The sequence below is a fragment of the Camellia sinensis genome, chromosome 4, assembly GCF_055761805.1.
Source record: "Camellia sinensis isolate YWXY chromosome 4, ASM5576180v1, whole genome shotgun sequence".
Taxonomy (NCBI): Eukaryota; Viridiplantae; Streptophyta; class Magnoliopsida; order Ericales; family Theaceae; genus Camellia; species Camellia sinensis.
In genome coordinates this window covers 96,452,230-96,596,408 of record NC_138964.1, presented here as the reverse complement: position 1 = coordinate 96,596,408, position 144,179 = coordinate 96,452,230, and the positions used below count along the sequence as shown (strand labels likewise).

The following is a 144,179-nucleotide window of genomic DNA, read 5'->3' as shown; positions in this document are numbered from 1 at the left end:
TTGAAATTACATGTTTATGCATGTGTATTGTTTGTATGTTTAAGGGAATTGAGTTGTGGTTGTGAAATTGGAAAGGGTTAACTTAATTGAGCTTGTGACTTATGATCCTAGTAGCATTACACACTTGTAACCCAAGTTACTGTAATGTTGAGCCATTATATTGCATGAATTTCCCCTTATTTTATGCTTTGTATTGAGTTTGCCAAGTTGAAAAGTTGCTTGAATTTTGGACTGCAAAACAGGGCAAATCGCTGCACGTGCGGGGCTCACAGCTGCACGTGCGACCCATGTTGGGAAATTTTGTCTACTCTGTTTTACATGCTTGACCCTCTGATATTATTGAAATCTGTATTTGATGTCTTTAAATGTTTGTAAATTCATTTGAAACGAAACGAATCAAAAGTGATTTAAAAAGGGAAATGAACTAATTTGTGAGTTGTGCATGTGTGTAGGTCACAATTTGGGAGGGACTATCACCCCACTACAGCACAGTGAGTACTAGTACCGCAGTTGTGCATTTACCTACCATTAATAATTATTATTAACGCTCTGTTCTTTGCGAGTTAATTACGTTAACATTTATAAATGATTGGAAAATCTGCGTACATTGGTACGACTCTGGAATTACTCTGCTTTGTTGATATCTGGGCCTAAGGCCAATCTGTAAAATCTATTGGGCCTAAGGCCAATCTGTAAAATCTGTTGGAAATCTGTTAGGCCTAAGGCCGTTCTATATGTTACTGGGCTTGAAGCCACTCTGTTTAAAGACTGGGCCCCAGGCCGTTCTGGAAATAGTTACAGAATAAGATTAATCATACGTTCTCTGCATTTATATACATTATGGTTCAAGTTAATCATTACATTGTTTAAGTGCTATTATTCCCTGAGCTTCGCTCATTCCGTGTTATGTCTGTCTCTGTAGATACTCAATCCGGAGGTCAGTCCTAGTCCGGCTTAGACCACTTGTCTTTTGCTCATTTCACCACGACCAAACATTTAGATGAGGCTCATTCATTTTTGTGGATTTCTTGTAGAGCTTTAGTTTGGTGCACTAAATCTTTTGTCTGATGTTGTAAAACATGATACACTTCTCTTAACCTAGTTTTTGTTACATCCTTAGACTCGGGGATGGGTCTGTATATTTGTGTATACATATATAACTACATGTGTGTTTATTATGCGATAAATTACCTGATATTACGTGTGTGATCCTGGCATGTTAGGATTAGCTCAAATGGATGTTATTTTGTATTGTTAAATGCTTCTGTTCAGGCCCCATATGTTGTACATATTGAATTTGATGTTCGTTTCTGAAGTGATCATGCCCAAACTTTTAGGGGCAGGTTTGGGGTGTGACAAGTGGTATCAGAGCACGAGTTGCTATCTCACACACAAATCCATTAAGCCTTAGGATGTTTAGAAAAGACTTAGGCATCATGCATAATAATCTGAATATGTATGGAAAGATTGATGGCAATGTTAATTGTATATGTAACATCTGTTAACTCCAATATGCTTCATGTCCATTGTATATTTCTTGTGTATATTGTAATTGATTGTCATGTAGAATATGATGAGAACAAGAACGGAGGACCCGGAAGATGTCACTTCTGCACGGTTAGACAGAATGGAAAGAATAATCATGGAAATGGCGGAGACTTTACAACAACAACAACAGCAGCAGCAACAGCCACAACCACAGTCACAACCACAGCCACAGCCGCCACCACCACCGGTACCTCCACCTGTGGTACAAGATTTCCATGTTGAGGACCGAACCATTACGCTTACGAAAGAATTTAGAAAGATGAAGCCGCCATCATTCAAGGGAGGAATAGAACCGATAAAATCTGAAGCGTGGGTGTTGGGGATAGAAAAGTTGTTTGGAGTTTTTCCTTGTACCGAGGCCCAAAAAGTGCAACTTGCTGCCTTCACTCTTGAAGACGAAGCACGGAGGTGGTGGATGCTTACGAGAACTGTACACCAGGGATTAACATGGGACAGATTCATGGAACTGTTTTATGACAAGTACTTTCCTCAAAGTATGCGAAACAAGAAGGTGACAAAATTTGAAACCCTCAGACAAGGAAATAAAATCGTTGCGGAGTATGAGGCCCAATTCGGGGAGCTAGCCCGGTTTGCACCTCATATGGTGGATATGGATTATAAGAAAGCACACAAATTTGAAAGGGGATTACAGAATGCCATCCTTGACTGAGTCAATATGTTGAAGTTATCCACCTACGGTGATGTGTTGGAAATGGCTGTTATAGCAGAGCGAAACATTGCTGCTCAGAATCGGATTTCCGAGTGGAAAGGAAAGAGGCAAAATATTCAATTGTCAAAGTGACCAGCCACTCCACCAAACAAGAAGCAAAATTCAGGAACCTCTAATACTTCTACCCTATTCAAGATTCAATTCTTGTTTGTTCAGAATGTAGAAAGAAGCATCGTGGGACTTGCTATCGGTTAACTGGAGCATGTTTTAGGTGTGGCAAAATGGGTCATCTGGTAAAGGACTGTTCGCAGAGAAACTAACAAAACGAAAATAGGGCTACTGCAAGTTCAGCAGGGTCTACACCAGCTCCCAACACCAAGTTAGCCGTCAAGCCTGTTAACAACAAAGACACCGCGAGACAAGGGAGGGTGTTTGCATTAGTTTCGAGAGACATGCAAAATGCTGCAACAGTGGTGTCAGGTACATTTATTGTTCATGGTCACTCTGCTCATGTATTGTTTGATTCTGGCTCTACCTATTCCTTTGTGTCAAAACTATTTGCTCAAAATTTAGATAGACCTGAAGAAGTATTATCCTATATGTTATGTGTGTCCTCACCTTTGGGGGATTCTATGATCTGTACCTCTGTATACTTTGCTTGTGAACTCCTAATTGGGGATAGCCGGGTATATGCCAACTTATTGTCTCTTGACATGACTCACTTCGATATTATTCTGGGTATGGATTGGTTGAGTGAATATGGTGTAACTATTAACTGTTTAACTAAGCAAAGCAGTTTCATCCTTCGAGACAATCAGAATTTACCTTTCAGGGACATGGAGTGACTTCTCCACCTTATTTGATGTCTGCAATGAAGGCTTTAAAATTAATTTAGAAAGGGTGTCAGCGTTATTTATGCAGTGTTTTGGAGGGGCAAGTGATGAATAGGAATACCGATATGATTCCAATTGTTCGTGAATTTCTAGATGTTTTCCCGGAGGAGTTACCAGGGGAGTTAGTGGATCGTGAAATTGAATTTACAATTGAAGTGATACCGGGAACTCAACCCATTTCTAAAACTTCGTATTGGATGTCACCAGTTGAAATGAAGGAATTAAAGACTCAGTTGCAAGATTTACTAGATAAGGGGTTCATTCACCCGAGTGTCTCTCCATGGGGTGCACCAGTTCTGTTTGTGAAAAAGAAAGATGGAACACTCCGATTATGTATAGATTACAGGGAACTTAATAAGGTAACGATTAAAAATAAGTACCTATTGCTGCAGATCGATGATTTGTTTGACCAGCTACAAGGGGCACAAGTCTTTTCAAAAATTGATTTACGATCTGAATACCACCAACTGAAGGTCAAAGTTGATGATGTGGAGAAGACAACTTTTTGAACCCGATACGGTCACTATGAATTTTTGGTTATGCCTTTTGGAGTTACCAACGCACCAGTGTTTATGGATTTTATGAATAGTGTCTTCAAGCCTTATCTGGATGAGTTTGCAGTAGTATTTATCGATGACATCCTTATTCACTCGAAGAATGCAGAAGCTCATGAGAATCATCTTCGTTTGATCCTTCAGACACTTCAAGAAAGGAAATTGTATGCAAAGTTAAAGAAATGGGTTATGGGCACGGTACGCTACAGATCAAAGTTCAAGTGGGTCTAGCTCAATAGGATATTGAGTTCCACATCCTGGATGTGCCAACCACTTTCAATTTATTGCTAGGAAGGCCGTTGCTACACTACGTAAAAGATGTCTCCTCTACTCTCCACCAAATGCTAAAATACCCCCCATGGAAAGGGGGTGGCTATTGTGTTCAGAAATTCATCTATCTATCCTCCACTAGAGGTAACTACATTTGTACTAGAAATTGTTCATGGTGAAGAGGATGTTTTCCTTTCTGGATTTACCCTAGTTGAAGCCTGGGCAGTGCAGAACATCTTGGCAACAAATAAGGGCTTGTATGTCAGTGCCCAATCAATCTATTTCATGAACAAGCTCCAACATATGCCAAGAATGGGGTTGGGAAGAAGTGGCCAGAAAGTCGTCACAGTACTGGCCGATGTACAACATAATCCACATACCTTTGGTCTTGGGTATACGCCTACCAAAGAGGATTGGGTTAGGAAAGGAAAAGAGATGGTAGGCAGAGCTAGAGCGAAGTAGACTAGGAAATGTTATGAGTGTAGACACCCCATTTTTGACTATCCTTAAGACTTGGGCGCTACTGATTGTTTACTTGGTGATAAAAGTTGTGCAGTGCAAATGTTCAATTTCTTCGGCAAGGAGAGAGTCAAATCCCAACCTTACACCCCCTTTTTTGGACCAAAGCCATTTGACCAAAAATATTTTAGACCTTAAAACCCTCTCTTTCAAAACATTTTTGAAAACGTTCCTACGATGTTCTGAGGCTCGCATTTCGTTAAATGTTGCGCTTTTCGGTAAACCGAGCAAGGACAAAGTGGAAGTGAATGGAAGAGAGTTGAACTCTTTGAAAATATTTCAAAAAACCTGATTTAAAGGTTTGAAGTTGAAGAAAATAGGAGAGGAGAGAAGAGAAGAAAACTAGTTTGGGAGAAGTTCGGCATGAATTCGGGTAGGATTGAAACTGAGCAGCCTTCACTAAAAGAGCCATAACGTTTTGCACACTTGGAATTTTGAAGTGAGATTGCCACCATTGGAAAGATTATTTCCGGGGATTCAATTTAGGCTCAAGAATGACCTGCAAAGGGGTCCAGATGAAGGAGATATTCCCATTTGAAGTTGGGCCCAAAAAGCAGATTTTTTTGGCCAACCAAAGGTGGAGGTTGCTGGTCATGAATGGGATTTTATGGCCATGTGCCGGCCATGAATGGCCATTGTCGGTCCCCTACCGTCCAAGAGTGACCCTTTCCGGCCATGGATGATGAAGTGCCGGCCATTAATGATGGCCTACCGGCCATTGATGCAGAAACTCAGATTTTTTACAGATATTTACCTCCAGCTGTCTCCACATTGCTCCAGCTGTCCTGTGATCAGATATTTTGACCAAAGCTTGTATTTTGCTATATATAGCGAGCCTTATCTATGGTTTTAAGAGGTTAGAACAATTGAGGAAGAAGTTTAGGAGCTTCTCTCTCTACAATCCTCTTTCTATATTTCTCTCTCTCTAAAGCTTTTATGCTTAAAAGCTTGCATACATCAATATTTAATCTATCAACCCTTAACAACAATGGTTCATCTTTGGGTTGAGGTTGCTTGAAGCTCTCTTGGAGCCTCCTTGGAGCTCTTGAAGGTCATATTGCTTGCTCTTGTTGCCTAAAATTGGTTTGTGCTTCAAGAGGTATAACTCTCTCCCTTTAAGCTTGTTTTTCATACTTGCTTTGCCATCTTTTTCCACCATTTCAAGGCTGGTTTTGGCATGTAAAATTTTTTGTTTTTCACTCCTAAAAATGGTGGTTTGAGCCTTTGTGAGTTAGGGGGTTGTCCCCCATTTTGGCTCTTTAGCTTGTAAAGTTTTTTGTGCCATCTTTTATCACCTTTCAAACCAACTCTTTTGGCCTTTTAACCACTGAAACTCAAAGGTTTTTCAGTGGTAAAAACTTTGTTTTGAGGTCCAAAATAGGAGGGGGTGGCCTCCCCTCCTTATGTTTTGTTTGCATGTGTTGATGGCCTAACATGTGAGCGTGTTTTTCTACCATCTCATGGCTTGATCTCAGCATGTTTTTGTGACTTTTTTGACCTTCTTTAGCTCTATTTTTGGCTGGTTAAGTCACTTGTTACTTGCTTCTTACACTTGTAGTGTAATCATGCTTACTAGCTTAACATGCTTAATGAGTTAGTCTATCATTCTAGCTTGTGTTAGCTCTATCTCAGCATGCTTTTGCTCATATTTTGTCATGCTTTAACTCTATTTTGAGTGGTCTTGATCATATATGCTTTGCCTTGCATGGCTATAGTGTAGTTGGCTTCACTAGCTTTATGTTTTAAGGCCTCTAACATGTTGTGCATGTGTTGCTTGCATGTTGTAGCATCATTTTATATGTAATTTCAGTGCATAAACAACTGTCACACTCTCACATATTCCACTCTTTCATTGCTTTTGAGAGTTGTGTTTTGTGTCTTGTTTGTGAGCTAACATGCGAGCATGTTTTTCTTGCCTTTTGTGCCTAAGTTTCAGCATGATTAGTCCACTATTTTGGCATGATGTAGCTTTGTTTTGAGCTGGTTTTGGTCATTTGAGCATTGTATTGCATGCCTCTAGTGTTGTGTCATTCACTAGCTTTGGTGCTTTTGGCCTTTAACATGTTGTGCATGTGTTGCTTACATGTTATAGCACTACTTTTCATGCCATTTCAGCACTGAAAATTCTTCAACCTCTCTTTGTTCTTCACTTTTGAATTTGCTTTTGAAAGTGGTCTTGAGCCCCTTGTTGGCTTAAGCATGAAATTGAGGCACTCATGCCTAATGGTTTTAATCCTCTCTTGAGGGTTTCTACTAACCAACAGCATAAGACCTCTTTCATGCTTAAGACACTTGTGGCTTAGACCATCTTTCCAATTAGAGGACTTTCACATTGGACTTAATCGGTTAAAGGATTAATCGGTAATGTAAAATGTGTAAACAAGAATTGAGCAAAGTAAAACTTGTGCAAGATAAGTTTTGTTGTGTTACATTGCATTGTGTTCAATTGGACGTTATATTGAACACAAGGTAGATTGGTCCATTTCATACTCAAAGTGATGAAATGAGCCAATCTCCTTTGTCTCCATTGCCCTTGATCATGCATGATAGGGGGGTGGTCCTTCGTGTCATATTTGTGTATTTATTGAAAGTGTACAAATTGGATTCTTGGCCATCATGCATAAAAAATGCTTGATTGGTGGTTTTGGATCCAATAGTACATCTCCTTTGATGTTTTGAGATAATAAGGAGGGGCACAGTACAAACATGTCCTTGGAAAACCCTCATTTTCCCTCTGTTTGAGCTCTGTTGCAAAATGGTGATGCAGCACACCAGTGGCCGGCAGTGCCTCACTGATGGTCGGCACTACTTCATCATTGGCCGGTAGGTGGCCGGCAGCAAGCTCCCATGGCCGGCAGGCCACTGGTGCACTCCCCAACAGTGATTTGGTAAAATGGTGCAGAGAGTTCTTGGAGTAACCCTATAAACAGAGCCTCTCAAGAGCAAACCAGAAGGCTTTTCGGGGCGAAAATTGAGGCATGCATCTTCTAATTTCCAAGCAGAGCTGAGGCAGTGTAGTTAGAGCTTTACATGTTTAGTTAGCATGTTGTTGTAATTTGATTACTTAGTTTGTTAATTAGTTAAAGTGTTGTAATAATTGAGTAGCTTAGCTTAGCTATCTCTTTATCTTGTTGTGTAATAATTAGTCGAATTAGTTTAATTAGATTAGTTAGCCTAGTTTAGCTTAGATTAGCTTAGCTCTTATTCATTCAGACCCTTTTTCAAGAGGTCACAATGTTGTAATAAGTGTGCGTGCGTGTGTGCATGTCTTCCAACCCCACATTTTTCTCCATTTTATTTAACCGCTTTCGATGGTTAGTTTAGGGACATTTTCGATTAGCATACCTTATGCTTGCATGTTTGCATCATTCATTTGTCTTGCATGCACCAGGCTCGGCGCATCATTCAAATTGCTTTCAATACCTATTTGAATGCGTGTATCAAATTGTTGCATTCATATGCCATCTTAGATAGCCGAGCCTATTTAGTTGCATTATTGCATGTGTTTCATTAGGCGTCTTAGCATAGTTAAGATCATGCATATTTCTAACTAGCTTTTGTTTTGGCTTTGTTACGACCCAAACCCGCCCCTATGGGTTTAGCACCGTAACCGGCCAGTAATCCAAGATTACCGAAGGCCTGCTTAACAGGAATACAGTAATATAGAGTACAGGGGCTGACGGAAGCCAATACAGTAAATAAACAATGTCCAATGAGCTGTGACAGTCTGTATGCAAAAAGACTTTTCATTCAAATATATACAGTCGAACAAAACAGTATGTACATATATACAATCGTTTTGTTCAGGGACCTAATCCCTATTAAACAGTACCGTAACAGTCTATACAGTCATACAAAACAGATACAAAGACAGACGGGGAAATTAAAAACACCCCTAAGCCATAGCTTGACAGGCTTGGAACCTCGCAGTGAGGCACAGTGGTTGGCTTGACAAAACTGGAGCTTACCCTGACGCTTCTAACCACGGTCTGGTACCTGTACACCTACATATATATATGAGCAGTGAGCTAAAGCCCCGTGAATAACACAATGCGTAAAGGGGTTAAGAATGAATGTCTTTACAGTAATGAAAACAGTTCGTTAATTCAGTATATCAGTCGTTCAGTCATATGTGGTACATCCATTAGCATAACAATACAATAAATAGTAGGTCTTAAAAGACCGAACAGTAAATGATGGCCATCAATCAGTAAACAGTAGTGGTTCCAACAAGGGAACCGACAGAGATCTCTGTAACAGTAACAGTAAACAGTAGTTGCTAAGGATGCTACAATACAGTTCAGAATATAGGACATAAATTCATTCAATTAACAGTAACAATTCAGAAAGCAGTACAGTTCAATTGTTCAGAATATAATCATTTTGAACATATCTTTACACAGTTGTTACTCACAGAGTTTCTGGGCTACAGTAAAGCTAGAGCGCGTCCCCAGTCACCAACCCTACACAGTTACAGATTGAACACACACTAAGCTACACAGTTGGGAAAGATAATAACTTGATTCCTAATTTGCCTCGGTGTGTTCTACATCTATATCCTCATTAAGATGCCTTAAACTAGGCCTAATAATGCCTAGGATGAGATGAGGATGCAAAGATGCACTTTAAAAGCATTTTCAGAATTTTTAGAAAACAGGGGTCACGCTCGAGCGTAGGTTACTCCGCTCGAGCGGACATGCAGACAAAGGTTTCCGCTCGAGCGTAGAATTACCCGCTCGAGCGTTCTGCAAAATAGTCAAAAGTGCTGGATAGGTGAAAATCACGCTCGATTGGGCGCTCGACACCCGCTCGAGCATGAGACACAATGTCCCGCTCGAGCGTCAATTCTTCTGCTCGAGCGGACTTCAAAACAGAACAAAATGCTGGGAGCACGATTTCCACGCTCGAGCATGAGTTCAAATTCTGGAAATTCCAGATTTGAACCTCAAGCTCAAAACCAAGTTTTAAACCATAAATTTCGATCCTCTTGGGCCAATTTTCTAGAAAATATCCCAAAACTCATACTTTAACATGATTCAAAGCTCAATTTGTAAAATCAAAGCCCAAGGGTGTTTCAAATAAATCCAATTCAAACCAATTTTCATGAATATGAAAAACATGCAAACACGCATGAATTTAAACCATTTCAAAGCTTCAATTTCATGCTCTAATGAGCCAATTCTTCCAAGGACAAGATGAAAACATGGACTATAACAATATCATGGACATGCATGCGAGGAACCATGAACTTACAACTTCAAACTTATCAATATGCACATGCATGGAACAATTGAGCTTCATGGAAACAATTTAACTCCAATTCATGGCCTTAGGCTCTCATCTACCATGAACCATGCACAAAATAACTTGAAGACAACAACAAGAAGATGAAGTTCTACCTTAAGTCTAGTAGTTCAAGTGTAGAAACTTAGATATGGAGATCAACCTCCAATTCCTTCAATTTCCAAGCAATTCACAAGCAAAAGTTGAGATGAAATCAACTCCTCTAGTTTCTCTCTCTCTATGGTCAGCAATCACAAGGAGAAAGGCTGATGAATTGTGTGCCTAAGTATATAATAAGGCTCAAATATGTGTAAGAAAGTGGCCACTAAGGGGGTAGTTTGGTAAATAAGCTTAACTCTATTGATTACTCAATTTAATCTAATTAAATCATACCAAATCACATTTTAACTGAATATGCCATAAAATCCTATAAATTCTAACTAGCACAGAACATCAATCAATTTCAGATTCGGCCACCGATAAGGCCTTCAATTCGCAATTTAAACACAAAGGCATGAACAGATAGTCAAACAGTCAACAGATAGACATACAATTGAACAGATATACTTAATCAATTTAGTTCCAGATTTCAGTCAGTCAGTTCAGTACTTCAATCAATTCAGTTACCAATCATAATCAGTCTTAGTTTAGCAGTAATCGGTAGTTAATCTGTAATTTATCGGTAATCAGTGGTGAGGGTTGTTACAGGCTTGGAGTACACTGTAAGCTTTTACACTTTAGCATACTTGCATGAGTGTAAGTGTTGCCATGATAGCATGTTTTCCATGAGGCTATTTGCTTAAATGATTAACTGCGTGAATGCTTGTGGATGAAGGCTTAATTGCTTGAATTGGGACAATTCGATAAATACGAGTTTTAAGCCCACTTTGCGAAGTGGCAAATCATCATGTTTTAAAGCCCATCATGTTTGATGGCAAATCCACGCTTTAGCCCACTTGAGGGTGGCATTTTCAAACCATTTTCAAAAACAAACATGAGTTGATTTGTTCCAAGTCTTACGACTTAGTCTATACTTGTATGTCTGTATCACATAGTACTTTAGCTAATAATCAGAATAAGAACACATGTGTTTATAAAACAGCATATCATGTTAGTAGAGGCCGATCTTTGATCGGGCGAGCGGGGGTGCTCATTTCAAGACCTTTCCCTCTCGTACCCAAGTTCCCGAGCCGAGGTAACTTTGGTGATGACGGACACATGGCCTTTGGCACGAGTCAGGGTTTCCTAAATTTCTCAAAAATAAAATATTTAGGTGGCGACTCTATAATCTGGCAAAGTAGTCCAGTTTTGGCATTATTTGATCTAAAATCTAATTTTCCAAAATGATTTGCCAGATTGAACTCTTTGGTGTTTATCAGTCTCACATTGTACGTTGTGAGATTAGATTCAGAACCGTAACAGAAGTCCGAACTGTAGGAGACCAATTCACGCCCTCTCCGAAAGGGGGGCGCGTGGAGAAAGTCAAGTCCACAATGAGCTTGTGCACAGACCAACCCGGGGAACCCTAAATGGTCATTTTGTTCGAGAGGGTGAAGACCTCCCATTTTGCGGTTTCCTCAAACCCTGGTTCAATTCTGAAAAGCAGCGTGTTCCCATCTTTGAAATTTTCTTCGACTTATAGCTGCAAGATAGTGATACAGAGAAAAAGACTGAACTGACGGCTGAAGCTGAACGAAGCATAGAAAGTGACCTAGACGGCAACGAACTTGAAGTAAGGGCAGTATCGGCATGTCTCCTTTCATCTCCTTCAATCGACTCAGAGAGCTTGGGGGATAACCTGACCGTTTCCATGATCGGGGACCAACTGGGTGTGAACCCTTCCAACAGCATTTTGAATGCATTTGACACACCGTCTCTCGTTTGGTAGCTAGATGAGGGCTGCCTGTCTAGTAGTTCTGAGTCAGGTAGTGACCCAGAATCTGATTCCACAGAGTCTGTGGAGTTAGAATCGGATTTCGGTTCTTTTAAGTCAGAGTCTAGTATTCCACGGGATGATAACCCGGATGCCAAGGTCTTGTCTGGGTCGTCCTTTTCTTTTGCTTTTGAGTCGGTCGTAACCGAAGAGCTGGATGAGCTGAACTTTTTGAATGAGAATGCCACTGCAGATTCTAAGTATTTCTCTGTGCCGCTTGTTTATTGCATTGATCAGGACTTTCAAAATTTTAATGAAAATGATGAGGAAGGAATTTCTTTTGTTTCGAAAAATTTGATTAATCGAGAAGATAAGAGGTTTGCAAAACCCCTTGCTGATGAAATCATTGCTTTTAATGTAGGTACTGAGAAGGATCCGCACCTAGTCCAAATTGAGTCCACGTTGTCTTCGGAGGAGCGCGAGCACTTAGTTGCTTTATTAAAAGATTTCAAAGATGTTTTCGCGTGGTTCTACGAAGACATGCCTGGAATCAATCCTGAGATTGTACAGCATCGGATCCCTCTTGACCCCGAGGCCCAACCCATCAAACAGAAGTTGTGGAGAATACATTTGGATTGGGCTTTGAAGATTAAGGAGGTCACCAAACAGATAGACTCAGGGTTCTTGCTAGTATCTAAGTATCCAACTTGGTTGGCCAACATCGTCCCAGTGCCGAAGAAAGATGACAGAATTCGGGTGTGTATGGACTTTCGGGATCTAAATAGAGCCAGTCCAAAAATGACTTCCCTTTGCCATACATAGATGAATTGGTGGATTTCACCGCGGGTCATGTATTGCTCTTCTTAGTGGATGGATTTTCTGGGTACAACCAAATTCTGATGGCACCCGAGGATAGAGAGAAAACTGCCTTCACTACGCTGTGGGAAACCTACTGCTATAGGGTGATGTCGTTTGGACTGAAGAATGCTGGGGCTACCTATCAAAGGGCTGTAACCACAATTCTGCATGATATGATCCATAAAGAGGTCGAGGTGTATGTGTACGATACGATTGTCAAGTTCAAAGAAAGAAAGGGCCACTACACCGCCTTAAAGAAATTCTTTCAATGGATCAGAGAATGCAAATTGAGGTTGAATCCACAGAAGTGTACTTTCAGCATAACAGCAGTGAAAATGCTGGGCTTCTTGATTACATAGAGAGGCATTGAGGTAGATCCTTCCAAAATTAAGGTCATCTTAGAAATGCCACCACCAAGGATTGAAAAGGAGGTGCAAGGCTTTCTGGGTAAAGTGCAATTCATAAGACGGTTTATTTCTAAATTAACCTTGACTTGTGAACCACTTTTTGGTCTCATGAAGAAAGGAAAGACGTTCTGATGGAATGATCGATGTCAATTCGCTTTTGAGCAGATCAAACAATACCTTCAGAATCCACCTGTGTTGTCGCTGCCAGAGCTAAGAAAGCCTTTGATTTTATATCTGTCAATAACCGACACAACGATGGGATGCATGCTTGCTTAGGAATCTGAGGATAGGGTGGAGAAAGCCATTTACAATTTGAGTAAGAAAATGCTGGATTATGAGACCCGCTACACTCCGCTGGAGAAAGCTTGCTTAGCCTTGGTATGGTTAAGACACTACTTGTTAGCTCACTCCGTAATTCTGGTTTCGAGATTAGATCCCATCAAATATCTCTTTGAGAAACCAGCGCTTGCAGGTAGGCTAGCCCGTTGGTTTCTTCTTTTTTTCGAATTTGATTTGAAGTATGCTACTCGCAAGTCTATCAAGGGGAGAGCGGTAGCAGAATTCCTGGAAAATCACCCAGTAGAAGGGGATGAAGCAGTAGAATACCTATTCCCAAACAAAACTATTTTGCAAGACGAGGAAGAGATTTAGATAATGTACTTTGACGGAGCATCCAATCAGTACGGTTATGGGATAAGTGTGTTGCTGATAGCACCCGATAATTCCCATATATCCCTTAGCCTTCAAACTTTGGTTCAAGGTATCTAATAACGAAGCAGAATACAAGGTATGTATCGCTGGATAGGAAGCTGCCCTGGAACTAGGGGTAAAAAGATTAGATGCTATTGGGGACTCGAACCTAGTTGTGTCTCAAGCAAAATGAGACTGGAAGGTCAAAGAAAAAAAGATTAAGATTTATCATCAGACCTTGGACATTCTGATTCCTAGGTTTGAGAAACTAACTTTCACGCATCTATTAAGAGAGAACAACAGGTTCGTTGATGTTTTATCAACTCTATCTTCTATGATAGACATCCCGCTCGGAATCCGGATGCATCCAATCATCATTGAGCAGAGGTATACGCGGGCCTATGAGACTATCGCCGTAATAAATGAAGCACAAGATCAAAACCCTTAGTTCTATGATATCTGGTTTTTCTTGAAAAATGAGGTTTATCCACCAGGGGAAAATGCCAAAGACAAGAGGGCAATATGGCGGATGGCCGTTTAATTTATCATCCGTGGAGGTAAACTGTACAAGAAGGGTCATCTGGGAATGCACAAGTTATGTGTCAAAAGAGAGGAATCAAAGCGTCTAATAGAGACCATCCATAGGAGAGAGTGCGGAGCACACATGAACGGGATAATGTTAGCCTGAAAGATTCTCAGGCAAGGTTACTACTGGTCTACTATGGAGGAGGATTGTATCGGTTTTGTTCGGCGATGCCATAAATGCCAAATTCATGCTAATCGTAAGAATATCCCGCCGTCGAAGCTATACAACATGACTTCACCATGGCCTTTCTCAGTCTGGGGAATCGACGTCATTAGCGCAGTCACACCGAAAGATTGAATGGGTATGAATACATTCTGGTGGCAATTGACTACTTCACGAAATGGGTGGAAGCTTAGTTCCATGCAGTGTTGAAAGCAGCGCATGTGGCTAAGTTCATTCGAAACAATATCATTTGCCGATATGGAGTCCCAAACGAGATCATTTCAGATAATGGCTCCCATTTCAAGAAAGAAGTCATAGACTTGTTAGAGAAACACAATGTGGCTTTTCATAAGTCGTCTATATATCGGCCGTAAACCAATAGAGCTGTTGAGGCTGCCAACAAGAACATCAAGAATATTTTGTAGAAGAAGGTTGAGACCTACATGGATTGGCCAGATAAATTGCCATTCGCACTTTGAGGCTATAGAACTTCAATCCGAACGTCTATAGGGGCAATTCCTTATTCTCTTGTCTATGGGATAGAAGCTGTTCTGCCAATCGAAATAGAAGTCCCATCGCTGCGAGTTATGGCTGAGTGTCAGATAGCAGATGCGGATTAACAATAGAGCAAGTTCAAAGAACTGATGCTGTTTGATGAGAGAAGGCTGAAAGCATTGTACCATGTTCAGGGTTATCAACGTAGGCTTGCCAGGGCTTTTAACAAGAAAGTTAAGTCCCAGAATCTCACAGAAGGAGATTTGGTGCTAAAAGACAAATGAGCTCCCATCCATGACCCTAAGGGCAAGTTCATACCCAATTGGACTGGTCCTTAAATCATCAAAACTTTCTGGTCGAGTGGAGTTGTTATTCTCATGGACCTAGATGACCTAGAATTTTCCCAACTAATCAACATGAACAAGTTGAAGAAATACTATCCCTGAGAGGCTCGCTAGGCCAAAAACCTAGAAGGGCGACCTAGGCAAAAGTTAGAGCACAAAAAATTGGAAATAAAGAAAAACTGAGCTCGCAAGATTGAAAACCCTAAAGGGTGGCCTTGGTAAACATTAGAGCGCAAAAGGAGAGTGTTAATACTCGAGTGAACCCGAACCGAACTACGTGAGGCCTGATTCCCATCTTTGGGATACGTAGGCAACTTCATCTTTAAGTTCAGCCGTAAACACCTCCAAATCAACTGTCCTGTCCATGTGTCTGATCAGGTCATATTTGTCTGTTCTTTATCTGAGAGTTCAGTTGTGATCTTTATTCTGAGAGCTGGTTACAGTGCCGAGCAGTGTTATTCAGTCAAGGGGCAATTTGTGATCTTCGGATTCGGGGTTGTACATTTCGAGGATGGATTCCGTGCGTGTTAAGTGGTGATTCTTATCAAAAATGGTTTTGAAAAGTTTTGATAAAAGTTAATTTTTTCTCAAATTTTACCTTTTACAACTTAGACCATTTTTGGGCCAAAAGGAAAATTTTCAATGCTCACAACTTTAATTTCATTGATTTCAATACAAAGTTCCCCAACTCTCGATATGAATCAAAGTTGCTTTTATTACATTCATAAAACTTGAAGAGTAAAGATCAAAGCAATAAACTAGGGGCATAAGTCAAGTGCCCCTGCGTCCCCCGCTCGTGCTTGTGGAAGCTTCTGATGCCAAAATGGGCTCAATTTGTGCCTCATCTTCGAGCCAAGTTAGGCACTCGCAAGAAAGGACGCAGCTGAAACTAGGGGCAGGAGCTAGAAGCTCTCTCATCCTCCAAGCAGTGAGGTAACTAGCTAAATGTGAGCCTCAGATGGGGAATGAAACCGGGTACTCTACCCCCTCATTTGGACAAATCTGGTCATGCCTGAACTGACGCTTGAACCGAAACGGAAAGTAGAATACACAGTGTGTTAGGCCGATCAACTGAATGCCAGGCTGCTGAGTCATTCTGTAGCTCATTTCGATTAGATTAAGCCAGGGGCAACGCCAAGCAATGTCAGCAGCAGACCTGTTGCACATCCAGTGGCACCACCATCTTTTATTCGAGAAATCCACTAGTTGTTGGTGGAAAAAGTATGCTCGAGCTGAGTATGCGGGACAAGAGTTTACTAACTTCAGCTTGTCCATCAGCCACACTTGGAGAGGCATGAAACAAAAGAGAGAATAAAGAATAGAGGAATGTATGTTGAGAGAAAAGGGCTTTGAGAGAAAAATAGAGCATGAGTGCCGAGAGATGTGAGAAACACATATTAGAAAATGTGGGAAACATTACTTGAAGGAGTAGTGGACTCCCTGCGAATTTGGTGATCTCTTGCCGATGAAAGGTGTCTAAGCCCATCAAAGTCTCGGCCAGCACCAAGCCGATGCAACTCTTGTCCTCTTTTAAACCTTGGGCCACTTCAATTAGTCGAATGCTAGACTTGCTGAAACTAAGGACAAGGAGGAAATGAGCCATCATACACAAGCAAAGCTCGTGTTGCCTAAAACCCTACCAAAGAAGATTACCTTGGTCACCAATGTCTGAAAATCGATGAATCAGACTGGGAATATCTAGCTCTCCATTGTGGATCAAGGATCAAGCCTTGTGAAGAGTGAGCCCACACATCCGTCCCAAAGCTTGGATGTGGCCGAAACGGGGCTGAGATATGATTTCCTCATCGCGCCAGGATTCTATTAACACTTGAAATTCTTCAATTGTCGGGCATGTCTCTTGTCCCCCGAAGCTAAAGACGTGTGTAATCTAGTTCCAGTATCTAGTCGTGGCATGAAGGAATAGAAAACAAAGCGGAGAATGGCTCAACGAGAAAAGTGCATTTATGCCGAAACCCCAAAAATTCATCTTTTCCGAGCCATCGAAAGTTGCAATCCAATCCGAGAGCTTTTCGGCAAAAAATGGCTCCATTAGTCAAGAATTTGCAGCTGAAATGAAGAAACTACGAAGGCAACCTTTTGTAGAAGATAAGGCAGTGAGTGGAAGCCAGGTGTCAACAATATGGAGGTTCTTCACTTTGGTGGCTGGCAGGCCTCTATTGGTGGCCGGCAACCTTTCTCCTCCGGCTTGCACCCTTCCTCTCAGGTCTGCTGTCCATCCTTGTGCTGAACAGTGGTTGAAGCATGTGTTTTGTTCTGCTCTTTGTGTGTTTTAAGGTCTTGTTTTCAGTCCTTTTGGTTTTGGCAAGCCACTCGAGTTGTATTGAGTTGTTTTGTTTATCGAGTTGTTGTTGTGTTGCTTATTGAGTTATTTATCGCATTTTGTATTTTGGTTGTTGTTTGGTTCATTACCCGATTAAGTGTCTTGTTTTAATCAAACAGTCTTGGCCATTTCAATTCCCTGTCCATTTCATGCATATATGGTGCTCATGATGCAAAAACAATAACATTTTTTTATAAAACTACTGATTTTATTTCGATCATGGCGTTTTACAAAAGAGGAGTACAAGTTTTAAAGCAAAATAGAACTTCCTAAAGCTATACATGTGCTAATGCTATAAAAGAAAAGAAACTAAGCAAAAATACAAAAATCAATGCTGGTCGCCTCAGGCTCGAGAAGCCCTTTTCGTCTTCTTCCTCAGATGAGAGGACTTAGGGGCACTGTCTTTGTCAACATCGCTGTCTAAATCTGTCCCAAAACTCGAGTCGGCATCATCTTCGCTCTCCACCTCAGAGCTCGCCTCTGCGTCCCCTCTACCCTCAGAACCCGAGTCACCATCATCTCCACCATCGGAGGACTTAGACTATGGAATCACTGCCTCCCCAGAGTCACTAGTCTCAGCATCATCGTCATTCAACACTGGCTCCGAAAGGCTCCTCTGACCTCGACCATGACTCTCTTCTCGGCTGCGTGCTGGGGCCCGTCTCTCTCTTCTCTCTGTTGCTGGAGGAGGTGGTGATGGTGCGGGCGCAGTCGTCGCCGCTGGTGCTCTAGGTATGGCTGGAACTTGGAAAGATGCAGTATTGGCATATCAAACACAATGTATAGTTGCAGATATAGTATGATGAAAATGCTGGAATGCAATGAGCCAGATACGGTGCAAGTACAGTACAGTGTGTCAGGGTAGCATATCAGTGTGATGCGACAAGGGACAAAATGCATACTGTGATATGAGTATCAATGCTTTAGTAAAAATGATGTGCACAACAGTGTGGCAAATACTAAAATGCAAGTAAAGAATGAGAGAAAATGCCTGGATGCCATAGAGGCTGAGCAATGCCTCTCTCCTTTGCACCAGGTCCATTAGGGAGGCTATTAGCTCAAGAGCCCTCCCCGTGTACTTTGTAGAGGCCTGCAAATGTATTCGGGTAATCAGTATCTGCAATGAACATATCTGAAATGAAACGTGGGATATAAACATAAAGAATGGTCCATACCTGAGTCGAGCCTTGAACCTCAATAAGTGCATGCCTGGCCGTTACGGGCTTAATCGGGACCTGGTAGGGATCCCCAGTATACCGCCAGCATGTCAACTCAGTCGGAAGCTTTGGCCAACCAGTGACCTACCCAGCGAGAGGGGCCCCTCCAGTCCTAGCCCTCGTCACCCAAGTCCTACTTGTCGTAGGGGCACCTATTGCTCTGCCTGCACGAGTACGAGTGCCCATCAAGGGGGGCATGAGGTGTGTCTGAATGAATATCGAATAATCCCCCTCCCTGCGAAAGTAGTTAACATCCAAGCTCTCCGTGAACTGGATCATCACCTGGGAGGAGAGGCTCTCTGTGGCCCTCATAGATGCTGAAGGAGGCATGGGCACTACTGGCTTCGGCAAATCCATGGTCTGGAGCATGAACCGCTCACCTAGAAACCAAGCTCGACAAACCAGGCCCTCTAGCAGAAGTCGAAAACAGGAGGCCTCCCATGCGCCAGTGTACTGATCCCTAACTCTAGCCAGCATCAACGCCCAAGGCTGCTAAGTGATCTGCAAACAGGGGATATACGGATTGTTAGTCATCGTCAGTTATTGATAAAGCAAAAAATAACTGTGAGTTTGGGTTACCTCCCCCGCAGCCATTGTGTCGAAGTACCAGCGGAAGAACGAGATGGCACAACAGGGGGCATTTCCACCTCTGGCTCTGGAGCAAGGGTCGGGAAATATGTATATACCCAAAGCTACAAGGAAAAGGCAATAGTGAGTATACAATGTATAGATATAGAGAATACAGAATGCAGAAAGCAGAACGTGTATACAGTGTACAAAAAGAACAAGTGCAGATGCAGAAAGCAGAATGTGTAGTACAGTGAGTATACAGTGTACAGATTCAGAGAATGCAGAATGTGCAAAGTAGAAAGCACAGAAATGGAAGATAGAAAATGTAAAGTAGAGATGTAAAGCATACCTCTCAAGCTCGCCAATAGCTTCCGACTTTGTCTCCCCGCCTGCAGGATGTTGAGCTCATATAGCCATACAGTGTAACAAGGCTAGCTCCTCCCCAATCATAGAGCTGGACTTAAGGCAAGTCCACCAGGGCGCTCAAGAGATACAGCCCTACAGTGTTCCACCTGTTCGCAAACAGGTGGTACCGAAGAGGAAGATTAAAAATCCCTGGGCGTAGTGCTCGGTCTCCTCTAGGGTCTGTGGCTCCCTCCTGCGGAAATGCTCGGCGAACCAATTATATCGTACCATCGCCGAGTCGGAAGAGATGTATAGCCAGGCGGCTTCCCACTTGCCTATGTCCATGTCGTAAGGGATCATATTACCCCCTACTTCTACACCCATGAGCATGGAGAAGTTGTAGGGAGTCATTGTCATCTCCCCGGTGATAGAGAAGTGGAAGGAGTTGGTGGTATCCCACCACCGCTTCACCAATGCATCGAGAAGCAGTCGACTTACGATATGGCGTGATAGCCCCATTCAGAATAAGTCAAAGCCAACCTCATCGATGATGTGGCGTACGCCAGTGGGGAGCTCCATATACCAGTCTCTCGCTGACGTGGCTCCATAGCCTGATATAAAGCGAGAGTCCTCCTGTGGTCAAAACAGTGATATACAGTGATGTGAGAATAGGTAGATGAAAAGGTAGTGTAAAAAATACAGTGTAAGAGTGTGATTAAGGCAAAAAATGCAGTGTAAGCATTACAGTTGAAGTAAGGAACACAGTTAAAGCAAGAAATGCAATGTACAGTGAAGAAAAAGTGAGAATACAGTGTATACCTCAGTGGCGTTGTAAGATATATGGGAGTTCGGCTCTCGTAGCAAGAGGTCCTCTGGTGCGCGTCGCACAAACTCCCTAAGTGCCTAATACCCCCCGATGGTAGCACATGTGTCTGAGGATGGTATGTCATCGGATCAAAGGGGCGTACTCCCAGCGGTAATATCTCAGGCTCAGGCTGGGCCTCCATCTCTGCCGGAGGTGGAATCTCGAATGGAGCTTCGTCATTGCGTAGATCATCCGCCATCTAGAAAGAAGATGCGAAAATGGTGAAAAATGAAGAAAAACGGAGGAATAATGGCAAACTTGGAAAAAGTCAAACCCTAGGAGAGAGAAAGTGGAACGAAAAGTCAAAGCTCAGAAAAAAACACCAAACTCGAGAGCAACTCGAGGAGAACAAGCCTCAAGTGGTGAAACTCCAAGAAAAAGCACCGAAATCAAATTTCAATCGGTTCAAAACAGAGGAAACAAAGAGGATTTAGCGAATAAACTTCGCATGGGGTGTTGGAAAATGTGTAAAAAGCGCGGATCTAGCGAGAAGGAGCACCTAAAGAGAGGGAACAATTTCGGTATTGGGCTAATGAGGAAATGAAGCTCCAAGCCCTATACTTAAAGACCCGAGGCAAAAAGACAAAATTGCCCCGAATCTGCCACGGGTGGCCGGCAAGCCACATTGGTGGCCGACAACAGTTATCGAAGGTCGGCAGGTGGCTGGCGGCCTCTTCCAGTGGCCGGCAAATGGCCAACTACTTCCCTCTGAGTCCCAATGCTATTTTGTGTCCTTGGTTTCCAAGAATTGAAGGGATTGTTCATTGTTGGGTTCAAATTGTCTCTACGGAAGCTCAAAAGATGTTCGTTACTTGTCATCATGAACGAGGTGTATCCTTTAAACAGACTGTAACTTTTCCGAGGCAAATTGGAAGTTGTTTGTCAAATCATGCTTTTGTACATATATTTCACTTTGTTGCATAAAATATGCATTTCCTATACGTTGTTGAATAGAACATGCAGTTCACTTTGTGGCATAGAATGTGTATTTCACATATGTTGTTGCATAAGATATGCATTTCATGCATATTGCATGCATGTCTAGCATCTGTTATGAATCATACATAAAATATGCTTTTGCTCTTGTTTCACACATAGAATATGCTTCCATTACGAATCACGCATAGAACGTGCTTCTGCTTTTGTTTCTCGCATAGAACATGCCATTGTATCTCGGTTGTTTGTTTTGCATAGAACATGCATTCTTACTATGTCACACTTGTTAAGTTTCTTTCTTACAGACGCACGATATTGTATGTATCGTGCATTCGAGGAAATGCACGATATTGTATGTACGGTTAATTTGAAGAAGTGCACGATATTGTATGTACGGTTCATTTAGAGGAGTTCCAGGTAAAATCATTCGTGCCATTTTCGGATCATATCCTTTTTTCAATCGGTTAAAAACATTCGGGTGCGCTCGGTGTTCACACCACCCTTCCTCCTCTCGCATGCGACGCATTGGGATTGTATATTGATTAAAAACATTCGGTTGCGTCTCGGTGTTCACACCACCCTTTCTCCCATCGCGTGTGACGTGTTAGGATTGCAAATTGGTTAAAAACATTCGAGTGCACCCGGTGTTCATAGCACCTTTCCTCCTCTCGCATGTGATGCGTTAGGATTGCAAATCAGTTAAAAACATTCGGGTGCGTCCGGTGTTCACACCACCCTTCCTTCTCTCGCGTGCGACGCGTTAGGATTGAAAATTGGTTAAAAACATTCGGGTGCACCCGGTGTTCACACCACCCCTTCCTCCTCTCACGTGCAATGCATTAGGATTACAAATTGGTTAAAAATATTTGGGGCGCATCCCGGTGTTCACACCACCTTTCCTCCTTTCGCGTGTGACGCGTTAGGATTGCAAATCGGTTACAAACATTCGGGTCTGCCCGATGTTCACACCACTCTTCCTCCTCTCACGTTCGATGTGTTAAGATGGCAAATTGGTTAAAAACATTCGGGTGCGCCCGGTGTTCACACCACCCCTTCCTTCTCTCGCGTGTAACACGTTAGGATTGCCAATCGGTTAAAAACATTTGGGTGCACCTGGTGTTCACACCACCCTTCCTCCTCTCACGTGCAATGCGTTAGGATTTCAAATCGGTTAAAAACATTCGGGTGTGCCCAGTGTTCGCACCACTCTTTTCTCCTCAAGCGTGCAACGCATTAGGATCTCGGTTGAAACCTCAGGTGCGCCAGATGGTTACGTCACCCTTCATCTTTCCTGCGCGACGTGTATTTAAGCTTGCATAGTTTTCTTATATCCTTTTTGCATGAATGTAGTTTGGCTCGTGATTCCCATGCGTGGCGTGTTTATTTACTCTTCTTTTCATGATTGGAATTGTTGTACCTTGTTTAGGCTTGTTTAAATGTAGCATTTTCTTTGCATTGCATTTGGATTCAAATGTTTCATTGCACAACTTCATTGCATAATCATAAGTTATGTTCTTGCATCATATGTTTGCATTTCGCCCCAGAACTACGTTAGTTTGATTCCTTGCAAAGGGATACATAGGCAACTTGCGAGTGCAACCATTTGTTTTCTGTCTTGTTTGTTTGTTCAAGTCTTTCGGCCTTGCCAGAATGGGTCGTCTCTGGGCTTTGAGATTCACTCACGTCATTTCATGACTTCTGAGTTCTGTCAAAGAGGGGCAACTGTAGACACCCCATTTTTGACCATCCCCAAGACTTGGGCGTCATCACTTGTGCACTCGATGATTATGATTGCATGTGCTTGTTTTGGTGCCCCGAAGTCCTCGACGGAATGCCCTGTCTTTGAGCCTTCAAGCCTTGTCCATTCTATGCTTTGTTTTGGACCAAAAACCTTAGTGTTTCAAACCCAAAACTTTAGTGCTTGAAGCCTGCAACCCCTGGTGGCCAGCCGCCTACTGTTTGAGGCTGCCGACCACCAATTGTGCCCTGCCGGCCACCCTTGTGCCTTGCCAGCCACTTTAGTGGCCTGCAGGCCACCAGTGACCTTTTTGCAGATATTTTGTTGACAGTTGTTCCAGCTGTTGGCACAATGGTCTTCATCTCCACACACGTATATGAATGGATATTTTTTAGCCAAATACATGTTTATCTATAAATGGGGTCTCCTCCCTTATTTTTGAAGGTTAGAAATTTTGGAACAAAAATCTCTCTCTCTTTCTACATTTCTCTATCTCTCTGTCTTGCAAATTTGTGCACATTTTTGCCTACACTTCCTTAACCAAAGTTGATCATCTTTGAGCTGAGGATCCTTGAAGTCTTCTTGGAGCTCTTGAAAGGTGGTTTTGTCTTGAATTAGTGCCTAAAGTTGATCTTTTCTTCAAGAGGTATAGTACTCTCCTTTTAAACTTGCTTTGTATACTTGTTTTTCTATCTCTTCTCATCATTTTTGGGCTGCTTTTGGGTTATAAAAAACTCTGTTTTTGTGGGCTGAAATTAGTGTTTTAGGCCATATAAGGTTTGGGGGAGAATCTCACCCTTCTTTATTCCTTGCTTGTAAGGCTTTTTCACCTTTGTTTCCCATCTTCAAACTATCTTTTCTTGGGCTTTTGAGCACTAAATTTCAAAGTATTTTTAGTGGTAAACATCATTTTTTGAAGTCCAAAATTGGAAGGGTTAGCCTCCCCTCCTTGTGTCTAGTTTGTTAGCCCAGTTAGCTCCATGTGTTAGCTTAATTTTCTAGCCTTTTGTAGCTTAATTTCAGCATGTTTTAGGCTCTATTTTAGACTGTTTTGTCTATGTTTTTGGCTGTTTATTGCATTTGAGTCTTGTTTTGCATGCCTCTAGTGTAATAGTCCTCACAAGCTTGGTGTTTTAGGCCTTTAGGCATCACTTGTTTGAGTTGATTGCATGTTTTAGTGCTTTTCTCACTTCATCTTAGCACTTATAATCTCTGCAATCTTTCTCATTTCTTTACTTTTATTTGCTTTGAGGGTTGTTTCAAACTTAGGATAGCTTAAGCTTGAGATTGAGATTCATTGCATAATGGTTTAATCCTCTTTTGGGGGTTCATTACCAACGGCATGACACTTCTCTCTTGCCTTAAACTACCCCTTGTTTGACACTTCCTTCCCTTTAGAGGACTTCTCACCAATGGACTTAATTGGTTAAAGAATGGAAAGGTAATTAAAATGAGTAAACAAGTTGAAACTAAAATTGTGTAAGATAAGAAATTGGTTTTGTTTTGATGTGTTCAATCGGACGCTAATTGAATATAAGAAAAATTGGGGCATTTCATACTCAAAGTGATGAAATGTGCCAAGTTTCCTAGGTCACCATTGCCCTTGATCATGCATGATAGGGTAATGGTCTTTTTGGTCTTATTTGTGCATTTATTAACTTGTACATCTTGGTTCTTTAGCCATCATGCAATGAAATTACTTGATTAATGGTTTGAGGACTAAGTGTATCACTCATTTGAGATGTTTTGATGATAAGGAGGGATACACAGTACAAACAAACTATGAGAATACCCTCTCTTTGCCCTGTTTACCCTCTATTCCAGCAAAAAAGACGTGTCAACAGTGGCCGGCCGGCCATTGTTACTGGCCGACAGGCCATCACTGTTGGATGGCAAGCCCTCAATGGTAGCCGGCCGGTCACCACTTCTTGCTTGCCGGCCACCAGTGAATTTTGGGCAGTGTGCTTGTGAAGCATGGCAGAGTTGATCTGGAGAAGGAAAACAGTGCAAGAGTGGTGCAACAGAGGCATACAACAGCAGACAGTGGGCGTTCTTTCAGGTGAAAACCGAGCATGCATGAGTCTGTCTCACTCCCCCCGGGACTATTTAATTACTTTAATTAGTTGTAGCTAATTAGTTTACTTATTTAATTAGTTTTGATTAATTAAATTAGTTTGTGTTGTAATATTTAATTAGCTTAGCCTAGTTAAATTCTTAGCTTAAAGTTAGTTGATTAATTCAAGTATTGTAATAATTAGTTAATTAATTTAGCTTTTTAAACTAAAACATTATACAAATTTAATTGTAGTAAATAAATTATTTAAGTGGCATAAACTGAAATTCAAAAGTTATGTGAACAAATAATCATAACCATGGTATAGAATAGAATATAACAGAGATCACTGGAGTGACAATTAGAACAGGGGTCAATGGATCCATGACAAACAGAAGGCTAGAAAGTGACTAATTAGAGGCTAATGGTTATTTAAGTCACCCAAAGCATGTGACTCCCGTGGTGATACTCACAAAAATAAATATTTATATAATCATTGCCAGATAGATTCTAAAATTTAAACAATCATATCCATGGATTTCAATTTAAGCTAATAGGGTTCAAAAAATAATTAACATAATTGAAATATTAATATAATTTATAAAACATCTAGTGCATAAAATAAATTATGGTAACTTGAACCATACGTAAAATATTTTGTGGTGACTCAAGGTATAATATAACTTACCTTAATATTGATTCCTACTATTTCCCTCATATTTTTGCCAAGTTTTCGAGGTTATTCCCTTGCTTCCCCTTTCTCTTCCCCTTTTTGTTTTGTTTTTTTTCTTTTTCTTTTTCCTTTTGTTTTTACTGACTTCACAGGCCCCGCTATATATATATATATATATGCCCTTGGGTGGTGAATCACCCTGTGATTATGACCTAAAGTTGATGATTCACCCCCCCAAGTTCTAGACAACACAGATGGCTTATCTATTTTCCCTCCAGCAAATCTTGCACACCTTTCTTTTAATTATACATGGCCCCAACTTTTATCATAATTAAGCGTTGTGTTGATTTGGGCTTAAATGATATATTAATCACATTTTTGACACACTAATGTCCAATTAGATTACATCTTAACACGTATAGCTATGCAATTATTTTACAAATTTATTATTGTTGTTGTTGTTGTTGTTGTTTTTTATTTTGGTAGTAACATGGTGTTAATTAAATATTTGGGGTGCCACATTTCTTTCCCCCTAAATAAAAGTTTGGCCTCAAACTTGACGTATCTTGATTTTCGAAGAGGTGTGGGTATTTGATCCACATTTGATTTTCAGTTTCCCATATTGCTTCATCGACACAATGATTTCTCCACAAGACTTTTACAAGAGGTATGGTCTTATTTTGGTGAACCTGATCACGATGATCAAGAATCTATACTAGTTGTTCTTTATAAGAGAGATCCTTTTGAACTTCCAAGTTCTCATAATCAACAACATGTTTTGGATCTGAAAGATATCGGTGAAGCATCGAAATGTGGAACACATTGTGGACATTGGACAATTCCAGCGGAAGGGCAAGACGATATGCTATAGGGCCAATCCTCTCTAGTATTTCCAATGGTCCAATGTAACGCAGGTTCAATTTTCCTCGTTTTCAAATCGAATGACTCCCCTAGTTGGTGACACCTTTAAGAAAAAACATGATCTCCTACCTGGAATTCCAAATCCCGTCTCCATGTATCCGCATAGCTTTTTCTGGCGGCTCTGAACAGTGCGAATTCGCTGTTGGATGAGTTGAATTTTATCACTCGTTATTTGCACAATTTCAAGGCCCAATAACTTTCTGTCTCCAACTTCCGCCCAACACAGGGGTGATTGACAACTCCTTCTATATAGTGCTTCGTACAGTGCCATTCCAATGCTTGCTTGGTAACTGTTGCTAATTGGACATTGGTGTGTCAAAAGTGTGGTAAATATATTGTTTAGGGCCAAATCAACACAATGATTAATTATGATAAAAGTTAGGGCCATGTAGAATTAAAAAAAAGGTGTGCAAAATTTGCTGGAGGGAAAAGAGATAAGCCATATGTGTTGTCTAGAACCTAGGGGGGTGAATCATCAACTTAGGGTCGTAATTACAGGGTGATTCACCACCCAGGGATATATATATAACGGTACCTGTGAAGTCGATAAAAACGAAAGGAAAAAAAAAATAACAAAAATGGGAGGAGAAAGGGGAAGCAAGGGAACAAGCTCGAAAACTCGGCAAAAATAGGAGGAAAATAGTAAGAATCGATATTAAGGTGAGTTATATTATATCTTGAGTCACCATAACAAATTTTATGTATGTTTTAAGTTACCATAATTAATTTTATGTACTTCATGTTCTATAAATTATATTAATTTCTCAAATATGTTAATTACATTCTGAACTCTATTTGCTTAAATTAAAACCCATAGATATGATTGTTTAAATTTTAAAAATTATTTGACAATGTTAGAAATTATTTGACAATGATTATATAAATATTTATTTTTGTGAGTACCACTACAGGAGTCCCATGCTTTGGGAGACTTAAATAACCATGAGCCTTTGATTGGTCACTTTGTGGCCTTCTGTTTGTCATGAATCTATTGACCCTTGTTCTGATCGTTACTCCAGTGACCTTTGTTTTGTTCTATTTTGTTCTGTTTTATACCATGGTTATGGTTATTTGTTTACATAACTTTTGGATTTCAGTTTCTGCCATAAAAATAAAATAAATATATAAAATAATATATCTAATTACATAACTTTTGGGTATTGGTTTATCAAAAGTGTGATTAATATATTGATTAGGGCCAAATTAACACGACTATGAAATTATGATAATGGTTGGGCCAAATTGGAAATATAGTGAAATGTGTGCAAATGGGTTGGAAACCTAAGAAATGGGCTACCTGTTAAGCCTAATGAATGGAGGAAGTGAATCATCAACTAGGGTGATGATTATGAGGTGAGTCACCACCAAAAGCTTAGGTATAAAAGGGGTGAATTAGTAGCCAATGAAACCAAAAATCTGAAGAAGCAGGGGTAAGTAAAAAGGGCCTTATTCACTCAAAAAAAAAAAAAGTAAAAAGGGCCCCGAAAACCCAATGTAAATAGGAAGGAAATAGTAGGAATCAGTATTAAGGTGAGTTATATTATACCTTAAGTCACCATAACATATTTTACGTATGTTTCGAGTTACCACAATTTATTTTATGCAATTCACGTTCTATAAATTATATTAATATTTCAATTATGTTAATTATTTTCAGAACTCTATTTACTTAAATTGAAACCAATGGATATGATTGTTTAAATTTTAAAAATTATTTGACAATGATTAAATAAATATTTATTTTTACAAATACCACCATGAAAGTCTCATGCTTTGAGAGACTTAAATAACCATTAGTCTCTAATTGGTCGGTAATTAAGTGAGGCAGGCGGAGACAGAATAAAAGTAAGAAAATAGTTAAATAAATAATTAACTTCATTAATTATCCTACTACTTTAATAAAAGAAAATACATCCATCAGGCTTTTATTATTTTATCATTTGGTGGTAGACAATTATAGGAAAAAGAAAATAAAAGGAAAAAAAAATGTAACAGTTATAAACACACAGTAGAGTAAGAGATATTATGCCAAGAGCGTAGGGCTCAAAATAACCACAGATATTCATTAATGATCCTACTACTTTAATAAAGGAAATACATCCATCGGGCTTTAGTATTTTATCATTTGGGGGCAGACAATTATAATTAAAAAAAAAAAAAGAAAAAGAAAGGAAAAAAAATGTAACATGGTGGCATCAAATTCCATGTTGGTCCCACTACACGAGGTTACAGTCCTTCCTTGTATTTCATCACCTGAAAAGGATAACAGCTATAACCATACAGCAAAGTGAGATATATTATGCCAAGAGTGTAGGGCTCAAAATAACCATGGATAGTTATTTAAGCTAAAACATTATACAAACTTAATTTTAGTAAATGAATTATTTAAGTAGCAGAAACTGAAATCTAGAAGTTATGTAAACTAATAACTATAACCACGGTATAGAACAGAACAGAATATAGGTCACTAGAGACACAGTGAGAACATGAGTCAACAGATCCATGACAAACAGAATGCCACAAAGTGACCAATCAGAGGCTAATGGTAATTTAAGTCCCCCAAAGCATGAGACTCTCAAGGCGGTTCTCACAAAAATTAATATTTATATAATGTAACGCCCTCAAAATAATAACATTTAAAACCCAACAATTTAGACATGCATTGATATAAAGAAGCCAACCACCTTTCCATTAATCTGAATAGTTCTTACAAAAGTATTACATGTTAACAACAAAAGCAAATGCCCTACGGGCTTATAGCTTTCCAAGCTAACACTTGGTTACAAAAAGAAGAGTACTAACTCAATACATATTAAGCTCTTGGCTTGAATTTACATGTAATACATCAAAAGAAAGCAAATAACAAGCAGTCAGTCTGCCTCTAGCATCCCAAGCTATGTCCTTGGAGGTGGCATGCTACCTGTACCTGAAAATGATGTCCCATAAAGGGTGAGCCACAGCCTAGTAGAAATACACTAAACCAGCCATGAACAATGACTAAAAGATTAGCAGTTGATAGATGGTCAACACAAATACATCCATGTATATCACATTTCGATTTCATGACATTAAGTCCATGTTACATTTCATTTCTCATATCCTTTCCAACTTTGAGTTTGAAAACAAGGCTCAACACCTAGCCAAATAACTTAATGAGAATTAGACTCATCTTTAAAACACTTTCAAAATTCATGAGGGATACACATTTTAATGCTGTATCAACAACACTTAAACCATTCCCACACTTTGCGAAAGATACACATTTCGGTGCTGTATCAACATAACATAGAATCACTTCTATACTTTACAATTGATAACGATATACATTTTAGTGCTATATCAAATCAATTTAAACACTTCCATAATCAATACTTGATACACATTGTAGTGCTGTATCAATGTCACACAAAATCCGGTTTAGAGGTCCATCCCCTATCTTCCCCTAAACCGTGGAGTACATCCCCTATCTCCTCCCACGCAACACATGTATATAAACATAGATCATATACAATCAATCAATACATAGAATTAATGTATTATTCCAGTTGCTATATTCAATAGCATACTCAATCGATTAGTTTTAGTTTGCCTAATCATCATGTGGTATCTACAACAATTAAGACTATCCTCCACCGATAACCCAAAGCAGTTATTTCTATACTGAAAATAAATGCACCAAATGGATATATAATCAACATTTCAACTAGGTGAGCGAGGAACGAATCAAACTACACCCTTTAGTCCCATACATATCCAATTCCAATATTCTCAATTTACTTCTTCTTTCCTTCAAATTAATTATCCCAATTAATTTATCAATGTAATTAGAGCATTTTCCATAATTAACATCACAACCCTAAGGTTCCATTTTTACAAATAAACCAATATTGATCTCATTTCTCTATGCCAAACATGCATATAAGTTTATATAAACAAAACCCCAACTTTTGTAAAATTACACAAAGGCCCAAACTTTCTCAAAATTACCCAACAACCCCCAACTCATCAAAATGCTAAAATTCAAAGACAAAACTCATGAGAAGGAGTAGGGTATCCCTACCTCGAAGTTAGAGCTCAAACGGGGAAGTTGAAGAAAACCAAAATGCTCCAAACTCAAAGATCCACGGATCAAAATGGAGCCCTCGACGATCCACACACTTTTTATAAAGGTCGGAGGATAGTGAGACACTCTAACTAGATCAAACCCTCAAGAGAAGGGATTTTCTAGAGAGAGGAGCTCTCAAAATATCTTTTTAGAAAGTAAGAGAGAGAGAGAGAGAATGTAAAAAGTGGTTTTAAAAAGCCCAGCTACCGACTGATATACGACATTCCCGCTCGAGCGGAGAACACAACGCTCTAGCATCAAGAACAAAAAACTAGCTACCCTCGAGTGCAAGAAGGCCCGCTCGAGCGCCAAGACACAAGAATAAAATACATCCGCTCGAGCGCGAAAACCAGTCCGCTTGAGCGTAGATTTCCCCTTCCAGAACTTACACCAAAACGTACTACCCGCTCGAGCGCCAGAGTACCCGCTCGAGCGCGACCGCTCGAGCGTAAAGAAACCCGCTCGAGCGTAAAAATCACACCTGCAGAAGTTTTGCAGGGACACGAAAAATTGGGAGTGTGCAATCTCCGCTCGAGCGCAACAAGGCCCGCTCGAGCGGAACGACTAAAAACCTGGCAACAAGATTTCAGACCAAGGTTCAACCCACCTGTTCGAAACATGCCCAACACATCCTAGAACTCAAACAAATGGAATTAAAGGATGACAACAAGATAGATACAACTACCAACTCCACGGAACCGAGTTCGGAATACAACAGAACAGTAAAGGGACAACCGGGATCGCTATAACTTCCCCCCCTTAAAGAATTTCGTCCTCGAAATTAAATACGAGTTTTTCAAAAACAAGATTTTCTCAATTCCCAACATTATCACAATGCGAATTTTTAACAACTCGACCCATTACCGGTCATCTCATCTCTTTTCAAGAGGCAGTTTACAACATTTTCCATAACATGCATTATAGTTATGCATTCCTTGAAATTCCACAAATTTCAATACTACATTCCACAATTCTATATCATATTCAGTATTCATGATATATTTCCATTTCTACAATACATCCAACATATGCAATGTTACATTAAACTTCCATTTTGAGGCAAGTTTCAAAATACATCCATTAAATCAAAACATAAACCATGTTTTACAACCTAAGATATATTCAATACTCTTAAGGTTCAACAATACAACAAAATATACAATACATGCTCAAACATCCATAAATAGATCTAGATATCTCTCTCGGACCTCCAACTCCCGTTTCTAAGTGGCTTCCTCCACTCTGTGATGTTTCCACAAGACTTTTACCAAGGAAATAGTCTTGCCTCGCAAGACTTGATCCCGCCTATCCAAGACCCGAACTGGTCTCTCCTCATACGAGGCATCCTCATCTACCTCCAAGTTGGTCCAATCTAACACACGGGATGGATCTGGCTCATACTTCCGAAGCATACTCACATGAAACACGTCATGCACTCCGGACAACTGCGGTGGTAAAGCTAAACGATAAGCGACCTCCCCAATCCTCTCAAGGATCTCAAAGGGACCGATAAACTGAGGGGACAACTTCCCACTCTTCCCAAACCTCATCAAACCTCGCCTAGGTGATATTTTCAAGAAGACATGATCACCTATCTCAAACGCCAAAGGCCTCCTTCTACGGTCGGCATAACTCTTTTGGCGACTCTGGGCTGTAACAAGCCTCCTACGGATAAGCTCAACTTTCTCCGTCGTCTCCCTAACCAACTCCGGACCCAACAAAGGTGCATCGCCCACCTCGGCCCAACACACTGGAGACCTATACGGTCGGCCATACAAGGCCCCAAACGGTGCCATACCGATGCTAGACTGAAAACTGTTGTTGTAGGCAAACTCCACCAATGGCAAGTGCCTCTCCCACGTCCCACTAAAGTCAAGGACACAACCTCGAAGCATATCCTCAAGGATCTGAATAGTACGCTCGGACTGCCCGTCAGTCTGAGGATGATAAGCCGTACTAAAGGTCAACTTAGTGCCCAAGGCACTCTGCAAACTCTGCCACAACCTAGCAGTAAAACGAGGATCTCTATTTGAGACGATCATCACTGGGACCCCGTGCAATCTCACTATGTCCCTGATATACAAGTCGGCGAGATGATCTACCGAATCTCTCACGCGCATAGGAATGAAATGCGCCGACTTAGTCAACCGGTCTACAACCACCCAAACGGCATCACTACCCCTCTGAGTCCTCGGAAGTCCTACAACGAAGTCCATAGTGACATGCTCCCACTTCTACTCGGCAATAGGCAAGGGTTGCAACAAACCCGCTGGCCTCTGATGCTCGGCCTTCACTTGCTGGCAAATAAGGCACTTCGATACGAAAACAGCCATATCTCTCTTCATACCCCGCCACCAAAACTGGCGACCCAAATCCCGATGCATCTTAGTGCCTCCCGGATGCACCGCAAGGCGTGAATGATGGAACTCTCGGAGTACTTCCTCTCGGCAAGACTCCGGCACAAACAAATGGTCTCGGTATCTCACACTCTGGTCGGGATACACCATCAAACCCTTCTCAACTTTCCCACTGGAGATCTTCTCTCGGAAGGACTCTACCTCAAGGTCACCTCTCTGTGCCTCTAATACTCGGGTCACAAGTGTAGGTTGTGCAATAACAGAAAACAAGGCCGCAGCCTCAATAGATTTGCCCAGGAGCAAATCAAACTCGCCAAGTGCACCCAACATCTCCCATTCCCGGATGGCTATACAAGCTACATCACTAATGGATTTCCTACTAAGGGCATCGGCCACAACATTGGCCTTTCCCGGGTGATAGTGCAACTCAAAATCATAGTCCTCAATGAACTCCATCTATTTCTCTACCTCAAATTCAAGTCCCTCTGTGTAAACAGATACTTCAAACTCTTGTAGTTCGAGAACACCTCGAACCTCTCACCATAAAGGTAATGCCTCCGAATCTTCAAGACAAAGATCACTGCTGCTAACTCTAGGTCGTGTGTAGGGTAATTCTGCTCATGTATTTTCAACTGACGTGAGCCATAAGCTACCACTTTCCCCTTTTGCATCAACACACAACCCAAACCCTCTCGTGAGGCATCACAATAAACTGCATAACCCAACCCTCTCTCCGGAATAATCAAGACCGGAGCGGTGGTCAATCTAACCTTCAACTCTTGGAACGACTTTTCGCAAGTCTCACTCCACACAAACTTGACCCCTTTTCGCATCAATCTAGTCAACGGCGAAGCTAGCCTGGAGAAATCTTTCACAAACCGACGGTAATACCCAGCTAATCCCAGAAAACTGCGGATCTCAAACACACTCTTAGGCTATTCTCACTCTCAAGTGTTCCTCGTGCTCCTCCTCAGAAGGCGAATAAATAAGAATGTCGTCCACAAAAACGACTACAAACCAATCCAAGAATTCCCGGAAGATCCGGTTCATCAAGTCCATAAAGACTGCCGGTGCATTGGTAAGCCCGAATGGCTTCACCAGAAACTCATAATGGCCATACCGCATACGGAATGCCGTCTTCGGAATATCCTCCTCCCTGACCCTCAACTGGTGGTAACCCGATCTCAAGTCTATCTTAGAGAAACAACGGGAACCCTTCAACTGGTCAAACAGATCATCTATACGGGGCATAAGGTACTTATTCTTGACCGTAGCCCGATTCAACTTCCGGTAGTCTATACACAATCTCAAGGCACCATCTTTCTTTTTAGCAAAGAGGGCCGGTGCTCCCCACGGCGAAACACTAGGGCGAACAAAACCCTTATCTAGCAATTTCTGGAGCTGAATCTTCAACTCACTCAACTTGGCTGGGGCAAAATGATAAGGTGCCATAGAAATCGACGCTGTGCCAGGCACTAAATCAATAGAGAACTCTATCTCTCGGTGAGGTGGCAAACTAACAAGATCCTCGGGAAAAACATCCGAATACTCACAAACCACCCTCGGCAATACAATCTGGGTCTCATCACACTCACCACTCATAATGCTAGCAAATAGACCACTAAGCTCATTCTGCCCTCGCGGATCATACATCGGTGGCAACACACTACCAACCCGATCCCCCAAGAAATGGAAACACTCCCCGCTCAAGGTACAAACTGTGACCCTCTGGCGGTAGCAATCAATAACAACCCGGTATGACGATAGCCAGTCCATACCAAAAATAACATCAAAACCCTTTATGGGCATGACAACAAAAGGAAAAGGAAAAGGAAGCCTATGGTCGGCGACCTCTATATCACAACCTCTAACACCTTGTTTCAAGATCAACTCACCACCAACAGGCGATACTATGCATATAGGAGATGCTAACTGTGCCAACTCCAATTCCAAAACAGATGCAAATGCAGCAGATACAAAAGAATGAGATGCACCCGTATCAATCAATACACTAGCAACCGAGTTGCAAAACAGAAAGGTACCTCTTACTAATGATGGAGTCGGTACTAGGTCCTGCGCGGTAACAGCATACACGCGCCCTGTAGGCCCCTGATCCAACTGCTCACCCCTCGGAGCAAACGACTGTTGCACTGACTGGGACGACGAAGCTCCCTGATTGGCCCTCGAGGCCTGCACAGACTGAGCTGGCTGAAAACCCTGCGTCTACCTAGAACCAGACGCGCCCGAAGTGGCATTCAACTGTGGGCAAAACCTCTTCAAGTGCCCAGGCTGACCACACTGATAACAAGACAAGGGCTGACCACACTGATAACAAGACACGGAACCGAGTCCGGAATACAACAGAACAGTAAAGGGACAACCGGGATCGCTATATATAATCACTATCAAATAATTTCTAGAATTTAAATAATCATATTCATGGGTTTCAATCTAAGCAAATAGAGTTTAAAAAATAATTAACGTTATTGAAATATTAATATAATTTATAGAATATGAATTGCATAAAATAAATTATGGTAACTCGAAACATACGTAAAATATGTTATGGTGACTTAAGGTATAATATAACTCACCTAAATATTGATTCTTACTATTTCCCTCCTATTTTTGTCGAGTTTTTGAGGTTGTTCCCTTGCTTCCCCTTTCTCTTCCTTTTTTTTTTTCCTTTCATTTTTACCGACTTCACAGGCCTCCCTATATAAATATATGTCCCTAGGTGGTGAATCACCTCGTAATTATGACCCTAAGTTGATGATTCACACCCTTAGTTTGTAGACAACATAAATGGCTTATTTCTTTTCCCTCCAGCAAATCTTGCACACCTTTCTTTTAATTCTACATGGTCCCAACTTTTATCATAATTAATCATTGTGTTGATTTGGCCCTCAACAATATATTAATCGCACTTTTGATACACCAATGTCCAATTAGATTACATCTTAGCATGTATAGCTATGTAATTAGATATATTATTTTATTAGTGTTATTGTTATTGTTATTATTTTTTATTTTTGTAGTAACATGGTGTTAATTAAATATTTGGGATGTCACATTTTTCCCCTCCTAAATAGAAATTTGTCATTAAACTTGACGTACCTTAGTTTTTTAAGAGGTGTGGGTATTTTGCCCGCATTTGATTTTCAGTTTCGCACGTTACTTCCTCGATACAATGATTTCTCTACAAGACTAACATCCCCTCAATGATGTTTATCATTGTACAAAACCATAGCACAAATTGCAAGAGGCTTTGGGAACCACATTAAAATTTAGTACTGTCTATCACCCGCAAACTGATGGACAATCCGAAAGGACAATCCAGACCTTGGAAGACATGTTACGTATGTGCGTGCTAGACCTAAAAGGGAATTAGGAAGAACACCTACCTTTAGTGGAATTCGCCTAGAACCACAATTACCAAGCAAGCATTAGAATGACACCGTACGAAGCACTATATGGAAGGAGGTGTCGATCACCCTTGTGCTGGGCGAAAAACACAGACTGGAAGTTGTTAGGCCCAAAAATCATGCAAATAACAAGTGATTAAATTTAACTCATCCAACAGCAAATTCGCACTGCTCAGAGCCGCCAAAAAAGTTATGCGAATACACGGAGATGGGATTTGGAATTCTAGGTAGGGGGCATGTTTTCTTAAAGGCCTCACCAACAAGGGGAGTCATTCGATTTGAAAAATAAGGAAAAATGAACCGCGTTACGTTAGACCATTTGAAATACTAGAAAGGATTAGCCTTGTGGCATATCATTTTGCTCTTCGACCGGAACTGTCCAATGTTTACAATGTGTTTCATGTTTTGATGCTTCGCCGATATCTTCGAAATCCAGAGCATGTTGTCGATTATGAAAACCTAGAAGTTTAAAAAGATCTCTCTTACAAAGAATAATCATTGCAGATTCTCGATCGTCAAGATCAGGTTCTCCGAAACAAGACTATACCTCTTGTAAAAGTTTTGTGGAGAAATCATTGTATCGAAGAGGCAACATGGGAAGTTAAAAATCAAATGCGGGCCAAATACCCACACTTCTACGCAAATTTGATTTCGAAATTTTATCACCCCATTGCTTATAGTGAAATCGGGGTCGGGCGTATTTCTCCACTCATCGTATTTTTTCTTTAGAAGTTTACCATCACACTGGCGTGCTCTAATTATGTGATCGATACTCAACAACCCCTACACTTGATGCAATCCTTGTGGATGAGAATTCCTAGATGTCTTTCCTGAAGACCTCCCTGGTAGCCCAGTTGATCTAGAAATCAAATTCATCGTTGAAACTTAATCTGGTACACAACCAATATCAAAAGCCCCTTACCGCATGTTAATAACGGAATTGAAAGAACTGAAGACCCAACTCTAGCAACTATTGGAGAAAGGTTTCATTCGACCTAGTACCTTGCCTTGGGGAGCTCTGATACTGTTTGTAAAGAAAAAAATGGTACAATGAGATTGTGTATCGATTTTCGGGAATTGAACAAATTCACCATCCAGAACCGGTACCCCCTGCCACGAATCAATGACTTATTTAATCAACTTCAAGGCGCCCAAGTATTCTCGAAAATTGACTTGCATTCCGGCTATCATCAACTAAAAGTCAAAACAGAAAGCATTGAAAAGACTACCTTCAGAACACGTTATGGGCACTACGAGTTTCTCGTCATGCCATTTCGCGTCACAAATGCTCAAGTAGCTTTCATGGACCTCATGAACCGAGTGTTCAAAACATATCTTGATGAGTGTGTCATCGTCTTTATTGACGACATTCTCATATACTCCAAGTCACTGGAGGACCATGAGCAACACTTGCGAACGGTCTTGCAAACACTACGTGATCACAAATTTTATACCAAGTTGAAGAAATGCGAATTCTAGATCACTAGTGTACACTTCCTCGATCAGTCTCAAAGAAGTTGCAATATGGGTTATAGTAGACCGATTGACAAAGTCAGCGCATTTTTTACCAGTCAGAGTCATGTACACTCTCAATAGGTTTGCCACTTTATACATCAAGGAAATCATTCGATTGCATGGCATCCCAGTTTCAATCATGTCTGACCGAGACCCCTGCTTCATATCTCACTTCTAGAACAAAATGCAAGAGGCTTTGGAAACCACACTGAAGTTTAGTACCGTCTATCACCCGCAAACTGATGGACAATCCGAAAGGTCAATCTAGACCTTGAAAGACATGTTATGTGTGTGCGTGCTGGACCTCAAAGGAAATTGGGATGAGTACCTACCTTTAGTGGACTTCGCTTATAATAAAAATTACCAAGTAAGCATTGGAATGATACCATACGAAGCACTATATGGAAAGAGGTGTCAATCACCCCTGTGTTTGGGCAAAAGTTGGAGACAGAAAGTTATTGGGCCCTGAAATTGTGCAATTAACGAGTGATAAAATTCAACTCATCCAATAGTGAATTCGCACTACTTAGAGCCGCTAGAACAGCTAGGCAGATACACAAAGACGGGTATCAAAATTCCAAATAGAAGATCGTGTTTTCCTAAAGATCTTAAAAATAAGAAGGGTTATCCGATTTGGAAAGTGAGGAAAGTTAAACCCACGTTACATCAGGCCATTCGAAATACTAGCAAAGATTGGCCCTGTGGCATATCGCCTTGCATTACCACCTGAACTGTCCAATATCCACAATGTGTTTTATGTTTTGATGCTTCGACAGTATCTTCGAGATTGAGAGCATGTTGTCGATTATGAGAATCTGGAAGTTCAAGAACATTTCTCTTATAAAGAACAACCAGTACATATTCTCAATTGTCATGATCACGTACTCCTAAACAAGACTACACCTCTTGTAAAAGTCTTATGGAGAAGTCATCATTTCGAAGAAGCAACATGGGAAATTGAAAATCAAATGCGGACCAAATACCCATACCTTCTTGAAAACCATGGTACGTTAAGTTTGGGGACCAACTTTGTAACAACCCCCGACCCATGATTAACGTTGATCCATGATTAATGTGCCTAATAAGTTATTGAGATCAAATTCTGAATTAATTGCATGTGTGTTGCATTAATTGTACTTTTATTTGTCTCTCGTAGAAATATCTGTTTCCGTTTCCATTTCGGTTTGCAAATTGAAGGCCTTATCGGCATCCGATCTCGAAATTGGCTTGGTATATGTGTTAATTGAAATTCTTAGAACGTTATGGTAGGTTCAATTGAAATTCATTTCGGAATGATCAAATTAGATAAATAATGTCAATTGATTAATTATTAATGAAGTCATCCTAGTGGAGCCTACATAAGGCCACTTTGATTTCCTTAATACATATTGCACTCTCATTCCACACTCTTCATAGCTCAAAACGTGAGAGAGAGAGAGAGAGAGAGAGAGAGAGAGAGAGAGAGAGAAAAGAGCAGACTTAAGCTCAACTGGGGTGATTGCTAGAGAATTGGGAGGAATTGACTTGAACTTAGCTAGAATTTGAGTCATTGTGAAGAATCACTCAAGAACTCAAAGAATTGAGACTTGTAGGTAAGGAATTCGACCCTTGAATTATGTAATTAACTCATTTAAGTTGTGAATTCAGAGGAAAATGAAAGATCAGTGCATGAAATGAATTAAGGAGGTGGGAAAGAAGAAGAGTAGAGCTTGCATGTGCATTTTATGGTAAATTTTAAAGTTGATTTCTAGTAAATTCTCCATGCATGTCATGTTCTCAACTTACTTATGAAACTTCATCATGTTTTCCATCAATTTGCCTCAATTGATCATGTTTTGGAGCTTTGAAGTTAAGAAAGTGCTTGTATGTAAGTCCATGTGTTGTTTTATAAGTTTCCAGTTTGATTTTACCCAACTGACTTACTCTTGGGCCTTGATTTTGTGAAATGATCTTTAATTCTTAATGTTTTCAAAGTTTAAACTTGTTTTCTCAAGTTTTGCGATCAAGAGTTGTATTTTGATGAGTTAGATTCGAGTTTTCAGCTTGGGAGTGCAATCTGGAAATTCTAGATTTTGCATTTCCTCTCGAGCGAAGGAATATACGCTCGAGCGACCACTCTAAGTGCGAGCATTTTTACTTGAGCGACCAAAAGTACACTCAAGTGTGAAATGCATGCTCTCAGAAGTTCTTTTGTTTTGCAGACTACTTGAGCGACAAAAGTTGCGCTCGAGGGAGGGCATGTCCCTCACACTCGAGCGAGCGTCGAGCGAGCATCAAGCGGAAAAATTAAGCAACTAGCACTTTTGCAAGGGTTTACAGACCGCTCAAGTGACATATCTTGCGCTCGAGCAACCACTCATATTTTGCATATCCACTCGAGCGTAGGAAGTTATGCTTGAGCGAAGACCATGTTTTCAGCAATTTTCATTAAGTGTTTTCAAATGCATTTTTGGCATCCTCATTATATCCTAGGCATTCCTAGGCTTAGATTAAGACACGATAATGAGGATAAGAAGTAGAAACACACAATGGAAAATGAATTGAGTTATGTACAATTCGAGTGTGCATTACAGTGTATGTATCTATTATGATTCGTGTAGGTCACGCGCCGTGAGCAGTTGATCCATTGGTTTGCTGCCAAGCTATCTGTACAACTATTTGTGAGTAATAACTTAGTAAAGCTATGTTTGATATGAAGTACTTTATGAACTTTATGATATGATACAAACCAATTTCGAATAATACAAAAGGCTATTATGTGATTACATGAATGATGATTCACTTTTTGAAATGTTTATGTGGTATGCTTAGCAGAGGCGCTCGCCCAGGGGACATAATACTGTGGCTTATGGTCATGAGGCCCTCACCCAGAGGAAAGAATACCGTGGTCCAGGCCCTCGCTCGAGGGAGACAATACCGTGGCTCGTGTATGAGATATCTTACCTGGTACAAGAGGTTCCAATGTAGAACTTAATAAGTTTGACCAAAGAGATATGTTTAATGCTAATGGATACACCACTCAAGATACGAATATGACTATGATTCTGTTTCTAAAACGAGTTTGATTATGTTTCTGTTCATTAAGTGAATTGTGGTTATATCTGTGCTGGTCATCATCCATTTAAACCCCTTTTACTCCGTTATTATTCACTGGGTTTTCGCTCACTATTTATATTATATATGTAGGTGACAAGGCGCGCGACCAGGCTTAAAGTTGATGGCCTGAAATTACGTTTTGTCAACCACCCTTTGCGCCTCCCAAGGAGGTTTCAGATTAAATCAAGTTTAGTGGCTATTTTTGTGAATGTAATAGGCATTGTCTCTTTCGATTTACGGACAAGATTTTATGTTAATATGTACATGGAGTAACGTGTAAATACTGTATCTTTTGACGTTACTCATAAGGTGATAAAAGTTTAAGATTATCTGTCTCATGTATGTCTTCACAACTCAATGGACCATGTATACTTTATATATTTGCTTCCACAACCCCTAATTATATGTTATTTTGCATAGAGGCCTTTGGTAATCCAAGGATTACTGGTCGGTTACGACGCTAAACCTATAGGGGCGAGTTTAGGTCATGACCAACTTCTATTTTGAAGGGGAGAAACGTAACACTTCAAATATTTAATTAACACCATGTTACTACCAAAATATAATAATAATAATAATAATAATAATAATAATAATAATAATAATAATAATAATAATAATATAAAATAATATATCTAATTATATAGTTAATTAACACCACGTTACTATCAAAATAAAAAATAATAACAATAATAATAAAATAAATATGTAAAATAATATATCTAATTACATAGTTATACATGCTAAGATGTAATCTAGTTGGACATTGGTGTGTCAAAAGTGCGATTAATATATTGTTTAGGGCCAAATCAACACAACGATTAATTATGATAAAAGTTGGGGCCGTGTAGAATTAAAAGAAAGGTGTGCAAGATTTGCTGGAGGGAAAAGAGATAAACCATCTGTGCTGTCTAGAAACTAGGGGGTGAATCATCAACTTAGGGTCATAATTACAAGGTGATTCACCATCCAGGGACATATATATATATACCTGTGAAGGCGATAAAAATGAAAGGAAAAACAAAAAAAAACAAAACAAAACAAAAAGCGGAAAAGAAAGGTTGCAAGGGAATAATCTTAAAAACTCAGCAAAAATAGGAGAGAAATAGTAAGAATCAATATTAAGGTAAGTTATATGATACATTGAGTCACCATAACATATTTTATGTGTCTTTCAAGTTACCATAATTTATTTTACTCAATTCATGTTCTATAAATTATATTAATGTCTCAAATACGTTAATTATTTTCTAAATTCTATTTGCTTAAATTGAAACTCATAGATATGATTGTTTAAAATTTAAAAATTATTTGACATTATTAGAAATTATTTGACAATGATTATATAATTATTTATTTTTGTGAGTACCACCACGGGAGTCCCATGTTTTGGGGGACTTAAATAACCATTAGCCTCTGATTGATTACTTTGTGGCCTTCTGTTTGTCATGGATCCATTGACCCCTGTTCTGGTTGTCACTCCAGTGACCTCTGTTTTGTTCTGTTCTATGCCGTGGTTATGGTTATTTGTTTACATAACTTCTAGATTTCAGTTTCTGCCACTTAAATAATTTATTTGCTAAAATTAGGTTTGTATAATGTTTTAGCTTAAATAACTATTCATAGTTATTTTAAGCCCTACGCTCTTGCCATAATATAACTCACTTTGCTGTATGGTTATAGCTGTTACCACTTTCAGGTGATAAAATATAGAGAATGATTGTAACCTCGTGTAGTGGGACCAACACGGAATTTGATGCGAATCCTTTTTTTTTTCTTTCATTTATTTATTTTTTTATTTTATAATTGTCTATCACCAAATGATCAAATAATAAAAGCCCGATGGATATATTTCCTTTTATTAAAGTAATAGGATAATTAATGAAGTTAATTATCTATTTAATTATTTTCTTACTTTCATTCTGCCTCCGCCTGTGCCACTTCATTTGTTAAAATTAGAATTAATTAGTAAGTTATGATTCTAGCACTAAGCAACCAGGGTTGGGTCGTGACAAAGGTGGTATTAGAAAAAAGTTAAAAACAAAATATATACATGTATATCTAGAAATTAATATCTCTAGAATTTTTTGACATTAGATATCTTTTTCTTTGCACCATAGTTAATTGTTATGTAATGTACACATCTCCGAGCAAATTCTCCGTGAGGCATTCTAGAATGAGCTCGAAAGTTTGAGTCTGGAAGATATCGTAGTAGAACATCACGCCCCCGCTCCGCCAAAAAGATGGGGAGATTCTGAGGACATAGTCAGATAGTTACACCCGGGCGTTGACCAATTGATGGGTCGACCGATATATCTTCAGGCCAATTTTGATAATTTGGCATATCTATCGTGGAGACAAAGTCGTACCTATGCTCGAGGATGGTATCTCGGACCTAACCACAACGTCGACCTTGCCTCAAGACTAGACTACCCTCACTATATAGTTGGCCCTTTGCCCCCGAGTTATGCTAAAAGGAGGGGAAATGTTTTCCCCGGTGGCTACATACTCATTGACGTCCCCAACCCCATGGACATTATTAATGTCCAAAATGTCAATTTCCATAATGACTTAACATATGTCGAGACACCTGGGTGGATCGTCAACCGAGTGTTTTAGGGATACCTATAGTCCGTTCCCATTTATACGGTTCAGGTAATGTGGGTTTGTTTCGGAATAGTGCAGCTGGGATGGGAATTCGAGGTTCTCATGTAGTAGTACTTTCCATGGCTATTTGACTTGCCAATCTAGACGCTTGAGAGGAGGATCCTTTTTGTGAGCTAACTGTGATTTGTTCTAATCCTTATTTTTGTTCAAAAAGGATTGGACATGGACTTAACTTTTAACTTTCAACAAGGATGTAGTATTGACACCATTATTTGACAATGTTACAAATATTTGACAATGATTATATAAATATTTATTTTTGCGAGTACCACCATGGGAGTCTCATGTTTTGGGAGACTTAAATAATCATTAGCCTTTGATTAGTCACTTTGTGGCCTTCTATTTGTTATAGATCTATTGACCGTTGTACTACTTGTCACTCGAGTGACCTCTGTTTTATTCTGTTCTATACCGTGGTTATGGTTATTTGTTTACATAACTTCTGGATTTTAGTTTCAGCCACTTAAATAATTTATTTGCTAAAATTAAGTTAGTATAAGGTTTTAGCTTAAACAACATTAAGCACACAATAGAATGAGATATATTATGCCAAGAACGTAGGGCTCAAAATAACCATGGATAATTATTTAATCTAAAACATTATACAAACTTAATTTCAATAAATAAATTATTTAAGTAGCAAAAACTGAAATCCATAAGTTATGTAAAAAAATAACCATAACCACGACATAGAACAGAACAAAACAGAAGTCACTAGAGTGACAATCAGAACGGGGGTCAATGGATCCATGACAAACTGTCACGACCCAAACCCGCCCCTATAGGTTTAGTGTCATAACCGGCCAGTAATTCTGAGATTACCAAAGGCCTCTAAACAAATTAAACAAGATACAGAGGCTAGCAGAAGCAAATACAAGCATGCAATGTCCATAGAGCTATGTAAACATGCATGAGACAGAAAATTTTAAAACTTAATTTACATAATGAAGACGCCATTTCCACATTACCATATATATATATATATATAAATAGACAAACAAAAGATAAGTTCAGTCATAACAAAAGAAATACAAAAAGGTCTTTAAAATTGTTCACAAAACTTGACCACTTTTCAAAAGGGAACCCCCTCGGGAGGCGTAGTGGCTGGCAAACAAACAGAACTCCAGGCAATCAACTCCGAGCCTGGTCACGCGCTGAGTCACCTACATACATAAGTAATACAGTGAGCTGGAGTCTAATGAATAACAACAGAATAAAGATTTTATGAATAATGTCCAAACAGTTCAGAAATCATAATTCATATCAGAAACAGATTTAGAATCATATACTTATCTGAAATCAAAAGCAATATACGGTACATCCATTAGCTATCATATCAAATTGGTCCTAGCACTCACATGCATAGTCGATGTCGACGACCACAAAGGTCCATATCTTGTGCACAAGTAGCCACGATATTGTTTCCCCCGGGTGAGGGCCATATAATATAGATTACGGTATTATTTCCCTTGGGCGAGGGCTATATATTCATAAGCCACGATATTGTTTCCCCCGGGAGAGGGCCATATACATATTGGCCACGGTGTTGTTTCCCCCGGGTGAGGACCATGTGAACTAAGGATGTGACAAATACATTTCAGAAAATTACACATTCATTCATGATTCACAAAATAGCATTTCATAAACCAAATCATATCTTATCATTCTGAAATTACTTTTATTGAAACATAGCGTTACAGAGTTGTCGCTCACAGATAGCTCTGATAGTATAATGGACAAATCGAACAGTTTATGGGGCATGACCTACACAAACACATAACAAATGCACATTGAAACACACGCATGGAAAAACACATCACTCATTCCTTTTCTATCTTGGTGTGTTTCTAATCTTTATCCTCATTATTATGTCTTAATTAAGGCTTAGGAATGCCTAGGATGCAATGAGGATGTCAAAATGTAACTTGAAACACTTAGTCAAATTTTCAAAAATAAGGCAGTCCACTCGAGTGCAACTTCAATCGCTTGAGTGGTCTACAAAGCCTGCAAAAGTATTGGTTGCTACATTTTTCCGCTCGATAGATGCTCAACAGTCGTTTGAGCCAAAGATTAAGTAAATAGGGTCTCCGCTCGAGCACAACTTTGGTCGCTCGAGCGGTCTACAAAGTTCTGTACAACTTCTGGTAGCTCTCATTTTACACTCGAGCTTAGACTTTTTCACTCGAACGGAGGTACAAATTTAAAGGTGGTCGCTTGAGCATAGGTTCTTCCGTTCAAGCTAAGCCTCAAACTCTGCAAAAGTACTGGGAGCTCAAATTCTTCGCTCGAGCGCAGACTCCACCACTTGAGCGGAAAGTTCAAATTCTGGAATTTCTAGATTTGTTTTCTAAGTACAAAACTCAAATCCAAAGCAAGAAAACACATCATCTTGGGCCAAAACTTGAGAAAACAGTTGTAAACTCATAGAACTTCATGATTTGAAAGCCATTTCGCAAAATCAAGCCCAAAAGCAAGCCAATTACACAAAATCAACTTGAAATGTTGAAAACATAACATGCATGTATTTTCTTGAGTTCAAACTTTCCAAATCTTGGTAGAATGAGATGTTTAGTACAAAAACATGTTGAATTCTTCAAACAAAACTAAAACATGAACATGCATGTAAGAATTCCTTGGAAACAACTTCAAAATGATATGATATATGCGTGCATGTGTGTAATTAGCTCATTTCTTCCATGATTGTCATGATTCTAACTTTTTCTCTTCACTTTCATGCAATTACCCCTACATGACTTATGAATTCACCTCCTATGTACTTTATTTCCAAGAATCAAGGGAGGAGTTCATACCTAAGGTGTGAATTCAAAGGATTCAAGCTTAATTCTCTAAGTCTTCTACTACTTTCCTTTCAATTCCCTCTTCTACAAGCTTTTGATCTCAATTTCTTGCTCACTCTCCCTTTCTCACGTTTGTGTGTGTTCAAGGGTGAGGAAAAATGAAGTCTATATATAGGCTTGATTAGGAAGCTTAACTAAGTTTAATTAGAGTTAATTAATGTGACTCTAATTTATCCTAACTATTTCATTCCAATAAAATTTCAATTAACCTTACTATAAAATCCCAAAAATACTCAATTACACAGAAACTCAGTCAATTTCGCATTCGGTAGCCGATAAAGCTGTCAATTAGCAAAAACAAACAGAATTCTGAACATATATTTCTATAACAGACAGATATAATGCAATCAACACATAACTTATGCAATTAACGTAGAATTTCAACTTAATTACGTACTAAGCATCCTTAATTACAGATTATAGGCTAATTATAGGTCGAGGTTGTTATAGTCTTTCCCTCTTAAAGTGTTTGGTCCTCTAAACTCGAATTACCTTCAGTTTGGAAGAATGCCAGATCTAGAGGGAACAAATTAGGGTATCTTTTCATCATACCTTCCTCAGTTTCCCAAGTTGCATATGTTCGTCTGTGGTTTTGCCCGTCAACTTTCACCAATTGGATTTCTTTTTTTCTTAGCCTTTTGATCCTTCGATTAACAATATGAATTGGTCGTTCCTCATAAGTGAAATCATCTTTCAATAGCACGTGTTTCGGTTCAATCACATGTAATGGATCTCTCAAATAAGCCCGGAGCGTTGAAATATGAAAGACATTATGCGTTTGCTCCATGATCGGTGGTAAGGCCACTCGGTATGTTACTGAATTGTTTTTCTCTAGAATCTCATACGGACTAATGTATCTCGGAGCCAACTTTCCTTTCACACCAAATTATGTTTGCCCTTTCATAGGAGTTACTTTGATAAACACATTGTCATGACCCGAACCTGCCCCTATAGATTAAGGTCATAACCAACCAGTAATCATGAGATTACCTATGGCCTCAAATAGTATTAAACATATCATAATCGTAATAAAGAGGCCAAAACGGAAGCAAATTTAAAAATTTTGTCCAATGAGTTGTGCTTACATGGCGTATCAAAAACATTTCATATGTATTTCATAATAACTCACACCATATAAAAAAAGTTAACATCTTGTACATCCAAGAACTTTCATACACATAGTCAGCCAAACTGAAAGCTTATATACATAGGTAATCCAATGGGACCACCAAGGTAGCAAAAGAGTAAAGCAAAAGAACAAAAATAAAGTCTCGTGCTTAGGACATCTAGGCCGACTCTATAAAACTTGGATTTCTTCCACATTCTTCACTAAGCCTGAGGTTGGACATATCTTTGCTCACCTACATACATATAAATAAGAGTGAGCGAAAACCCAGTGAATAATATCATAGTAAAGGGATGATATGAATGAGATTCATACTAAGTGCGTCAAACCCGTAATTTCATATACAAACAACCTTAGGCCCATTCTGTGTTTTTGTTGTACACGTCAAATGGCATCGGGCCCATTTTAGATCCTTATCAAACATATCAGACGGCATCGGGCCCATTACATAACTTTGTCAGATTCAACAAACGGCCTCAAGCCCAATTCAAATACTTCAAACGTATTAAACGACCTTGGGCCCATTATTTTCCATATTCATATTTATGCGCATTTCATATTCATGATCATGATCACCCTTTTATACAAACGGCCTTTAGCTCATTACATTCATATTCAAACGGCCTTTGGTCTATCAAAATATTTAGACGTGTCAAACGGCCTCAGGCCTAATTCGTACATATCAACGTATCAAATGACCTCAGGCCCAATTCATACATATCAAATGGCCTTGGGCCCAAGTCATGTTCTTTGTAGAGCCTTATAGAAAAATTAGGCACGTCGAATACTCATTCATAATTCAAATCAACAAATCCATGAAGCTTATACAGAAGTAGCATTTAGAAAATAATATACTTGAAAATATCTTTACTAAGATATTACTCACAGTGTTCCGTAGATGGATTTGCCCTCACGCTTGACCCTACACATTTCATAACACATTGGGTCACAAGCAATTCAATCCATTATTACTTGTTTATTTCTCTTAGGCCTTTTTATTATTCCTTTAGTTCATTTACAATGCTCAATGTATGCCTAAGAGTGCTTAGAAATAAAAGTGAACGGAAATCAGAACATGAAACAACTTTTCAAAATTTCTGAAATAGGGTCACTCGCTCGAGCGTAACTTTACTCGCTCGAGCGAACTCTTTGGTCTACAACAGCACTGGTTTTTTCCATTTCATGCTTGAACGTAGCTTCTCTCGCTCGAGCCAAGACTTAAAGATGTAAGTGGTCGCTCAAGCATAATACTTTTAGCTCGAGCGATCATCAATGTCTGCAAAACTTCTAGTTACCTTCATTTGACGCTCAAGCGAGAACTTCCACGCTCAAGCGAGAACTTCCACTGTTTGAGTTTCAAAACATACACATCCAAAGCCAAATTCATGCATGAGTTACCCAAAAACTTGAAAACATGTATTTGAGCACTACTACTAGATGAATTACATTTCTTATACACAAAACTTCATGAATTTGGCAAATCATTATTCTAAACTTCCATGCATGTATGAATCTAAACTTAAACTCTTTTCTGTCATCATCAAAATAGGGATTTGAGCTCTATAACTTCAAAAGTTATGCAACCAAGTTCCACAATCCTATAATTCATGGATGCATGTCTAAAATAACTACCAATTCTTCACGTTTTACATGCCTCAAGCTCAAATGTACATAATCATGGTGAATGCTTATATGCATGTATATACAAACTTCAATTTCACTATATTCAACTCAAATCTCATTCTTAGCTTCGTATTATTTTGAATTCACATAACCATGATCTTGAACTCATAAATTAGAGTTTAATTACTCACCTAAAGCTTCAATTCTTCCAAATTCAACTAATTTCTTGAGCCTAGCTTCCAAATTCCCAAGCTTTGAGCCAAAATCCACAATTTGAGCCCTTTCTCTCTCTAGAACTATACCCCCTTCTCTCTCTAGAGTGTAATTCAGTCAAGTATGAGAAATGGGCTCAAACATGAGCTTATACATTAATCTCCCATGTATTTATAAGCTAGGCTAATCAACATTACTAATCCAAGCTTAGTATTAATCAATTAGGCTTAGTTAGTCATTAAATTGATCTAATTATTTTGCTTCGAATCAATTTTTAATTAAATTTTACCATAGGCTCTAAAAATTACGCTAATCACAATGGTACTATTAATTTCAATTTATGTCGCTTCTATGGCCTTCAATTTCAAATTATAACAGTAAGTTGAACAGGTTTTCCTACGGTGAATGTATATAACTTCACAAATATGAGCTATCACATAATTAGTACTTAAATTAAATTAAGCACATAATCACAAACACAATCATGATTAATTAACATAGTATAGAATAGGGTTATCACACACATGACCCCAACTTCATATTCTTTGTCTCTTCTTCGGACATCCGCATAACTCTTTTGGCGACTTTGTGCAGTTTTCAATCTTTGTTGAATCCATTTCACATTTTCAGTCATTTCTTGCACAAGTTCCGGTCCTAACAAAGGTCTATCACCTACCTCGACCCAACATATTGGAGAACGACATTTCCTACCATATAAAGCTTCATAAGGAGCCATATTGATACTCGAATGATAACTGTTGTTGTATACAAATTCAGCCAATGGCAAGTTAGTCTCCCAATTTCCTTGGAAATCTAACTCACACATTTTGAGCATGTCTTCCAAGATTTAAATGGTTCATTTAGATTGGCCATCTATCTGTGGGTAATAAGCACTACTCAGCCACAAGTCAGTTCCCAAAGTCTGTTGCAAACTTTGCCAAAATCTTGAAGTGAATTTGGAATCTCTATCAGATACAATGGATACTAGCACCCCGTGTAGTCTCACAATCTCATTTACATATATGTTAGCTAATTTATCCACATTATAAAAAGTTTTAGCTGGTAAAAAGTGAGCGGATTTAGTCAAACAATCAACTATGACGCAAATAGAATCCACACCTTGGGAGGAGCGAGGTAGTTCAACAATTAAGTCCATCATGATATGCTCTCATTTCCATTTTGGTATTAGAAGCGGTTGAAGTAGTCCAGCGGGTCGTTGATGTTCAGCATTTACTTGCTAGCAATGCAAACATCTAGCCACAAAATCAGCAATACATCTCTTCATTCTAGGCCACCAAAAGTTCTGTTTCAAATCTTTGTACATTTTTGTATTTCTGGGATACATGGCAAACTTTAAATTGTGAGCCTCGATCATAACACGCTTTCTTAATTCTGAACACTCTGGTATACAAAGCCTATTCTGAAACTTCAATACATTATTCTCAATTACGAACCTTGGTCTTGGTTTTATGTTAATCTCATCAACAATCCTCTTCAAGAACTCATCTTGCAATTGTTTCTCTCTAATTTCTTCCATAATTGCAGGCTGGGCAGAGATGGTAGCTAGAATTCCACCCTGTTCGCACAACACAATTTTAATCTCATTCCTCTCCAAGTCACATAACAACCCTTTCTGACCAGTGAGCAAACATGACAAATTCCCAATTGACTTTTTACTCAATGCATCTGCAACAGTATTTGCCTTCCTTGAATGATATAGGATTTGCAAGTCATAGTCTTTTATCAACTCAAACCATCATCTCTGTCTCATGTTCAATTCCTTTTGAGTAAAGAAATATGTAAGGCTTTTATGATCAGTATAGACTTTGCAAGTCATATCATACAGATAGTGTCTCCAAATTTTCAAAGCAAACATTACAACTGCTAGTTCAAGGTCATGAGTTAGGTAGTTCTTTTCATGAGGTCAGAGTCAACAAGAAGCATAGGCAATCACATTCCCATTTTGCATAAGCACACAACCCATACCCTTGTATGAAGCATCACTATAAATCTGGAATCCATCTGTATCATTAGGCAGAGTCAGAATTGGTGCAGTCACTAATCTGGTCTTTAACTCTTGGAAAGCAGATTCTCTTCGGTCATTCCAATCAAATGACATATTTTTCTGTGTTAGTTATGTCAAAGGCATATCAAGTTTGGAGAAGTCCTTCACAAATCTTCTATAATAGCCAACAAGCCCTAGAAAACTTCTAACTTCTGACACATTTGTTGGTCTTGACCAATTCACAATGGCATCAATCTTCTGTAGGTCTACTGATATGCCATCGCTGTTAATCACATGTCCCAGAAAGGTCACATTGTCCAGCCAGAATTCACATTTGGAGAGTTTTGCATATAATTTCTTTTCCCTCAGAATTTGTAACACAATTCTCAAATGATTTTCGTGATCCTTGTTTTTGGAGTAAATCAAAATATCATCAATAAATACAACAACAAATTCATCCAAACATGGTTTAAACACCCTATTCATTAGATCCATGAAGGCGACTGGTGCATTTGTTATCCCAAATGGCATTATTAATAACTCACAGTGCCCATACCTAGTTCGGAAGGCGATTTTCTCTATGTTTTCTGCTTTAACTTTCAATTGATGGTATCCGAATCTAAGGTCAATTTTGGAGAATACTTGGGCTCCCTGGAGGTGATCCAACAGATCATCTATTCGGGGTAGTGGATATTTATTCTTGACAGTTACTTTGTTCAATTCCCGATAGTCTATACATAACCTTAAGGATTCATATTTCTTTTTAACAAACAGAATTGGAGCACCCCAAGGTGAAGTACTCAAACGGATAAATTTCTTATCAAACCGTTCTTGAAGTTGGACTTTCAATTTTGAGGTTGACATTCTGCAAGGGGTTTTGGAAATAGGCTGTGTCTCAGGTATTACATCAATGGTAAACTCAATTTCCCTATCAATTAGATCTCCGGGAAATTCATTTGGAAAGACATTAGGGAATTCACATACTACAGGAATAGCTTCCACATTAAGGCTATCAGAAGTCACATTTAAAGCACTGCTCGAATAACCCCTACATCCCTTTCCAAGCAATTTGACAGCTTTCAAAGTAGAAATCATATACAGAGGTGGAACTATCCCATTCCCAGCAAACACAAATTCAGTCAAGCCAGGTGGTCAGAAAATAACAAATTTATTCACACAATCAATAATTGCGCGGTTCTTAGTCAACCATTCCATACCCAATATGCAATCAAAATGAGCAATGTCTAATGGCAGCAAATCAACGTAAAATAACACATCCCCAATCATAATATCACATGCTGGATACACATAAGCACACATCATAGAACCCCCAAAAGGTGTAGATACAAATAACAAATAATTCATAGGTTCGAGTGGTCTAGTCTGTTTTTGAGAAAAAAACATGCGACACGAATGAATATGTAGAACCAGAATCTATCAGCACATATGTATTTTGAGCACAAATAGGGAGTATACCTGACACCAAAGATTCAGTGTTCTGGACATCGCTAGGCACAAGTGCAAACACTCGACCTTGTCTTGAAGTTTCTCTCCCGGTATTGGTTCTTCTATTTGATTTTGGTGTAGAAGCGGATCCAGCTAAACTTACCGCAAGACGGTTGGCATTTTCAGCTATGAGTAGGCAATCTTTCATCATGTGGCCAATCTTGCCACATCAGAAGCAAGCTCTATATGCACAATAGCAAACATCTTTATGTTTTATTCCACATTCAGAACAAAGAGATGTGGATCCATTACTCTGACTTGAGCTGCTAGTAGATCCTGTGTTTTGCATCTTGTTCGTAACAAATGAAGGGCCTTTTCTAAACTTAAACTCAGATCTCTTGTCTTTCCATTCAGTCATTGGAGCTTTCGTTTGTTTCATTGCAGCTAAGTTGGATTCAGCCGTTGGAGCTCTATCAAGCACATCAATGTATTTAGGTAGTTTCAATACACCGACTCAATCAAACACATCTAGATCAAGCCCTCCTTTGAATTTTTGAGCTTTCTTATAATTTGCATCTACCATATATAGGGCAAAACGGACTAATTCAGCGAACTTGGCCTCATATTCAGCCACTGACATATTGCCTTGCTTGAATTCTTGGAATTCGGGCACCTTCAAATCTCGGAAACACTGTGGAAAGTATTTTTCATAGAAGATCTCCTTAAATTGATTCTAGCTTAAAGCCCTATCAGAGTCTCGGATAAGCATCCACCAATGTCGAGCTTCATCCTTCAAAGTATAAGTTCCCAGCAATAATTTTTGTGTTTTGGAGCACGGAAACACCTCAAATAATTTCTCAGTTTCTAACATCCACGTTTCAGCTTTCAATAGTTCAATACCACCTAGAAAAGTTGGTGGCTTCATCTTGTTAAATTTTTTAGTCAAACTGATAATGTCGTTATTCATCGGCTTTACTTGGACTGTAGGGGGTGTTGAAAGCAGAGGTTGGTCTCTATTACTGTAACATTGTTTCTATTAAAGCCTCTAATATTCGATCCATGCAGTTCATTTGAGCCTCGGAAGATTCAGCTGTACCATCACTTCTTGGATTTTCCATTTGTTATAGGTAAACAGAGCACTAATAAACATAGGCAACTAATTCTTTACAGTTTCTTAATGTTAATGTTCAATTCAAATATGTTTATGCCATTTCACTCTAGTTCAAATATGACCAGATAATTCATACACACTCACAGATGCAGATGTAATGTCTTGATTTCTTTTCTAGGACATCCTATAGCTCATATGGACTCGTGTGTGCGGTATAACTCGTGCTTTGATACCACTCTATCAAGACTCAAACCCGTCCCTATAGGTTTAGTGCCGTAATTGGCCAGTAATCCTGGGCTTACCAAAGGCCTTTGAAAAAATTAAACAAGATACAGAGGCTAGCGGAAGCAAATACAAACATGCAATGTCTATAGAGCAGTGTAGACATGCATGGACAAAAAATTTTAAAACTTAATTTACATAATTAAGACGTCATTTCCACGTCACCATATATATATATATAGATAGACAAACAAAACATGAGTTCAGTCATAACAAAAGAAATACAAAAAGGTCTTTAACATTGTTCACAAAACTTGACCACTTTTCAAAAGGGAACCTCCTCGAGAGGCACAGTGGCTGGAAAACAGAAAGAACTCCAGGCAATCAACTCTGAGCCTGGTCACACGCTGGGTCACCTACATACAGAATAAAGGTTTTATGAATGATGTCCAAACAGTTTCAGAAATCATAATTCATATAAGAAACAGATTCAGAATTATATACTTATCAGAAATCAAAAGCAATATGTGGTACATCCATTAGTTATCATATCAAATTGGTTTTGGGACCTACATGCATAGTCGGTACCGACGACTACAAAGGTCCATATTTTGTGCACAGGTAGCCACGTTATTATTTCTCCCGGGTGAGGGCCATATAACATAGATCACGGTATTATTTCCCCCGGGTGAGGGCCATATATTCATAAGCCACGGTATTGTTTCCCCCAGGCGAGGCCCATGTGAACTAAGGATGTGACAAATACATTTCAGAAAATTGCACATTCATTCATGATTCACAAAATAGCATTTCATAAACCAAATCATATCTTATCATTCTGAAATTACTTTTATTCAAACATAGTGTTACAGAGTAGTTACTCACAGATAGCTCCGATAGTAGAATGGACAGATCGGATAGTCTATGGCACGTGACCTACACAAACACATAACAAAAGTACATTGAAAAACATGCTCGGAAAAACATTTAACTCATTCCTTTTCTATCTTAGTGTGTTCCTAATCTTTATCCTCATTATTATTGTTTAATTAAGGGTTAGGAATGCCTAGGATGCAATGAGGATGTCAAAACGTAACTTGAAACACTTAGTCAAATTTTCAAAAATAAGGCAATCCGCTTGAGTCCAACTTCAATTGCTCGAGCGATCTGCAAAATCTGCAAAAGCACTGGTTGCTAGGGTTTTCCCCTCGAAAGACGTTCCACAGTCGCTCGAGCCAAAGATTGAGTAAACATGGTCTCCACTTGAGAGCAACTTTGGTCGCTCGAGCGGTCTGCAAAAATTTGTACAACTTCTGATCGCTTTCATTTTACACTCGAGCTTAGACTTTTTCACTCAAATGGAGGTACAAATTTAAAGGTGGTTGCTCGAGCACAGGTTCTTCCACTCGAGCCAAGGCCCAAACTCTGCAAAAGTAATAATTCTTTGCTCAAGCGCAGACTCCACCGCTCGAGCGAAGAGTGCAAATTCTGGAATTTCTAGATTTGCTTCCCAAGTACAAAACTCAAATCCAAAGCAATAAAACACATCCTTTTAGGCTAAAACTTGAGAAAACACTTGTAAACTCATAGAACTTCATGATTTAAAATCCATTTCACAAAATCAAGCCCAAAAGCAAGCCAATTATACAAAATCAACTTGAGATGTTGAAAACATAACATGTATGTATTTTCTTGAGTTCAAACTTTCCAAATCTTGGTAGAATGAGATGTTTAATACAAAAACATGTTGAATTCTTCAAACAAAACTAAAACATGAACATGCGTGTAAGTATTCCTTGGAAATAACTTCAAAATGATGTGATATATGCATGCATGTAATTAGCTCATTTCTTCTATGATTGTCATAATTTTAACTTGTTGTCTTCACTATCATGCAATTACCCCTACATGACTCATGAATTCACCTCCTATGTACTTTATTTCCAAGAATCAAGAGAGAAGTTCACACTTAAGGTGTGAATTCAAAGGATTCAAGCTTAATTTTCCAAGTCTTCTACTACTTTCCTTCAATTCCCTCTTCTCCAAGCTTTTGATCTCAACTTCTTGCTCACTCTTCCTTTCTCACGTTTGTATGTGTCCAAGGGTGAGGAGAAAAGAAGTTTAGAAGGCATATATAAGCCTTATATAGGCTTGATTAGGAAGCTTAACTAAGTTTAATTAGAGTTAATTAATCCGACTCTAATTTATCCTAATTATTTGATTCTGAATCAGATTTCAATTAACCTTACTGTAAAATCCCAAAAATACTCAATTACATAGAAACTTAGCCAATTTCACATTCTGTATCTGATAAGGCCGTCAATTTGAAGAAACAAACAGAATTCTAAACAGATATTTCCATAATAGACAGATATAACGCAATTAACACATAACTCATGCAATTAACGTAGAATTTTATCCTAATTACGTATTAAGCATCCTTAACTACGGATTATAGGCTAATTATAGGTTTGGGTTGTTAAACAAACAGAAGGCAACAAAGTGGCATATCCATCAAGGAGACAAAGCCGTGCCTATACTCGATGATGGTTTCTCAGACTTACCTATATGGTCGGCCTTGCCCCAGGACTAGACTACCCTCGCTACATCGTTGGCCCTTTGCGCCCGAATTATGTTGGAAGGAGGGTAAATGTTTTCCTCGACAACTACATACTCACCAACGTCCCCAACTCCTAGACATAATTAATGTCCAGAATGTTGATTTCAATAATAACTTAACATATGTTGAGACACCTGGGTGAATCGTTGACTTAGCGTTTTGGGGATACCTATAGTTTGTCCTCATTTATACAGTTCTGGTAGCATGGGTCTGTTTCGAAGTGGTGCAGCTGGGATAGGAATTCGAGCTTCTCATGCAGCATTACTTTCCATGGCTGATCAACTTGTTAATCTAGACGCCGAAAAGGAAGATCCTTTTTATGAGCTAACCGCGATTAGTTCTAATCTTTATTTTTGCCACTAAAAGGATTAGATACTGACTTAACTTTTAACTTTTAATATGGATATAGTACGAACACCATATTTGTATAAATAGTAAAGATGGTGTTTTATATATATATATATGATGCTTTATAAATGATGTCATGCTTATTAAATTAATTCTAATAAAACCTTACTTCGTAGTAATAGCCAATGATGGTAACAGAGCCCGGTCGTCAATCAACGGAACAGAGTCAATGGAAAGAATTATGGAAAGAGCAGTTACTAGCTTTTTGCAGGCCCTGCAAACCAACATAAATAATGGAATGCCAGAAGAGTCGGTTACTATAAAACAGTTCCAGGATCTAAATCCAACCACATTCACTGGCAGTTCAAACCTATTGATAGCAAAAGCTTGGGTTAGGGACATGGAGAAAATTTTTCGTGCATTGCCTTGCGCAGAAAGACAGAAGGTAACTTTTGCCATCTTCACTTTCAAAGACGATGCGCAGGAATAGTGGCTTCTCAGATTGGAAAAATAAGAAATCATGACTTGAGTAAGATTCTTAGAAGTATTTTTCGAAAAATACTTTTCAGATTCACTATGAGAACAAAAGGCATCAGAATTCATACATCTTAAGCAAATATCAATGACGGTAGCCGAATACGAGAGCAAGTTCACGCAACTAGCTCGATTTGCGACATATGTCATTCTCACTGAAGCTCGGAAAGCTAGGAAATTGAAAGTCGGCTTAGATGATGACATCAAAAACAAGATTGAAGTTTTGAAGTTGCCAACATATACATGAGTGGTGGATTAAGCATAAATTGTCGAAAAAGGGATTAAAGTTTCGCGTTCTGGGGAAACGAGCCAAAATAAGCAATTTTGGGAAAAAGAAAATAGAAGATTTGGTGCCGCACCCCCAAAGAAAGTATATATGGGCTCAACTAATCCAAGCAATCAAGGTCCTACTAACCCCAGAAGTGGCACCATTTCAAATTTCCCTACTTGTGGGAAGGGTTATTGGAGCATGCTTTAAATGTGGGCAAATTGGTCATTTGCTGAGAGATTGGCCAAGGTTTACCAATCCTAGGCCCCTATGAACTAGCCCCAAAACTCGCAGTACCCGGAGGAGTGAGGATGGACCAAAAAGGCCAAGGAAGAGCTTTTACCTTGGTGCTTGGAAACTCGGAAGTTACCGAGAACATTGTGTCAAGTACACTTTCTGTCCATGGTCATTTAGCTCATGTTCTCATTGACTTTGGTTCAACTCATTCTTTTGTTGCACTACACTTTGCTTCCAAGTTAGCATTAACACCCGAATCCTTAGGATATATACTGCTTGTATCCTTTCCTTCTGGTAATTCTACCCTTTGTACTGATGTGTACAAATCTTGTGCTATATACTTGATTCCTCTATGTATTGGGAACATTGATGTGATCTTAGGAATGGATTGGCTAGCTGCCAACCACGCCTCTATCGATTGCAAAGCCAAAAAGGTCTCCATTTGGTTATTAAACCAACTCGAGCTTGTCTTTGATGGAACTGGAGTTTCCACCCCTCAATGTGTTATATCCTCCATGACAGCTCAACGACTTCTAAGAAAGGGTTGTTGTAGTTATATCTGCTATGTGATCGATACTCAGCAAGAAGCCTCCACATTTGATGCAATCCCTATGGTTAGAGAATTTCCAGATGTCTTTCCTAAAGACCTATCCGGTATCCCAGTTGATCGAGAAATCGAATTCACCATTGAAACTCAATTTGGTACACAACCAGTTCTAAAGCTCCTTACCGTATGTCAATGACGGAATTGAAATAACTGAAAACCCAACTCTAGAAACTACTGGACAAAGGCTTCTGTGATGACCTCGACCTCCGTACTAGTATATTATATTGATTCAATAAGTTTAATTGCATGATTGTGTGTTTAATTATGTGATCACATGCTTAATTTTGTAGTTTTCTGTTATTACTTGGAATATCTATTCACTTATCGACTTAGAATCAGAAATTGAAAGCCCCGAATGGCTTCAGAAGCTAAAATTGACTAGCCCAATAGACTAATTAGAGTATTTCGAATTTTATGGTAACTTTTGTTAAAATTTTATTTGGACCAAAATAATTAGAATACACTGATTGAACTTAGTTAGAAATGAGCCTAATTAATTAACCTTAATAAACTTTGATTAGGCTAAGTTAATTACACGCTATATAAGCTTAGTGCATGTTTTAAGCTCACTTATACAAGCACATAGGCTGAGATTTTTAGAGAGGAGGAAGCTAAGCTCAACATTTAGAGAGAGAGAAAGGGGAATTGAAGGAAATTGTGGAGGATTTGAAGAATTGAGCTAGACAACACTTGAATTCACATCCTAGGTATGGAATTCCTCATTAAATCTTGAAAATAAAACATGTAGGCCATGAATTCAAAAAGTTATGAGTCTATTTGCATGTAAATAGAAAGGATTGACTTGATTATAGGAGAATTAAGTATAATTGCATACATGCAAGCATAATCCTTCATCTTTGAGTTCAATTTTCTATGAATTCTTATATGCATGGGACTTCTATACATTTATTTGAAGAGTTCTTCATGTTTTTACATTTGTTATGCCATTTGATCAAGTTTTGAAAGGATTTGAAAAAAAAATGAGGGCAATACATGTCATGCAAAGTTCCAACTTCATGATTTAAGTTTGATTTTGAGAATTGGGTCCATGATTTTGAGCAATTGGTTTCAGATTGACTACATTTCCAAGTTCTAGAATGTTTTTCCGTGTTTTTGTATCAAAAATACAAGTTTTGGACCTTTAAATATCAAATTTGAACTTCAAACACAGTTCTGGAAATTCCAGAATTTGGTCTTTTCGCTCAAGCGAAAAAAGTGTTGCTTGAGCATAAAAATCAAGCTCTCAGAAGTTTTACAAAATTTTGCAGACTGCTCGAGTGACTAAAGTTGCACTCGAGCGAGGACCCTTTTTACTCAGTCTTCTGCTTGAGCAACCGTCGAGTGTCCACTGAGCGAAAAATTCATGCAACCAGTACTTTTGCAGAGTTTACAGATCGCTCGAGTGACAGAAGTTGCGCTCGAGCGACCACCCTTATTTTTGAACCTCCACTCAAGTGAAGGAAGCTGCGCTTGAGCGAAAACCCTATTTTTAACAAATTTTGACTAACTCTTTCAAGTGCATACTTGCATCCTCATGTCATTTCAAGTACTCTTAGGCACCAATTGAACTCATATAAACAAGGAATGAGTTAAAAACACATGAGAAAAATTTAGTTAAAATGGAATGGTTATCGAACGGTACTTCAATTGTATTTTTGTTATGTGTTTTGTATAGGTGGACGTCCGAGGCCTATTGACAACATAACCCACTGTGACTAATAACTTTATAAAGATATGTTCAAGTTATGTTACTTTCGAAAATGGTATGGTTATCGAAATTGATATACGAATGATTGAATGATTTATTAAAGTACTACTTATCCTTAATGAATGAAGTTCCATTTGAATTTGTAATCATGGCACCCTTTAGTGAGGTCCTTGCCTGGGGAAGATTAATACCATGGCCCATTGACCCTTGCCTGGGGGAAATTAATTCCATGGCTTATTGCTAAATAGGCCCTTGCCTGGGGAAATTAATACCATGGCCCATTGTTTAATAGGCCCTTGCTTGGGGGGTATAATACCATGGCCCATTGGCCCTCGCACGGAGAAAACAATACCGTGGCCCATTGGATAATTAAAATACAGAGATCTCTGCTGTTAGTCCTAAATGGTCACATTAGATAAGATATGTTGATTGACCCATTATGGTCCCATGGATTGACCCTCGAGGTCCCATTGTTACTGATACATTGTTACTTTATTGGATGTACCACGTAAATTGTCATTGAGTGAGTATTGCCATTGAGATAGCATGGATTATTGAGAATTTTATTGAAATCAAAATTGTACTGAAAATGCTATCGAACAATGGTTCTGTTATTGCAGATGATTGTTATGATGGCTAATCTAATTGATATTTGTAACCTTGTTGAACTTCATTCATATAACCCCTTCATTCTGTTATTACTCATTGGGCATTAGCTCACTATTTATGTATATATGTAGGTGAACAAGTTGGGCATCAAGGATAGAGAGTGCCTCGGAGTCACCCAGTGGTCAGCCTTTTGTGGAGCTCCCGAGAAGGAGCCAACTTGGACTCGTGTGGAGCCAAGCAAAGTCTAAACCCCTTTTTGGCTATGAACTCTTAGCTTGATTTTTGGTATAGAGGTTTTGTGTATGTAAGACATAACAAAGTGCTAAAATTGTGGGCTGAATGCTGTTTTTTTTAAGAAAAAAAAAAAAACTTTCATGATGTATGCACTTACCTATAAAATGGTTATACAGTGTTAATGCAAACTCTTTTCATATATGCACAGCTCAATGGACTACTTCTGTATTTTAATTTGCTTCCATTGAGCCCCATAATTCATATTAAATTGATTTTGTTAATAGAGGTCGTAGGTAATATAAGATTACTAGCTGGTCATGACGCTAAACTTATAGGGGCGGGTTTGGGCCGTGACAGCTTCATTCGACCTAATTGTAACAGCGCCCGCGTGGGCCTCATGCTACAGTTCGGACTCGATTTGTGTCACGGTTCTAAATCTGAACCAAAGAGTCCAAATCTGGCAAATCGTTTTGAGAAACAGATTTTTGAAAAAGTAGTGCCAAACATGGACTGCTTTGCCAGATACAGAGTCGCCACCTAAATATTTTTTTATGGGAGAATTTAGGAAACCCTGACTCGGTGCCGAAGGCCACATGTCCGTCATCACCGGAGTTGTCTCGGCTCGGGAGCTTGGGTACGATCGGGGAAGGTCAGCTATGAGCACCCCCTTTCGCCCGGTCCGAAGACCGGCCTCTACTAACCGTGATATCCAATTTTGAAAATGCTATGTGTTCTTAAACTAATTATTACCCTAGAATTACTATGTTATGCGCGCAGCAAACAAGTATAGACTAGATTGCCTAATTTGGAAAGAAACATTGCATATCCGTTCATTTTGAAAATGCTTTGGAATTTGCTACTCGCAAGTAGGCTAAAACACGGATTTCAATGAGTTCTTCCAACTCAAACAATCCAACCTTCACCCACAGGCATTCAAAACAGTTTAACACATAAGCATCTAGCCACATGTTAAGCATACTGTCATGGCAACACTCACACGCATGCGGGATGCTAAAGCATAAACACTTACATAGTACTCCATGCCAAAACAAAGAACTTATTAGCAAACATGCATGATCCAAGTCCATGTTAAGTGCCTAATGCATCGCATACAAAGTGTTGCTAGAATAGGCTCGGCTATCCTAAACATGGTATGTGAGAAATGCACAACTTTCACATATTCAGTTTGGAATTTGACATACATATGCAGTTAGCATGATGTACCGAGCTCAATGCATGTAATACAAATGCATGGATGCACGCATGCATAGCATAAGGTATGCTAATTTAAACGTGTCCTAATACTAACCATTAAAGCGGGTAAGTAAAAGGGAAGAAAGAAGTGAGGTTGGAAGACATACACACCACCCACGCATACTTATTACATATTTGCCCTCGCTCGGAGGGACCGAATAAATATTACAAATTAATTAACTACGCAAGCTAATTAATATTACAAATTGCCTAATTTAATTAACAAATTAAATAGACTAAGAAAAACAGTAAAACGCCTCGAGAAGCGCGCCGCCATGCACAAGCTGCCTCTGTTTTCCTTCCTTCACTTCTCTGGAGGCTGTCAAAACCTCAGGGTTACATCCCTGGGCACTGGGGAGTACCACCGGCTGAGTGGGATCATCACCGGCACTGGTACGTGTCCATCGGCACAAAATTGAAGCTGTCGGCAGAGAAAAGGTTGCCGGCCGGCACCTTACACTGCCGGTCGGCAAAGAAAGTCTGCAGGACCTGCAACTCACAGCAACAGAGGGCAAAACAAGGCATGGCAGCACAATTCAAGGCATGTATGCACCAACCATGTCTCCTATCATTGTAATGACTCAACGGGACATGTGCCTCGGTTCTCGGACCACCAATCACGCATTTCCATGCATGATGGCCCAAAGAAACAAGTATGCAACTTTGATTTCAAATGCATGCAAACCAATCAAACAAATTAGGCCTAATTCCTATCACCATTTCAAGGAACAAGGCATGCATGCAAGATGCAATGCAACCTAGGCATACAAGCTAAGAATGCAGCATGGCATGGCAAGGCACTTATGCAAGCATACAAGCATACATATGGCAATGCAAATGGATGGCAAGATGGGCTTATACATGAATTAGGCAGCTCTAATAAGGCCTAAAACAGTGGCCATTAATGCCTAAAATGGATGCTAAGCACACATGCACACACACACATGTTAAGACCCAACACTTAGGCACAAAGCAAGCAACATCCAAGCACACTTGAAAGAGACATTCATGGACTAAAAGCACGCAACATAAGCTCTGAAAATCATGCTAAAACAAACCTCAAGAATCATTTAAATGGCATTCAAATGACTCAAAACAAAAGCATGAATAAGCACCAAAACATAGAGCATTGCTACACAAGCTTATGAGGCATTAAAGAGACAGGCAAGGCAATCCAACAAGCATGGAAATGGGACTGAAATGGCATATAGGATGGTCCCAAATCACCAAAACAATGCAAGGATGGCATGCTACACATGCACATACTCAAGGCTAACAAGCCTAAATACAAAGGAGCTATATCAAGCATGCCAAAATCGACCCAAACACTTATGGACAGACCTGAAACATGGCAAAATAAGCACATAATCTTCACAAGACTAAGCCTAAAACATGCTCCAACAAAGGCTAACAACCTAAGACATGTTAAGGCATAAACAAGGCATTACATGGCAACTATGCTAAGCATGCATGGAGTTCCAAAACCAACTTAAAGTCATGTTATATTATGGATATATAAGCATGAAAAACAAACCAAACATGCTCAACACACACTTAAGCATAGGCTTCCTTAAGAGGCCAAAATGTATCCCTTTCAAGGACAACAAGGAGAGGGGGTGGCCCTCTCCTTCTTGGGACTTCAAGGCATCATCTTCACCACTGAAATCCCTCAAGATTTCAGTGGTGAAGAGACCCCAACACCAAAATCCCGGAGCTAGCACAAAATGGCTCAAAATGAGGCCTTTCAAGGCCTAAGGGTGGTCAACAACCCTTAAACAACAAAACACTCTTAATAAACAATAAAGAGGGCCTAAAAACAGAACTTTTTTATGTTATACAATAAGCACAAAAACAGCTCTAAGATAGGTATAAAATCAATGCAAAAATGGGGGAAAAAGGGACTAGATTCTCACCCTTGATGACCCCTTTACAAATGGTGCTCCAATGGCCTCCTTTAGCTTGAATCTAACACCAAAACTTCAAAACAAACCCTTTAGAACCTCAGCTCCAAGAGGAAGGTGAAACACTAGGTGTTTGTGTGCAATAGTAAGACACAAAACACCTAGTGCACAAATGAAAGGGAAAGAGAGATAGAGAATGTATCTAACTCAAACCCTAAAACCAGAGCTTCTCTCTGTGTTTTTCCCTCTCTAAAATGTCTAAAGTCTCCAACCTCTTTTTTGCAAGAGAGAGCCTCTATCTCTCCTTTTCACCAAACTTGCAAAACTTACAAGTTAAGCAAAACTAGAGGGCCATCCCTCCATACACGTGTATGGAGGGAAAGTCACTGCAATACAGCTGCCTAAAAATATCTCAAAAAACAACTGCACAGTAATCGGCCGGCCAAAAATGCCATCTTGGCCAAAAAGAGTGCCGACCGGCACAAAATAGTGCTGACCGGCAACAAATAGTGCCGGCCGGCAAACTACATTGCCGGTGGAGACAAAAACCAGCCGGTGGCCTCTAGTCACTGCCGGTGGTGGGTGGGGATGGTCTACAAGCCCTACCCTGCCCTTCCAAGGAAAAACACAAGTGTTTGGTGCAAAACCAGACACTAAACGGTCGAGTTCGGAGATCCTGAGGCAAGGCACGCGAGCCGAGACCTCCGGGAACTCCAAACGAACACAAACATGGATGATCACCGAGTGTTCAAACGGTGACGTCCAAGTCTTGAGGACGGTCAAAAATGGGGTGTCTACAGTTGCCCCTCTTTGACAGAACTCGAAAGTCATAACAATGACGGGAGTGAATGTCAAAGCCTAGAGACGACCCATTTTTGACAAGGCCGAAGACTTAGACAAACATGCAAGACAATCAAGATATGCGCCCGAAGGTAGGGGCAAAATGCAAGACAATGCACGGAGCCGAGCATAACTTATGATCATGCAAAGAAAGCTGTAATGAAGCAAACATGCGACAATTTTAAGCTAGCATACCAAACTACACTACAATGCAGAAAGGATGTAAGAGAATTATGAAATTCTCAATGCATCTCACTCGGGAGATACAATACCTGTGCGGCTCGTCTGGTTGCACCAACCTCAAATGAACCGTACATACCATATCGTGCCTGAAAAGAAAACAAACTTAACAGGTACAATATTGTTAGCAACATGCATGACAATGCAAGATGGAAACGAAATGCAATATATACAAAACAATGTATAAACAATGCAAATGAAGATGCAATGTAATTGAAACAATGCAAGCTACATGCAAAGCATTTGAATCGTGATCCAATCACGAGTGGTTCGAAACCACACCTATGTCAAATAGATTGATGGAGATAACAAGTCTGTCTACCATAGAACGGTCAACTGAACTATGAGCATTGTAGACAGACGCAAGAACAAGTATTGGGTGGAATTGACATAAGTGGGGAAACGACCCGCTGGAGAAAGGACTACGATCCTAATGCCGGATGCAAAAATTACACTACAATGTAATGGATGGATATGGCACGCAGGCCAAACCAAATCTTGCCTAGGAAAGGCATGTACACATACAGGCCATGTGTAACACAGAAAAGGTGCCGCAACCCTCAACCAACATATCAGCGTGGAATTGGCGCGATACACATGCAGAACTGTGTTTTAACATGAAAAGTAAGGGCACATACCTGACCAAGCTCAACTTGGAAAGGCGCAAGCCATAGGCGGAAGGTGATGCAATGAATGCATGCAATCTACAATGCAATATCTACAAATATGCAATGGAGTGGGTATGGATACAATGGATATGGCATACAAGCCAAACCAAATTTTGCCTAGGAAAGGCATGTACACATACGGGCCATGTGTAACACAGAAAAGGTGCCGCAAACCTCAACCAACATATCAGCGTGGAATCGGCGCGATACACATGCAGAACTGTGTTTTAACATGAAAAGTAAGGGCACATACCGGACCAAGCTCAACCTGGAAAGGCGCAAGCCATAGGCGGAAGGTGATGCAATGAATGCATGCAATTTACAATGCAATATCTACAAATATGCAATGGAATGGATATTTACAACATGCATGACAATGCAGTGCAATGCGACCTACTGGGGAAAATGCAATGGATGCATGCAAGCTACAATGGAAATGCATGACAATGCACTATGATGCAATGACTATGATTGCAACTTTCCCTATCTTACCAACAGGTCGATATACTAGGTTGGTTCAGTATCCAGAATCGAGGCGTAGACCTGCCGCCTCAACCTATGGGGCTTCCATACAGATTTCAAGCCGAGGGTAAACCTCTGGGTATTTAAACCAGACTTTAGTCTCGGAACTCCCGAACCTTTGCGTTCTAGGCATAAGCCGTTCGAACTCTAGTTTCCACCGTCCCAGTTGGTCTTCTAGGAACTCATCGCAAACATAGGCAGGTGGCTTTACCAGACCACCGAAAGTCGTTCGGGCATGATAAACACCAAAGGAATTGCACCTTTAGAGGATTTAAGGTCTCCTAGACCGTGCGTGTTTAAGGTCTCGCCAGACCGCTAAATACCTGTCCGGTTCGTCTGGTCGCTCCAGCCTCAAATGAACCGTACATACAATATCGTTCCTGGAAAGAAAACAAGCTTAACAGGTACAATATTGTTAGCAATATGCATGACAATGCAAGAATGAGGCACGCATGCCGTATGGAATGTAAGTTGATGCAAATGGACTTATATGCCAAATAAAAAAACGTGCACATCAATGCACCGGAGGTTTCGCACCTCCCAAGGATTTAAGGTCTCCTAGACCGTACGTGTTTAAGGTCTCGCCAGACCATGGGCAAAATGTAAGTGTGGTGCACAAAACAGTGCGATGCGCAAAACAGCGCGATTGAAATACAATGCACAAAACAGCGCGACAATTTGAAATGCACAAAACAGTGCAATGCGCAGAACAGCGCGAGTGAAATACAATGCACAAAACAGTGCGACAATAAGTGTGACACGCATGCCACGCGGAATGTAAATGGGCTTAAATGCGCAACAACGCACGTATTCCAGAATGCATGACAATGCATGGAATGGAAATGCAATGATGATGCATGAGAAATGTGCACGACAATGCAAAGGGGTGCGTGTTGCAATGCATGTAACACGTGCATAACAATGCAAATGTGTGGCGCATGACAGCGCGATGTAATGCACCGAAGTAGTGTGATGAACTCGTGCAACACACATGGGGCAACTTTTGAATTTAAAAGGATACAAAAAGGATACACCTTGCACGAATTCGAGCGCCACGCACTGAAGCCACGGCCTGCGGTCAGAACGGAGGCCGGTTGAGCGTCGGAGATGCACTTTCTTGCACTTTCTTGAGCTATGAAGACCAAAAACAACTCAAATGGCCTAAACAAGGCTGTGGGAACCCCACCGGCCGAAAGGGGATGCCACCGGCCGGCCACCGGCATAAAAACAATTCTATCGGCACAAAAAAGTGCCGGCCGGCACAAAACATTGCCGACCGGCAAACAGTTGCTGATGCGGGGCAGTTTTGACTTTTCACCTTGGGTGTTATAAAATAGGGTTTCAAAACCCTATTCCTCACTTTCCTACCGCCGAAATCCCTTGCTCTCTCTCTCTAGAGTGTTTCTCTCTCGTTTTTCGCCCGTTTCTTCGCGTTCTACGCTCGTTTCGTCGTCGGATTCGCGATTCTCTTCGCGTTTCGGACATTTTCCACCGATCACATTTTCATTTCGGTGCCTCGTTTGGCGTTCTCGCCTTTTCGGGGTTTGTTCCCCTTGTTTTCCTCTTCATTCCTGTGCCTTTTCACATTCCGGCCTTCCCGGCCATTTCCGACCCTCTCGGGAGTTGACTTTTTGGTTGACTCTTCGTATTCCGGCCCGGTTTTCCTTCCTCCGGCCATTTTCACATCATTTTCGATATGGCGGACGATATTCCACGTGGCGGGACTCCCCCAGACCACGAGATGGATCCCGGGGTCGAGCTCTTACCACTGAGCGAGCGCCCGTTCCACCCGGCGACCTACCGGCCGGCGACCCATGTTCTGTCCCCAGACGGCCTGCGTCAGTTCCGGAGCTTCGAGAGGCATGTGGCTCCTGAGCTACTACTGCGTGAGCCTACCTCCCACCTTTCATTCAGCACTTCCGAGGTAACTCTCTGTCTTCTGTTTTACTTTCCGCAATGTAGGATACAAAAACTGTCATAGTTAGTTGTACTCTTTAACTGCTTAAATTCCATATACCGTAGACCGTAGTTGACTGTAAACATACATACAACTGATATCTGTTTGAGACTGACACATGCACACACACTGCACTAGCCCTGAATCACTCAAACACACTGCACTCACTGTATTCTACTGCACACACACTGGCACCCAGTATTTGTCTGAATCTGTCAAACTTGCACACATGCCACATCTGTTCTGAAACACCCAAACACGCTGACACAGCACACGTATTTCACTGCAAGCACACCGGCACCCGGTATTTGCCTGAATCTGACAAACTTGCATACATGCTATATCTATCCTTTCAAAACTGCATGTTGAATGTTGTCTTGCAATTGTTATTTTCTGTTTACAGGAGGGTTCCCATACCATTCGCGGGTATGGGAATACTGGTGCACGGAAGTGGTATGATGAGCTCCCTGACGCAGTCCGACGCATCGTAGACCGAGCGGGCTTCGGGACCTTCTGCCGAGAGCTCTCCAGATTGTCCACATGCAGACCTCTCCTCGCCGTTCTGGCGGAGAGGTGGTGGGACACCACCGATTCTTTTCATTTCTCTGCAGCAGGGGATATGACGATGACCCCTCATGACTTCTCGATGCTCACTGGCATTGGGGTAGGGGGGGATCCGATCCCTTTTGACATAGACATGGATGAGTGGACCGCCGCTCAGGTCCATCTACTGAGGGAGGCGCCACCCTTAGCTCGCCCAGGTTTCGTCTGATACTCCTGGTTCGAGGTCCAGTTTCGGGTCCAGCCCGTGTTGGAGGAGGAGGCGCAGATGACCCCGGAGGACGAGGAGAGGTATGCTCGCGGCTTCCTCATGTTCCTGTTCGGGACTACCATCTTCGCCGACCGGGCGAACACTGTGCCTCTCTGTCTTCTCAGCACACTGGTGGACGTCCGGGACATCCTGCACTATGATTGGGGCAGCGCTGCTCTGGCCACCCTTTACGGGTACATGAGCTCAGCTTCGCGCGGCAGCGGCCAGCTGCTTGGAGGCTATTGGCGGGCTTGGGAGGTACATTTCTTCTCCGCTTTTTCATTTCTGTCTCGTACTTTCTGTACTCTGTACACTGCACACACTGTAGTCTGCTCTATACTTGCTGTATACTGTACACACGGCACACACATACATTCTGCTTTACAGTGACTGTACACTGCTCACACTGTACGCTGCACACAATACACTGCACAACACACGGCTCTGCCATTTCTGCTTTATCTGACGGTCATACTGACATCTATTTTGCAGTTGTGGGTTTACGCCTACTTTCCTAGGCTTGCCTCCGTGCCAGTTGCGGAGACTCCCCTGGCCGTCCCCTTTTCGAGTCGCTTCGACGGGAGATGCACCCGGCGACCACGGGAGACATTCGGCTTCTTCCGCCGATATTTCGACACCATCACCCCCGCGGAGGTATGCTTTACTTTCAGTTCATTTAAGCTTCGCTTTCCAACTGTATATTTCAATAACAGTAGATAACAAACTGTCTTTCATTTTCAGATCACTTGGCGGCCGTGGGCTCCTATGCCGGCGGCGATGCGAGGTCGGTTCCCTGGTGCGGAGGAGACCTCGCGTTTCCGGATTCTGCTTGAGGGCCCGGTCTGTCGGGCTTGGTACCTGGGGGAGTGTTTTCTACGCCAGACCCTAGGATTACCTGAGCAGATAGTCCCGGTTCCCCCTCCTGCAGACATGAGGGAGACCGAGGGGCTCACCACTGAGCAGCTAGATGATTACTCCATCGGCTGGGAGGAGGCCGGCTTCCGAGGCACCGGCGACTATCAGGAGTACGTGCGGACGTAACTGATGCGTCCCCTGAGCGGCCGTCGAGCAGAGGGGGCCAGGACTGTGGCATCGGCGGCTGGGGTTGGAGCGGGAGCAGGGGCTGGATCTTCGAGGAGGGCCCGGGTCCGTGGTAGGGGCAGAGTGCAGGGAGGACGAGGAGCTGGCTGGCTTGCCCTGCCCGCTGTACTGACTTTCCAGGGGCAGGGTGGGTCGACCTATCAGATCCCCTTCGCCCCTCCACCAGCTGGTCACGAGTTCATCGATGTCCCCGATTTACCTCCGGTATGTATTACTGCATTTTGTACAGTCATTTCATTTTCAGTCCATTATATATTCCACAGAATATTGATGCATCTGATACTTTTGCAGGCTTCTTCTGGGTATACCCGTCAGTCGTTAGCGATGAATGCCTCGATGATGGGGATACTTCAGCGGACATTTGATCTCCTGGCCCTCTACAGCATACCGGTATGTCCTTCTGACACTGGCCTCAAACCATTCATACACTGCTTCACATAATCTGATGCACGGCACAACACCCGATACACTGATCTCACAGTATCTGACACACTGCATACACTGCATTCTGCACTGTTAAACTGCCCACGGCATTCCTACACTGTACTCACACACTGCATTCTGCACTGATAAACTGCTCACGGCATTCCTACACTGTACTCTGCATTGCATTCTGCACTGATAAACTGTCTACAGTATACTGATGCATTTCCCTTTTGTGTACCTTTTCAGCCTCCTTTCCAGATTCCCATGGCAGGAGGTGCCCCAGCCGGACCTTCTGTCCCTGCTCGGGGGAGAGATGAGGAGGGCAGGATATTTCCCCGTACCAGGGGAGGGCGTACTCACGTCGGGAGCAGCTCGCGAGCTCCAGTCCCGGATGATGACGACGAGGAGTCAGAGGCGGAGGCCGAGGCGGAGTCCGAGTCATCGGAGGAGGAGACCGGAGACGGTTCTAGCTCGGGCTTTGATGACGACGCTGATGATGCTCCTGGACCCTCGTCCAGGAAGAGGACTAGGACGGACTGATGGCCCCCCCCGGAGTGCTTGACATGGATGCAGATTTTTGCTATCTTCTTCTTTCTTGTACTTTTCTTTTTGTTGGTAGATAGATTACCTTGTACTGCCGCAGGCAGATTTTTGTTTCCAGAACTTGTACATTTGAAAAGATAGTTAAATGAACAGATTTTTGCTTAAAAAGTGTTACATTCACATATCTCATGTATTGCATTGCATCTCATCATGTTACACCTCAATGTAAATGGAACTGATTGGTTGTCTGAAAATTAAACACTTGCACTGTAATAATCAGATAACTTAAAACAGCCAACGGCGAAATAACCCAAGCAATCCACTGCCTGATTCTTGGACACACAGCCCTTACTCTACTGGGGATTAATCTGTATACAGCCCTTAACACAGCATTCGTTTCATTCTGCATACGGCAAATTCTGAACAAACGGCCCAATCTAACAGGACGGACCTCAAAGATGGAACCGGTTGGAGTCGAAACACGTTCAAATATAGAGAATGGCACAGCATTCTGAGCATAAATGACTTTTGATATTGAATGAGGGTTTTTCAAACCGGGATACCGAGCCTACAACTGAACACAGCAGGGAGGGCTCAAATATAGGTGCACGACCTAAACACAACGAGACACGCTCGGAAAAGACTAAAAACAAAAGACGAGAGCGTCAAATCAAAGAAACACGACACACAGACGCGTGAACGAAGATGGGGGACCTCAGATCACGAGGGGCCAGTTCCTCTAGGCATTGTTTCCCACCCTTTCTGATTTGTGATTCTTACATCACTCAACTCTCAAGCTCGGATTTTCTCTCGAAACCCTTTTCCTTACTTTTCTCTCAACTTACACCTCTCTATTCTTCATTCTCTCATTTTCCATCCCTCCCCGGGGTGACTGATGAATGAACAGGGAGTTGCGGGTTCATGCTCAACACCGTTAGCTCACAGCAATTTCTTCTGACGTGCAGAGCGCCCTTCTGGCAAGTACGTCGATGACGGGGGAAAGACAGAACGCCTGGCTCGACCGTGCCCCTAGTTCATCATTTTAACCATTTTTTGTTTTTGCTTTCTACTAAAACAGTTTTGATCAAAATGAGAGTCGGATTAACATACTTGTTCGATTTTTGATTTGAAAACCATGCAAGTCAGGCAGCAAGCACTAAAAGTTTTCCTTTTTTGGGTCCAAGACAATGGTCCAGTTTTGGAAAATGGAATAGTTTTCGAGAAAATAGTCAACCTCAGTAAAAATTTTCAAAAACTATTTTTCAAACAGCTGATGCTGAACAAGCATGGAACTTACTCTTCGAGATGCGCAACCTCGGATCGGAGGCAATGGAAAATTGCCCCTGGTTTGAAGGGGGGTGGGAGGCAACGGAAAGTTGCCCCTAGTTTGAATGGCGGCTCACGGCGGCTCGTGGCAACGGAAAGTTGCCCCTTGTTTGGGATGGTGCCGCAGCAATTCGCAGACAGTCTTCATTGGCGGTGGTCGAACTCTCGGATGCAGAGATAACGAAGACGGTCACAACAAATATATGGACACAGTCGCCTTGGAAGCGTTGGCGACTAGACTTCGGGATGAAATCGAAACCATTGCATGGCTGAGACGCTATGAAAGCGTTGGGGGCTGGACTTCATGATGAAGTTGCCTACGTATCCCAAACATGGGAATCAAGCCTTACGTAGTTCCGGTTAAGGTACACTCGGGTATTTTAACCTTCACTTTGTTTGGCTCTCATTTTTGCCAAGGCGCCCAATGCGGGTTTTCGACCTTGCGAGCTTCTTTTCATTTTCTATTTCTTCTCCTTTTTTTTTGCATTTTTCATTTTCTTTTCTTTTTTGTATCTTTTGTCTTTTCTTTTCTTTTCTTCTTTTTTTGTATTTTTTGCTTTTTTTTTTTTTTTTTTTTTTTTGTATTTTTCTCTTGCTCTAACTTTTGCCTGGGTCGCCCTTCTGAGTTTTCGGCCCAGTGAGCCTCTCAAGGGTAAAAGTGTAGCAAGTCCATGCCAAATGGTTCCTGAAATTGAAGCCCCTCTGTGTCTAGGAGAACGGCTGTTGCACTGATTTGCGGAGAATCCATCTCAGTTACTCCACAAGCTTCTTCCGGTGAGATCTATTCTTTTTTATTCGGCCTTGGTGCCTTTCGCTCGAGGGCTACTTCAAAACTGGCCACACGGGCCTTTCATGGCATTTGTCCGTTGAACTTTCTGAACGTTCTGAACGGGTTCAAAGTTTGAATGGGTTGAATCTTGAGGCTGAGAGCGATCTTAGGCTGCGCAATCTCAAGAGCGATTCCACACAGGTCTTCGCAGGGCTGCGTAAAACATTTGTTTTTGAAAGTTTTTAAGAAAGCGACAAATCGCTCGCGCCGAAGATAGTGTGGAACCAATCTGGATCAGGCCAGGATCCTTCTCAGTACTCACGCCGACAAGCATGATTTCACTCATTAAAAGGCTTAGCACGCCTCTCTTTCTTTCAAGATGATCAAAAATCTGCAAAACCCGAGGAATTCCTCCCTCTTCGTTTTTATCACCACAGTGTTCAAAAGTTTTTTTTTTTGAAAAAAACTTAGGTTAATGCAATGAGTTTGGCACATAGGGGAGCAGGCAAGATGTACTGTCAGCCCAATCAAATTCTCTGGCACTTATGCTGAAAGCAAGCATGAAGTTGAGATAGCAACAGCTGTTTCACTCGGATTTGTTGGTGCAACTGGCCCCTCGGCAGAAACAGACTTAAAACAAAAACAGATAATTACAAGACAAAACGGTGTTCGGGACAACAACCCCAGAATCACCTGGTATTATATACAAAGGGGACTGACTCGATATAACAAGACAGACCCTTAAGCAAAAAAGACTGACTCAAGACAAAGAGACAGACTCAAAACAAAAGACTGACTCGATATCCAAACCAGGATTTACAAAACTCGGTTTCACCGATGCTCAAATATGCGTGCCAGACGCTACATCCAAAATATACGAAATGTCGCCCGCAGGCGGTTCACTTTACATACTCGCAGTATCTGAGCCCTCGAAATCCAACAACTGAGTGGTGACGGGCTTGCCTGAGGTGGGTGGTAGGATAACCTTGTTATCAATCAAATCCTGCACTTCATGACGAAGGCGGGAACATCCATCGGTACTGTGACTGGACTGTTGGTGGTACGCACAGTACAAGGTAGCATCATGGGTGGCGGGGAGATTCTTCGGGAGTGGCCGGGGCTCCAAAGGCTTAAGGTGCCCATTCTTCGCCAATATTAGCAACGCCCTAGACAAAGGCATGTGGAGGTCGTGAAAGACCCTGCGCCCTCGGGGCAGGTACTTTGCAGTTTGAGGATTCTTGCCAGATGCGCTGGCGAAAGGATCGGCTGGCACTGCCTTGGCTTTTTGAACCTTTCCCGGTGCAGGGTTGGGAACTACAGGAATTGTCTGGGCATGACGGGGCCCATCCCGGTTTTCTGCCTGGCTTGAACTGCCTTTGATTGGAGCGGGGAAAGCGTCATCTACAGCTTTGGTCACTATTGCAGATGTTTGTTGCTTGCTCATTCCTCTGACTTTCAGAGCCTCGACTGCCCACAGCAGTTGTTCAATAGGATCGGCGTCTACCTTTGCCTTGTCTTTTCCTCTGGCCTCAGCCTGATCAAGGGTCTGGGTCGGTGCTGGCATGTCGCGGCTGTAGCTGGAAGCCACCTCTGGCTGGCTAAGCTCTATCACAATCCGCCCCAGTAGCGGGGGCTCCTGTGGTACGAAATTCCCGGCATACGGCGCCGCTGGCGGTGAAGCCGACATTCCATAGGCGAGGTCTGCCACAGACCTTTGGAGATCGCCTATCATCCCCATCAATTCAAAGGTGGTGGGCTCACGAGCCTGGTATAACTGGGGAGCCCAGACCGGGTGCACAACGGGCGACCTGGGCGGGTATGACATACTGATGCTGGCCTCACTCTGTGGAGCGGTCCCCTGCTCCAATGCAGCCGTCATAACCACAACTTCTTCTGAATTTTGTGCCGCCATAAATCCTGCCTCAGCAAAGGGGAGACACTGGCTATTCTGTATCAACTCTGCAACTTTCTGAACCTTGAAAGAAAAACAGACAGCATTTCAGCCCAAACTGATCAAACACGGGTGTAGCCAAACAACTGTACCCTACTGCTGATCATTGTTCCCAGATTTCTGTTCCCGAAAACTGAACCGATACCCGCGGATAACTGATTCTCACAACTGATACTGATACTGGTGTCCTCAGGTTTGATACTCAAACTTGCAAACTGACATGTGCGTTCCTGTAGAGCAACACATTCTAGAAGCACATAGCAAGTAAAGAGAGCTCAATCACCCCTATGTTGGGGTAGGGTTTCCCTGTCCTATTTTGTCAGGAGCTAGGGTTTCACTACGCACACAGCGGTTTTCAAACAACCTAACATCGGATAAGCAGCCTGTCCTAATTTGGAATGGTCACTATGGATCCGAATATGAACTAGGTCGAATGGTCAAAAAGGGTGCCTCGGTAAACCGGGGTTTGTGTTCCCATGCTGTCAGAGCCCATAGCCGGTCAGCCTTATGGACATGCCTTGACAAGGCAAGCCTTCGGCAAACCGTTCAGGAATGGCAGATGGCAAACACTGTGTTCCTAGGCGCACCAATGCACATGCAATGCAAAGAAACACATAAATGAAATCAAAACAGGATATCATGAGTTCGAGTCAAGCTCTCTAAAATCCCCAGCAGAGTCTCCAGAAACTGTAACAGCGCCCGCGTGGGCCTCATGCTACAGTTCGGACTCGATTTGTGTCACGGTTCTAAATCTGAACCAAAGAGTCCAAATCTGGCAAATCGTTTTGAGAAACAGATTTTTGAAAAAGTAGTGCCAAACATGGACTGCTTTGCCAGATACAAAGTCGCCACCTAAATATTTTTTTATGGGAGAATTTAGGAAACCCTGACTCGGTGCCGAAGGCCACATGTCCGTCATCACCGGAGTTGTCTCGGCTCGGGAGCTTGGGTACGATCGGGGAAGGTCAGCTATGAGCACCCCCTTTCGCCCGGTTCGAAGACCGGCCTCTACTAACCGTGATATCCAATTTTGAAAACGCTATGTGTTCTTAAACCAATTATTAGCCTAGAATTACTATGTTATGCGCGCAGCAAACAAGTATAGACTAGATTGCCTAATTTGGAAAGAAACATTGCATATCCGTTCATTTTGAAAATGCTTTGGAATTTGCTACTCGCAAGTAGGCTAAAACACGGATTTCAATGAGTTCTTCCAACTCAAACAATCCAACCTTCACCCACAGGCATTCAAAACAGTTTAACACATAAGCATCTAGCCACATGTTAAGCATACTGTCATGGCAACACTCACACGCATGCGGGATGCTAAAGCATAAACACTTACATAGTACTCCATGCCAAAACAAAGAACTTATTAGCAAACATGCATGATCCAAGTCCATGTTAAGTGCCTAATGCATCGCATACAAAGTGTTGCTAGAATAGGCTCGACTATCCTAAACATGGTATGTGAGAAATGCACAACTTTCACATATTCAGTTTGGAATTTGACATACATATGCAGTTAGCATGATGTACCGAGCTCAATGCATGTAATACAAATGCATGGATGCACGCATGCATAGCATAAGGTATGCTAATTTAAACGTGTCCTAATACTAACCATTAAAGCGGGTAAGTAAAAGGGAAGAAAGAAGTGAGGTTGGAAGACATACACACCACCCACGCATACTTATTACATATTTGCCCTCGCTCGGAGGGACCGAATAAATATTACAAATTAATTAACTACGCAAGCTAATTAATATTACAAATTGCCTAATTTAATTAACAAATTAAATAGACTAAGAAAAACAGTAAAACGCCTCGAGAAGCGCGCCGCCATGCACAAGCTGCCTCTGTTTTCCTTCCTTCACTTCTCTGGAGGCTGTCAAAACCTCAGGGTTACATCCCTGGGCACTGGGGAGTACCACCGGCTGAGTGGGATCATCACCGGCACTGGTACGTGTCCATCGGCACAAAATTGAAGCTGTCGGCAGAGAAAAGGTTGCCGGCCGGCACCTTACACTGCCGGTCGGCAAAGAAAGTCTGCAGGACCTGCAACTCATAGCAACAGAGGGCAAAACAAGGCATGGCAGCACAATTCAAGGCATGTATGCACCAACCATGTCTCCTATCATTGTAATGACTCAACGGGACATGTGCCTCGGTTCTCGGACCACCAATCACGCATTTCCATGCATGATGGCCCAAAGAAACAAGTATGCAACTTTGATTTCAAATGCATGCAAACCAATCAAACAAATTAGGCCTAATTCCTATCACCATTTCAAGGAACAAGGCATGCATGCAAGATGCAATGCAACCTAGGCATACAAGCTAAGAATGCAGCATGGCATGGCAAGGCACTTATGCAAGCATACAAGCATACATATGGCAATGCAAATGGATGGCAAGATGGGCTTATACATGAATTAGGCAGCTCTAATAAGGCCTAAAACAGTGGCCATTAATGCCTAAAATGGATGCTAAGCACACATGCACACACACACATGTTAAGACCCAACACTTAGGCACAAAGCAAGCAACATCCAAGCACACTTGAAAGAGACATTCATGGACTAAAAGCACGCAACATAAGCTCTGAAAATCATGCTAAAACAAACCTCAAGAATCATTTAAATGGCATTCAAATGACTCAAAACAAAAGCATGAATAAGCACCAAAACATAGAGCATTGCTACACAAGCTTATGAGGCATTAAAGAGACAGGCAAGGCAATCCAACAAGCATGGAAATGGGACTGAAATGGCATATAGGATGGTCCCAAATCACCAAAACAATGCAAGGATGGCATGCTACACATGCACATACTCAAGGCTAACAAGCCTAAATACAAAGGAGCTATATCAAGCATGCCAAAATCGACCCAAACACTTATGGACAGACCTGAAACATGGCAAAATAAGCACATAATCTTCACAAGACTAAGCCTAAAACATGCTCCAACAAAGGCTAACAACCTAAGACATGTTAAGGCATAAACAAGGCATTACATGGCAACTATGCTAAGCATGCATGGAGTTCCAAAACCAACTTAAAGTCATGTTATATTATGGATATATAAGCATGAAAAACAAACCAAACATGCTCAACACACACTTAAGCATAGGCTTCCTTAAGAGGCCAAAATGTATCCCTTTCAAGGACAACAAGGAGAGGGGGTGGCCCTCTCCTTCTTGGGACTTCAAGGCATCATCTTCACCACTGAAATCCCTCAAGATTTCAGTGGTGAAGAGACCCCAACACCAAAATCCCGGAGCTAGCACAAAATGGCTCAAAATGAGGCCTTTCAAGGCCTAAGGGTGGTCAACAACCCTTAAACAACAAAACACTCTTAATAAACAATAAAGAGGGCCTAAAAACAGAACTTTTTTATGTTATACAATAAGCACAAAAACAGCTCTAAGATAGGTATAAAATCAATGCAAAAATGGGGGAAAAAGGGACTAGATTCTCACCCTTGATGACCCCTTTACAAATGGTGCTCCAATGGCCTCCTTTAGCTTGAATCTAACACCAAAACTTCAAAACAAACCCTTTAGAACCTCAGCTCCAAGAGGAAGGTGAAACACTAGGTGTTTGTGTGCAATAGTAAGACACAAAACACCTAGTGCACAAATGAGAGGGAAAGAGAGATAGAGAATGTATCTAACTCAAACCCTAAAACCAGAGCTTCTCTCTGTGTTTTTCCCTCTCTAAAATGTCTAAAGTCTCCAACCTCTTTTTTGCAAGAGAGAGCCTCTATCTCTCCTTTTCACCAAACTTGCAAAACTTACAAGTTAAGCAAAACTAGAGGGCCATCCCTCCATACACGTGTATGGAGGGAAAGTCACTGCAATACAGCTGCCTAAAAATATCTCAAAAAACAACTGCACAGTAATCGGCCGGCCAAAAATGCCATCTTGGCCAAAAAGAGTGCCGACCGGCACAAAATAGTGCTGACCGGCAACAAATAGTGCCGGCCGGCAAACTACATTGCCGGTGGAGACAAAAACCAGCCGGTGGCCTCTAGCCACTGCCGGTGGTGGGTGGGGATGGTCTACAAGCCCTACCCTGCCCTTCCAAGGCAAAACACAAGTGTTTGGTGCAAAACCAGACACTAAACGGTCGAGTTCGAAGATCCTGAGGCAAGGCACGCGAGCCGAGACCTCCGGGAACTCCAAACGAACACAAACATGGATGATCACCGAGTGTTCAAACGGTGACGTCCAAGTCTTGAGGACGGTCAAAAATGGGGTGTCTACACTAATACCTCACCTTGGGGAGCTCCAATACTGTTCGTAAAGAAAAAAGATGGTACAATGAGATTGTGTATCGATTTTCGGGAATTGAACAAACTCACCCTCAAGAATCGGTACCCCCTGCCCCGAATCGATGACTTGTTTGATCAACTTCAAGGCGCCCAAGTATTCTTGAAAATTGACTTGCATTCCGGCTATTATCAACTAAAAGTCAAAACGGAAAGCATCGAAAAGACTGCCTTCAAAACATGTTACGGGCACTACGAGTTTCTCGCCATGCCATTTGGTGTCACAAATGCTCCAGCAGCCTTTATGAACCGAATGTTCAAAACATATCTTGATGAGTTCATCATCGTCTTCATTGACGACATTCTCATACACTCCAAGTCACTAGAGGACCATGAGCAACACTTGCGAATAGTCCTGCAAAGACTACATGATCACAAACTTTATGCCAAGTTAGAGAAATGTGAATTTTGGATCACTAGTGTACACTTCCTTAATCACGTCATTAACAAGGATGGCATCTCGGTTGACCCCCAAAAAGTTACAACAATCGTGGATTGGCCGCGACCTACTAACGTGTCTGAAATTCAAAGCTTCCTGGGTCTAGCCAACTATTACTGGTGCTTCGTTCAAGATTTCTCAAAGATGGTATCACCCTTGACCCAATTGACTGAGAAAAACACACCCTTTGAATGGACTGACAAACAGGAATGTTGCTTTCAAGAGTTAAAAAGCAGACTTGTATCAGTTCTTATAGTAGCACTCTCTACGGGAACGTATGGGTTCGTAATTTATAGCGATGCCTCATAAAATGGTTTGGGTTACGTTCTTATGCAAAATGGAAAAGTCATTGCACATGCCTTACGTCAACTAAAGACTCACGAGAAGAATTACCCAACCTATGACCTTGAATTAGCTGCGGTAATCTTCGCCCCGAAGATCTGGCGTCATTATCTCTATGGTGTAACTTGTAAGATTTACACTGATCACAAGAGTCTTAAATATCTGTTCACACAAAAGGAATAAAATATGAGGCAACAATGGTGGCTGGAATTTATAAAAGACTATGATGTTGAGATACACCACCACCCAGGCAAAGTTAACATAGTAGTTAATGCATTGAGTTGAAGGATTACTAGAAGTTTGGCATGTACCCTCGTTTCCCGCAAGATCAATGGATTACTCACTAACATAATCATAGAACCCACGTTGATATAAGAAATTAGAGCATGCCAATGTGAGGATAAACTTCTGAAGAAAAAATACGAGGAGTAGAGAAATACATTCGACCCTGATTTCACTAATCGAATTTGCGTACCAGACATTCCAGAGCTCAAGAAGAAGATATTTGTGGAAGCTCATAGTTTGAGGTTTGCAGTATACCCTGGCAATACAATGATGTATCACGATATGAAGGAAGACTACTGGTGGACATGAATGAAAAGAGACATAACAAGCCACGTCTCCAAATGCTTACATTGTTAACGTGTTAAAACAGAACATCAGAGACTTGCAGGAACACTGCAACCACTCCCTATTTCTGAATGGAAATGAGAGCACATTACTATGGACTTCGTAGTCAGGCTACCATAGTCAATCTCAAAGAATGATGTAATATGGGTTATAGTAGACCGATTGACAAAGTTAGCGCATTTTTTACTAGTTAGAGTCACGTACACCCTCAACAGGTTTGTCACTTTATACATCAAGGAAATCATTCGATTGCATGGCACCCTAGTTTTAATTGTGTCTGACCGAGACCTTCACTTTGTATCTCATTTCTGGAACAAATTGAAAGAGGCTTTGGGAACCACACTGAAGTTTAGTACCGCCTATCACCCGCAAACTGATGGACAATTCGAAAAGACAATTTAGACCTTGGAAGACATGTTATGTGTGCACGTATTGGACCTCAAGGAGAATTGGGATGAGCACCTACCTCCCTATATCACCAAAATTAATCATGGTACAAGTGTAAGTATAAGATTACCGTGACAGGTGGAATATTTTACTTATTTATTTATTTTAAATTAAACCATGGCTCTGATATCACCTTTGTTACGACCCAACCCCGGTTGCTTAGGGTTGGAATCGTAACTTACTAATTAATTCTAATTTTAACAAATTAAGTGGCGGAGGCGAAGGCTGAATGAATGTAAGAAAATAATTAAATAGATAATTAACTTCATTAATTTTCCTACTACTTTAATAAAAGGAAATGCATCCATCGGGCCTTTATCATTTTATCATTTGGTGGCACACGATTATAAAAAAAAAAAAAAATGAAAAAAAAATGTAACATGTTGCCATCAAATTCCGTGCTGGTCTCACCATACAAGGTTACAATCATTCCTTACATTTCATCACATGAAAAAAGTAACAGCTATAACCACACAGCAAATTGAGAGATATTATGCCAAGAGCATAGGGCTCAAAATAACCATGGATAATTATTTAAGCTAAAACATTATACAAACTTAATTTTAGTAAATAAATTATTTAAGTGGCAAATACTGAAATCCAGAAGTTATGTAAACAAATAACCATAACCACGGTATAGAATCAAACAAAACAGAGATCGCTGGAGTGACAATCAGAATAGGGGTCAATGGATCCATGATAAACAGAAGGCCACAAAGTGACCAATCAGAGGCTAATAGTTATTTAAGTCACCCAATGCATGGGACTCCCGTGGTGGTACCCACAAAAATAAATATTTATATAATCATTGGCAATTAATTTTTTTAATTTAAACAATCATATCCATATGTTTCAATTTAAGCAAATAGAATTCAGAAAATAATTAATATAATTGAAATATTAATATAATTTATAGAACATGAAGTGCATAAAATAAATTATGGTAACTCGAACCATACGTAAAATATGTTATGGTGACTCAATGTATAATATAACTCACCTGAATATTGATTCTTACTATTTTCCTCATATTTTTGCCGAGTTTTCGAGGTTAATCCCTTACTTCCCCTTTCTCTTCCTTTTTTTTTTTCCTTCTTCTTTTTCCTTTCGTTTTTACCGATTTCAAAGGCCCTCGCTATATATATATATATATATATATATATGTCCTTGGGTGGTGAATCACCTTGTAATTATGACCCAAAGTTGATGATTCACCCCCTAGGTTCTAGGCAACATAGATGGCTGATCTCTTTTCCCTCCAACAAATCTTGCACACCTTTATTTTAATTCTACATGGGCCCAACTTTTATCATAATTAATCGTTGTGTTGATTTGGCACCAAACAATATATTAATCATATTTTTGACACACTAATGTCCATTTAGATTACATCTTAGCACGTATAGCTATGTAATTATTTTATATATTTATTATTATTGTTTTTGTTGTTGTTATTTTTTATTTTGGTAGTAACGTGGTGTTAATTAAATATTTGGGGTAGCACAGTGGTGGTAGATATGGAGAGCAAAGTATTCCAACAGATGGTGGATTAAAAAAAAATAGACAGATATTTTTAATAGATTAGAAAAAAATTGAAAGGATAATTTTTTTCACCGGTAAAAAATGAACAAAAAATTTAAACAGATAAATTTGTACAGTTAAAAATTAGAACAAAAATTAACACATACTTCAACAGATAAAGGAAAAAATTGAACAGATATGAGAAATTTTTTTTAACAAATAATAAAAGAATGAACACATATTTCAATAGGATATTGTTCCAACAGATAAAAATAAAGAGAAACTCACAAAATTTGAACAGATAGAGAGATAAAGTCACAAAATTTGAAGAGATAAGAAAAAAAAAATAAACAGATAGATATAAAGTTGAATAGATAATTAAAAAAATTGAACAAATAGAAAATAATTTGTACAGATAAATATAAATTTGAATATATAGTAAAAAAAATTAGCTAAAAAAAGTTGTTTGAGATTATCTAAATAAGTGCATTTTTTGACTTTTATAAAAGATATGCAGAAAATTATAGAGGTGATGTGACCCAAAAATATAAAAAGTGTTTTTATATAGCACACCCAAACAAGCTCTAAGTGGTAAAATTGAAACAAAATGTCATTCAAAACAAATAAAATGACTTTTCATCAAACTATTTCACAAATGATAGACTTCTAACCAACAAAAAATATCCACTAAACCTAGGCACTATGCATCCTAAATAAGTGCACTTATTTAGCAGGGCCGGCCCTGGGGTGAGGCAACTAAGGCGGTCGACTCAGGCCCCCCAATTTTGAACAAAATTTAGGGCCCCCAATTAGGGGAGTGTATCATGTCATATTATTTCGTAATTATTTTAATATTAGCTCAATTTATTTATTTTTATGTTATCATGTGGTGTTATTTGATTCCTGTTCGATTGATGTTTAATATGAAAACTTTCACTTTTAGTTAAAAATAACTTAGCAAGTGTATTGAGAGATTAAAATTTTTCTCATTAGTTGAATATTATAAAATTTATTTCAACTAAATGAAATTATTCATAGAATGTTTGATTTTAATTCAATTGCATTTTTCTAATTAAAAAAAGTGTACCTTATTACTATATATTTTTTATTAGATTGACTCTAAAATAGGTAACAAAAAAATATATATCTTAAATGAAAAAAAATATATTAGCCTTAATTATTATTTTACATACTTTTTTATTCAATTAGATACAGTTAAATAAAAGATTAAAAAAATATCATGATATCCCTTAGTGAACATTCAAATATATAACTAATAATTCATGTTATTGCATTGTGTCATACTCGGATTCATGTTGAAAATAGTCAACCTTAATGTCACGACCCCATTCCACCCCTAGTAGAATGGTGCCGTGATGGCCAGTAATCCGAGATTACCGAAGGCCAACTTTCAAAAATTCACACACAATCAGAGTATTACATATGGGGCTAACATGCGCGGAAGCAATATATACAAATCTAATTAGTCCATAAGAGTTGTGCATAAGTCAATGAAATGACATACATCTTTACATAGTTTTACAACTTGAATATAAGCAAAATAAAATACAAAATACGTATTACCTCTTGACTAAAAGGCTTCTCAAGCCGACATGTTCAAAATACATGAAATACAACTAAGAAGCATAATCTTCAAGATTGCTGACATAAATATTGCCGACATAACATGCATCCAAAACATCTTGCAAAACACACATCTCGGCATAGCTAACTTCTTGCTTGTCACCTACATATATACATAGGAAGGATGAGCTTGGATACTCAGTGAATGGTATAAATAATAAAGGTTTAAATGAATGATTCCCGAGGTCCTTGTCAAAACAATACATATATCATAGTTTGTTCAAAACACGGGATGAATCAAGTTCATTAATCAAATTTTGGCCTTTCAAATCTTCTTAGGATGTTTAATAACAGCCACATAATACATGGGGCGATGACATTCTGGCAAAACAAACCATAACCTCGGCATCGAGCACACCCGTTCATAGTCCGTCAGTGGCCGATATCTTAACAAGGGTGCTACTTAGGCTTAACGTCCCCTAGTACGAAAGGATGGTGCTACCTAGGCTTAAAGTCCCCTAGCATGGAAGGACTCTCAAAACAAGATGTGCAGTTGCATTATAGTCCCCTGACACTAAGGACTTTCAAAACAAGATGTGCAGTTGCATTATAGTCCCCTGACACTAAGGACTTTCCAAGAATGTCATCAAAACAAGATAATACTTGATACATAAAATATGGGTAATCATTCATGCTTAACAAATACTTTTCAAAACAAGCAAAGCGAAGCTTTAACAAAACGTTATAACATAGCTTTATTAGAAATACCACTCACATAGTTCTTGGGACATCGGGATCAAGGCAAAGGTCAAAGTCCTACAAACACATGGCAAAGTCTATTGAATGCACTTCTCAAAACAAGTCTTACATGCATGCAAATGATCTCGAGAAAACATGCTGGAAGTCAAAACACTGTTTTACATGTCAAGAAGACATGCTGGGTACCAACCAGGTCTTTGCCGAGGTCCCACACCTCCTGACCGAGGTGTGATTACCTAGGCTTCGGCGTGCGGCTGTATGCTGAGGTTCGCACAAGACAAACTAAAGGTGTAAGTGATCATGCAAGGTAGGCCAAGGTGAGATACAATGCTTGGCCCAAGTGTGAGGTCTAGGTAAGAGTGATCTCGGCGACTACACTTAGGGAAGTGAGGTCTGGAGATCTGGGTTTCCACCCGTGAAGAACATGAAGAACATAAACATGAAGACCATGAAGAATATGAATGCTAAAATCATAACTTCTTTATTACAAAAATCTGGGATTTCATGCTATGAGTTCGAAAACATGGACCTGGGTACCCATACTTGAAAATCATATGAAAACAAACACAAAAACATGGATCTTGGCACAAACTTTCGGATCAAAACATGACTTTTCTTGAAGAACACATGAATACTATTTTCTCTTTCTAAAACCGAACTTCAAAGCAATGCATGGCTTACAAATCATATTCAATCATGCAATGCAATAACATAAACATAAGGAACAGCATGGGTAGATCAAGAATCTAACCTTAGAACACGGATCTAACGGTTCGATCTCTAGGAATCAAGCTTGGAAATCTACTCTCCCTCAAGAACTCCTCTCCCTCTTCTAGAGCTTCTCTCTCTTCTTCAAAACAAGGATATAACAAATGATAGGTTTCTCCCTCTGCCAGCTAACTTAACACTCAGCTCGGACACGTGGCAACAGCTGGTTGGCTCTCCCCAAAAAGGTGATAGATTGACAAGACGTGTGTAAGACAAAGTGTATCTAACAAGCTACTCGGTAAGGCACTCCGGCAAGTGATGACATCGGCTAAGGACAAAGCTTCGGCAACTAAGGTGACAATGACCTCGGCTAGGAAGGACAACACTTGACTAAGCTGTGCCACACCTTGGCCTAGATGTGCCACACCTCGGTTTAGGTCATACAACTCCAGGACAAGATCACTTAGGTGCAAAGGTAACATCTCGACCTTGGTGATGAGCATCTCGACCTAGATAATGACATCTTGGCCAATATGTCAGGGCGAAGGTGGAGGTCAAACAAAGTGGTTCCAAGATAATTCTAGACTGAAGATGACCTCGGCTTGGAATGATCTAGGCTTAACATGACCTAGGCTTGACATAGCAGGGAAGGAACAAAGCATGCAAACAACACTTAAGCAAACAAGACAAGATTTATGAATGCAAACTTAACAAGACAAAGTTATGTAAATGAACATGAACATGACCACGACATGAATATGGGTTGTTATAGCAACTTAACATGGCAAAACATACAAATGCATGCAAACATGACTAGGACATTAATGTGGGTTGTTACACTTAACTTGCTAATTTTATATATTGCTTGAGTTATGTCGGAAATTCTCATCCTTACCCCCAATTAATTTTTGTTCTTATAGCATTGGTAAGCTAAAAAATAAAGATTCGATTCAACTAATTGAAGTTCAACTATTATATATATATATATATATATATATATATATTTGTTATCTAAATTTTGTTAAATTGTAATGCAATAGAAATAAATTTTTATCTTTTTTGTTTTATCCGAACAATTTTTTTTTTTGGATAATGATATATGAAGGCCAAATTTAAAAAATTCGCCTTAGGCCCCTAATAAGTCAGGGCTGCTATTTAGATAAATGCATTTATTTGAGTCACATCACTTCTTTATTTTTCTGTACATTATTTTTTAAAAATTTGAACAACATACTTATTTAGATCATTTTAAATAACCCCTAATGTCTTATACCCTCATTAACTTTGACTTTGTAACGATTCTAATTTATATTTTAAGTAAACGGGTATATGTAATTTACTTTCATTTTTGGAAAATGCTATGGATCCCAAATAAATTATTAATTTTTTACCAAACGTCTCACATGGGTGTGGGACCCACACACGTGATTTGTGTGGGTCCCACACTCATGTGAGATATTTGGTAGAAAATTTAGTAATTTATTTGGAATCCCTAGCATAACTTTTCTTTTTTTTCTTCTCTAGTAGACGGATGAGATGATCACAAGAACTCGTTTGAAAATGTAGCGAGTGTTTAGGAAGTTGATATTTTAGTTTTAGGTTTTTTTAATAGGTTAAAATATTTGTGTTTAAGAAGATAGTTGAATTTTTTTATTATTATATTTGATATTTGTGAGCGAAAAAATAAAATAATTACAAATTTAATATGACCTTTTATCTTATTAACTATTTTAACATATTTTGTCATTTTATAAATTTAAGTTCAAAAAGCCAAAAAATAACGTTTGCTAAACAGTCCATAAATAAAATAGTGTGATAATTTATAATCTATACTATTATATATGTGAGCACATGACTTGGTGTCTAATAGTGTGGTAGCTTCTCCTTCTGCCACGTGGCAAATTTTTCTATCCTAAAATAAAAAAGTGTTATTCAAAGGCATGAGTAAGATTTGAACCCAAGACCTTGGGTTTCATTAAGAACACTCTTACCATTTAGACAATATACATATTATTGCATTAATTTCTTTATTATTTGTTTTTATGCTTATTTATCTGAATTGCACATGCATCGCATGTGCCACACCACTAGTGATTTTAAAAAGTTTTAACTAATGTAATCTCAAAGAAGATAGCAAGGCTGACCAACGTTGATGAACCGAGCAGTGACCGACTGACTAGAATACCCTGTTTGATGTTTGATCTTAAAAACCCTAACGCACCAACAAGCCTGAAATCTGAAACCCAAACCCAAACCCAAACCCAAACCTCAAACCAGTATTCGTTTCTTTGACATATAGATTTGGATGGAAATGCAGCTTTAAGCATATTAATAGATAGTAATAGTAAGAGTAGTAGTAGTAGTAGTAGTATGCAGAAGACGAAGAAGATAATCATAATAATAAGCAGGCCTTCTTCTTGGATTGGTGTATCATTCATGCGAACGTCTCGCTTTCTCACTGGCCTTCGCCACTACCCCTTCTCCGCTCTTGGCTCTTCTTCTCGATCCACAGCCACAGCCCTCTCTCGCACTGGATCTATTACTCTCTCTGAAATTTTTGAAACAAAGAAACTCGTCGATCATCGAGGAGGAGGAGGAGGAGGAGGAGGCAGAGGCCGAGATCGATATCGAGGGGGGTTCTTCATTTCTCCATTTGCTTGTTACGGAGGAGATCGAGGGGGGTTCTTTATTTCATTCGATTCTAACCATCACCACCACTGCTGCTTCCGCCGAAGTATGCTCTTTCACTATGTAACGCTTTATAAATAATATATTTTTATTTATTTATTTATATCTTTGTACGACTCTAGTTTGATTTTCTTGTGTTTTGCAGGTTTTTTCACCAGAGCCAAAGAAATAAAGAAATTAGAAGTTCAACATGATCATAGGTAAAAATGTGTTCCCTTACCATTCTAGTAGTATGTGATTTCGAATTTTATTTGTTTATTACAAGTTAGATGTTATGATGAATTTAAAATTACTTTTCTGAAGTAAACCTTAGGCTGTTATTAGGTTGACAAAAAAATTAATTTTATACTGGGGAATGAAGAACTTGTTTATGTTAACTCTTGGGCTTAGGAATTCTTTATGTAGAGCGATGCAATATCCGGAACAGGGTAGGATATTTTGAATAATAACAGAGATTTCAATAAAGGGTAGGATATGAATGAATTCCATACCCCTGAAATTTAGTTTGAAGAATTTGTCTCTGTGCACTTACTAAGTTACTACTCGTTTTATTATTTTAGAAATTTGATTTGTGCATCATCATAAAGGTGTTGTGTGGATGATCTCTGGTGAAAAGCTAAGGGCTTCGCTGCTCGTCTCAGGGTTTTTCATATATAACCAAACACGTATCATTCTCTCTGTGTGCATAATTGTATTCTTCCTGAAAAATGATTCTTTAGGGGATTTGTGCAAGGCGCCTCAGGGGTTTTGGCATACTGGTTCAGGTGGGTGGAAGCATGTGTTCTGTGTAATGCTTGACTTCCTGTTAGAAGTGGGTGCACTTGAGTTGAGTGTGTTCTTGATTGGTGACGATTGTTTGAAATATTTTAATTAATTTCATTCATAAGAGAAAATCTTCCCCATCTCATGTGTCCCTGCAACTCATAGCTTCTTTGCTAATCAAATTGGTTGCTAGTAGTAGCTACTAAGGTGAAATGCACACTAGTTTTGTCTTCAACACTAATTATTGTCCATTTTCTCATTGTTTTGTTATCTAGGGAGACATAGCCATATTCCCTTTAAGAGAAAATCCTCCTTTTCTATCTCATAGATTCTATCTCATTGAACCCAATTCAACTTACCTAATCACGTTAATATCTGCCATACAGCCAAAGCTAAAGGACAATGCAAAGCAAATTATTACAATTCTCTTCATACCTTTTGCACATAGCACACCACCAAGGAAGTAAACAAAGCTTATGTCTAGTGGTGTGTACGGGTTAGTTTGAGCGGTTTGGGAGACTATTGCCCTTGGCGGGGTGGCAATTTTTAACCCATTGCCAACATGGGTGGATTGGTTTGAATATTTTGACGGCTTCGAACCGGCAAGTTAAATGGGTTGGTGGTTTGTAAATTCGAACATATTATACAAAATATATTATAAATCCGTTTGGGAAGTGGGTTGATTTTTTGGTTTTTTGATTTTTTTGGTTATTTTAGCCTCGGCTAAAAAGGTTGGTTTGGGAAAAACTTTTTGGCTTTTTGGCTTTTTTAGCCTTTTTTGTGAGAGAAGAGTGTAATGATTATGAGTTGGATGTGATGTTTTGTTTGTTGTGACTAAAATAGTATATTTTGTCTTTTGTGGCTATTTTAGCCACAAACCAACTTGCCAAACAACACCAAATAGCTATGAGCTAAAAAATCAAAATAAATGAAATTTTTAATGATATGTTTGTGTGAAAGAAGTGGCAATGAGAGAGGCATGCACAATGAGGGTTGAGAGTCAAATTTTGTGAAGATTTATTTAAAGTTGAGGTATTTAATTTTTATGTAAGTATTGGTGGTTGGGTGCAACAACTTCGAATGTGTATATCCAAGTGTAGGTTGTCGCGAAATAATAAAGTCTCGGTGAGTTCAAGGGTGAATCCACAAGAATCAGTATATTTCAATAAATTACTGAATGATCGAAAATAAAATAAAATAAAGTTAATTGAAATTTTTTTGAATGATTTGACAAAATAATTAACTAAAAATAATTTGAAGTAACAATAATGTGAAGATACTAAGACATATCAAGGATTCACTACCAATGTTTTCTTTGTAAAACATTTGAGATTCAATTTGTATAACTCAATTGAAAACTACATAAAGGGTGTTTCCAATCGAGAGATAAAACAATTATTTTTCATAAAAATAATAGAGAAAATTACAAAAAAACCCCAGGATTTTAGGGTTTGTAACAAAATAAACCCTGAGTTTTTAATTTTGTTCATTTAAATCATAATCTTTTGATTTGTTTTCAATCTAAACCATTGTCTATTTTGGTTAAGTAAATTGACGAAAAATGGTATTTTAGTTATTAAACTCATTGTAGGTGTACGTACAATTCTAAAATATCATTTTTTTTGTCAGTTTTACTCGACGAAAATAGGCAAATAGTTTAGATTGAAAATAAATCAAAAGATAAGGGTTTAAATTGACAAAATTAAAAACTCATGGTTTATTTTGTTTCAAGGGCCAAACTCTGATTATTTTTTATCTTTTTTTTTGTTGTTATGATAGAACAAACAATTATATAAAACTTTTCCCAAAATATTTAAATCAATCAATCAATATAATCTAAAAATAAAAACCTTGATTGAATCATAAAATACTTACAAACAATTCATTAGGGTTTCACCCCTAACCTTAGTAAAGAAAATTAGAACTCCATAAAAGAAAGAAAATTATGTATAAAAAGCGGCTAAATGAATTGATATCCCCTCACAATGGTTTTAACATGTATTTATAAAAAAGCTAAACCTAAACCTAAATTAACTAGGTTGAACCGCCGTGCAATCACATTCATCGCGCGTGGTGCGCACAAGGCAAAGAAGCAGGCCACCAATCATGTGATTACCAAACCCATTCTTGCAATCTAATTCCTTTAAGATGTTTGGACCCGCCTTTCATGTTGAAAAACTCTTCATTCTTTTTACTCTTCGTTTATTATTCCTTCAATTACAAGGTTTTCCTACAAAAAAAATAAAATTAATTTTTTAAATGACAAATGTAATGTAACTTGAGGGAATTAATATAATAAAAGTGTATTAGCATTTATAAATATTATCATAATTACACACTTTTAAGCATTCATCATTGGGTTGGTTATTTTGGCGTGCTAAAGATTTTAAAACACGCAACCGAACCTATAGAAAGTTAGTGTGGAATCCACCCAACCCAACCTACCAACAATTTCAAATTGTGGATGGCTGAGTGGGTTGGTTTGGCTTGAGTGGTTAGGCGGGTTTTTGCACACCCCTAGTTAGGTCTCTCCATCTGAAACTTGTCATTGGGAGTTGAGTCTCCCATTAGTTACGGTTCATAGAAAAACTCAACTTTAACTCACACAATTGTATTCCAAATCAACTTACGAGGATAAAAAAAATTGAACATTTGGATCATCAATCACTATAGGATACCAAGGGATAGCCTTGATTACCTACCTATCTGTCATAATTGTGGATGAATAGACAAGATACATTGAGGATATCCCTTGGTGGATGTTGTTTGTAGATGATATTGTGTTCATGGATGAAATGAAACCATGATTTAAAATATCCTCGATATCGTGATGTATTGATTGTTACTTAATGGTATTTGGAGCCTTTGATTTAGATACACATGTTTGTATCTGCAGGAAAGAAAAATCACAATTGTATCGGCCAATACAGCCTGATACAAAATCGATATGACTGTTATTTTAAACAATACAGTTGATACGATTGTTATTTTAACTGAGTTATCATACACAAACTCGATCTAGATCACATTTTACATCATTTTTCTGACTCTCTTAGTTATTTACTCTACAATTGTTTGAAATACTTAGATCTCTTTTAGGTCTTCAAACTTCAAGATTCAAGTTTAATTTTCATCCTACTTATAAAATTGGTAATTGTTATTGAGTTTTTAGTTAGTGTTTCCATTCGATGTAAAAAAATGATGGATGTCCATATGTTAACCATATTACAATAAGAATTAGCCACTATTTTAACTGTATTATTTGCATCTTTCATTTAAAAAAAAAAAAATGGTTTGTGTGTTGCTTTGTTGTTATGAATTATCTATTGTAGTAGCATTTCTAGTTATATGAGATTGTTGAAATTTCCTTATGAGATGAAATTCTCCACAATTTTTCCTTAAAAGCTAAGTTTGGTTAGGATGAAAATGGTAGAAAGTTAGAGAAATGGAAAAAAATAAATTGTCTCGAGTTTGTTTAGCATGAAAGTGGTGGAAGTTATAAGAAAATTAATTTTCTTGTACAACTCAAGATAGTATGATAACTAAACTTCTAGTTTCTTGCAAGAAAACACCGGAAAACACAAGAAAGTTTAAATTTGTTATAAAAGTAGTTACCCATAATTTGAATTCCTATTTTTTTTGCAAAATTTTCATCTAAATCAAATTTGTAAAAGAAAATATATGTTTTTTTCCTTTTCTTTTCTTTCACTTCAATTTCTACTATTTTCATTTCCCATCATTTATTTCTTTCTAATCAAACGAACCCTAAAAGAAACATGAAATTCAATATTACTTTACAAATCATTCTTTTAGGTGCTATAGTGTTGATTAAAAATCATTACAAGCATTCAATAAGATAAGAATATGTTTATCTATTATTTTTTTGGCATTGACTAAAAATTCACGAGTTCGGTTTTTGACACCCATTACACATTGTTCAATACTCTTGATATCTATTACACATGACGACGCACCGGTCAATACTGAAATTTCAAAACCATGGATGCAATTAAATGAGGAATTAATACTAAGGGTTTGTTTGGGGTGTCTTAAATAAGTGTACTTTTTGTCTTTTTGGACTAGAAAGTTGAGGAAAAAAATATGGATGTTTGGGTTAACTTTTTGACTTTTTATGAAAAAATGTGTATTAAAAAATTGTATAAATAAGTGTGTAGGAGAAGATAGGGTAGGAGGCCATACGGATTGACAGTGGAGTCTGCCGGGTGAGTAGATGAGAAAATATTGTCTCCCTTCTCAGGCTTTGATTGGATGGAGTTGTTTGGCCCATGGGGGCCCATTACGGGTCCCGTTTTTCTAATCGGAACCGTTCAATGTGTAGAACTTGTCGAATACTATATGCAAATAAAAAATCACGTTGATTGGATATCGATAGCTATCTGATCGTGTTAGTTTTTTTTTTTGTTAATTGTTAACTATAACACCATCCATTTTTATACATCCAATAGACGTGATTTTTTACAGGCATATAGTACTAGACGAGTTCTACATATTGAACGGTTCAGATTATCAAAACAGGACCCATGATGGTGCCCCACGGGCCCAACTTCACCATCCAAACTCTTGAATATACACATAATAATTTTTTTTGTCTCTGTCACTGACTAGTTCATCACGTCAGTACCAATCTTGGGCCATCTACTTTATATGTATTAATATTTGTATATTAATTTTTTAATATTTTATTTTGGTGAATAGTGATAACTTTTTAACTTTTTGAGTAATTTTTTTGACTTTTTCTAAGGTTGTCAAACCAGCCCTAAATTAGAAATTTATAAGGAATTGGAGTCGAGTCAAAAGATTTAAAATAAGTTTGACCATTTCCGAATAGTGAATGGAATTGTTTATTGTTTTGCTAAAATAGTAAATCTTGAATCATATGTGATTTTATGCATGATGTGTGTGTTTCATGGATTCTTCTATTCCTCGAAAGTATTTGTGTTCACTAAGGGCGTGGATATGTGTCTGACACTCGTATATTCAATTTAGACACGTGGATCGTCAATTTTTATGATGTTTGATGAAGAAAAAATATACATTTTCTAGCAAAGAAACATTTCTAGTCTTTCATATTGTTGAGAGTGAAATTTCATATTTTTCGTAATTTTTGTTTAAATTCAAATGCATTTTTACATAATTTATAAAAATTGGTGTTATTAAAGGCTCGCCTAGGTCCAAGGTTCATCAAGGCATAGTTAGTGCGATTTGGAACATCTCATGCTAGGCGATGTAAAACAAGCCCCATAAAGGCGCATGAAGCGCTTTTTTTAAAAAAAATGTTTGTTTATTACAATGACAACCCTTGATTTCAGTTAACGTCATTGTTTTTCTGGGTTACATACAAAGACTTTGATTGGATAGAACTCTTTTTGACCATACTAACAGTTGTCATTATGCTTCTTCTTCATCTCCGTAATCTCCTCCTAGTTCTTCTCTATGCTTATTTTGTTTGACACATCGATTTCATCACTATTTCAAATGTTTATGATTTATGAGTTAGATGTATGTGTTTATGTGAACCTTGAATTATTTGTCTATGATAAAATATTGATGTTTGTTGGTATTTATGTTTTAAAATATTTAATATTTCATTTTATTTATGTTGAATCTTGAATTATTTGCTTATATTAAATTATCTATTTTTTATCGTTAACATGAGCCTCGCTTTGATGAAGTTGGCACCTTGCCTTGCGTTTGGGCCTAGGAAACCTTGGTGTTTCATGTGCCTATCACCTTTAATAACATTGATCTTATCTAATAATATTATACAATATATAATATGTGTATGTGATGTAGCCCCGTACCCATATCCAACTTTTAGATACATATCTCAATATCCGAACATTTAGATTTATGAAATTTTGATGGTTGGGCATGAACCCACATTAAATACTCGTACCTAAGTTCATGTAACATAGTATATATATACATATGAAAATGTAAACATAGCATAACTAAATTGTAAATATGTATATATATATATATATAATCGCGTGTATCAATATAATTAATTGATCTCTTTTTATTTTATTATTTTGCAGAAATGATGCCGTTTCATGCATTATGCAAATAGGTATTTTATTGCAGTGATTTGTAATGAATCGTGAATCACAATTGAATCGTATGATTCACTCAATTTAAGATTCAACAGCATGAATCGAATCATGAATCACAAAATTCTAACAACCATGGGTTGGACTACAATTGAATATATGAATTGTAAGTTTGGTAACAATAAAGTTGCAATATTCGAGAATTGAATATCCAAACACGGATATATCGAATAGTGAATGATTTTGTGGTACAGTATCAATTATTACATAAAGAGGGAGAGCTTGGAGATGATGTGACCTAGAGAATCAAATTAGGTTGACTCAAGTGGAGCGACTCTTCTGGTATATTACGGGATCGATACTTAGTTGCACGACGCGGGAGCGGGAGCATGGAATCGTGACCCCTAAGAGAGTTGTAGGTTGGGAGCGTTTATATATATATTATATATAATATATATATTTTAAATAATATATATAAATATGTTGTGAGATATAAATTTTTTTTTCTCCAATTAATATTTGAAATATATTATAACTATCATAAATTGTATTTTATTTTGTGTTGTTAGATTTTACTAAGAATTAAAATCTATTTATTTTGTAGATACAAAAATTAACATTAATTCAATATATATATATATATATAAAGCCATTACATTTAGGGGTTGTTTGAGATGTTCTAAATAAGTGCACTTTTTGATTTTTTGTGAAATGTGGTTTGGGTATGGGTTGGGTTTGAAGTGATATGATAAAGATGTGATGTGACTTAAATAAGATGATGTGACTTAAATAGGATATTGACTTTTTGACTTTTTAGCTTTTTTAGAGGATGACAAACAAAGCCTTATATTTATAAAGGTAAAATAAATAAATAGAGAAATTAAAAAAATGTATTAGAATAATTATAAATATAGAAAAAATTATAATTTCAACCATTATACATCACAGGAAAAACAACCATTGCATCTGCCCATGTCATTATTATAATATAAACGCTACACAAAAAGTAACCATTAATATTGACTTATTGACTTCTTCCCCATCTTCTTTATTTAGTATTTATATTATAATCAAAAGAAATAAAAAAAGAAAGAGAAGAGAGATGCAGACAAATGAGAGAGAGAGAGAGAGAGAGAGAGAGAGAGAGAGAAGCGAGAAGCGAGAGAAGGAGAAGAGTCGATTGAGAGAGGAGGAGAGTCGATCGAGAGAAGGGGGACAAACAGATCGAGAGAAAGAGAAGAAGACAGATTTGCATTTCTTTCGCATCAAACTCGTGATTCTTCTACGAATCTGAGTCAGAAGCGTAGAATCGTGCTTCTAAGGAAGAATCGTGAGCAAGTTGAACGGTTCCTGCTACTAAGGATCGATAGATACCAACGAAATTGAAGATTTTTTTATTTTTATTTTTATTTTTTATATAGAGTAGTTGTATGTTTAGCAATATTTTATGGGACAAGATGTTGGGCAACTAAGGCATAATATTAATAAAATGAGTATAGTTAAGATGAGAATGTTAATATGGATGCATCTGAAATGAAAAGTGTATGTATTAGGTATTAGAGGTGGTTGACTGTGGACCTCTTGTAAGATGGCGGGTGGTAGTGAGAGACTTTGAACACTTGCGTTGTGGGGTTGTTGTGTGCAACCTATGCCAGTGTTATTATGTTGTGTGGTTGCATGCACGATATGCTTTCTACTCCAACGACAAACACAATCAGAGATGATCAAAGTTTGCTTTGACACCAAAATGATGTAGAATGTTGTAGGGCAAGAGAAAAGGGGAGGGGGGAGAGAAGAAGAACAAGGGTCACCATGCTAGCACAAATGGCAACAACCTTTAATACTCCATTTTATTCCAAAGCTGAATAATGCAAAAACCTAATAATTATAGGTTAAAAACCCTTATTCAAAATAGGAAACTAAATCTTATTATTATTTGAAAACTTAATCCCAAATAAAATAAGAACTGAAAATATTGTTGGAAGTCCTAATTAAACTATAAGTAAAAGTAAATAACATAAAAATTAAAGACATAAAATTACAATTATAAAGTCAAAATGTCAAAATTGTTGGATCCATGTTCCACATCCGGGGAAGACTTAAATTGGCATGGGTTATTTTAGTAAAATATGATGAGTTAATTTAATTTAATTGAACATATATTTCATGGCACAGTAAAATAAGGAAAAGATTCATGTAGCCAACCCCAATTGATTGGATCAAACGCTTTGGTTTGGTTTGTATACAAATATGTTGCACACACATTTATACAATTATTATTATTTTAATGTAGGAAATAACTGAAAGACCCTTCTACTAATTGCGAAGGCAGAGTGTGCTTATTCAACATTCATAAATTTACTGTCAATTAAGTTGAGTACTAGTTTAAAAATAGAAACTCACAATTTTTAAGTATGACATGTTATCTTTAGCAAGATTAGTTTGTGATTTTATTCAACATTTTCAAGAACTATCCCGTAAAAAATTGATTAAATATTAGTGGAAAATTTAGCATCTTGTTTCCACCATCTGAAAAATTAGATTTCTTTTCTTTGTGTATCAAAATTTTTTATGCTAGCCAGCGAGCAGTAACAACAGCATTATGGTGCAACTTTCTTGTCTTTTCTCTGAAGTTTGGGGTCTGGTTATCCACTTCAAGCCATGTCATGCTGGCAGAAGTTGTTCATTCAGCTGCAGATTTTGCAAACCAGGTACACGCTACTATTGAACTCATTTCTCATGTTCCTGCTGGAATGAACATTTCTATTTTTGCTTTATTCTATCTATGGATTAAAATGGGTGCAGAGTATCTAATTCATGTTGACGTTATAGGCACTTCTTGCTTACGGTTTAAGTAGTTCGAGACGTGCCCCGGATGCTATCCACCCGTGAGTGTTGTATATTGTAACACATTTTTGTCTATTGTTTCATATGCACAACTTGAAAAATTCAGCATTCAATGACTGATTCCAGTCTATAGCATTTTTTACATCTATCCAATTGATCCTGGATATCAAAAATGAATCTACATGCTTTCACATTTCTTCTTTCAGTTTCTATTTATTGAAACTTGATCTGAGCTTTGTTATCTCTCATTTTGAAATTTGAGTTCAATGGATAAGTTAAATTGGAGTTGTGATTCAGAGTAGAAAATTTTTGAACAATTTCATTACCAACATATATTTATAAAAAAATCATCATGAGCAGATATATCACATTTTTGACAAATGGGTGGCTTTTTGTAATGCAACTTGGAGGACCACTATATCATCTACAGGCCGTGTGTTTTATATATATTGAATGTTATGGAAATACGCTTGCACATATATTCATTAGATGCCTCTGGTTTTATGGATGTGCTGAATCCTATTCTTTTATGTTCACAGTTATGGTTATTCCAAAGAAAGATTTGTATGGTCCTTAATATCTGCTGTTGGTATCTTTTGTCTTGGTTCTGGTGCTACAATTGTTCATGGCATTCAGAACTTGTGGACTTCTCAGGTAATCAACCAATTGAATCGTTTCTTGACAAATCTTGTCCATTTTTTTTCATTCCTGAAATTTAGATGCTCCTGTGTTACATGAAACTGAGGTTTGTTGATCTATGTTCCTGTTTTATGCAGCCCCCTGCAAATATTCAATATGCAGCTTTGGTTATTGGTGGCTCATTTTTGATTGAAGGTATAAATAATGGCACAACAGTTTTAGGTTGCTGGTCTGTCCAAATATTCCTTTGGACAGACCAGCTTTTCTTCTCATAAGTAACTCTGGCCTTTCTTTAGGTGCTTCTCTTGTTGTGGCCATACATGCTGTCAGGAAAGGTGCAGCTGCAGAGGGTATGACAGTGAGAGACTATGTCTGGCGCGGTCATGATCCCACAGCTGTTGCAGTCATGACAGAGGTAGTCTGTTCATCTTTCATTACTGGAAGAAAAGAGACATTTTGGAGTGACGTCTAATAATGTTAGCTAAAGAAACTGGTACATGTAGCATATGCATCGTATGGAAATAAGGAACTGGAGTTAAGATTGTTAATATAGACACATTGTGCAACATTGCAATGCAAGGGCATGTGGTAACAAAATAAACAAAGATGTAGCCAAATTGAAATCATGTTATTCAGATTGCTGCAATTTTTACATTGAAGTAATTCTATTTTCTCTAATCTTGTCAAATCATGGTACTGCTGCTTCTGTCTGTGTTATCTGTCCCGTAAAATGCTGTCAAATATGCAGGATGGTGCTGCAGTAACAGGTCTGCTTATTGCTGCTGCATCATTGGTTGCTGTGAATACCACAGGAAATGCAATTTATGATCCCATTGGTTCAATTATAGTGGGCAATGTTCTTGGAATGGTAAGTGATGTGCTCATACTTGCCTTCAAATCTTTCAGCTTAATATAAATGTACACTAATTTTACTATATTGTGTTCAAGTAAATCATTTACATATTTGAAAGTTGTATTTGTCAACCTAGAGTTCAATTGCCGTAAACAAATTGTACAATTGATGCAAAACTTGGCTTCTAAAACTAAAAATAACCTCCTTTTTCCAAACATTCCATTTGTTTTTGAAGGCGTGTATGCAGCTTTTGCTCTATGTATTTAAAGAAAATCTAAGAAATGTATCACTATTACACATATATATAGTTGTTACAGATCAGCTATAGGCTACACCTGACACACAGACTAACACAAGTTTTAACAACTATTCCTAACTGATTTGTAACTGCCTTGATGAGCTGGACACATTAGTTGAAGCAACTGATGTTAAAGCTGCAGCTCGAGCTGCGGCCTAGGCTGCACTAGTATACTGAACGTTCCCCGACAAGCTGATGGGGTGAGTAAACACCTGTAGACATGCTCAAACGTCCTGGGAAAATCCCGTTTTGTTCATTTGGGCTCACTACAGTTCGGATTCAAATGTCACGGTTCTGAATCTAATCTCGCAAAGTGCAATGCGAGATTGATAAATCACCAAAGAGTCCAAATTCGGCAAATCGTTTTGAAAAACTGATTTTTAGAAAGAAGTGCCAAACATGGACTGCTTTGCCAGATATAGAGTCGCTATCTAAATATATTATTTTTGAAAAATTTAGGAAACCCTGACTCGTGCCTAAGGCCACGTGTCCGTCATCACCAAAGTTGCCTCGGCTCGGGAACTTGGGTACGAGAGGGGAAGGTCATACAATGAGCAACCCCGCTCGCCCGATCAAAGATCGGCCTTTACTAACATGATATCTTGTTTTTGAAAGCACATGTGCTCTTATTACGGTTATTAACCTAGAATTACTGTGTGATGCGCACAGCATACAAGTATAGACTGGTTCGCCTAAGTTGGAATAAAACATCTCGTATTTGTTTTTTTGAAAACGGTTTGCTACTCGCAAGTAGGCTAAAATGTGGATTTTGCCACCCTCAAGTGGGCTTTAGAAAACATGGTGATTTGCTACTCTCAAGTGGATTTAAAACTCGCAATCAATGAATTGTTCCAATTCAAGAAATCCAACCTTCACCCACAGGCATTCAGGCAGTTATATCACATAAGCAGTTATGGCAGTCACTCACACACATGCAAGGATGCTAAAGCATAAACACTTACCGAGTACTCCTAGCCAAAACAAAAGCTATTTTAGAAATCAATGCATGATTCTAGCTATGTCAAAAATGCCTAATGCAACACATACAAAATGCAACTAAGATAGGCTTGACTATTCTAAAATGTCATGTGAAATGCAATTTGATACATGTATTCAAACAGGAATTGAAATACAATGCAGTTAGTATGATGCGCCGAGCCCAGTGCATGCAAGACAGATGAATGGATGCAAACATGCGAGCGTAAGGATGCTAATTGAAACATGCCCTAAAACTAACCATCGTAAGCTGGTAAATAAAAGGGAGAAAGAAATGAGGATTGGAAGACATGCATCACACACACGCACACTTATTTACAATAGTTGTGCCCTCTCGACGGAGGGTCCGAATGAATAATACAGAACCGACTAGCTAATCTAAGCTAATCTAATTAAACTAGTTATTACACAACAGAATGAATAACAAGCTACAACTAATTATTACACAACTCTAACTAATTAACAAATTAACTAAGTTAACAATTAAATAAGCGTATAAACTATATGATGTAGGCTGCCTTAGCTCTGCTTTGGATGACAAAGGATCCATGCATGGTCGAGTCGCCTTGTTTGGAAATCCCTCGCGATGCCCCGACTTGCCTCTGTTTGCAATTGATCTCAGAAACTTGCACCAAGCTCCAGAGAGATGAAAATCCACCTTGGGAATCTTTAGGGATGCTGCCGACCAGATATTGGCCTTGGAGACCACCGGCCGACTAGTTTTTGTGGTGAAAGCCAGAAAAAGTGGTCGGCCAGCCACTTTATCTGGTCGGCCGACCAGTTTTTGCTGCTGGTTTCTGGTTTTCTGCAACAGAGGGCAAGAAAGGGGTGTGGCAATGTATTTGCAACACCTATATGCGCGACAACCCACCCTATCATTACATAAGCTCAAGGGAATGTAGGTCTCGACCCTCGGGCCACCAATCACACATCTCGATGCATGATGGCCGAGGGGCCGAATTGCGCAACTTGATATGGAATGAATGCACATACAAACATCTAAAGCCTAGAACTCCGTCATGTATAGTCAAGAGTGTCGGCGACTGGGAATCGAGGTACGTTTCATCACTTCGAGTATGAAACGTGCCTCGTTTCCCGTGTTTGGACTAACGCCTATTCCAAACACAATGCAACAAACATGGCATGCACTATGCGACCTCAAGTATGCAACCTAATGCGATACAACTTAGACATGCAAACATGCAAGGGATGGACATGCAAACATGCAACTAGCATACACAATGCTATGAATTACATGGCATACACAATGCTCATGACGCTTGCATACACAATGCACATGGTGACTAATATACATAATGCGATGAAAATGGCATGCACAAGTGTAATGATCAATCATGTAACATGGCATACTCAATGTTATGAACCACATGGCATGCTCAATACACAATGGACTTAAACCAAGATGGATAGGCCTCGACCATGTCCAAATCAGTGGCCAATGGTGATGAAATCAAGGCAACAAAACACATACAAGCATGTAAATGCAAGGGCCCAAGCCTAAGGCACAAAACACAACTTTCCAAAAGCATTGAAAGGATGCAACATGGAGTACAATGGCATATGATCCAGCACTGAAATGGAATGCAAGATGACTTAGAATCATGCAAAACAACTCATGTAAGGCATGTTGAAAGGCTTAAGCATCAAAAGCTAGTGAAGCATATTACACTACAAGCATGCATGGCAAGCATCATTTAACCAAGGGGCTTCAAAACAGAGCTAAGACAACCCAAAATATGAACAAAATCATGTTGGAGCATGGCCAAAATATGTTAGAATGGTGAGCCAAAACATCATGCAAACAAAGCTAGTTAACAAGATTTGTTCTACAAGTATATGAGCCACTCAAGAGACAACCAAAACAGCTTTAGACAGAGTTATGACGTGCCAAATGATGGTAAAAAATCCACTGAAATGGAGTCAATACATGCTAGCAAGACATGCTACTTTGATGGGCCACAAATGGGATTACACTACACATACTAGATGCATGCACAAGGTGACCAAACCAGCCATGGACAGACTTAAGGCAGGTCCTAAAAGTCACAATAAAGCGCCTGAACCAAGCCTCAAAAGTAAAGGGATACATGCTCCTTTGATAGGCCAAAAATGCAAGCAAACAAAACCAAAAGAGAGGGGGTCACCCCCCTCTGGTTTTAGGCCTCAAAACTGCATGCCTACCACTGAAAATCCACTGGATTTCAGTGGCTATAAGGCCAAGCAAGGACTAGCTCAAAGGCCCTAAGGCATGGCCCAAAACAAGGCCAAACAAGGCACAAAAGGGGGTAGAACACCCCCAACACCCAACGAGCCTCAAATAAACATGTTAAGTACTCAAAAATAAAGCTTTTTGTAGTTTAAAGTTAAGCCAAGAGAAGCATGCAAATATGGCTAAGAGACTAATCCAAATAGAGCTAAAAAGGGGAAAAAGAAGGTTACCCTTGAAGCACTGCAACAACAGCAATTCCTCCAGTCCAAAACCAACTCTTATGACCCAAAAACCACCTCCAATGATCTCAGCTCAAATGTGGTGGTGTGTGGCTAGGAGTTGTAGTGCAAAAGTGAAGGAATAACACTCTTTAAGGCACCAAATATAGAGATATAGAGGGAGATACACACTTGTGCCTTAGGCCAAAATTCAGAACCTCTCCCATGGAGAGAGCCCTCTCTCTTATAGAAAAACACAAGTTAAAGCTTCTTGGAGAAGCTAAAACTTGGATGCAATCTCCATACACGTGTATGGAGGGTATAGTTTGTGCCCTCCAGCTGGCACAGTTGGCATCCACACAGTTTGCCAAAACAGGGGGAAAGCTGCCGACCAGAAAAGGTGGTCGGCCTGTTACTTTTAGTGGTCGGCCGACCACCCAAAGTGGTCTCCCAGAAAAAAAGTGGTCGGCTGTGGGAATTGGTGGTCTTCACATTGAAAGCAAGCCAATGGTGGGGTGGAAAACCAGAAAATGTGGCCCAAAGACCAAGAAAACCAGTTTCCCGACCAGAAAATCGGCTGGTGGGGAGAAAAGTGGTCTCTAAGGATAAAAGCTGGTCTCCCACCCTTGTACCACTTCCCAAACATGGAAAGTAAGGTTTGTACCTAAGACAAACCAAAATGAATGCATGCGAGGGTTCGGGAGGCAAGACGCGCGGCCGGGAGCCCCGAAAACTAGATGCCGAGCATCAAAAGTGGCGTATGACCACAAAAGTGGTCTCCCAGACCACAGTGTCCCTCTAGACAGAGGAAACAAGGTGTGTTCCAAAAACCGTGCCAAACGGAGAATGTTAAGCGGTCCCGAGCCGAGGCGCACGGCCGACGGTTTCAAAAATCGAAAACTAGTCTCTAAATGGGAACAGTAGCCTACGACCACGAAAAGTAGCCTACGACCACTGAGAGATGGTCTACAAGACCTCTCCCTCCCTCCGGGAAGAGAAAACAAAACTTGGTCCGAGGACTGAGTCAAAGTGCAAAGGGTCCCGAGGTCCGGAGGCGAGGCTCTCAGCCAAGAATTCCGAAACCTCGAAATGAGCACAACATGCGCAATCACCGAGCGCTCAATCGATGATGTTTGAGTTTTAAGGTCGGTCAAAAATGGGGTGTCTACAACACTATGAGCTTGGTTTTTAGATACTGAAATCTAGAAACAGATAAGGGCCTGGTGAACAAATCAGCCAATTGATCAATGGTTAGGATGTACTGAAGAGTAAGATGTTTAGCAAGCACTTTATCATGCACAAAATGACAGTCCATCTCTATGTGTTTAGATCGAGAGTGGAAGACAGGATTAGAAGCAAGGGCAACGGCTGAGAGATTATCACACCAAAGAATAAGGGTAGTTGGAGAAGGAATGGACAAATCTTTGAGTAACATTGTGATCCAACTTAGCTCAGCAGCAGTATGAGCTAAGGCACGATATTCAGCCTCAGTTGATGATCGTGACACTGTGTTTTGCTTCTTGGCCGACCAAGAGATGAGGTTAGAACCAAGAAAAATGCAATACCTTGAAGTAGACTTTCTGTGAACAATATCCCCGGGCGAATTAGAGTTAAAAAAGCCATGAAGATCAAAGGTGCTTGGACTGTAGGTAAGACCATGATCAAGAGTCCCTTGAACAAACCTAAGAAATCTTTTAACTTGGGCAAAATTACCAATTGTAGGAGCATGCATATACTGGCATGCTTGTTTGACTGCTAAAGACAGATCTGGTCTAGTAATGGTGTGGTATTGCAAAGCACCCACAATGCTTCAATAAAGAGAAGGATTATCAAAAGGAAAAGAAGCATTAGGAGGAAGACTAGGCTTGACTGAAATAGGAGAAGCACAGGGCTTACAAGAAGAGAGACCAGCTTTAAGAAGAACATCCTTAGCATATTTCTGTTGAGACAAGACATAATGGACTGAGATGCCAAGAAAGCTCTGTTATTAGAATTGTACGATTTGCGATTTGAATCATACGATTCGATTCGATTAAGTAGGTAATCGATTCGAACAAGTTGTGTGAATCGCAAATAGCTATGAATCGTAGGTGACTTGGTGAACCGAATCAGTGAATCGTGAATTGATTTGATTTGCTAAAATCGATGTTTGACTTGCCTTTTTGATTTTTTATTGTTGAAAAAGGGTTCACACAACCTTTTTAAGGTTTCTAGGATTACTATATGCCATCTTTTGACTTTCTTTTTCCCTATTTACTCTCAAATACTCAAACCTTAGTGGGAAAAAAATGAACTCTCTCTTTCTACAATATTTTAGGCTTATATATTCAATTTTATTTAAGTACTTGCATTTACAAAATGAATTTTTTGAAGGCATCAAGTGATACTTTGAAAAAGTTTGAAGATTTTGATTTTTTAACGTTGTAAAAAGTTAAAATCATTGTTGTTGAGTTATTGTTTCTTGAAAATTGAAAGTTTGTCTTGATTTGCTTTCTTTATTAAGAACGGTTGATAAGAAATAGTATCTAAAAGGGAAAAGGTGAAGTGGTAAACATGGGAATTAGCGTAAACTTCTTACCCATACCACAAGATCATCATTTAAAACAATATTTTTATTGATTTAAGTCAAAATATTTCATATTTATTAGATATATTTAATACCTAATTGTGTAGATATATTTTCTATGTAATTAAAAGAGGGTGACCGAATCTTTACGATTCACGATTCGATTCGATTCGCGATTCGGTACAATATCATTTTGATTCACGATTCGAATCCCGATTTGGCAACTATGCAAGAAAGTAGGAAATATTTCCTAATTCCTTCATAGAGAAAGCTTGATGCATTTGAGTAATTAGGTGCTGAATATGAGAAGAGCTATTTCCTGTCAGCAAAATGTCATCCACGTATATCAAGAGAATAGTCATTGTGGTAGCAGTCTTCTGAATGAACAAGGAAGAGTCACATTTGCTATTTTGAAACCCCTGAGAAAGTAAGAATGCTGAAAATGTGGAGTACCAGGCTCTTGGTGCTTGTTTGAGGCCATATAAAGCCTTGTGAAGCTCGCACACGTGACCAGGTGAAGTAGAGTCCACAAAACCAGGTGGTTGAAGCATGAAACCTCGTCCTCAAGCTTACCATGACGGAATGCATTAGATATATCTAGTTGTTTCAGTGGCCAGTTGTACTGAAGAGCTAAACAAAGCAAAATCTGGATTGTGGGCTGTTTGGCAACTGGACTAAATATCTTTTGAAAGTCAATATCCTCCTGTTGTAGATATCCCTTTGCAACTAATCGAGCCTTGTGTCTTGTAGTTGTACCATCAGAATTCCTTTTAACTTTAAATACCCACTTACAACCTATGGCATTTTTGGCAGGTGCCAACTGAACTAGAGACCAAGTTTGTTGTTTCTGAGGAGCTCCAAATTCATCTAACATAGCCTGATGCCAAATAGGAGATAAGAGAGCTTCCGTATAAGAGGGAGGTTCTGCATCTGCAAAAAGAGAAGCAGAGATGGTGGTGGCTAAACAGAGAGGGGCAGCTGCAGCCTTAGATCTAGTGAGCATAATATAAGCATTTGAGGGATGAGAAGAAGGTAACAAAGGCAACTGAACGGATAAGGACTGAATAGGAATAGAGGGGGCCTGAATGGGTGACACATGAGGAATAGAACCTGCTGCAATAGAAGCATGAGAAGCAGTAGAAGAGGAACCACGAGGTGAAGGAGCTGCAACAGGAATTGAAGCACTAGGACCTGAAGAATTCTGAAGAAGAAGTAGAAACAGAAGAAGACTGATTCTGAGATGGAGCAGAAGACCAGAAAAAAGTTTGAATAGTGGCTTTAGAAGAAGGTGAAGATAAAGAGGAAAAGGGAAACACTGATTCATTGAAGATAACATGCCTAGAGAGGTAAATTTTACCAGTTTGTTGGTCTTGACACCTATAACCTTTACCAATAGGATGATAACCCAGAAAATCACTAGAGACTGATTTAGGTTGTAGCTTAGTAGGGGTCTAAGGCTTGAGCCAAGGGAAACATTGGCAACCAAAAGTTTTAAGATAGGAATAATCTGGAAGTGAGTGAAAATGAACTTCAAAAGGGGATTCATGAGCTAGAGTAGAGGAAGGCAACGTGTTAATGAGGAAAGTAGCATCAGCTACTGCATCAAACAAATAGTTTTAGGGCCATCAAACAAATAGTGTTAGGGCTTGGAAGAATGATGGAGAAGGGCAGTGGCAGTTTCAGTGATATGCCTGTGTTTTCTCTCTGCTATGCCATTCTGGGAATGGGTGTAAGGACATGAATGTTGGTGTACAATACCATGAGCAGTTAAAAAATCCTTTCATTTTGGTATTAAAATATTCAGTGCCATCATCTGTCCTTTAAACCTTTAAAGAAGTATGAAACTGTTTTTCTGCATAAGCTTTGAGGTTAAGAACTTAGTATAGGCTAAAGGATAGAGCCAAGTAAACCTACTGAAATCATCCACAAACAGTACATAATATGTAAAACCAGAACTAGAAGCAAACGGTCCCCAAACATCACTATGTATGAGAGAAAGTGGTGCATACACAGTTGATTAGACAATTGAAAAGGAAGTCTATGCGACTTTGCAACACAACAATCAGTACAAACAGGTACTGAGGTCTTAATTGAAATAAAAGACAAAGAAGATTTAAGAAAATCAAACTTCATAGGTGATGGATGTCCCAATCTATTATGCCAGATAGACTGAGGAACAGGTGGAGATGCAGATGTGAAATAAGCCTGTGATGGAGAAGCAGTAGTAGCAGCATGAGAAGTATGAGGATGAAAATGATATAGACCATTGACATTAGAACCCTGATGAAGGATTTTCTTCGAAAACTTGTCCTGAATGACAAAAGAAGAATAAAAAGTGATTAGACAATTATTATCTTTGGAAAGCTTTTGAACAGACACAAGATTAGAGGTAATAGCAGGAGTATGAAGAATTTTATTTAGGCGAAAAGAAAAATGAGGAGTTGGAAGTAATCCTTTGCCAGTGTGCTGAATTGGATCAGGTCCTTGATAAGACTGATAGCAATTCAAATTACTCAAATCATGAGTAATATGATCAGTAGCTGCAGAATCCAAGTACCAAGGTTGTTGTGGAGAAGCAGAAGAAGAAGATGGATTGGAGGAGGCAACAAAGGCCTTGGATTACTGCTGTGAAGAAGAAGAATTGAATGGCTGAAATTGAGAATCCATCCTGTACCAACACTCAAGAGCTGAGTGACTCAGACCTCCACAGATCTGACAAGCCTGAGAAGAAGATCGTTCTCTACCTTTATTCGAGTAACGACCATTACCTCTGTAAAAACCACCTCTACTTGAAGAATCAGAACCTTGACCTCGTTGTCCTCTCTGCCTTTGAAGAATCTACCTCTGGAATGGCCATATGATTGACCTCTTGAATTGTAGTTAGAAGAACCTCCAACAGAGGAGAAAGCCACAGTTGGTTCAGTCATTGACGGTTTGTGCAGTTCGGATTCAATATGAATCTATTCGGAACAAAGCAGAGATGACAATTCATCCATGGTGATGGACGCTGATCTTGCTCTAATGGTAGTTTTGAATGCATAACACTCATCAGGAAGTCCATTCAAAGTAATTAGAACAAGGTCCTCATCTTCAATGGAAGCAGGGGCTAGGGCAAGTTGATTAGCCAATTCTTTAATTTTTGACAGATAATCATCAATGGAGTCACTTTTCTTTGTGATGCTATTCAGTTTATTCTTTAACTGATGAACATGCGATCGAAAAAGAGTGGTAAATCTCTTATTCAAAGCAAAGCAAAGCAAAGCAAAGCAAACCTCACCTCAGAACAACGATGAAGATGAAGAATCGTTGAGTAAATCGAAGAAGACAAAGTCGCAGTGATACAACTGAGCAAATGTGCATCAATCAACTCCCATTGTACAAACTCAGGATTATGTTCCTGATGAATTCTTAATCTTCGCTGCAGGACATGGTATTGTACCATCAACATATCCAAGAAGATTAGTTGCTCGAAGAATATTTCTGAGTTTTGACTCTTCCAGATCACGAAATTTGAAGCATGGAGTTCACAGTGATGAATGAGGACAAATTTGAAATTAGTAATGTGAGAGTTGAAGAAAGAATAGAAGAAATCATGGAAGAAGAAGCCATGGTTGGATCGTCTCGTGAGAGCTTGTAGCTCTGATACCATAAAGAAAATCTAAGAACTGTTTCATTTCAATGCTTGATTACAATGTATCACTACTACACATATATATAGTTGTTACAGATCAGCTATACCTACACCTCACACACAGACTAACACATGTTCTAACAACTATTCCTCACTGATTTGTAATAGCCTTGATACACTGGACAGATTAGTTGAAGCAACTGATGTTGAAGCTATGGCTGATGCTGTGGCTGGAGCTGCGGCCTGGGCGGCACTAGTATACTCCGCAGTATTTACTTTTCACATGGTTTTGTACCTTCTCTTTGGGATTCTGGATTATTTGAGTAATGCTACAGATTCACATTTGAGACCCCCAAATACATCCCCACTGATGTGGCAAGGACGTAGAGCCCCACATAATTAAGTATGTGACAAATTAAAAGTTAACACCTAGCATTCCACATCATTGTGGGGATTTTATTAGGTGTCTCAAAGATTTTCCGGATTATTTTGCCATCGTTATTGTTTGATATCAGGATATCTTGGAACCCTGATTAGAGTTGAGGAATTGTCAGTATCAATGCAGAACAAATCAAACAGGAAATTTGCTAGAAGAAAGGTGATGCATGATTATATGATAGGGCATATGATTTGTCTGGCTTAAGTATTTGTAATATGTCATGACCATCACAATTGGTTCAGGAAATATGTACAATATCTGGTATATTTAGGTATAATTGAAATTTAATGGGTAGTCTTGATTTTCATTTTTTTGTTCAAAAAGTTGGCAAATTGAGGAATTATTTGGACTAAGCCAGTATTAGTTTTACAGAAAATTTGGGAGGAAGGAAGATGATGCATATGTATAAAATAGGAAATATTTTCGGTCATTGCATAATTATTTGGAATACTTCTTGGTCACTAGAACTAAGTCAGGAACACCAGTTATACTGTCACAATGAGTAGAGGAATATTCTATTCAGTTTGGTCCGGGTTTAAGGAAAATTTCACACTGAACCAAACCTTTTGGTTTTGTGCTCATTCATATGCACCAAAACCGTCCGACTAGTAAGCATGGACATGGGTCACAACAATAAAAAATATTTTATATATTTGTATTTGCTATGCAAATTAATATTACATCCTCAAACAATTGAAGTTAATGAAAACTAACACAAAGGCTCAGTTTGTTTCAACGTAAAATATTTTATGTAAATTAATTTTGCCAAAAAAATTTTCTTTTTATTTTTTGGTGTTGGTTGATACTTGAAACAAAATTTTTCTATTATATAGATAGAAGCCAATGAAGAGCCACTCTTTTGCCTTTGAAAAGATTAATGTGCTGAAAGGGTCAAACTAGAAGTACACTTTCTAAAAAATTGACTTACGGAATTTTTTTGGGTAAGTCATTTTGGGGACTATGACCAAAAAAAAAAAAAAAAAAAAAAAAAGTTATTTTTTGTTCAATCAAACAATAAAAAACGCATAAAATATTTTTTTAAAAAATATTTTACGTCAAAACAAATGTAGCCTTAAAAAGGAAACCCCATTTTAAAGTTAACTCTTACCATTTTTGTATGTTTAATGGATGATCTATTAATTATTTAAATCTAAACAAAAACTAATAAACATTCAACATCTAATGCATCCCGTACGCGTCCATGCTGTCTCCCTATGTCCGACATTGCTACAACACCTGTTTTGGAGTGTCGGTGCTTCATAGCTGATCGAAATTACTAAATCACTTAACCAAACTGATGTGTAGTGGGACGGTTCAGTTTAATCATTTTAATAAAATCCCACTACACAATTACAAGGATTTAACAATATACAAATTTGCATACGATACAAACATATTTATGTTTATATATATCATATATATATGTGAGGGAGGGAGGGAAGGAGAGAGAGTGAGTTGATTTTTAGAAATCATATGCATGATAAGTGTTATTAAAGGTGATAGGCACACCAAAGCGTCAAGGTCTCCTGGGGCCTAGGCACAAGGCTCAAGGCGACGCACAGGCTTCCCCGAAGTGAGGCGCACTTTGTATGGGGAAAAAAAATAAATTTAATACAAGTAAATAATTTAGGGTTCTACATAAACAAAATGAATATTTAAACATTTAGTGTTTTTTTGGAGATTAGGAATTAGGGCTAATATTTCTTCTATCATTGATTTGGGGTTGAATGCCCAATGTATTGGCATCTGTAATAAGAGTAGAGATCTTCTGTAGCTGCACCATATTAAATCAATGGTCAGATTTTAAATAAAATCAATTAAAGCAACAATAAAAAAAGCCCTCAATACACAAGCCTTGGGCCAATCAGGCGCTTTATCATAGTCGTCTGGCCTGGAACATTATAAGGCACAAACCTTGGTCCTGGACGGCACTTGGGCCTAGGCGCACCTTATCGAAGTCGTTTAGCCTGGAACACTACAAGGCGCAAACCTTGGGCTTGGATGGGACTTGGGCCTAGGCGCGCCTTTAATAACACTGTGCATGATCATTAACTGGATAAGAGAACCATGATAAGATGAAGAGGAAGAGCAACAAAATCAAATGAATACCCATGGATCAAATGAATACCCATGGATCCACTTCTCTGCTGATCAGAACCACGACACCCCCCTTCGTAATAGATTAGTGAGATCCTCTATCTTCTTCCTTGTTTGACAGATCCTGATAACCACTACCAAGGGGTAATACCATATGAAATCCCTAAAAAAACCCTTAACACAACCAAATCTTAAAAGCCCAAATACAATAGAAAACACAAAACAATTCTAGAATTCCATATCACAGAGGTCAAATGCTTACATCAAATGGGTTGGACAGAACTGAAATGAAAGATTGTTATTAAAGTTGAGGGAGAGAGTTAACAGGACGTGAGGGGAGGAAACCTAGCTGCTATAGTTAAAATCCCATCCATGTTACAAAGTAGATTGAAGAAAGAATTGACCAAAAAAAAAAGAAAAGAAAGAAAGAATGACAGAGCAGAAGTTGTGACTGAGGCTGTGGATTTGTTTATGCATGTGTTGTAGAGAGAGGGGACTTTGAGGAGTCACTGAAGGGGGGCTGTGATGTGACTAAGGAAGAGGGGTGTCAGGTGTGTTTTAGTTTAGAGAGATAGAGGACGGGTTGTAATGAATTATGCAAAGAATTAATTCGATTCAATCATGGTGGCAAAATAATTCTATACACATTATTATGTGTTGTGATTTATGTCATAATGGTTATCACTTTTTCATATATGAGGGAGAAATAATACAACAATAAATGTATACATGCATGAGGATTGTCTTTTTGGGGAGATAACAAAGTATCTATAGGCTATAGGTGGCTATTATTCATTTGTAAACAAACTTTGAGGATTGTCTTATTCTATAAAAATTTTACTGCAGGTGGCTGTATTTCTCATTCAGAGGAATCGTCATGCTTTGATTGGTAGAGCAATTGATGATCATGATATGGAAAGGGTTCTTCATTTTCTGAGAAATGACCCGGTAAAATCTACGATATCGCTTCTTCAATGACAGTGAAATCCAAGTTTAATAAATGAAGTTTTCTGTTGCAGGTTGTAGATGCTGACAATGAAATCCAAGTTTAATAAATGAAGTTTTCTGTTGCAGGTTGTAGATGCTGTATATGACTGTAAAAGTGAGGTGATTGGGCCTGGATTTTTTAGATTTAAGGCTGAAATAGGTGAGCCTTCATGTCATTTCCTATTATTTATGCATTTTCAATGAATTCTGGTTTCAAAAATGTCATCAAATGTATGTGTACTAAATTAAATAGATTTTTCTGTGACATTTTAAAATGTGAAATGCCTATGCCTACCAACATTGTCAGCAGTACTGTAAACATTTTGACAATAGATTTCATATGTTTACTGCTATGTCTGCTGTAAACAATATAATTTCTTTATGCATTCTGATATACTATGATATAATCTTATATCCGTCGTCCCATTGACTTTTCTTGTGATTTCTTAATGACTTGCATGTCATGTTTTACACATAACTTGATGTATCTTAAAAAAATGGGTGTGTTATATTTCTTAATTTGTGCTAGAGAGATGCATGTGACTCTACCCTCCCATAAATTCAAGACTTGTATGGCCAATGGTATCCTGATGATGATGACACTGTAATTTTATAGCAATACCAAAAAAGTTCAGTCTAATCTTCTAGTTACATTTTGGGGCCTGTGTAATTTGATACATTAATTTATTATAAAAAACGGGTAAAATTGTAATCTGTTGAAGCTTTGTGAGGCAGATTTCAATGGTGTCATACTGGTGCAGAATTATCTGAAAAGGACAGGACGTGAAGAGTGGGCCAAACAGGTTACTATGTTTTCCTTTAATCGTTTATTTTTCTTTTTTCATTTTGGTTTTTTATTTCGATTCAAGCATGTAGTTACATTTTGTAATGTTATGAGTATACTAGGAACTTCAGTAGTCTTCACTACAAAATGTAATGCCTTGACAAGCTACTCTAGGCCATCCTGTTGTATCCAGGGTGTTTTTTTTTTTTTTTTTGGGTTGGGGGGGGGGGGGGGGGGGGGGTTGTGGGTGTGTGAATAAGTCATAAATTAAGACAATAAAATATACACAGCTACAAGGGGCATACCCCAAGCCTTAACAACTATGCAGAGCAACAGAACAAAACAAAGCTAACCAAATCATTATTTCATTTCCTTGAATTGGAATAGCCCTTGTGTTTTGTGTCTAATCCAGCTCAATATTTTCACTCAATCCAATATGCCATTTATTCTGCATGTGTAGCATGCATGCATAAGAGCCTAATTCTTTTGTTTGTTTCATAGATCTCTAGGGAAAACTATGAATAAATGATGATGACCCAGAAGTTAAGCCTGTCCGAATCCAAACATGGGCTAGGACACAAAATTCAAAGGGATTGATAATCCCGGCATGAACTGTCATGACCCGAACCCGCCCTCATGGGATTAAGGTCATAACCGGCCAGTAATCAAGAGATTACCTATGGCCTCAAACCAAATAAAATATATTCTAACAGAGTTAAGGGGCCAAACGAAAGCAACTAAAAATTTTGTCTATAGAGCCGTGCTTACATGGCACATCATAACATTTCACATTTATTCGTTAATAACTCATGTCAAAAGGGAAAATAACCCAAGTTCTATACATACAGGATCATTCACGTCTAAGTCAGTCAAATCCAAAGCTTATATACAAAAATGATCCAATGTTTCGCCAATATAGCAAAATTATAGCAAAAGGACAAAAAGAGGCGAAGACAAGTCTCGTGCGTAAGACGTTTGGGCTGACTCTTTAAAGCCTTGACTGTTTCTTACACACTTCACTGAGGCTGGGTTTGGACATCTCTTGGCTCACCTACAGACACATGAATGAGAGTGAGCGAAAGCCTAGTGAATAATATCAAGTTAAAAGAGATACATGAACGAACCTTGAAACAGTTACATCAAAGGCTTTGGGCCCAATTCATGTTTCAATCTAATATATTGAACGACTAAGATCCAAACGTATCAAACGGCCTCGGGCCCAATTCACTCATATCCGACGGCCTTCGGCCCATTCATTCATGTACAACGGCCTTTGGCCTAATCGTCCGTATTCGACGGCCTTTGGCCCAATCATTCATGTCAAACGGCCTTGGCCCAATCATTCATATCAAACGGTGTCTGACGGCCTTGGGCCCAATCATTCATATCAAATGGTGTCTGACGGTGTTTGGCCCAATCATATAGCATAACAAATATTTGTCCACAATTCTGTTTAACAAACTTATAAGACTGATATGGAAATAAGCAATTGGACAAATAACATGCTTCAAATATCTTTACTAAGATATTATTCATAGTGATCTGCCGGTGGATTTGCTCTCGTGCTTGACCCTACACATTTCATGAACATAATGGGTCACAAATGATTCAATCCGTTCTTAATTCATACATCCCTCTTAGGCTTCTTTCTTATTCGTTCAACTTATTTACAATGCTTAATATATGCCTAAGAGTACTTAGAAATGAAAGAGAACGGAAAATGAAACACAAAATATCTGTACAAATTTTCTGAAACAGGGCTCCCCGCTTGAGCGTGAATTTCGCCGCTCGAGCGGACCCCCATGGCCTGCAAAAGTACTGGTTGCCTTATTTTCACGCTTGAGCGTGAAGTCGGGCGCTCGAGCTGAAAGTCACACTACATGGTTCCCCGCTCAAGCGGACATCCATGTCTGCAAAAGTTCTGGGAACTAGCATTTCACGCTCGAGCGGCGCTTTCCCCGCTCGAGCGGACATGCCAATTTCTGTGTTTTCCAGAATTGTTTTTCAAGTGCAACCTTGATATTCAAAGGTCCAACATTCATGTTTTTGGTTCAAAAACGTGGAAACACAATATATAGCATAAGGATGTAAGCAATATGAGGCCAATTATTCAAAATCCATAATCATACTCTTAAATTAATCAACATTTCTCTTGTATGGTTGAAACCTATGAAGCATGGACACTCCAAAATTGATGCCGTAGCAGTGTCCGACACGCGGACACGCCGGGGACACGGGGACACGCCGTGGACACGTACGGGACACGCCAGATGGCGTGTCCCTTTAATTTAATGATTTTTTTTGGAAGGGGACACGGCAGGGACACGGAGGGGACACGCGTGTCCATTTCTGGACACGCCATGGGACACGGCGGGGCTCATTTTTGAATTTTTTATATTTATTTGGGGTCAAAGTATAATATAAAGTAAAAAAAAAAAAAAAAAACAAGCCCTAATCGACACTGAGTAAAAGGAGAAAAATCAAACCTGCCTTCTCTCTCTCAGTCGAAGCCCTCTCTCTCAGTCGAAGCCCTCTGAAGTTGATCGAAGCTGTCTCTCAGTCGCAGACCTCCGACGTCGATCGCAGCTCTCTGACGTCGATTGAAGCCCTCCGACGTCGATCGAAGCCCTCTGACGTCGATCGCAGCCCTCAGTCTCTCCTTCAGTCGATCCAGTCATCTTCGAGGTGAGCCCCTCTCTCTGCGTCTCTCGCTCTCTCTCTTTCGCCTATCTCCTTCTCTTTCGCTCTCTCTCTCTCTCAGCTTTCGACTGATGAGATTGAGTTTTATTTTTATTTTTATTTTTTTTTACGTTTATATATTATATGTAACATACTCTTTTTTTTATTTATTTTTTATTTTGATATATATTAATAAGCCTCTTTTTTTTTATTTTTTTTATTTTGATATATATTATATATAAGACTCTTTTTTATTTTTATTTTTATTTGTTTATATGTTTATATATATATATATGTAAGAACTTTTTTTTTTAATTATATGTTTATATATATGTATATATATAAAATTGTATTTAAATTCTGTTTTTTTTATTTAAACTCTTTATTTAGATGAGACTGTTTTTTTTAATTATATGTTTAAATTCTGTTTTATTTAAATTCTATTTAAGCTCTTTTTTTTGTTTTTTTTTTTATTTTTTTATTTATCCTTCTAATGTTAATGTTAATTTATAGGAAAAATGTCTAATACGAATCTACATAATAACACATAAAAATATATATATATATAAAAAAAAAAAAAAATCGCCGTGTCCCCTGCCGTGTCCGTGTCCCCATTTTTTGGAAATTGCCGTGTCCCGTGTCCGTATCCGTGTCCGTGTCAGTGTCCGTGCTATGCATTCAAACTTCATATAACCTTCATATCTCCATTAATCAAACATTCATGTCAATTTTGACTCCAATTCTAGTACAAATCAGTGTGTTTGGTTTGAGTTTTCTGGATTAAATTTTTTGAAAACTAAGTTTTTTGGTTTTCGTATTCTTTTGTTTTTAGTGAATATTTTTAAAATTTTAAACATTTTTTTTACTTTTTTAGATACACCTTAGTTAGATGTATCTAAAAAATAAAAAATTTGTGAAAAAATATTTTAAAAAATTAATAAATACATAGAAATATAAAAAATGTACTGAATTCTTGTATTTTTTTTTTTGTATTTTTGGTATTTAGTGAATTTTTAAAAGATTTTTTTTACAATTTTTTTACTTTTTAGGTGTATTTATATTAGCTGTGTCTAAAAAGTAAAAAAATTACTTAAAATATTAAAAAAATTCAGTAAAAACAAAAAAACACGAAAAATAAGAAAGTAGAATTTTCTGAAAAGTGTTTTCTGAAAAATGAAAACAAGCAAGCTGAATGGCACTTCTAATCATGAAACTCATGCAGATTATGCATGCATGAGAGATTTGGTGCCCAATTCTCCTTGTTTAATATGATTCATGCTCAAATATTCAAATTTGTAGCAATTCTTTGCATGCATGTACATAAAAGATTCCAATCCTTCAATTTCATCTCAATTTATGTTCTTGATCACCCAACTAGCTTGAATACACAAATTTACAAACTTATACTCATGAATTCATACTCAAGTGCTTACCTAGAAGCTCTAATCACCCAAATTATGGTTAATTCTTGAATTGATCTCCAAGATCTTCAAGCTTCTTGACTAATTCTTCAACTTGAGCTCCCTCTCTCTCTCTCTAACCAGCACACACACTCTCTCTCTAGAGTGATTTTCAGCCAAAATGAATTCAAGAGAGGGGATTGAGTGTAATGAGGCCCTTTATATAAGCTTTCCTAATCAAATTTGATTAGGCCAAATAATGGAGCTTAAATTAATCGTTCTGAATCTAATTATTTTTATCCGAATAAGTTTTCAATTAAATTTCACCGTAGGCTCTAAAAATTGCGCTAATCACAATGATAATCAATTTCGGGTTCTGTGGCCGGTAAGGCCTTCAATTTAAATTCTAAAGCAGATAATCAAACAGATTTTCCTGCGGTGAACAGATAGAAATTCAAAACCACATATATTCATATAAATGGCACTCAAAATCATATCAAACACATAATCATAATCATAATTAAGATTAATTAGCATAATACGGACCAGGGTTATCACACGAACAGTCTTAGGAATGGTAATCCCATCTAATTCAGTCCATCCAAACAAACATAGGCTAATTGTGTTGATGAGCCCCAGTCCTGTAGTTACCAAAGTGGGTGTCCTAAAGTGAAAATTCATGTCTTCCATCAATGCTTTACTAGACGTATATATTGTAATGGTACTCTTCCCCTTCTCCTTCCCCTTCATTTATCTTGTCTGAGCATGTGTCTTCATTCATTTATCAAGAAGGAAGGCATGCTGTTTGTAAGCCAGAGGAGACATTTTCTTTGTTTGTTAGCCATGCTACATGGACTCGGGTATGGGTATCGAGTATAGCTACATCTCCAAGCGTTATACCATCCTAAACCTAAATTTTAAGATATTGGGATGTGTATTCAAAAGTTGGATATGGGTATAGGACATCGTTGGGATTTATACATCCTACCAACGCGAGAAGAAGCACACCCACACATACACCAAAGAGAAAAATAATCACAGATTTACATGGTTTAGCCCAAATTGCCTACATGCACAGGAGAGAGTTTCTACCATGAATAAAATAGATAATACACGTGAGATGACCAAAACACTCAAAACTCACACCACTACTTGAACTCCATGCTCAAGGTTAGTTGAGCCTTTGCTCATCCCCGTTGCCCTCGGTATTTTGTCTCTCACTCCTTACATGTCTATTTTTTCCCTCACCACTCTCTCAGTCTCTCACAAAAACCCTAGAGTCCACATGACTATTTATAATAGTTCACCCACGAGAATCTTAGTTTCATCCAATTAGGTAATCAAATCCTATACATATTAGGTTTTTTAGTAGATTCCGGACTCTACTATCTTAACCCAAATAATAATTGTATAAGACCCACCTCTATCACATGGGTTGATTACCCTTCATTTATGTGGGGTAAGTGTTATATGCACCTTTCAACCTAATTATCCTGATTTGTGTGATACACTCCACCTTCTACTAGAAGATGTTGCACCCCCTTAAACCGAGTGCCTACATTATTTGCACCTCACACAATAGTGCTCAAACGTGTCCTTCATGGCTTCCCTTATCCTCATGCTCGAGCCCATGAGATCTGCCGCACCTGTCTGAGATGTCTCCATTGCCATGAACCAAAATCTTCATAGAAAGAGACCAAACTTTCAACCCAACTTCCTTTCGTGTACACCCTTTCGTTGCGAAATTGTCTCAAGTTCTATGCCTGAAGCTTCCTTCTTGTGAACTATTTGCAACCCCGTTGTCTTCCTCTTGGTGGCCACCAAATATCCTTGCAATTGTTGTTTGCCATTGTTCACCCACGACTCGTACTACTCGCCTGACGCTTGACAGGAGCTTCCTTCTTGTCACAATATACTCTACGAGCTTGTACAAGTAGCCAATCATGATGTCCAATTAGAAAACACCATCTAATTGACCTCACAATGACTGTACTTCCTTGTTGATTGAATTAGATTACTCCTAGATCATCCTTGATCACCCGCAGTCAAACCTGATCACCTAGATCACCGCCAAATCTATCCAATCTATCCAATTCATTTAAACCGTTCAGAATTTGTAAAATCTGAACCCACTAGTAAATATGTAGTGCCTGAAAACCTTAGACACCATCCTCACCTTGAATTTTTCTATCAAACATACTAATCTAGCAGAAAAATTATGCACCGTTGATTCTAAACAAGTGTCTCATTGGATCACAACCCATTGAAATCCAAAACCATGATCCTGTTACCTTCATATTGTATCTACTTCCATGCAAATAGAAAACTAATGAGCCAAGGCTCTGCATTGCTTTATCCTAAGGTATTGTGATTGTTTATTTGTTTCGTTGAAACATCGCTACAATTTCACCATTCTTTTTTTTAAAAATCTCTATACCATGAACTCCATTGCTCCGATCATGCCCTTGTCAACCGCATCGAGGATCGACTACCTTAAGCTCTGATACCAGTTGTTGGGATTTATACATCCCACGCCACCAACGCGAACGGAAGCACACCTATACATACACCAAAGAGAAATAATCACATGGAGATTTATGTGGTTCATTCCAAATTGTCTACCACTGGAGAGAGTTTCCACTATGAATAAAATAGATAATATATGTGAGATGGCTAAAACACTCAAAACTCACTCTACTACCCGAACTCCATGCTCAAGGGTAGTTGAGCCTTTACTCACCCCAATGCCTTTGGTATTTTTTCTCTCATCCCTTGTATCTCTATTTTTGCCCTTACCACTCTCTCAATATCTCTCACAAAAACCCTATAGTCCACACGACTTTATAATAGTCTATCTGTGAGAATCCTAGTTCCATATAATTAGGTAACCAAATTCTATACATATTAGGTTTTCCAGTAGATTCTGGACTACTATTCTAACCCAAAAACCTAATAATTGTATGGGACCCAACTTTATTACATTGATTGACTAATCCTAACAGACATGCCCTGAATACTTGAATATATTAGCTATTGTATAATATTCATAGATAAGATAATATAAATAATTTAGAAATGTTCTTGAAATTAAATGGGAATTAGAAAAAAATATGAAATTCTATTACCTATCCATGTGAGGGAAGAAATATTTCTTTGCTAGCAAATGTTAGCAATTATTTCTTTGAACAGTATACAAGTTAAGAGGATCCAAGTATTGGAATTTGGTACAGGTCGTAGACACATGTCACAACCTTACCCTTGTCGTATTCGTGGACAAGGGTCTTGTGGGGGAATTAGAAAAGTTCATGTAATATTGTTGGTTAATATATGACACATATAAATACTACATGGTTTATTTATTTTTGATTCATGCAACACGGTTTATAGTTATACAAGAAACGTTAATGATGCCAAGTTTTCTAGGCAAGTTTGCATTCCATTTATGGTGTGCTTTTCCTGGTTAACTCCTTGGAAAAAGAACATCGAATATGCATGTCATTTGAGATCTAGAATTGAGAATCATTTGACTCAACAGCATTGAAAGTGATGTGGGAGCACTTTTAGCATGCACATGTATCTTCAGAGGAATTGATGATTATGATGTTATATATGTAGTTTCGAGAAGCTACAAAAGAGAAGGATGACACTGCATTGCTCAAGCTCATGTCGAACTATGGTATGCAAAATTGTAAATAGTGACTTGGCATTCTGATTTAATTGTGTTTTATTTTATGTTTTTTTGTTGGCTGATTGTGTTTATGACGTGATAAGAATTGACTTGATGTTTTATTCATGGCAGGTGAAGAAGTGGTCACAGCTCTTGGGAGTGAAGTTGATAGGCTAGAAAACAAAATCCAGGAAATTGTCCCCGGTATTCGCCATGTTGACATTGAGGCCCACAATCCTATTGGCCCATCCCCATGATCTCCCCCCCGGCGTTTGTACATGTATGCAGTAATTTTTACCACTATTTTTTTACTGATCCATTATTATTATATATGATTAAACATTCAGCAAGAAATGTCATACGAAAGGCTTCTTCTGAGTACAAAAGATGAAGCCATTCTACTACACTGATGTAATTTGTATATGTTAATAGTGAGATTTCTTTGGTTTGAGCCAAGGCAGGCAGGCAGGAGTGAGAAGCACGGGTGAGCTAAATGTGCACCTAATTTCTCTTTCGGTTTTGAATATTGTAGTTTTAAGTAAATAAATCAACATTCCTTGGGTGAGTTTTGGTTTGATCCTTGCTGACGCTGGACTATTCTTTGTCAGTTGGTTTGTGAAGGAGTTAGATTATATCTCAGAAGAAATTGAATCGCAATTTAATTTGGAAATTTCATGGAGATTTCGGGTTAACGAATATATTGGAAGTGGCTTTTGAACTTAATTGAGCCTCCTCGAGCAAGTAAACAAAGTCGAAGCCACCTTTAGATGGGAAAGGGGAAAAAAAAAAAGAATAATGCTTGAGACCCCTTTTTGGGAGTCACTCCTTCACCCTCCTTTGTCACGTGGCGAGTGGTGATTGGAGGAGCAGGAAAAAAAAGAAAAAGAAAAAGAAAATGTAACCAATGAGAGAGAGAGGGGGTCAAAGGGGGTGGGGGAAAAAGGAGGGATGAATCACTGTTGAAAAAAAAAATCTCCTACCTTTTTCGGAATCCATTTCTAAAAACAAAGATCGCAAAATGATAACCCATAAAATGCTGAACACGCTAGACATGAAGGGTTACCCTCTTCTTGCATTCTATTTTCTTTGTCAGATCCTAAGGAATTTTTTCAAGGTTTTGTTTGATTAGAAAGAAAATTTAGTAGAAAATGAAAGTAAAAGAAAAGAAATAGAAAAATAAATATATTTTCTTACAAATATTTGATTAAAATGAAAATTTTAAAAGAAAAAGAAAAATTTAAAAGTTCAGTTATAATTAATTCACGCATTTAATTTTTCTTGTGTTTTCTTATATTTTTATAAAAAAAATTAAAAATTAGTTACGATGCTAATATGAGTTGTATAAGAAAATTAGTTTTCTTCTATTTTTCACTCCTTTCAAGTTAAACAAATTCATAGAAGTTATTATTATTTTTTTTTTCTGCTTTTCGTCATATTCTACCTTTCCATTCTAAACAAGCAGAGCCTAATGGTTCATTATGTAGATTTTCGTTTGGTTCAAATTTTCATTGTGCTATGGCACGGTAGCACTTTACACTCTTATCTTTTAAAACAGTCATATATTTATCATATGATTTTGGATTAAAATGCAACTTTGGCACAGTTAATGTTAACAATAAAAAGACAATTATACCCTTTGTCTTTTTTTTTTTTTTGGGGTAAGTAAATAAATAAATTTACCTCCATGATTAAGAAAAAAAATTAAAAACATAACACAAAAATAATTTTTAATTTTAATTAATTTATGATTTAATTTGTTAAATATATATGTACATGTTTAATTTAAAATTTTATTAAATAATAAATTGAGTTAAAAATTAAAAATGAGATTAAAATGCTTTTATGATTTAATTTGTTATATATATATATATATGTATTATGTATATTTTTAATTTAAAATGTTATTAAATAAGATAATTTTATGGTAATAAATTAGAGGGTTTAGTTTAATTAATGATTTAATTTGTTGTGTATATATATATATATATAAATATATGTAGATATGTTTATGTTTATTTTAAAATTTTATTAAATAAAAATTTGGGTTAAAAATTAAAATTAAGATTAAAGTAGTTGACGATTAATTTTTATAATAATAAATTAAGGTATTTAATAAGGGCAAACTTCACTTTACCCCCCTATGATTTAGGCCATGTGCAGATTAGCCCCATGACTTTCAAATATTACCACATAACCCCCTTGTGTTTAATGGAGTAATGTGCACCGTTAACACCGTTAATGGCAGACGTTGAAAGACCAATTTGCCCTTGTATATATATATATATATATATATACCTAAGCTTGCTTACTATTTTTACTTCCAACAGTCGTGCATTTGAGAAGAGAAAAGTGAAGAGAACTAGGGTTGTTCGATTGAAAAATTCAACAAATTAGGGTTGTTCAATTGAACAAATTAGGGTTTCAATCGAACGAAATAGTGTATAAATTTGAGAAAGTAGGGTTTCGATTGTTCGATTGTCACTGATTTAGAGATTTACGAAGCAAACAAGGCCCAAAAGTTCACAAAGAATAAGTTGTAAGGTATTTTTTCGATCATTGCTTTTTATTTTGTATTTCATTTGGTTCGATTTGCTGATATATATACATATATAAAATATTAGTTGATGTACTTTTTGTTACTGTATACTGTGGTCCCGTATGTTTTGTATATTAGGGTTTGTGTGCCTCCTTTTTTCGTACCATTAGTGGTTAACTTTTTGTCATGGACACTGTGTTCGATGCAGTTGTTCATATTCTGTTGCTATGGTGGTTTTGTATATATGAAGTTGTTCATATACTGTGGTCCCCTGTGGTTGTTTGTTTATTTGTAGTGAATGATGTCAGTGTATTACTTTGTTTGTTTATTGTCATTGTGTTTTGTGTGGGGTATGCACTGAAAAGGTGAAGTTTATCCCTAATCTTCAGTGTATTAATTTGTTTGTTTTCTTCTTCAATTAAATTTTAACTTTATGTCTATTACTTTATGCTTGTCATATACTATAGGCATTTGTATTGTATGACTTTATGCTTTTATATTCTTTTTCTGTTTTGTGTGATCTGTTTGAGGATTAGGGATTATTTATTATTTTAGTTTATGTTGGTTACATGCATGACTATATTTTTGTTTAGGGTTTAGGGTTGTGGTCCCAAAATGTATTGATAAAAGTCTTTTCTGCTTTAGGAGTGAATGCTGAAAATGTCAGACAAATTCATAACTGTTCAAATGCATCATGAGGGCCATTTTGTCTTTCATCCACATGTTGTTTATGAGGGTGGTAGGGTGAATGAAATAATTAACTGTGACCTTGACAAAATGTCCATGTTTGAGTTAAGAGACCTTTATTATGACCTGGTTGGTGGAAAAGTAGCAAACATAGATATGTACTATACATGGCCTAGTTATAGTTTAGATGTTGGGTTGAAAACAATTTACAGTGATGCTGATGTGATGAAAATGCTTGAAGCTTATAAGGGTTTGGATTATGTAGTAGTGTATGTAGAGAGAGGTGTAGATCCTATTATGATTTTGTCATCCAATGGTGAGTTGTTGTCAGATCCCAATGGTACAGAATAGGGTGGTAATGCCATAGGTGGTGGTGACACAGAACAAGGTGGTAATGCCATATGTGGCGGTGACACAGACATTATTGATATAAACTTGTCTGATATTGACATCATAGTTGATGACATTGGGAATGACTTAGATGATAGTGTAGAGGTAGCTGAGGGTGAGGATGTGGGTAAGGAATGTGAGGGTAGTGAGAAATCAAATCAGAATCAAGCTAAGGAGAGTCAAATAGGAAGGGAGCATGAGGGTAATGATAGTGATGATTCTGAGGACTTGGACTATATAGTTAGGGAAGAATATAGTGATACTGAAACTTCTGAGGATAGTGCAGAGGAAAGTGATGACCAAAGTTGGTTGTATCTAGAGGGTCCAAATGATAACATTTTTGATGAAACCTCACACAGAAGAACTGAAGGACCACCACCTAAAGTCAATCTACCAGATGATGTTGGTTAGTATTTAGATGTTGATGATGATGACGAATTGATTAGTCTGAAAGGGTCATCAGATAAGGCAGATGATGCTGGATACCCAGAATACAAAGAAGGGATGATGAAGGATTCCAAACTTGTAGTTGGAATGAAATTTCCCAGTCCCCAAGTTTTCAGAGAGTATTTGAGGGAGTTTAATGTGGTGCATGGTTATGATATAAGGTACATCGGAAATGAGAGTGCTAGGATCACTGCTGTTTGTAGGCATGGGTGTACTTGGAGGATGTATGCCTCTTTATTTGGGGGAACCACAACCTTTCAGATCAAAATTCTAGAGGGGAAACACACATGTGGGAGGCATTACAGTAATAAACAAGCCAACTCTAAGTATTTTGGGGAAGAAGTTTGTAGATGAGGTGGGAGATGACCCCTCCATTGACATAGTCTCTTTCAAGAAAAAAAAATTAGAAGAGAGATAATGGTGGATGCAAGTAGGTTTCAAATATATAGGGCAAAGAGAAAGGCAGGGGAGATAATTGCAGGGGATTTGGCAGAGCAATATCACATGATTAGGGATTATGCAGCTACAATTATTAGGAAAAATCCAACCTCACACATTTAAATAATAACTAATCTTGAAAAGATAGAGCCTACATTTGAAAGAATGTATTTCAGACTTGGTGCACAGAAAGATGGATTTCTAGCAGGGTGTAGACCAATAATAGGACTAGATGGTTGTCATTTGAAAGGGATTTTTAGAGGGCAGCTACTCAGTGTTATTGGGAGAGATGGAAATGACAACATGTATCCTATTACAGTGGGTTTGGTTGAGATACTGTCATGACCCGAATCCACCCCATGGATTAGAGTCATAACCGGCTAGTAATCATGAGATTACCTACGGTCTTAGTCAGAAATCAATACGTATTTAATGATAGGGGCCAAATTGCAGAAGAAATTTTTTTGAAGATTGTCTGTTGAGCTGTGCATACATGGCTTAAACAAACATTCTTACATTCACATAAAACTCACACTATATGCGTATTCACATTAAGTATGTCATACATACATCTAGGACTATTCAAAACCGGTGTTAACAAAAATTTAGATTATACACCAGGTTGATCAAGGTTGGTGTAACAACCCTCATACCGTTTACCGATTAATGATTGATTGATTACCGATAACCATCGATTACCGTTAAACTGAATTGATTATGACAGATGATTGAACTGATTAAAAGTACTGAACTGACTGACCGAAACTGGAACTGAATTGACTGAGTATGTACGTTTGAATTGTATTCTATCTGTTGCTTGTTTATTTGATCTGTTCGTATTTTAGTGTTTAAACTGCTAATTGAAGGCCTTATCGGCGGCCGAATCCGGAATTGATTAATGTTTTATGATCGTCATAATTAATGTGATTTTATAGTGAAGTTATCTGAAAAATGATTAGGTATGATTAAATTAGATTAAAACGAGTTAATTGCAAAGTTTGCCGTAATTACCAAATTGCCACCCTTAGGGGCCCACTCAATACATATATTTGAGCCTCATTACACCTTGAATCAAAACACATTTTGCTCAGCCCTTCTTCTTGCTCAACCGACCAAGATAGAGAGTGAGAGAGAATTGAGTTGATCTTGAGTTCTACTTTGTGAATTGCTTGGAGAGATTGAAGAATTGATGTATAGGCTCCATAATTGAACCTCTAGACTTGCATTCAAGGGACCTAGGTATGAATTTCATCCTTTTGGTTTGTCTTTAAGTTGATTGTTGCATGGTCCATGTTTAATTGTGGAGATAAGCCTTGTTTTAGTTCATACATGTTGATATAGAGCTCATTTCATGTATGCATGTTTGAATTGATGAGTTTGAGTTGTTTCATGGCAAAAGGGTACATGCATGTTCATAAAGATGTTAAGTCCATGATTTCACCATGTTTTGAAAAGAATTGGCTCCTTAGAGCATCAAATTGGAGCTTCAAAATGATTTGAATTCATGCATGTTTGCATGTCCATATTGTTCATGAAATTGGTTTGAAATTGAGTTTGAATTAAACACCCTTGGGCCTTGATTTCTCAAAATTGAGCTTTGAACTAGGATATTCTATGCGTGTATAAATGTTTTTCCAGAAAATGGGCCCAAGAGGATTGGTTTTGATGCATTTATATGTGTGAGTTTGAGCTTGGAGGTGCAATCTGGAATTCCCAGATTCTGCACTTCCGCTCGAGCGGGGGAAGTGCCGCTCGAGCGTGGAATCCGAGCATCCAGTATCTCTGCACTGTTTTACAGTCCGCTCGAGCGGAGTATTGTGCGCTCGAGCGGAGTCATGTCTCAAGCTCGAACGGGCGTCGAGCGGAGATTTCACCCATCCAGTACTTTTACAGTACGCTCGAGCGGGAAAGTTAACGCTCGAGCGTGTACCTTTGTCGCGTGACCGCTCGAGCGGGGAAACCTGCGCTCGAGCGGGACTCTGTTTTTCTGAAAATCTTGAAACGGTCTTCTGATTACATCCTTGCATCCTCATGCCATTCTAGGCATTCTTAGGCCTAGTTTAAGACATCTTGTTGAGGATAGATGTAGAACACACCGAGGCATTAGGGTTAAATTACGTTATCTCCCAACTGTGTAGCTTAGTGTGTGTTCAACCTGTGAACTGTGTAGGGTTGGCGACTAGGGAGACGCGCTCTAGCATACTGTAGCCCAAACTCTGTGAGTAACAATTGTGTAAAGATATGTTCAAATGATTATTTTCTGAATACTGAACTGAACTGTTTACTGAACTGATATTGTTTACTGAATGAATGTATGTCCTATCTTCTGAACTGTATTGTGGCATCCTTAGCACCTACTGTTTACTGTTACTGTTACAGAGATCTCTGTCGGTTCCCTCGTGGGACCACTACTATTTACTGATTGATGGCCATCATTACTGCTCGGTCTTTAAGACCTACTGTTTACTGCTATGCTAATGGATGTACCACATATGACTGAATAACTGTTCTGACTGAAAGACTGAAGTATTGTTTAATGAGCTGATTTCATTACTGTAAGGACATTTCATTCATAACCCCTTTACGCATTATGTTATTCACTGGGCTTTAGCTCACTGTTTATATATATATGTAGGTGCTCAGCCACCAGATCGGAGCTAGGAGCGTGGGTTAGACTCCAGTTTTGTCAAGCCAGCCTTTGTGCCTCACTGAGAGGTTCCGAGTTGCCATGCTATGGCTTTGGGGTGTCTTGTTTTTCCCCCGTCTGTCTCCATACTGTTTGGATCACTGTATAGACTGTTAACTGCTAACCGTACTGTTATCAAGGGATTAGGTCCCTATACTGTGTGACTGTAAATTTTGTATAGACTGTACTGTTTGTATATGTGAATGCATGAAAAATCTTTTTGGCATACAGACTGACACAGCTCAATGGACACTATTCATTTACTGTATTGGCTTCCGCCAGACCCTGTACTCTGTTTTATTATCCTACTGTTCTGCAGGCCTTCGGTAATCTCGGATTACTGGCCGGTTACGGTGCTAAACCCATAGGGCCGGGTTTGGGTCGTGACAGTTGGTCATGCATGACCTCAAAAGGGTCAAAAGAACAGAAAAGCAAAAATAAGGCCTCTTGCGTGAGGCGACTCTGGTTGATATCTCAAAACACGGTTTCTCATCGTTCACTGGGGCTGCGTTGTACATCCCGCTGTTCACCTACATACATAAATATAGACAGTGAGCTAATGCCCAGTGAACAATACCAGAGTAAAGAGGTTAATGAATGAGATTCGTTTATGAATAAGTCATACTTATAATTTAAACATTTGAACTGCTATTCCTATTTATATTAGATTTATAGATCATAACAAGCGAAACGACCTCGTGTCCAACACATCATATTCATGTACAAAACGACCTTAGGTCCATCGCACACAAAACGACCTTGGGTCCATCTAAACAAAACGACCTCGGGTCCAATACTCATTCATAGACCAACTTCAAGTCTAATGGATCCATGTACCAATAACCATCGGTCCTTCATATCATAATACTAAATGACCTTGGGTCCAACATTCTCATATTCATAGCAATGCGCATATATTATGGTCACATCCATATTCATACTCAAAACGACCTTTGGTCCAATCAATTCTTTATTCAAAATGACTTTTGGTCCATTCAATTCTTTATTCAAAACGACCTTTGGTCCATTCATCAATCCTACAAAACGGCCTTCGGCCTAATTCATGCATCAGATGACTTTTAGTCCATCTTGTTAAACATTCCAAATAGCCTTAGGCCCAATCTGTGTCCTTGTAAAATATACTAAACGACCTTAGGCCCATTTTCCATTTTCACAACATTCACTTTACAGATTCTTTCACGAAACGGGTGAATAGAATACTCATTCATAGTGCAAATTCATAAGTTTAGAAATTACCACGTAGGCAACATTTAGGAAATAATGCATATACAAAAATATCTTTACTAAGATATTACTCACTGTGTTCCTGTGCTTGATTCGCCCTTGCGTTTGACCCTACATAATTGATAACACATTGTGTCATAATACAATTCATTCCGTTCTTTAATTTGTTTAATGTTCTTAGGCTTCTTTCATGTCCTTTAATTCATTTAGGATGTCCAATGCATGCCTAAGAGTGCTTAGCAATGGAAGAGAATGGAAAACGAAACATAGAACAACTTTTTAAAATTTTTGAAACAAGGCTCTCCGCTCTAGCGCAGCTTTGGCCGCTCGAGCGGACCCTTTGGTCTATAAAAGTACTGGTTGCCTCATTTTTGTGCTCGAGCGTGACTTTGGACGCTTGAGCTGGGAGTCAAAACACGTGACTGGGCGCTTGAGCGTAACTCCTCGTGCTCGAGTGGACATCAATATTTGCAAAACTTCTGAGAGCTAACATTTTACGCTCAAGCGGCGGATTCCCCGCTCGAGCGGACTCGATGAATTCTGGAATTTTCAGCAAGCTGTTTGAGCTTCGAATTTGCATTCAAATTGATGTAATTTACATGTTATGACCCATAATTCACTTGTACAGCTTTCAACATGATACAAATACTAAATTTTCAACATTATGAAGCTCAATTCTCATGAATCAATCACACGCATACTAAATTTATACGAAACTTATTTTCAATACATCAAATTCATGTAATCAAAACTCATACCTCTATGAATTGTGTTTGCATGTGGAACATAACTTCCATTCTCAACTTAATTGATGCAAAAGACGATCAAAGGCATGAATCTTAATCAAAATTCATCATGGATCATATGTTTCATGCTCAAATACACAAATTCATTGCAATCTTTTACATGTATGCTTATAATGACTTCAAATTCATCAAATTCAAATTAATTCTTGTTCTTGACTACCATTTAACCTTGAAGCCACAAAATTACAATTTATGCTCAATTACTCACCCAGGAACTTCAAGTCTTCCAATTATAGTCAATTCTAGAGAGCCTAGCCTTCAAAAGCTTGAGTTCTCTTGCAAATCTTCAAGAATGGCTTCTCCCTCTCTCTAAATTCGGTTCACCCTCTCTTTCTCTCTCTCTAGAGTGTAGAATCTGATTTGAGCTCAAAATATATGAGCTTAAGCACACTTAGCTCATTTATATAGGCTTTCCTTAATCATACTTAATTAAAACTAATCAATGGTGTTTAATTAATTCAATTTAAACTAATTAATTTTCTCCAAATCAGTTTTCAGTTAAATTTCACCGTAGGCTCTAAAAATTATGCTAATCACGATGGTACAATCAATTTTGGTTTTTGACGCCTCTACGGCCCTCAATTCAAATTTTACAACAGAAAATCAAACTAATTTTCTTACGGTAAATAGATAGAAATTCACAAACGCATATAAGCATATCATTAGCATTCAAAATCATGTCGAGTTCATAATTATAGGCATAATTAAGATTATTAGCATAACACGGAGTTGGGTTGTCATAGATAGAATGTAAAGCCTCTTGGTCCTGGTTTCCTGAGGAATTAATGAGTGATATTGGGAGTGTTGAGGAGATGTAGTGGACATTTATATCAGATAGACAGAAGGGGTTGGTTGAAACATTTGCAGAGTTATACCTACTGTAGATCACAGATACTGCCTGAGACATATGTCTAGTAACTTCAAGACAAAATACAGTGGTTGTGTGTTGAAATACCTGTTCTAGAAAGCTGCATCAACTGGAAATGTGCATGAATTCAATTATTGGATTAAAAAGATTGAAGAAGTTGATCCTAAGACTGGAAATAGGAAGACAATAATGGAATGGTTGAGGGAGACTAACCCTGATTTGTGGGCAAGGTCACATTTTTCTCCAAAGAGCAATTGTGACATCCTTGTGAACAATTTGAGTGAGTCATTCAATTCTTACATCCTAGAAGCTAGAGAGCTACCAATAATCTCCATGTTGGAATGGATCAGAAGGAAATTCAAAAGGATTCAAGTTAAAAAGGTTGGAATGGAAAAATACAGTGGTGAGATTTATCCCAATATTCATGACAAACTTGAGAAGTTGAAGGTGAAATCAAGGAACTGCTTTGCAACCTGGTGTGGACAATTGGAATTTGAGGTTGATCATTTTCAGAGGAGGTACACAGTGGACCTAAGTACTAGGACATGCAGTTGTAAGAGATGGGATTTGTTTGGTTTGCCTTGTAGTTATGTCATCAGTGCCATTCAAATCAATCATGAGCATCCAGAAACCTATGTGCATGAGTATTACAACAAGTCTAGGTACTTGGATACTTATGCATTTATGATACACCCAGTTCCAGACATGTATGAGTATGAGGAAGTTGGCCGGAAATTGAATCCACCAGGAGCAAAGAAATTAGTAGGCAGACCAAAGAAGTTAACAAATAGACAGGCAGATGAGCCAAGAAATCCACACAAGGCATCAAGGAAGAACATCAATGTGACATGTGCTAAGTGTCTGTAGAAGGGGCACAATCAGAGGTCATGCAAAAAAAAACTGCATCCTAAGTCCAAAATGGTGAAGGTTAGTGTATACTTATGCATTCATTTATTGTACACATGTTGTTATTTGTTTGTTCTATACTTAATTTATTGTATACTTAATTTGTTTGTTGCAGCAGAGATGTACTAGTGGGCAATCATCTCAACCTACATCAACTCCTACTATTGCTTCAACAACAAACATCCCATCAAATGAGGTAACCAACTTTTAATGTTGACTTGTAACTTCAAGTAGGAAACTAATAGTAGTTTGCCCAATTTGTTCCTAACGGGAAATTTTTTTGCCTCAAATGTCCAGTAACAGCCAAACTAGAAGAGGAGGCCAAGCAGCATCTCAGCCACCAATGAGTACTACTTCCATTGGACTGAAGAGGAGGAGTACTAGGTCATCTACTCAGGTAACTCACTTGTTTATATAACCAACTTTTTTATTTTGTAACTTTTCATTTTTTTAATTGAAAATGTTGTTACAGTCCCACAAAACTACCAACTTATGGTGAAAAGGCATCAAATGGTCTTGGCAAAGGACCTGAAATCATAGTTGGTGTGAGGGGTAGAGGACCAATTAATGCATCTACATCTGCAGTCAATGTTGGAAGAACTGGAGTGAATGCTAATGTCAGAGGGCATGCTGTTTCAATAACTTCTGTACTAGAGACAATCAAAGCAAGGAGATTGGACAAAGAACTGGCAACTGGGTCAAAGTAGACTATAGGATTACTTGTTATTATTTATGTTTTTGTAATGAAACAATACTGTGGGATGTGTTGTGTTTGTATTTAAGCTAAGGAAGAATAGACACACATTTAGAGTTATGGTTTTTGAGAATGGTTTTCAAATGCAGCATACTTCTGTAAATGGATTGGTATTGAATAGCATTGTCAGCATACTTTTGTAAATGGATTGGTATTGAATAGCATTGTCAATCTTAGTTTTTTTCTTTTTCTTTTTTGTTCCTTTGTCAATCTCAGTTTTTGTATTTAGAGTTATGGTTTTTGTTCCATTACTTCTGTAAATGGATTGGTATTTAGGCCTGTTGTTTTGCAAATCAACTCAGTAGGGTTACCATTGCTTCAAGTATGCAGTCAGTTTGTTTGTGTTGGAAATGTTGGTTGTATATTTTGCATTGGAATGCAGTAAAAAAAAAAAAGTTAAGAATTTGTTGATTTTTTTCCAATTAAACTCAGCAGGGTTTGTGTTGGAATAATTTTCAATGCATTTTCATGTTGTAGTAAAAAAGAACATACAAAAATCACAAATTTCATAAACATAATTTCATTGCTTTCAAACATACGTCAAGTACATAAAACACCTTACAAATTCTTACAAATTCATTTCATACTGAACATTAACATGTTGCAAATGAAACACACAAGCAAAACCATCATAGATGTCTTCATCATCATGGTCAGTGCCTCCATCTTCATCTCCAGCTTCATCAGTCTTTCATTAAATTGCATACATTCCTCAACTCTTGGCTTCTCATCATCAATCTTATCTCTTCCATAGATGGGAGCATATCCAACTGGGTTGCACCAAGCCTAGAAATCACAACGCCAAACCCATATTTTCACAAACATAGTACAACCTACCTTTTGAAGGCTTCTCGGACTCCACGATTCTAATGGCTGCTTTTCTCCCACAACGACATTTCTTGCTCATGAACCTTAACATTTGTCCTTCTCCACCTCCAATGCTTGAAGATGACATTTTTGCTAGGTAGACTAGCCTGCAACTCAACATACAAAGCAAGGAGGCCATATAAAAAGCAATCTTCTTGGGTAAGCTATTATGTTTAACCCTAGGGGCATTTTGGTCTTTTCATTATGAGGGAACATCATCAGTTCATGCCCACTTGCACCACACTTGCGTGCACTGCATAGCCAGTTAGAATACACAAAAAAGCTAACGGTGCACATTACTCCATCAACCACAGGGGGGTTATGTGGTGATATTCAAAAGTCAGGGGGGTAATTCGCACATGGCCTAAACCATAAGGAGTAAAGTGAAATTTGCCCTTAAGTTAATTTAATTATATATACATGGACACTCAATCCATAAATTCAATGTTGAATTTGCTTTATCGAAAGGTCCACTCTCTAAAATATTTCAGCAAACTACCCAGATATATATATATATATATATATTGTTTCCAAACCAAACCTTAAGCATCTCGTTTCTCTCTCTCATCACTTGTCTCTCTCTCTCTATCTCACTCTCAAAAACACATCACTCTATCTCTTCCTCCGTCGGCACCATCACCACATCCACAGATCTAAGCACCATATCCACTTTATCTATAGTTGCTATTGTTGCCATCGTAATTGTAACTACATTCGCTGCTACTGTGTCCACTCCGACCACTTTCCTTTTTACTGCTGTTAAACCCATACCCATCATCTCCTTTGTCTCTTCTGCAGCCATATCTCCTAAATTGGTCCTTCATTCGGTCCAATCATATTAGCGGCTTTGGTACAACCATCGTCACCTGATTCAATCACTCCGCTTCTGCCTCTCCCTCCGTGGTCGTTGGCAAGCCTTTCACACTCAATGTTGAGCCGGAGAAAGTCTAGGTCGACTTTTCAGATCGACTGTGTTCGAAGCTTCAAATAGATCTATGGTTTTTTTTTGAAAAATCTTGATCAATTTTTTTACAAACATTTTATCTAACTTCGGATCTGTGGAATGGAATCAATTTTTTAACAAACATTTTTTGAAGAGATTAATTATTGTTGTTGTTGTAATATATCTATATATCTCTCTATATGTTCTCTTCTTTGTTTTTATTTTTTTATTACTGTTTGTTTAGTGTTAGATCAGATAGCTGAAGCACTATAATGTGTGTGTATCTCTGTATATTACTTGCATTCAAGATTGTATTGTATATTTGTGTAAATGAGAGAAAAAATATCAACAGATCATGGACATTTGATAGACATATGTGGGAGCCCGAAATGCGTTTGTCCTACATATATCTGTCAAATGTCCATGATCTGTTGATATTTTCCATCTCAATCTTGAATGCAGGTACAAATATACGTATATCTATCAAATGTCCATGATCTATTGATATTTTTCCTCTCATTTACACAAATATCTATATAATCAGAACGATTTTTGAAAATATATAAAATATAGCAGAGATACATTTTATTTTAACGGCTAAGATGAATCCTAAATTTATATTAATGGTTGAGATAAATGATAGTTCCTACCCAAACATTTCTCTCATAAGCTTTCCACCTATCCATGTCTCCCCACCTTTCCTCTATATCTCTTTTCTCTCTGTTCTCGCCCACGTCTCTTTCCCATTCCCGCTTTATCTCTCTCTCCTTTTCTATTCCTTTTCTTTCCTACCCTCCTTCTTCGCTCGCTCCGACGCTGCTTTCTAGTCCTTGACTCTCACTCGATTTCTGCCTCTCCCCCTTCTCTCCTTCTTTCTCTGTCGAGCTATGTCTGGTTTTGCTGCTCTCGATCTTAGCTTGCAAGGTAAGTCTTTTTCCTGCTTCAGTGTTGTGGTTTGGTATGTTGATTCAAATAGATTATTTTAGGGTTTTGGTAACTTCCACAGCTTCTACGAACATGTTAAATAGAATTTTTTTACAGATCCTTTTTGAAATTTTAGGGTTTTGGTAACTTCGATAGCTTTTGTGAACAGCTTAAATTAAAGGCATCGCAGTTTGATTTGGTGCGATTTGTAATGGAAAATTTTGATTTTGATTTCTTGTGTTTTGGTATGTTGATTCAAATAGGTTATTTTAGGGTTTTCGTAACTCCCACAGCTTCTGTGAATAGGTTAAATTGAATTCTTTTGACAGATCCTTTCTGAAAAGTATAATTAACTTTGTGGTTCATGGTTTTCCAGCATTGTTTGGTGGTTGCAATTCGATTAAAGACATCACAGTTTGATTTGGCGGTTGCAATTGTGACTTTGATTTTAAGTGGTCTTTTGATTTTAGTTTCTATGTTGCCTAATGCCTAATTAGAACTATGACAGGAATACAATTCGATTAAAGGCATCGCAGTTTGAATTGTTTATTTTGATTTTAGTACTGGTGATTATTGGGTTGAAATTAAAAACCTAGACATTTGATTAAATAGATTGGGGTAAATAGTAGGCTGCTTATGTTTTTGATTAAATAGAATGATCATTTTTTTTTGTTCTATCACAGGTTTCTAATTTGACAAATCCTTTCTAAAGAGTAGAATAACATTTGTGGTTCATGGTTTTTTAGCATTGTTTGGTGGTTGCCTAATTAGAACGATGGCATAAATTGCAAAGATATTGTGAAATTGCAATTCGATTAAAGCCATTGTAGTTTATTCCTTAGCTTTTCGGTATGATGATGTTCTAATTAGGAGCCTAGTTATATTTTTGAGTTTGTTTCATGGTGGGTCTCACCAAAGCTTAACAATGGTTGTTTGCCTATGCCATTTTCTTGGTATAGAAACAGGGATTTTAAAAACAAAATTAAAAATCTAGATGTTTGGGGTAAATAGTAAGCTGGTTTTGTTTTTGATTAAATATAATGATCATTTTTTTTTGGTTCTGTCACAGGTTTCTAATTTGACTGATCCTTTCTGAAGAGTAGAATAAAATTTGTATCCTAAAGGCTGATTTCAAGGTATTTATTTATTTTAATGTGGAGGGCTTTGATTTACTTTTACAGAGCAATTGAAGGTATTTTTGTAATGTGTCTATACATATGTGTGTGAAGTCATCTGGGTTTGATTGATTTATGTTATGATGATTGAATTTATAAAAATTGTTCTATTTGAATGAAGATTGTGGTGCTTTTGCTTCAGTATGCTTTTTGGGTATTTACTGAAATGAGCTGAATCTATGACTGATTGTTTGTTTTTCAAAGTTTTTTTTTTATATTATGTTGTTAATTGCTGATGAACTTTATTAATTTTGTTGGGAGGGAAAAGCTTCCCATTGTACCCCAAATGTTTGGTAGCTTTCTTTGCAGCATCTTCATTCAATGGTTGTTGTGAACTTTCAATGGTATTTTCCATTGTTTGTTCAATTCTTTGTTTGTTCAATTGTAATTCTCAGAAAACTGGTTTGTTTATGATATAATAATAGAATGCTTGCAACATCTAGCTTAGACATTTTTCTATTTCTTTTCTTTTTTTTCATTACCAAGATGAGTTGAATGCCTACACATTTTAATTGTACCAACAGTATAAGAATAGTTGTATCAGGCCTCATTTTCATGAATGTTCAAACAGAATGAGTTCCCAAAGAGTGAACCGCCATCTTCTTAAGCAAGATTGTGTTTGGCTTTTAGTTCTCAAATTCATTAAAGTCATGCCATCATAACTGCATCTTTCTAACTTAAGGAATGTTTTCTCATCTGTTTTTTAGTTCTTTTTTTCTTTCATCTGTTTTTTTGGGGTTCAACTTTGCCTTTTTGTTATTGTTTTATTGGGTGTTTTTAGATTTTACATTGTGTTCTCTCCTTTGTTATTGGGTTTGGTCCCAAAATTGTTTACTGTGAGGGAAAGGTAGGAATCTTTTTTATTGGCTCATCACTTCATGAATGCTCAAACAGAATGAGTTCCCAACGGGTGAACCACCATTTTCAAATTTATGAATGCTCAAATTTGTTGTTTTCTCACTCAAGGAATGTTCAAGGAAAGTTTCAAGTAAAATTCTTCAATATTTTGAAATAGACCACAGTTGAGCTGTGGCCTATATTCTTGCTACTTGAAGACAACCTTGAGTATTTGAAACATAAACTTGACACGCAGACCTGGCCATAGAGCAAGGAGGAATCAGATGGAAAATGAACATGTTCACTTGACAGTGAGGAAATCTATAGCAGGTCTGCATTTGAATAGGAGAAATATGGGATTTGTTGTGCTACACCAGATGTAAATTATAGTATTTTTGGTACATGTATGGTGGTGAAAATCCATTGAAAAAGGGGATTGTAAACTTAGAGACCAGGGAAAGCTTCGAGTAACTCACTTAGAGACCAATTAAAATTTGTTATTGAAAATTGAAACAGATAGTTTTGGGAAAGCTACTGAAGATTAAAGTTAGTTTTGTTGGTTGCTGTTTATGTTGGTTGTTGATTTACTTGATAGTTAGTTGATTTACTTGACAGTTTTTGTTCCTTTTTTTTTTTTCCATAAATTTATGTTTGGACTTTCTAAATGATAAATATTTTGAAATAGACCACAGTTGTGCTGTGGCATATATTCTTCCTACTTGAAGACAACCTTGAATAGATTTAATTTTTTGAATTGGATACTTTGATGGCTATACTAGAAATGTATCAATGTACTCTATCTTCATTTATTTATTTTTCTGAATAAATGATTGAAGACTGAATAGTGATCAACTGAGAGTTATACTTGATACGCAGACCTGGCCATAGAGCAAGGAGGAATCGGATGGAAAATGAAGATGTTCATTTGACATTGAGGAAATCTACAGCAGGTCCGCATTTAAATATGAGAAATATGGGATTTGTTGTGCTACACCAGATGTAAATTATAGTTTTTCTGGTGCATGTATGGCGGTGAAAATCCATTAAAAAAAGAGATTGTAAACTTAGAGACAAAGGAAAGCTTTGAGTAACTCACTTAGAGACCAATTAAAATTTGTTATTGAAAATTGAAACTGATAGTTCAGGAAAGCTACTGAAGATTAAAGTTGGTTTTGTTGGTTGTTGTTTATGTTGGTTGTTGATTTACTTGATAGTTAGTTGATTTACTTGACAATTTTTGTTTTTGTTTTTTGTGGCATAAATTTATGTTTGGTATAGCGATCCCGGTTGTCCCTTTACTGTTCTGTTGTATTTCGGACTCGGTTTCGTGATGTTGGTAGTGGTACACCTTGTTGTCATCCTTTAATTCCACTTGATTGAGTTTTAGGATGTATTGGGCAGAGTTGTTACAGGTTGGTTTGGCTTTGGTTTCAATTCTTTGTTGCCCAGATTTTAGGAGGTCCGCTCGAGCGGGTCTTCTTGCGCTCGAGCGGAGATTGCACACTTCCAGTTTTTTGTGTCCCTGCAAAACTTCTGCAGGTGTGTTTTTCACGCTTGAGCGGGTTTCTTTGCGCTCGAGCGGTGGAGCTCGAGCGGGTACTTTGGCGCTCGAGCGGGTAGTACTTTTGGGTGTAAGTTCTGGGAGAGGGGAAATCTACGCTCGAGCGGACTGGTTTTCGCGCTCGAGCGAATTTACTTTATTCTTGTGTCTTAGCGCTCGAGCGGACCTAGTTTTTGTTTTTGACGCTCGAGCGTTGTGTTTTCCGCTCGAGCGGGAATATCGTATATCAGTTGACTGTGGGGCAGTTTTAAATCACTTTTTCTCACCCTTTCTCTCTCTTACTTTTCCGAAAAGACCATTTGAGAGCCTCTCTCTCTAAAACCTTGCCTTCTCTCTAGATATTGATCTAGCTAGGGTGTTTTCTTCACCTTTGGCCTTTACAAAAAGGTTGTTGATCGTCGAGGGCTATCTTTTGATTCGAGAAACTTGTGGTTTGGAGCGATTTCGTTTTCACCATCTTCTTCTTTGGGTCTCATCTTTGAGGTAGGGATTCCTACTCACTCTTATGGTCTTTAACCTAGATTTTTAGTTATTTTGATAAAGTGTTAAAATTGGGAAATTTTGGGACTTAGGGTTTCAAAATGTGTTAAAGAGGGTTTTGTGATTTTGGGCTCATAATATGTATTTTGGGTTTCAAATGGTGTTATTGATGTTGGTTGTTGATATTTAGACCATTGGGTTAATATTGAGAAATGGGGTAGAAAACCCTAATTTGGTTGAATAAATTAATTGGTATAATTAATTTGGGAAAAATTGTGAACTTATGGAATTGAGTTGGAAATAATGAAATTGGCTCATTATGTTGTGAAATGATGGAGTTGGATTTGTAAATCACTCGCTTTTGAAAACATTGATATTTTATCTGTTGGAGCTTTTATTATCTGTTTAGAAATAATTGCTTGGGCTACCGGTGGAGGGTAGTTTTGATTGTTGTAGACAATGCATGATGATTAGGCAAACTAAAACTAATCAATTGGATATGTCATAGAGTATGACGGTGGACAGAATACATTAACGTTATGTATTGATTGATTGTGTAGATGACCTTTGTGTATATATGCATTGTGTGTGTGTGGGAGGAGATAGGGGATGCACTCCATGGTTTAGGGGAAGATAGGGGATGGACCTCTAAACCGGATGTTGTTTAGGAGGAGATAGGGGATGGACTCCACTGATACAGCTCATATGCTTGTCAGATAATGTGTTGATACAGCTCATATGCTTGTCATTGGAAGTGTTGATACAACTCATATGCTTGTCATTGGAACTGTTGATATAGCTAATATGCATATTTGTTGAAATGTGGGTACAGCTTGTATGCTTACCTGTTGAGATGTTGATACAACTTGTATGTTTATCTATTGTGATAATGGGAAATGTTTAATATGAGTCACTGTCTTATATAAGTAGTTGGCCAGGTTCTGAGCCATTGATATAAATTGTGAAATTGATAAGAAATGGAAACTGAAATGAAACATGAACGTAGTGGTCATGAGATGGAAATGGGTTATGAATTGGTTTATGAAAATTGAACATTTATCAATTGCTAATGTCTTAGTTATTGCTCATACTGTGTTTAGCATATCTCTACTGGGCGTTGGCTCACCCTTTATGGGACATTATTTTCAGGTACAGGTAGTATGCCACCTCTAAGGACATAGCTTGGATGTTGATGAGAGTTGAAGACTCTTCTTTTATTTATTTTAATGTATTACATGTAAATTCAAGCCAAGGGCTTAATATGTATTGAGTTAGTACTCTTCTTTTTGTAACCAAGTGTTAACTTGGAAAGCTGTAAGCCCTTAGGGCATTTGCTTTTGTTGTTAACATGTAATACAGTTGTAGAATTACTCTAATGAATAGAAATGGTTAGCTTATTTTATATCAATGCATGTCTAATGAGATGGGTTTTATCTATTATTTTGAGGGCGTTATATTTGGACTTTCTAAATGATAAATATTTTGAAATAGACCATAGCTGAGCTGTGGCATATATTCTTGCTACTTGAAGACAACCTCGAATATATTTAATTTTTTGAATTGGATAATATACTAGAAATGTATCAATGTGCTCTATCTTCATTTATAGTGCCTTGTTGTATGTTGGTAATGTTCTTAATTATCTTAACTGACCTATTCTATTTTCTGAATTTGGAGTTAAAATCGCAACTTCTTCCTCTCTCTGTTTTTTTTTGTTTTTGTTTTTGTTTTTGTTTTGTGTGTGTGGGTGGGGGTGGGGGGGGGGGGGGCTGTGTTGTCCTTTTGATTGCATGAATTATTGGTTTGTTATTGAAATTTGTCAAATGATGTTTTTATTATGTGTAGAGGGTTTGAAGAGAACAGTGACAAGAATCAACATTGATTGCCAAACTCGTAAGGTTGTTTCTCTTTTTGATTATTTGTTTTTTGGGTTTTAATTTTTATTGATTGATTAATAACATATTTTGTGTAAGCTAATTTTTTTTATTATTAATAGTTAGTATAGAGTATGTGTGTGTTCAAATTGTGAGACGGGTTTTTATATTTGGTTAAACATTCTGGAGAGTAACTGAGTAAAAAAAAAGAAGAGTAATCGAGTAATTGAGGGAATTACTGACTTGTTTCAGGTAGTTCACTGACTTCTTTCAAGTAGTTTGCTGACTTCTTTCAATTTTCTTTGTTCAATTTCATGATTTTTGTTTTTTTTTTTCTTTTCTTTTCATGATGTTTGAAGTGTTCGTGCTGGAATTGGATTGTTTTACTATGAAGTTTTTGTGCATTGTTCAAGTGCCAATTAATTGAGGGTTATTGTCAATTAATTTGTTTCTTTGCTGCGGTTTAAATTTTAAATTCCTAAAGTAAGTAGTAATCTGTTTTCTCTTTTAAAAGGGCATATATGGGAAGAAGTGAGGGAATTCAAGAACACAGTTTATAAGCAAAACCATGTGAACATAGTCCATAACTTCTCTGGAATGCTTCTTTTTTTTTGTTTTATAGTTTTATAGTTTCTTTCACTATTAAACTGATAATCTAAATTTGTTGGTAATGTTCTTATTTATCTTAAATGACATGTTCTATTTTTTGAATTTGGAGTTAAAATCGCAGTTTCTTCCTCTCTCTATTGTTGTTGTTGTTGTTTTTTTTTTTTTTGGGTGGCTGTGTTTGTTTTTATGTTTCCCTGTTGCAATTCAAACTCCAAAACAGAGGTACTTCAGTTCTTTGTGGGTTACTGTCTCACCAGTTAGTTCCCCTTTGTTCATTTTTTGCTTCCAAATTTGGTTTTATCTGTTAGATTTTTTTGGGTTTTGTTTTTACACCTTGAATTTTTGGTCAGCTGATTTGGTTGAATTAGGGTGGGTTAATAGGGTCGGCTTAGATCTGAAAAATTGTGATTTTGATTTTAAGTGGTTATGATGAATTATTTATTATGATTTTAGTTTGTATGGTGAATATATTTTTCG

At 38.6% G+C, this 144,179-nt stretch overlaps 2 protein-coding genes and 1 long non-coding RNA gene across 3 annotated transcripts; all 3 read left to right on the top strand.

The window, feature by feature from the left end:
- Positions 1-58,661: 58,661 nt before the first annotated feature.
- LOC145823908 (uncharacterized) lies at positions 58,662-59,330 on the top strand. Its single transcript, XM_082923464.1, has one exon. It carries the CDS (start codon positions 58,662-58,664, stop codon positions 59,328-59,330), a length of 669 nt encoding a protein of 222 aa, XP_082779590.1.
- Positions 59,331-88,909: 29,579 nt separating this feature from the next.
- Positions 88,910-123,244, top strand: LOC114298648 (Cation efflux family protein). The gene is made up of 13 exons (XM_028243257.2): positions 88,910-89,551; positions 89,651-89,705; positions 98,917-99,049; positions 99,171-99,226; positions 99,725-99,839; positions 99,962-100,019; positions 100,121-100,239; positions 100,573-100,692; positions 113,999-114,100; positions 114,227-114,299; positions 114,875-114,942; positions 122,618-122,678; positions 122,802-123,244. Exons 1-13 carry the CDS (start codon positions 89,188-89,190, stop codon positions 122,924-122,926), a joined length of 1,449 nt encoding a protein of 482 aa, XP_028099058.2. The 5' UTR covers positions 88,910-89,187; the 3' UTR covers positions 122,927-123,244.
- Positions 123,245-130,243: 6,999 nt separating this feature from the next.
- On the top strand, positions 130,244-134,626 carry LOC114298653 (uncharacterized). Its single transcript, XR_003642039.2, has 4 exons — positions 130,244-133,699; positions 133,794-133,874; positions 133,976-134,075; positions 134,151-134,626. It is a non-coding gene; the product is annotated as an uncharacterized LOC114298653 (long non-coding RNA).
- Positions 134,627-144,179: the final 9,553 nt, after the last annotated feature.

Bases quoted from the DNA above. Each gene is read 5' to 3' on its own strand.
- LOC145823908 (XM_082923464.1), top strand. From the start codon at position 58,662: ATGGACCAAAAAGGCCAAGGAAGAGCTTTTACCTTGGTGCTTGGAAAC.
- LOC114298648 (XM_028243257.2), top strand. From the start codon at position 89,188: ATGCAGAAGACGAAGAAGATAATCATAATAATAAGCAGGCCTTCTTCT. The intron at 99,227-99,724 runs GTGAGTGTTGTA...TTATGTTCACAG, and splicing joins GCCCCGGATGCTATCCACCC to TTATGGTTATTCCAAAGAAA. The intron at 99,840-99,961 runs GTAATCAACCAA...TGTTTTATGCAG, and splicing joins AGAACTTGTGGACTTCTCAG to CCCCCTGCAAATATTCAATA.